The 144,179-nt window shown below is 35.0% G+C and overlaps 10 protein-coding genes across 10 annotated transcripts; 4 read left to right on the top strand and 6 right to left on the bottom strand.

The window, feature by feature from the left end:
- Positions 1 to 653: 653 nt before the first annotated feature.
- LOC124631388 lies at positions 654 to 3,339 on the bottom strand. Its single transcript, XM_047165756.1, has 2 exons — positions 3,163 to 3,339; positions 654 to 2,824 (listed from the first exon to the last, which is right to left on the bottom strand). Exons 1-2 carry the CDS (start codon positions 3,276 to 3,278, stop codon positions 979 to 981), a joined length of 1,962 nt encoding a protein of 653 aa, XP_047021712.1. The 5' UTR covers positions 3,279 to 3,339; the 3' UTR covers positions 654 to 978.
- Positions 3,340 to 42,705: 39,366 nt separating this feature from the next.
- Positions 42,706 to 45,326, top strand: LOC124631246. The gene is made up of 2 exons (XM_047165516.1): positions 42,706 to 43,732; positions 44,977 to 45,326. Exons 1-2 carry the CDS (start codon positions 42,743 to 42,745, stop codon positions 45,181 to 45,183), a joined length of 1,197 nt encoding a protein of 398 aa, XP_047021472.1. The 5' UTR covers positions 42,706 to 42,742; the 3' UTR covers positions 45,184 to 45,326.
- A 2,245-nt stretch (positions 45,327 to 47,571) lies between these two features.
- LOC124631156 (laccase-1) lies at positions 47,572 to 103,117 on the top strand. Its single transcript, XM_047165374.1, has 9 exons — positions 47,572 to 47,960; positions 96,956 to 97,397; positions 98,705 to 98,989; positions 99,078 to 99,553; positions 99,969 to 100,153; positions 100,827 to 101,022; positions 101,106 to 101,318; positions 101,575 to 102,682; positions 102,912 to 103,117. Exons 1-8 carry the CDS (start codon positions 47,864 to 47,866, stop codon positions 101,961 to 101,963), a joined length of 2,283 nt encoding a protein of 760 aa, XP_047021330.1. The 5' UTR covers positions 47,572 to 47,863; the 3' UTR covers positions 101,964 to 102,682; positions 102,912 to 103,117.
- A 137-nt stretch (positions 103,118 to 103,254) lies between these two features.
- Positions 103,255 to 106,702, top strand: LOC124631157 (laccase-7-like). Its single transcript, XM_047165375.1, has 4 exons — positions 103,255 to 103,818; positions 104,132 to 104,344; positions 104,671 to 104,901; positions 105,089 to 106,702. Exons 2-4 carry the CDS (start codon positions 104,212 to 104,214, stop codon positions 105,250 to 105,252), a joined length of 528 nt encoding a protein of 175 aa, XP_047021331.1. The 5' UTR covers positions 103,255 to 103,818; positions 104,132 to 104,211; the 3' UTR covers positions 105,253 to 106,702.
- Positions 106,703 to 107,368: 666 nt separating this feature from the next.
- Positions 107,369 to 113,192, top strand: LOC124630918 (trypsin-2-like). The gene is made up of 5 exons (XM_047164961.1): positions 107,369 to 107,393; positions 108,309 to 108,457; positions 108,803 to 108,954; positions 109,113 to 109,324; positions 112,745 to 113,192. Exons 1-5 carry the CDS (start codon positions 107,369 to 107,371, stop codon positions 113,170 to 113,172), a joined length of 966 nt encoding a protein of 321 aa, XP_047020917.1. The 3' UTR covers positions 113,173 to 113,192.
- A 9-nt stretch (positions 113,193 to 113,201) lies between these two features.
- LOC124631469 (laccase-1-like) lies at positions 113,202 to 122,320 on the bottom strand. The gene is made up of 9 exons (XM_047165880.1): positions 122,067 to 122,320; positions 121,360 to 121,713; positions 120,663 to 120,876; positions 119,498 to 119,661; positions 117,311 to 117,462; positions 116,723 to 116,930; positions 115,780 to 115,980; positions 115,276 to 115,414; positions 113,202 to 113,952 (listed from the first exon to the last, which is right to left on the bottom strand). The coding sequence occupies exons 1-9, from the start codon at positions 122,188 to 122,190 to the stop codon at positions 113,718 to 113,720; spliced, it is 1,791 nt and encodes a 596-aa protein (XP_047021836.1). The 5' UTR covers positions 122,191 to 122,320; the 3' UTR covers positions 113,202 to 113,717.
- Positions 122,321 to 124,848: 2,528 nt separating this feature from the next.
- LOC124631361 lies at positions 124,849 to 126,715 on the bottom strand. Its single transcript, XM_047165726.1, has 4 exons — positions 126,586 to 126,715; positions 126,270 to 126,438; positions 125,778 to 125,989; positions 124,849 to 125,504 (listed from the first exon to the last, which is right to left on the bottom strand). Exons 1-4 carry the CDS (start codon positions 126,713 to 126,715, stop codon positions 124,849 to 124,851), a joined length of 1,167 nt encoding a protein of 388 aa, XP_047021682.1.
- A 5,448-nt stretch (positions 126,716 to 132,163) lies between these two features.
- On the bottom strand, positions 132,164 to 133,745 carry LOC124631363. The gene is made up of 4 exons (XM_047165728.1): positions 133,616 to 133,745; positions 133,279 to 133,447; positions 132,897 to 133,108; positions 132,164 to 132,819 (listed from the first exon to the last, which is right to left on the bottom strand). Exons 1-4 carry the CDS (start codon positions 133,743 to 133,745, stop codon positions 132,164 to 132,166), a joined length of 1,167 nt encoding a protein of 388 aa, XP_047021684.1.
- Positions 133,746 to 137,887: 4,142 nt separating this feature from the next.
- Positions 137,888 to 140,927, bottom strand: LOC124630917 (odorant receptor 10a-like). Its single transcript, XM_047164960.1, has 4 exons — positions 140,924 to 140,927; positions 139,215 to 139,383; positions 138,758 to 138,969; positions 137,888 to 138,682 (listed from the first exon to the last, which is right to left on the bottom strand). Exons 1-4 carry the CDS (start codon positions 140,925 to 140,927, stop codon positions 138,027 to 138,029), a joined length of 1,041 nt encoding a protein of 346 aa, XP_047020916.1. The 3' UTR covers positions 137,888 to 138,026.
- Positions 140,928 to 141,376: 449 nt separating this feature from the next.
- Positions 141,377 to 143,315, bottom strand: LOC124631317 (odorant receptor 23a-like). Its single transcript, XM_047165651.1, has 4 exons — positions 143,137 to 143,315; positions 142,591 to 142,759; positions 142,257 to 142,468; positions 141,377 to 142,180 (listed from the first exon to the last, which is right to left on the bottom strand). The coding sequence occupies exons 1-4, from the start codon at positions 143,270 to 143,272 to the stop codon at positions 141,525 to 141,527; spliced, it is 1,173 nt and encodes a 390-aa protein (XP_047021607.1). The 5' UTR covers positions 143,273 to 143,315; the 3' UTR covers positions 141,377 to 141,524.
- Positions 143,316 to 144,179: the final 864 nt, after the last annotated feature.

The raw sequence follows: 144,179 nt of genomic DNA, 5'->3' as shown, positions 1-144,179 counted from the left end.
TCTGTACCAAATTTCACACAAATCGGTTCAGTAGTTTAGGCGTGAAGAAAAGACAGACAGACAGACAGAAAGACAGACAGACAGACAGACAGACAGACAGAGTTACTTTCGCATTTATAATATTAGTTTGGATTATTTAATTTTCTTCAATTAGCAACTTCATAGTCACGGTTTGATAGATAAAAAACTGCACGCTGGCAACATTGATATGAGAATAAATTTTATGGTACCGTAAAACGAGGTGGCATTGATTAATTTTAAAATGTAAACTGATGCCTTTCTTTGTATTTGAATGTTACACATTTAAAAAAAATGCTAGTAGGGTGGACTAACGACATACTTTGATATTTAATTTTTTTTTATTGGAAAAAGTTGGTATTAATATAGAAAAAAAAATAAAAAGCTTGTAATCAATTTAATATTGAATTTGGGGCTACTTTGATACCACGTTCTTTTTTCATCGAATATGAAAGACACCCCGCTAAGGAACAAAAAACAATAAAAAAATAAAAATTGACATTATTGGTTCCAAAAATAGCTATTTTTTTATTTTTTTGGGGCTACTTTGATTCTAGGGGTGAAATTGATTAGTGTTATATTTGAGTCCAAGTTTATTTAATTTGTAATAAAGGGTCTACATTAAAACACGCAAATAATTTTTAAACTTTTTATCTAATCAACATCAGTCAGTATATTAATAATAATATCAAACTTTCTAAAGTTTTTACTAATTTCTGTTATAATAATCAGTCTCAACAATCATAATAGGTGGGTAATCAGAGATCAAAAAGTACCTAGTAGGTAGGTAACATAATTATCAAAACTAAATATTTCTACGCAATTATCAACATGGTCACACAATCATTCTTAGAATTATTTGTACGTGGTACAGACTTAAAAAAATAAAAAAAAATAAAAACATAGAAAATATAAGCAATAGAAATAATGCCACATTTTTTAAATTAGTAGAAGGTTTCTTCACAACTCTTTAATCATTACTTCAGTCGGAAACTTGTAAATTTTTCCATCAAATTTTGGTGTTGGAAGGTAAGTTATAATATCAGACTCTTCAATAATTGACATATCATTAGGAACTTCTCGAAAATCAGTCTTTGATTTCATTTGTGATTTGTATCCTTGAACTACAATTTTTTCTCCAGAAATATCTTCAATAGAGCAAACGTAGTGATATGTTTTCTTTCCTTTCTTAGACGCAAACTTCCCTAAAATAAATTTTCCTATTTTAGGCCTTAGCGGTTCAACTTCAGACTCAGAGTCATCGGTTGTTATAGCTTCTGGTGGTGGAGATTCTGACCTAGCTCTCGATTCACATGTTTGATTTGAAGCATGGGACTCACCAGGTTCATTGACATTTTCATGGTTTTGATTTGCTAAGGACGTCGATGGTTCAGCTGTAGAAATACTTTTTCCAGGCTCAACATTCACTCTCCTCTTCTTTCTAGTCGGCTCTGACTGTTGTCCGTAGCGCTGCTCTCTCAAAAACTCTGTTAGGGAATCGCGAACAACCGTGTCTATTTCAGGGGAAGGAGCACTGTCAGGTATTTTTCTTAAAACTCTTTCTCGGTCAAATGGATGAATTCCCGTTGCTTTGAAACTTGAAATCAAATTTCTCTTCACTGCCGATTTTTCGGTCACGGCACTCCCATTTTTCGGTGGTACTTTATCCATATCTATGATAGCTTGCCTTAAGAGCGATGGAAACGATTCCTTAGGGATACTTGTGGCTCGAAGATGAGTTTTTTTCCAGGTTTCGAGAGTTTTTCTCCAGGCTCCTTTCAGAGGGCGAAAGAAACCGACATCCAAAGGCTGGCATAAGTGCGTGGAATTTGGTACAAGACACACAAAGCCGATGTTATGTGTGTCACAAGCAGTTATGACATCTTGATCAAGATGGGACGCTAAATTGTCACCGATCAATATTTTTCGTCCATCCAATTTGGTAGCGTGTGGCAAAAAACATGTTATAAACCAGTCTCTGAATGTCGGAGCATCAATCCAGCCACTAGCAGTTCGGTTATATCGAGTTCCTTGGCTACAGCAAGATCCATTACAGCACGGACTGCCTACGATACCGCGCTCCTTCCACGTGTCATACAAATGAGTACTTCTATAAATGACGTAAGGCGGCAATAATGTTCCATCTGCTGAACCACAAAACATGACCGTTGTGCTACTTTTTGAATAATTCATCACTTTCTCTGGGTACTTTACTCCTCTTCTATACAAGCATTTTTTCTTTCCGGGATCGTCAGCCATGTTAGTTTCGTCATAATTAAAAATGTGACTCGGTGGGATATCTTTTACTTCAGGTTCAAGGTGATCGAAATATCTATTTAACGTTTCCTGTCCTACTGCTGCTCTAGATCTTTTAATATTGGTTGTCACTCTTTGTGCATAAGAGTTCTTATGACGCTTCAAAAGACTAGCTGCCCACTCGACACCCGGCAAATTATTCTGAAAGCGTTCTACTGTTCGTCCTCGTTTGTCTAAGTACGATTTCGCAAAAAAGCGAATATCTAATAATGTCAGGGGAAAACCCCAATCGGAACACGAGGCGGCAGCACGTAAAATCGAAATCTCCTCTTCATGACTGAAAATTGTCTGTCCACCGGCAGATTTTCCATGTAAACCTTTGTACTTGTTATATAATGTACCGAATGGGATGTGATACTGAAGCGAGGCAGCGTTTATAGTAAGCTCATCGTTTGTGATTTTCTCGAGAGCCTCTTCGAGGGTCTCATTACTATAATTTTTGTAGTTGCGGGTACCCGGAGTTTTCTTGTAAGTCCGAACCATTCTGATTCTACAAACAAAATAAATACCTGGGGTTAGATTGATAAATGATACAATGTCTTATGTCTTTCCATTTTTATATTAACTGGGGCGAGATTGATAGCTATCAATGTCGCCTCATATGACTAATCAATTACGCCCCGGTCTACAAATGAAAGCATAGAAAACAAAATGGCGACCGCAAGAGGAAGGTTAAAACTTGTTTTTGTTCTCAAATAAACATACAATCACATATCCTATTTCCATAAATACCAAGTAAATACATACATTTGTGCATTCAAAGTTGTCCGGTATTAAAAAAACTGTCCTATTTACATATTAACTTAAACAAATAAATAAATTACTTACAGCAATCCTCTCACCTCGACGTTTTCGGAAAACATGGCTGATGAGTCAGTCTTGCCAACACAATAAAAATAAAAATTATTACGTTCCATTCCAAATATAAAAATAAGTAAAACCATAAATTTTGAGTAATCATCAATGTCGCCCCGGATCTCAAAGTCACCTCGTTTTACGGTAGTTAATATTCTGCTCTGTATATGAATTTAAGTACACTATAATATCTTCATTTCAGATAAAGCAAGGCTTCACTGAAAGATGGACGTGGTTTGTCCATCTTGGGAAACGAGCCACGTAGTTATTAAGATGTCCGGGAATTAAAATACATGAATTATATTTATACGCTCTGACAGAGAAAATAAGACATTATTTGGCAGCTGTATGTGTGCTATCCACAATCTTAAACGTTTCCTACAGGATCAGTCCAAAAAAATATTGTATAGCACAGTCATAAGTAGGTAGGTACCTACCAAAACTTAGTCAACCCATTACCTACATAGACATATCGGCGACACACTATGGTGGTTGTAATGGATAAACTGAACAAAATAAAACTATAACGAGAACTCGAAAAGGCAACTTTATTTTCTGAAAGATGTAGAAAGAAAATTGACATATTTACTCTTCCATTTAGTCGCTTGGAAACGAGAAAAATTTGTCATCATTTTCAAACTCGCTCACTTCACAGCGTTACCTCGCCTTAGCCTACAACGCTCTAAAATTACTTCATAAATTCAAAATTCCTCTACATACGCAACACAGTATATAATTTATACTGCGCGCTATGATTTCGCTTGCCTAATTACTCTTTACTAACGAGAGATATATCTTGATATACTAGTGATGATGGTTTTATTATTGTAAACCTCTTGTTTTCGTATAAGCTGTAATTATGGAATTTGAGTTAGTTACATAATCGTGTAATCTGTTGATGTAGTATTTGGTTCTGCATGTAGTTAGCATGATAAAGATGTGATCATTCGTTATAGATACACATCCCGTCCGAAGGCAACAAGTATTTTTATTACTATTGAATAACTTTATTGACAGTTATTTCAAATCGGATTTAACAAAAAAATCCTTAGAACTTTCAAATTCAGGCAGTGAACTGGCCAGTTATTTTTGTATCATGTACAAGTTTACCTTTTTAACTAACAATATTACAAATTAATTGATTTTACATTTCATCAGAAAAGGCCAAGACTTGGCATATTATACACAGTGTGTATAACATGTTATGTTTTATTTTAATAAACTTACCAAGCGTGACACACCCACCTGTTATCTCCTTTTTTATACAAAATAATTTGAGATTTACGTAACAAAACAGTTGAGAAAAATCTTACATAATTTATTAGGTGTCTAGTCATTATAATCGTAGCAGTGGCCATAAAAAATCGATAAAACTTAGTTATAATTCTTTTTTTATATTTTTAATTTAGTTATTCCTTGCTGTTTCGCCTACATCCCAAGGTAGCCTAATGTCCTTTTTCAGGCTTTATACTACCTATGTACCAAACATTTAAATAGATTCAGGCGTTTTGGCGTGAAAGCGTGACAGACAGATAGACTTACTTTAGCATTTACAATATTAGTAAGTATTTAATAATCTTAGAGCTACTGAATGCAGCGAATGTTATGAATGGAGTATTAGAAGTAAAAGCTACTTAGCTACTATTTAACTTTCTCCATTGAAATCGCAGTTATTTCATAGAGTACGGCATAGCTTATCCTCAGATTAGTTTCAAGTTATTACTTATTACATCAATATTCCTTCCTGTTCACGCAGAAAAACTACCTAAAAAAACTATACACTATTTTTGGAAGTCGGTGTAAAATTTGAAATTATAATTTGGTATCCGACCCTAGGTGCGCGCGCGCAAGTTTCCGTTACCGGCTTCCCAAGGATGCGTGCGTGCCACGAAACGCCTATAGCCATGTGTTAATAATTTATTTAGTTTTAATTGCTAGTTGCTAAGCTGATTATGGTCACCCATTAATCATATAAACGTGATTAAAACAGGTGTTAGGGCGTTTGTCCTTCTATGATATGTAATACGTCATAAATGCAATGTCATTAATATGTGGCAAGTTTTAAAAACAATTAATCGATTAAGGAAAAAATAATTCAATTTACTAACATGAATTCACACAGTATTTAAAATGGTTGCATCAAAAATAAACATTCTCGAAATAGTAATTGTAGTACACACAATTAACGCGAAAAAGTATTTATAGATATCAATTTACAAAGAAACTTAATTATCATAAGGAAAAAAGACTTTAAATAAGCATTGAAGTTCATTGAAATCAGATCCACTTTAACATTTACAATAAAATAAAATTCCTATTATTTATTTACTCGTTTTCACCTTCAAACTTCAAAGAAATGTAACTACTCATAATAAATAACAAAGAATTTATAAAGCGATCAAGTACGAGCCGAATTCCACGCACCTTACCTTCGTACGTAACACCAATCACTCAATTACATTGACGTAAGCATTTGTATCCTCGGGCAATGCACCAGAAGGAAAAATGTGGCAAACGTGCATACATACAAGTATTTCGTAATACAATAAAATATGTAAAAATATTCAAATTAAATTCTGTGATCTTTTTTTGGAGTTCAAAACTTTTACTCGTTACGGAGTTGCTATAGATACGTGCTTAATACAGTAGTCGAGTTAATTACCTCCATTTAATACTGTATAACATATCAACTGAAATAGGTAATATTTTTAGTTTGGCATAAAACACCGTTTCATAATTATGAAATTCTACATAACTTTTATGGCGCTAACTTTAAACTTACAATTTGCAGGTGTAAGAAATAACGTAAGTATGAACTATCAAAACAACAGGTTCACCATATTTTATCTGTATCAAAAATCTGAAAAACAAAACAATGCAGGCAGCCATCAAAATATTTCGTGTAGGTAATAAAGCGGTATCAGAGGCGTTTTCTAAATTTGAATACAATAAAATATATGGCCGGCAAAACAACGGAGTCCGCACGTTCCGACCACAGATAAAATCAGCTTCATTTCTATTTACACACAATGTAGATAATGTGCAAATAAAGAGAGTAACTTGTTTTGTCATTTCGTGGGAATTGAACGAACGAACTGTGTGAACTATGACGTGCCAACTTAATGTCACGAGCACTGTCGAAATAATTTTATCTTTAATATTAATTTTTGTTTCGGCACAGTTATTGTAAAAGATTAATGGCAAAGATAAAAGTTATGATTATGAATTTCACTTGACAAGGTCGTTCTTATTATTTTACTTCGAAATTTAAAGTCGTTTCGTTTTGGCCCCATCTGTTAATCGAATGGAATTGATAAAATGTTTGTCACTGAAATATTAGTTCACTCTTGTTTTTATTAGTTATTTTTTATGCTTTATTGTGTCTAAATATTGATAAAGGTACTGTAGTGGTAGCTTGTCATGATCATGTCCCTGATAATCTCTAGCTTTTCAAAATAAAATAATTACAAAATAATAACAAACTTCATTCTACAAAAATAAATTGATACAAACCGCGCTCAAAAACACGGAGAAATCGGCCATTAAAGATATACTTAGCAAGAGGTACAGTTCGCCAAAAATATCAAAGTCCTACTAAAGAGCAATAATAACACTACACGAGGTCACAGCTTCTAGGCTATAATAAAAACATAAACAAGATTGGGATACAAATAAATGAATTATTTCAAATACAGTCGCGAACTATACAATTAGCCTGCGCGTACACTGTAAACTAAATAGTCGGCCGAATGTAGTAAAAAATATTTTTGTATAAAATCGTGAATTCGATCAATTTATAGTCGGTCTGATACCGGACAAATACTTAATCGTTGTTACATATGTACTTCTATTTATCTTCCTATTGATTTATGAGCCCAAACCAACTATCGGCCGACTAAAAGTTTATAGTGTGCACATACTCTTACTATTCAATACCGCAGGTTGCAAATTTGTCTATGGCCCAATCTCGACGACAACCAGTTACTGTGTCTCTGAACATACAATTAATGATAGTGTACTATTATTTTTTATCGTCACTAATTGCGAACAGGTACATTTGCTTGCTCAAAACATTTAATTTACAAGTAGTTTTAAGTTAATTATCGTAGGCATGGCACTGATAGAGTGCGTGAGTTTGAGTCTATACTGATTTATAAACTGGCTATGTTTCTGTGGATTGTACCTGGATTTATTTTCATAGAAGGAACTGTATTTTCTTAGAGTTCAAAGGATGGACTAAGATGATATTCAAATGTATAAATGCGGAAGATAAATGTATGTTTACTTAACCACTTTACTTAACTGATACTATACTAGTTAAACAATAGGTGTGTATCACATAGAAGAATGGAGGACAAAATAACTAGATCACATAAATATGACTCATGGGACAGGGAAGTTATAAAAACTAACACTTATGCTAGTGAAACATGTAGAGATTGTTAAATAAATTATTCATTGTGGTGTGTTTCTTTCTAAATGTTACTTACAAATCCATGAAGTTTTTGCAGTATTTAAAAATACTTATGTATATCTTAATGTTTGTTTCAAACAGAAAGCGGCTAAAGAGTAAACCAACGAACTGTAAACATTAATTTAGTAAATTGGTTTGTCGGAGCTTGCTACCAATGAGTAGACTAGGGGATTTATTGTTTTAATGAAGTTATTATGTCAATTAGACTTTGTTTGAGTTTCGAACGCTTTTTGTACAATAAACTGTTACCAAGTTCCACCTAGTAAAATAAACTAGAATGCCGGTATATATATATATATACATAAGTAAATTGACAGAAATATAACAGAATAAGCACATTAACTCAGATTAGTTTAAATAAAAAATTATTTTGTCGCATCTCAATAATATTGAAATATACTTAAGCGAATCCAGAACATCTTCAAAAAAAAACTTTGTAGTTTCTACTTTATACGGCTGGGCTGGAAAAATAATTATGTGTTGGTTAAAATCAGTAAATTGAATTTCTGTTTTAAGCCAACGAAATTAAATATTACTTTGCTACACTCATCTAAGTACACCGACCAAATTACATTTTACACTTCCTAGCTAAAATTGGTCTTATTTTATCTAATTGAATAATATGTAAAGTATAATTTTCAAACACATTTTCTAAATTATAGTCTTAGGCCCTATCGTGTCAATGCATTATAATTATATCAGCCTGTTGCCTTTCTATGCACAACACTGTAACTGGTTAATAGGGAATTGTTTGAATCTAAATGCCGTTGTGAAAATTATGGATTGGTTAAAGATAGGATTAATTAGTAGCGTGGGTTCTGACTAAGGTAAGTACCTACAGATTTCTAAGCTGACATAAATAAGAATGTGTTAGGTTCTGTTTACCTAAAAAACATAAAAAATAAACTCTTAGATAGATTGATGTTCTGTCAGTCTACGTATGAAAATTCACAGGCTATCTAGAAGATTGGTACGTGAGAGAGTTTCCATATCATTTTCATTGCTCTGCGGCAGAATCTTAAAAAAATACCCCACTTTTTGGTGTAATCGAGAAAAATATATTTATGCCATATTTTAATTTAAAAAATATTTACATAGTGATCTTATTATAGGGAAATATTAAAACTAAGTATCAAAATATTCATCCGCATCGCTGTCAGCTGGGATCGTGCCCAAAAGGCTGGCTGCATTACCACGCTGGATGGCAATGCATATCCTTTGACCGAAGTATAGGCCAGCCCTTTGGTCACGAGTGGACTCCACTAATCGCTTACTATTTTTTATGGCATATTTTTTGATTAATTTTAAATTATTATACTATGAAAAAAATCTAAGTAATGCTTTAGTTTCCGAATCTCTCGACAGTGTCGATAATGTTACACATTATAAGTCTAGATTTCTTCAAAATTAATAGTGTCTAGCTATTTTATTATACAGTGACGTAAGTATTTTAATGTTTTTGCCTAATGCAATGCCTAAATAGGAATACGAAATGACGGTCAGTAGCCACTTTCTGTTAACAAGTTAAATATTACACCATGATTTCAACTGTTTCACATTACAGTTGATCTAACCTTAGGCAGATCATTAATTATTACTCAACAGGTATATGTTTTGGTACATCAAATGTTTAAATAATTATATTTCTTCTCAATTTAACAACCGAGATATAGTAATATAGTGACTAATAAGCAACGACCGGTATTTGTTGTGTGCAAGTTCTATTCAGCTGAAACTGTATTGTAGCTTATTTCTTGGAGTAGTGTCCTGTAGGGTTCATGGATAATTATATACCTCTAATGTTGGTTTTTATGCGTATTTTATTTTTTGTTACCAAGAACAACCTCGAAGGAAATAAAAATGCTGTTATATCTTCCTTGCACTTCTTAACAATGCTTGCAATTGCAACTGCATTGCTTCTTAGCAATGATTTTGCTTTTCGAAATGTTACTCTTAGGCTGTGTCCTTAGTGGACAAACTGTTCGCAGCTGATTGATTTTGCGGCGTACGGGTTTAGTACGCCCTTCCATACATTTGAAATGGAGTGTCCACAGTTTGTTTCTTTCAGTGCGCTTTGAGCAGTTCGAAGCTTCACGTGCGCAGTCTGCCTAAGTTAGGATAGGTTAGACTCACAGATAAAACTCACAAGAAAATTTCAAAATTCAGTTAGCCTCTCTGCGGCTCACTCAGTTTGCCTATTGTGGACACAGCCTTATTACCACCATGCTATGCATGAATGGTACGATCATTTAGAAAACTCGAAATGTTTTTGTTTTATACAACAGAACAGGATCTTAATTATAACTGACGTTGAATTGTGGTCACGGTACCAAAATTACACGGATTTGCCCGCGGCGTCGCTTGCAAAATAATTATATCTCCCGATGACAACATGTGATATATAATAGTCATTAGGTCTCTGATTACGATGTAGATTTTTGTGGTTAGTTATGTAGCAAATAGGCCATCTGCTTTAGTGATTGTTGAATGATATTTTTTTGGAGTCAGTCACAAAGAATTGCAGGTAGGTAGGCTTACTTTAGCCAATCACATTAAAGCCAGGGTATACTTTTTTAATCAATGAACATCAAAAAGTGACACATTTATACGCTTTAACCGAATTAATTAAAGTTCTTACCGCTGATTACCAACTTACAACTACAAACAATGTAAAGCTTCTTTCTTATCTTTAGCTGCCTCACTAACTTGACGATTATTTCAATATTTAACTACCTCTCTAATGAACTGTGCAATTTCCCGAGATAATCGGAAAAACGTTACTATCTCTCACACACACACATACATACCGACGCTCATACTCGTATATGCTAATTAGCATGCACATTATAATTAAGTGGCATTTGTTCCCATGGCATTATTATTATGCCTACATTATCAGTGAATAATCTTAACTAACATACCTACCGGTAGATCATTAATTAATTAAAATAATATAGCAATCAATCAATTTATGTGCCTGAACAAAAAATGATAGGTGCACATAATAATTTATAAGACACCAAGAATAGGAAAAAAACGAAAAGTATGTATGATGCAGGACAAATACCCTCTGCTATATCGAATTATTACTGCACTGAAAAATACACAGCTATGTTCTTAATACCTACATGATAAAATTATCTAGTATTTAAAAGTTACGGAATAAAAAGCTTAAATATTACCAAAAATTGCATTAAAAATAAAACATCCACCAATTACTTTCAATGAGCAACATTGCTGCTCTCAAAAAATGCTTAAATATAAATCTGTGCATACAAACATAGTATTAGTTTCTCTTACACCTACATTATTCAAATTATCTCCTATCCGTAATTGTTCTTGACTAATAGCTATAATTAATCTAAAACAATTATGGTCTGCATATTTGCCTTACTATTTCAAAACCTAATATATAATAGTTGTTAGCTATATGCAACCGCTTTGGATACGCATTTGTTATATAAGCTGATTCATAGTTTTATTGTGAAGCGAGGCTAGGAAAGCACCCCACTTTTTTATAACGTATGTACATATTTATACGTATTTGAAGCTGATAATAATGTAAAGCTAGCTTTTGGGATCAGTATTATGTAATATTACGCCCTTTGCAGAGATTTAACCAAATTCTCGAGAAAGGCTAAAAAGTTAAAAAGTATTTCCCTATATGGGTGACACTGTGAGTGCTATGTTAGTGGAACCGACTTTAGCATCGTTTTCATTCAATTTCTCCGATGGTTTTATCAAAATAAAAGCCAAAATCTAAGCAACTATCTCGACAGTTAAACTTCAACGGCAATACCATAATTATATTCTAATCGTGCTTCAAATTTGCTTCGCCCAATCAGCGACCAGATCAATTCTATGGGCCCCAACGCCGATGCACGATATTGGCTGACAAACTGTGACATAACCCCTTGTAACAATTAAATCATGTTTTATAATAAAACTGTTGGCTTCTAAATATGCATCGACATCCGGCTGGCCTCTGGTCGACCTTGCAGCACACTTTCGAGTTACCTGAGCAAAATAATTAGAAATATCGTGACACCTCGTTTCAGTAGAGGTCCCTATTGCTCAGTTTTAAAAATTGTTCCACAAAACATACAGAAAATAGACGAGTATTTATAGACATTTGGAGATTCTCAGTATCTTCATTTAGGGATAGTTAACTGCCTAGCCTTTTTCCAACTATGTTAGGGCTTCTAAGGGGAGTAGGGAGTCTAAGTCAGATTTATTTGTCTACTATCGGAGAAGATTATTTCAATGTGGACTAATTTTTACGTGACATCATTAGTTCATCTTATACGCGAAAGATTTAATTTAAGCTTACCTACCTTTATGTCACTCCTGTACAAGATCAAACATTTGCTATATAAGATATTTTTTATTTATAAGATGTTTTCAATTATTTCGTTTTTTTATTGAAATCCTCCCAGAGGCTGAAGTTAAAGACAAGACCAACTATAATTGCTATTACAACAAAAGTAGGCTCTCAGAGTTTCATACCGTGCTTTATCTTATAAAACTGTAACACATTAAAATTACGCAAGTCATTTAAATTTCTTATACATAAGTACCCGTATTCGTTACGTTTTCTTCGATTATATGATATTTAATAACTTTAATTCGATGGTAATGACAACAATTTAGATCGGCGAGATTTTAATTGACCTAAATATTATGTCGCTTACATTACATTTACATTACTTGCTATTACATTATAATTATATCAGGTTACCATTATTTTGAAAAGCACAAATTGTTGCGCCATTTTTAAGTACTGGGTATGTTTTCCTTCTATGAAATACTAATAAAAATAATATGTATTTAATTATTTTTATTTTTCATTAATGAACCAATTAAACCAATCACCATCAAATTGCCTATTTTCTTTAAAAAATAGCAATATTTTGAGTGAATGATCATTACCTATTTAATATAAAAGCTATCCCACAGATTATTCTAACTCGATCTAAAATACTTCCGCAAACAAAACTGAAAATAAAACCACATTAAGACCACTATAATAATGCAGTCAAGCCAGGTTTAGTTCACAATAAATATCTAGATACACTGTGAGATAACAGCCAGCCTTTAAATGATACTAACTAGTTTGAAACAGCCGCAGCAATATATCACGCAGACCTTACTTCAACGCGCTTGTTACAGTACTCGAGATTTACACTTTATTTATGTCAATGAGCTATGAAAACTTTTTGAAAGTCGGATGTCCAAAATGGTTTGAAAAAACTGTAATAGCGCTTTTACACTAGCGAATTTTTTCGCACGTATTGGTTTGCTCAGGTGGCCTACATGATGCCGAGTGAGAAAAACGTGTCGCGGGGTTTCAGGTGTCATCATTTTTACCGACCCGAGACTTGGTGCTAGGAAAATCCACCAGTATGAATGCTCTTTAAAAAGATCTCATTTTTCGCATCGTGGACTTTATGGTGTTAATTATTGCTCATTTAAAGGGTAGTTCCTTTTTAAAATAAATAATAATTAAACATTATAATTATCCTTATTCACTGTTTAAGGTTAATTTAATTTAATATGATGTGTGTCTTGCTGTGGATGACAGTATAATTTTGCAAAAAAAACAAACATCTTCATGATTGCCAACAGATGGAATTGTTAACTTCAGGATAATTCTGCTAATGAGCGTGAGACGTTGCTACAATTATCTTAATATTGTGTCTTAAAATTACAGTTATGCCATGAATACATCTTTTAAAAAAGCTATTTAAAATTGTTTCTCCTTTTGCTTTGTCAAAAAGGTTGAATATAGGTACACAAACCAACGTCCATGATTGTCTATTAATAGCACTTGAGATCCAAACACCACTTTCCGGCAATATTTTGTCAAGCCTCATTGGTTTACTTGATAGAAATCTCACGGCGTATTTTTCCATAAAGGGCCCAGCCCTTTAACCTTGTCCTCTAAGTACAAGGTCTGAAAGTAAAAAGTAGTTTCTTCATATTTTTTGTACGAAATGCTCCACTTTTTAAAACTGGTATTATTTGGTAATACGTTACTACATTATTAAGCAGGTTATTTACTACAATATTTAAATTGAAAAGGTACCTAAAATGGTATTTAATTGAAAGTTTAACGGACAGCCATGAATAAGATTAATGATCATACATTTGTGAATATTTTGGAGTGGTACATTCTCCATGATGACATCTCAATACTCTTTTGTTTTCTCAGTGACATTTACTACTTCTACTTTAGATACTATTACTGTCGCTATCGGTAGAAAACATGCGTTTTTAAAGTCATCTACTCACTCGCGACTCGGTATTGCGGGTGTCCATGGGGGCGCATAAGCGATCCATCTTTGTTAGTTTACTCATTACACTTAGGCTAAGATGAATGATGAAATATTAAATAAAATAGACATTAAGACAAAATCATCAACCTTTTATTTTAATCCCTGATTATTTCCAAATCCAAGCCATCCCATCTCATTTGCTGCCAGTGTATTTCTTGTCTACAATTCTACACTCAACGTAAGTAAGTATGTGTGTATTGATGCGCGAGCCTCTGTCAATTTCCTCAATAAATGTTCCTCGTGCTGTGTCATGCATATGCGTGCATGCGTGTAAGCATGCATGTTAAACATCGAATGACAATATTGATGTTATTTGCAAAAAATTGCCCACTTTTTGTCCAACACCTAGTTTTAATAGCGGTTTTAGTGTTAAATAGTAATTTAGACCGATTTAATACCTGAAGCTCGTGACTTCTTTAATTACTACTGGTTGAATTATTGGTCTGTTGTCACCTGTATTTCGTGATCATAATGATGTGAGAAAAACCGAGTAATGTTACTATGAGGCTAAAGCAATTTTTCCGTAACCAACAGTAAAGAATAATTTAATTACCTAATTAAAGAGGTCGTAAATCAGTATGCATAATGGACATAATACAAAACTTCGTTTATATCTGAAGTGCCTCAATCTGCATTGATACCAATCCAAGTAAATATGTAGCCCAAAACATCATTTGCTGGAAATATTATCTCAGCGTCGGGCAACACCATAATCTAATAATAACTCCAAACCCTAATATTATTGCAAAATACATTGTTTTACACGCACTAATATCTAAAACTATGATTAGTAGCTCCATGTCGTCGACAATTTGGCGAATTCAGTCACTATTACCGACCAGAAGAAATTTATCACTACCGCTATGGTTATTTAAATCACATACTATTACCTTCCTAACCACACCGTATTGGGTAACCACTGTTGTGTGGTACATTTTGTTTATTAGAGGGCCACGTAGCTGAATTTATGCGTAGGAATTTGTTTTGCAGTTCATTTGTTTATTTATTTATTTATTATTTATTTATTTACAAATTTTTGTACACACACATAATAAATAAAGAATTTACAAAGGTAATGCTTATTTCTAAAGAAATCTCTTCCAGCATACCTGCGAAAGGAAAAAGAGAATAAAAGAGATGTAGACAGTGTGTAAAAAGCAAGGGAAACAGAAATTAAAATGGAAGAAAACAGCTGTATATTGTATATTATACCTACATAAACAATACGTAAATAATGAATATATACCTACTAAAAAAAATAAAATAATATATACTTAGATACATATATAAATAAATAAAATAACTATGATGCAATGGACAGATAATGTTCTTTAACTATAGGTAGATATTTTTGTATCCAATAAAGAATATCCAGAAATAACTATAAAATTATGTGCCTATAATGTGCTCTTTAATACAATTAAGTAAATTGGTACATACTTAAAATGTATTGATGAAGCGATGACTGGTCAGAGAAGTATCTATTTAGATAGATAGAATTAAATTAAATTAAATTAAATATTGTTTATTTCAGGTAATTACCCATAACATACACTAGATACTTACAGACTAACATAAACACAAACATCATGACTAAAGTAAACTTTGAAATACATAATAATAAAATAAAATTAGAAAACAACCTATATGTAATTAAAAATTAATTAAAGTCTTTAATCTCTCGTGTTAGATGGACGTTATGAAAAACAGAGGACGCAATTTTGTTGTTACTCAGGGCTACTCTGCTGTAGAATGACACTCTGAGCTTCTGTACTTACTAGACTAGCAAAACCTGCGACACTGCTCTCAGCGAACATGTCAGTCGCACTACACCGCCAGGGCAAGTTCATCATTACCCGGAATGCATTATTATATTGTACACGAAGAGTGTTATACGCACTCCTCGTGTACCGGTACCAAAGTTGGCTGGTGTAGAACGACTGACAGTACGCCTTGAACAGCGTCACCTTCACCTGTTTAGAGCAGTGGTAGAAACGCCTGGCTAGCATGTTACTTCTACAGGCTATACTGCGCCTCTGCCGTTCCATATCGTCATCATTCATCAAGTTTCCAAGAATGCACTCCATCAAACTATTCTACGAATGTAAAATTATGAGATGGGATCAGAAACCTCCTTCTTCTTGGGTGAGGTGAAACAGAACTACAGACTAAAAAAAAACGATTAAAATCCAACATAATGTTTTTTAACTAAGGTAACTCTTTTCGAAAAATAACGCAACGGCATAGGCCTCTTACCCTTTGAATGTGTATTGTAATTTTTATCTCTTGTCCACCTGACCATTTGGATGTCGCCATCTACCATGGTCGTGGTGGCCCGAAGCAAGCACGAAGTTTGGAACATAATGAACATATCAAGTAGGCAGTAACGTGACTTTTTGAATGATATACATATTAGGTATAATGGACACTGTTATGGCCTATTTATTCTATTCATATAGATACCTAATAAAACGGAAAAAGCTGTTTTCTAAGTTGTTTGATTGGTCGAGCGTCAAAACTTCCTCAGTCACCGCTACAGCCAGAGCAAGCTATCAAGTTTGCGCGGTTGTTAAAATCTCTAACTCACTACAATAAATTACTTAACAGGTCACGATAACATTATCGGTTAATAGAATTTAGAATTGTATAAGCAAAAACAATATTAAGCGACCAAGTACCATAAAGTCTAGTTTGCCGTTAACTCAATATAATATAAATTACCTCACTTGATCTATAACTTTAGCAATTATTTTATAAATGAGGTTTTATTTAAAAAAAAAAACGTAGAACTAAAACTCAATAGAATTAAATAATATCTGCAACACATAAATCAACGAATGATTATACAATTAACAATAAAGTATACAGCGTTAACTATTATTTGATTAAGTTGAATACATTATAATATTGACTATTTCATTATTCATGGTCTTAGTTTTTGTCCTGGGTTAGTTAATAATTATGTGATTTACTGAACATTTGAGAACACTATGCAAACACACTACAAACATTTGACTCAATTCATGAAAATATTAAATACTTCATTGAACCTACATTAGTAATCACCTATTTGCTAAAACACTGTCCGTTTTGTTTTGACATTTATAACACATACAGGGTGTGTCGTTCACAATCACATTAAATCTACTATACTTTAAGATATTCTATGGCGAATTGTAAAAAAAATAACCTAATCCATTCAGTGGTTTAGCTACAGGTAGGGCTGCCATCTCGAATTTCGCCAAACCCGGACAAACATTAAAAAAACCCCGGACATTTGGCGCAAATCGCATTTTTTCCCCGAACGAGTACGATTTTGTTTAAACAAAATAATATTTATTTTGTAATCCATTTACTATTAACATATACTTAAATTTAATGAGGTGCTTTCCTACATGAAAAGTGTCCGGGTTTTCCCCGGACGCTTCTAGAAAACCCGCCCGGACGTCCCCCGGACGGGGTCAAAACGAGGACAAATCCGGGGAAACCCGGACGGATGGCAGCCCTAGCTACAGGAGTCATTTTTTGTTTTTATAATTTACAACATCATGTGTAAAGCAGAGATAAAATTAGGAGTATCGAATGTTTTGATCAGTTGACAGCTGTCAGTTTTCAAGGGAGAATTTCAGTTGTTTGTAATGACTGACTTTTATATGGTGTTCTAATTTTCGCACACTTTTATTCTATTTAGTTTGTTTGAAAAATTCATTTTTTTATTTTTACGTATTTTTCTTTTTTCTTTGTTTTAATCGACATATATTAACCAGTATATTAACGCATTTCATTTAATGTGATTATGAACGACACACCCGATATAAGTGCCCTATATAACGCGTAAGTAAATACATATGTACGTACAATGTATGTACATAAATATTGATCTTAATTTACTGACGCTGATAGTATGATTATATCGGTACTTGCCGAATATTTTCTTCAAGATTCTTCTTTAATGTCATGTAGGTAATATGTTAACACTGCAAGTCGAGAGATAAACATATAATTACGAGTATCACGTAAAATATAATTACCCAAAATACTGGGCCTAAAAGTACCCCTAACCTAGCCTATTATCAATTTCCACATTACCTAATAATTAGTCAATTAACGGTGTTCGGTTAAAAACAACACAGCGCAGGCGTTTTACGTCGATCATCACATAACATCTTCGTATCGAGTGGCTGGACGATTTAATGATCGATTACGTTAGCGCTGCGATGCATCGAGTGAATAATCGTAGATATTATATACTTTGTGTTATGGGTAGAATATATTTGTAAGCTATATTTAAACTGGTTTCTGTCAAGTTTCAGCAGCGTCCTGTGGGAACTACTAAGCGTACCCAGATAGACAAGTAGCCCATAGTTCTTCTCGATAAATGGACTATGTAACAATGAATTATTTTTGCAAATGGGTTCAATAATTTCTGATATTAATTCGTTTCAATAATCAAACTCTTGAGCTGTATACTATTTTATACAAATACTTACCTAATATTTTTGGAGGCTTCTTGAACTTTGATTTAACGTAGCTGTACTTATTGTAATTGATAGTGGAGCAATCGTGCTACTATCAACAATATTTCATTGTCTGATAACTTTTTAATAAGACAATGCTCTCTACGATTATAATTGCAATTATCAACTGCATTATACAAAAGGACAAAAACAGTGCCTATTTCGAGAAGGTAATCGAATACTCGAATACGAGTGCACGATCGAATTATTGACACTAGAACTTTTGATTTGACCGCAGCCTGCAACACTTTGTGAATGTGGGATATTGTGTCGGTGTTACGTATTGTGTTATAATATAATGGGTTGATTTTGTTTTTACTGTTTAAAAATTAACTTTTATTTTTACCACCTACTGGCTTCTGCCAACTCTTGGAAGTGAAGTGGTCTATAGCCTCCCACGGCAAAAGGCATATCTAACAGTGAAATAATTTTTCAAGTTCAACTATCGAAACAACATACAAATGAGCGTAAAATTAATAAATTGAACCACTATTTTGGTTTTTCACCTTATATTTCAAAAGTAATAGCTGTTTTTTTGTGTAAATATAACACGGTCATAGATCAATTACATCTTACAGTCTATTTATCCATTTAAATAGAATAAAAGCCTAAAATTGACAACACAAAAAAACTACAAAATTGCTTTCTAAAATGATGAAGAAACAATAAAAAACACAATGGCTACGCATTCAATGCACCCGGGATTGCGAGCGCCTTAAGCAACTAATTAGCCACGGAACCCGAGCTATCCTTCACCTACAGTCAAAGAAATCAGATTTCAACGGCGTGACTAAAAGGGAGACTGGTTCATTGTAACTATTATAAAACATTACGGCTTGCTCTATATAGTTTCGTCAAATTATGATTTCGCGCTGTCGTACATTTTCGTGTCGCCGACGCAAGTGGCACCAAGGCCGATATAATAAAAGACTCGAGCGAAAAAAAAAAACTGTAGCAATCGTTACGTAAACGGTCGAGAAAGTTGGGTGTGAAGTTAAGAAGTTCTTCACATACTCGGCTGTGCCATTAGCTGGCCAAGTGGAATGGCCGCGCGAAACAATACACCGGACAACCGGTCATTATAAGGTGCATAATGTTCACAGTTGTGTGCGGAACTAATATTTAATGAGCGGACCAGTTGGTACTGAATTTGATTCACGATTAAGAGCGCTGAATAAGAATCACGTCACTATCGGATGCTGGATTGCAGTTGATATTTTGAGGTGTTTATTTATCGGATATTTATTGATTGTAAAATCTTATTAATTTTTATCCCATAAATAATTGTGTTTTCTATATTCAAACACCATCTTAACTAAATAAACAGATGTGCAGATGCTTATAATGCTTCTTCATTTTAATAATAATGTTTTAACGCTATTTCTGACACTAATACAAACTGAAAAAGTTGTACTTTTGTATACATTTTTCCTGTCATTGCGAGTCTAAGTTACCGTCGAGAGCAAATGGCGTAAAATGTACCTGTACTTAATTAAAATTTTAACCAACTTAATTACTTATTTACTAGGTTACCAGTCGCAAGAAATATGAAGTGACTATACAGTTTTTCTACTATTTGTTAATCCTATATTTAAGGTTTTCCCACAGTAAATCAATTGGTTATAGTACTATTGCCAACAGTAAGAAATATCGAGTGATTTAGTTTGAATGACTGGCACGTTAAACATATCGAATATCGCTAATTATAAATCTAATGAGCTCATCATCGCCTCCCGAGCGTTTTCCCAACTATGTTGGGGTCGGCTTCCAGTCTAACGGGACGCAGCTGAGTCGGTGTAGGTATATATATATTAGGCTAATATCGATATTTCAAAAGCCAGTCTCACGCGTGCCATGCCTTTTTTGTTTTTTTTTTTCCGACGTCAAAAATTATCAATTGACCACTCCCGCTGTGGGTTAGCAGCGATGAGGGAGTGTCAGACTCTTACTGACTAAAAACCGTCGTGTTCCGTCATAGGCCTTTTATGTACCAGGGCCGCGGTATCTCTTTCGAACAACCCGCAGCCCCGGCAGGCCTTGGCCCTGCTGGGCCCCACTGGGGTTGCTGACATCTCTTTGAGGAGCGCGTGGAACAACGCGCGCCGTCGACACGGGTCTGTCGTCTAAGCAGACAGAGGGACGATGAGCCACCCGAACTCACCGCCCACAGACCCACGCCTACGGTGGCCGGGAGTCATCACGCGACACCCGGCCCCCATGGTGTCTACCTGGTCCAGCGCGGCGGCCGGGATGAGAGGTGCGTACTCTCTGGCGTTCCGCCTCCTCCTTCTCGAGCATGACCGCTTCGCAGAAGGAGGCGACGGCATCCCATTCCCTCTCGCCCCGGACCATGGCCTGAACCAGGGCCGGACGCGAGAGGTCGCCACCGCCCAAAGCCTCGACGAGGACCCGGCGGTGCCCTTCCCATGCGGGGCACACTTGGACTGGGTGGTCCACCGTGTCCTCGGGGCTGTCCGCACAATGGTGACACCCGGGCGCCTCCTCACGACCGATGCGGTGCAGGTACCTCTCGAAACAACCGTGTCCGGTGAGGAGCTGCGTCATGCGGTACGTGAGGGCGCCATGACTCCTCCCGAGCCACTCCTCAAAGAGGGGACTTACCGCCACGATGGTGGCGTGACCTGCACTGGGTTGCGACAGTCGCTCCCTCCAGGCCACCATGAGATCGCGCCGGAGCTCCGCCCGCTGCGCGACAACTTGCCGCGGCAACGGGGTTTCCCCCCGGCGCTGAGCCTCCTCGCGCCAGTCGTACAGGCGCAAGAAGACTCTCGCCTCCAGATCCCACGGTGGCAGTCCGGCTAGTAGGCCAGCTGCTTCGCGGGAGATCGTGCGGTACCCCCGGATTAGCCTGATGGCTATCACCCTTTGGGGCACGTTCAGGTAGTGTACGGCCCGCTTCCGCGTGCCATGCCCTGCAAATCATTTGTTTACTATACCACAAAATTATGTCATTGGCTCCATGATAGTTACTAGACTCATATGACGTGATTGATACCTGTTATAGTGCTCTTTTTATTCAATCTCTAAACCACATACAAGTATGTACTTTTACAATGTCACAATATTTCAATCACCCTCTTTATCTCGCCTAAAACCGCTAAGAAAATCATAAAAAGGAAATTTATACGTCGCAATCTAGGGCGGTCATAAAAGTAAGTTTTGCAACGTGCAGTCTGGTCTAGAAACAGATTATGTATTAACTCATAAAAATAAACTTTATTACACAAATGTTTGATTAGCTCCCCTTTCAGTTTTGACATTTGTATTACATGAATATGTGGCTTTTTGTATCAATTTACATTAAGTATATTAATTTTGTTGGTGGTTGCTGAATTAGGTACTGCATTTCTGAAAATGAATTTATACTAATGCTAGACATATAGCCGAAGATTTTGTTTGTTAATCTCAGGAACTACTGGACGGATATAAAAAAGTCTTTGATAACCCATTAATATAGGAATTTTACTTCTTATCCGTCTGGGTGAAATTCCCGCAGGACGCAGATAAAACCTTTAGCGAAAACTGATCACCTTACCCAGTCATCTTTGTTTATCTTAAGAACCCATTTTCTTTACTTGAGTAAAAATGATTTAAGTGTTTTTTTTTTTCTTTAATAATGCTATCCAAAGTATCTTGGGTGCAGGGCCCTAATTGAGAGAACAAAGACTAAAACATACATAATTATGTTAATTTAACAATTGCAAGTTTTTTACTACATACTTTATCTACAAAGGCGGCCGCTGAAATCCTTAGGGCACGGCATAGTTACCGGATAAAATGCCCATAAGCGTGTGCATACGATTTTCTTGATAATGCATAAATGCTTATCGTGGGTCACCAAGTGCAGCCTACGCAGCAAAGACTATAAAACCACTTGACTGCGCATACAGTGCCCCGACGCTCGCCAAACGTTAGTGATTTTGCGCGTACTACAAGGCTACGATCAGTACGATCCTTTAGTAGCGACCAAGTCTATGACCTGCGAACACGCTAAATTATTGAGGATTTTATTTAGTAAAAACTAAAAAAAAATGCCTACATGTGCGATGAAATGGTGCGGGAAACATCCAGGATATCTAGTCACAAAAAGGATGGCATCGACAAGTATCAATACCAAAATTTGGCTTTGATTTAATTATATTGCGAAATACCACAGGGGTCTATTTAAATTGGAGGTTGGTGAACCGCGCTCACGCTCGTTGATGTCTTTTGGAAAAGTCCCTTTCTTTCATTAAGAAATTCTAATACGTCCATCTCTTTCTTGCCCTTTGTATTCCTATCGATGAAATTTGGGCTGTTACCTTTAAGGATGAAGTGGATATCGATAATAGTAAATTTATATTAATAAAAAAGTATGTTTTATTTTGGCAAATGAGTTAATTAACTGACCATAGCGACGTTAGAGGCAGCTGTTCCTGGTGCCTCCACAAATTACTTTTAATGTAATTTAAAAAAAAAAAAAACATTTTAGACTTTTTAAGATTCCAGAAATATGGAAAATTGGTCCCCAACAAAATACAGTGTTGTTTACTCGAGGCACTTCACTCCCAATTGTTTTGAATATTTAAAACAATGCCGACGTTTATTTAGTTCAGCGATTCCAACAATGTTTTAGCCTATCTTAGTAAGTTTTTATAAACTTCATAATTTTGGAATAATTACATCTTGTACCTATTTAAAATATATCAAGAAATATGTAGACGTTCGATTATCGTTTTTTACCAAAAACAATCAAGACCCTAAAACATTAATTCGAAAAACTTATACTAAATTAATACATTTTAAGAATCAATAATTTTCTTGTACGAGTTCTTTTTTGTAATAGAATGATTTTTATTAATTATTCTTATACAATTTTTATTGAGTATTTATTACTACGATGAAATACATTTTATCGATATTTTTTAATTGAAAGAGAGCAATCCCTTGCTGAGCGTACTCATGCAACTCGACCTTGAACTGACCAATAGTAGCCGCGGATTATGCCGCGTCCCCCGGCCTGCAGTGGTGAGTCGTGTTCTTAGAAGAAATTGGCGAGTGCGCTCTCTAGTGGTTATTTACTTTATGCTACGCAGTATGTGAATACTCAAAGAGACAAAAACTTTCTTATTTCTTAAAAATATAAACAAAGTAAACGCTTGTTACATAAATGTACAAATTATGTTATTCAAAAAACATAATCATAAGTATTTTTTATAAAATAAAAATGTGATAACATAGTATTAACAATTTAAAGAGTGAGTAAGATTAAAAAATACATAAGTACACTTATTATTTAATTATAAACAAAAAGTGTAGGTAACTTATTAAATGCATATTACTACTTGTTAAAAGTATTATAATCAAATGTTACTTGACTGATAGGTGTAGGTAATTATAGTACACATTGACTACAGGTATGATCAACACAAAACCTTTGCATTATTTGCTTCATCATGTTATTAGTAATATCTCTTACAAGATAGCTAGGTAAATTAACTGAGATTTAGATTAGCTGACCACGAACTTGCGAGCAAAAAACTGGGTTAACCTTAACCTTTCAGTTAATCTGCCATTGCTTGGTAACTACGGTCTAGACACAATTTTTCATGAAGTTTCGTAGTATTAATAAGTCGATGTGGTTTTATTTTCATTTAATTTGCGTAATATTTCACTCAATTTACGAAGTATTACTTTCTTATAATTTATTTATTGCATTTTTCAATAAAAAATACTTAAGCGATTTTGAATAATAATAAATACCATATTGCTAAGGCTAAGGAAACGATGGATGAATTTTTGAGACATAAAATGGCTTGAACATACCTATGTATGTCACTTGCATCAGACACATAAGTATCTGTTATGGAAAAAGAAAACACGCTGCCCCAATCACAAATAAAAATTCGGACTATGGTAGAAGGATGATGATGATACTGCTGTATATACCTGTTGATATTTCCCAAGGGCTATCAGGCTATATAATAACAAGAAAACCCACGATACTACATAGTCACTAACTTACAATACGGTTGTGTGCAACGTGAATTGCAGTAAAGTTCTTTAAAAAAATTAAATAAGAATCTCTTTTGTTGTAACCAAGGTCGGAGCATAATTTTAATAATATTCAGAGTAATAAATAGGCACTCACAATTTATTATTATTGACAGTAAATTATGTTAACATGAAGGGTTACGAAACGTAATGTTTTCTGAGTGTTTTAAAATTATTCATCTCAAAATACGTGTCGAAATAAAACTGAGCAAATTGTTTCGCATGTTCTCAGTAATTGAAAGGCTAAAGTGAACTATTTAATATTTAATCAAATGTACTCGTAGCATAATCATGGCACGGAAACATAGAATCAAACCATTGATGAATGACATATTCAATCAAATTATTAAAACTATATAACAACAAGAAATGTGCCATACCCTTTTCTATTTTTTTTTTTGATATTATGACAATAAAGTAATATCGATTTCACATCTATTCTACTATATTTAAAACCAGCTATTTTCCTTTTGTTTGTCGCATCGAAATTTCTTAATGCTTGCCAAAAGAATTCCTCATTTTACCTGTTAAAAGCCTAAAATTATAAGGATTACATGGGCGCGATTTACTAACTAATGTTCTTCATACAACCATGATGATACAAGGTATCTACTGAAACGCATACAACCAGCATAGCAACGTAGACATTTTAAAACTTCATGAATATTGTAATATTAAATAGGATACAAGCGCGGTGACACAATTATTCTGTTCTGTTCCGTGCGACTTAAGATTTATCTGGGCACCGGTGATTGTAACTAGCATTACCATAAACCCGACCGACCTTACTTTGTACTTGTATTTGTATTTATAGTTGTACAATATGTAGTTATTATTTTATATTATGTAACCGCAGTACCTATTTTAGTGAAGGAGTTTTAATTAACGGTGATTTTTGGTTAATTACCGATTTTATTGCTTTATAATTTTTATTTTATTTTCCACATTAACCTATCATCAAATCTTCACAAATGTCTTCTTATTTTATGTAACGCCAGAAGCGTTAATTAAAGTTAATGGCTGAAACGATCTTCATGCTCAGTTGAGCTAAAATCTTCTGCAATAATAGCTCTATCGAAATTCTAGGTGTCACCCAGGTCAACGGTTCAACGCACCCTAAGGTTACAGATCCTTTACAAGTAAGCTATACCACGTTACGAGAATTTAGTTCGAATTTATGGGCGAGATTCTACCAGAAACTATCCTATGTCCATGTGTTCGCGCACAAAAGTTGCAATATCGCGGACATTTTAGAAATGTTCTCAAGCAATTTGATATTGTTTGACAGAGCAAGTAAACTAATAAGTACCTACTTACAAACAGTTCTGTCTGAGACAGTGTCGCGCACCAGTGGAAACTTGCCAAAAGGTATTCAAAGTTTCGTCTCAGCTCACAAATCAACGGTTGCCTATAGGTACCTACTGCAAAAAGAATTAGGTACTTAAATACATAGAAAAAGTATAGTCACCCAAAAACAAACACATTGAAACAAAGCAATACCATTCTATTGCCTTGGCCTATAACATGACTATATTAATGTACACAAAAAATACATCATTTCATCAAAGTTGGTTCACAAAAACGCTAACTGTAAGTACCTATACTTAATCCTTACTAATACTATGAATGCCAAAGTAACTTTGTCGGTCTTGCATTAACATCAAAACTAGTGAACCTATGAAATATTGACACCCTAAGAAAAGACACAGGCTACTTTTGGCTTAATCGCAGTAAATGGTTCACCTGAAACGTAGATGGTGGAAACTGAACTGAGGTTTTGAAACTATAGAACCTACTTGGAAAATTCTATCATTTTCTAGAAGTAACATGATCCCCAAATAACATAGGGGGTAATTTATTCGAGTACGCAGAAGTTCCCACGGGGCACGAGTAAAACCGTAGTACCTTATATAAATTAAGTCGTATAATGTAATTGAGATTTTTGCCTGATGCCATTCGCTGATCGCGAGTAGTTAGCAACATTAGTTTACTGTCATTATCTCGATCAACATCATGGAAGACAAATGACCTACGTACTTTAAGCTCTAGATTCTCACGGTACTTTAACTTCCATAACTTAAGTTCGATATTTTTTGTTAGTGTAGTTAATTTATCGACACAAAATGCTTCTATCTTTATCGAATATTGTCATTTAATAGATCACCTATGTATGTAAAAAAATGCGTTAATAAATGACTTGTAAGTTTGAAGATTGATCAATCATTACATGTCACGTTACTTTGTCCTAAACAAATAAGCCTTCCTTACCTATATACCTACCTACACCCTTCGACTCTTTGAAATGTTCAGCTGTATGCATACATTATAACAAAACGATTTTATTGTGGTCTAATCTGATTAACCACCATAGAGTTCCTTATAGGTATAGGCTAACTAGACACTCTGTAACCTATTATGAGTTCATGAATTATTATCTCGTTCAGACCTCCTGCTGTTTCATTCCACAGAACTTCCCGGGTCAACATCACATTGTTATTTGCTTTCCAACAATTTATTACGAACAACAAAGGAATAGCTATAAACTAAAACTATGCTTTACCAAGCCTACAATTATCTAGCATTGTCAAAAAATCATAATGACTGAGTAAAATTCATGTAATTACCATCTAATTATTCATTAACAATAGAAACACTGTAATAAGTACACCATATACTTTATACCGATTACTGTGACTTGTCCCACGAATTATTTAAACTTTCGACTTTAAATAATATGCGATTTCTTAGAAGTAAAAGCGTCTATGCTGTGCGACTCCGAAAGTAGCGATAAAGTATGCGATCATGGGTAGTTTCACATTTATTAGTACTGTTTATGCGGTAAGTATGACTTGCGCGTTCAGGCTCCTAAGCGGTGGAAATTAAACGAACGTAGAAAAACTAATGACCATTTGGATGACTAGGTAATACCTTTTAGTGGTATAATTTATTTCTGTGTACATAGTGTATAGTTCGAGTCAGTGGCTAAGGTCCCCAGTGGTGGAAGCAGCTGTGGCCGACGCCCCCGAAAATTTATTTTAATTAAATTAACCGAATCGCGGAAATCGGCTTCGGGTGCACTGGGAGGCGCAAGCCACTAATCATCTGGTTCCAAATATGTCAGGAGTCCGGCCATACTCATTTTCAATAAAAAAACGATCACACAAAATTATTTATTCTATGTATTATTCACATCGCTACAATATTGTCATCATCATATTTTCAACTGCAAGAATGTAATTTTTAAAACGATGACGAGTTTACGGTTAATCGATTATTGTTGGCAGCACAAAAGAAGAGTTTTTAGAACCAGTCATAATAACCCCTATTTTTATTTTAATAATTTAATCATCATTGGCACAGTTTTTTTGTTACATCCATGACCTTATTTTTTTCATTCCTTTTTGATTTGATTGTTGTTTGTTTAAAATTATAGATATTAATTTTGACTAAGATTTAAAATTTAGATTGGTGAAGATGAATTGTTGTTGCTCACCTTATGATTACAAATAGTTAATATGGAATAGCCATAATTCATTAAGCATAGAAAAATACCAGCTGCAATTATTTAAGTGTTTTGGTTGCGAGGATTTTGGGGCCCAACGTCACCAGTCTTTTGTTTTCGTTTTCCAAACTTGTTTGTTATTAACCGCATACATTATAAAATGCACAACACTAATAAGTGAGTATTTTCTTACAAACTTCCTCATACAAGTTTCATAACTATGTATGTTTAAACTATTCACAGTGTACGTTAAATATGTCAGTGGTCACTTAAATAGGAATGTGTGGAATTAATTCAATTCCATTCTTAAGAATTTTCAGTTATTATAATAATTAATAATAAAAATCTTTGACAAAAATAAAATATACCTACCTACCTAAGAACTCCTTTAATATTTTAACTGTGAATACTCATTCTCTGAATGCATAGCCAGTAGGTCCCTCTTATATCTTAACTGTCATTATTGTAGAGATAAGAATGCTCAGCGTCAGTTTATACGAAAATAATTTTGATAGGGAAATAATGCACTTATTTTGCTCTCAACTGCATATGTTTAGTCAAAATGCACCCTAAGAAATGCAGAATATACTGTATATTCTCAAATTATTTTCTATTCTAAATATCCAAACAACAACACCAAATGGTGCGAATATGAAACTTAACTAGCAATTCATTGAATGTCAGTGGACATTCCTTAAATTCAAACAAACTCGTAAATAATATAAATCTGAATGCTAGTCACCAAAGAACACGAATTTCGAATACATTGCACACTGCCCACGACAGATTAACAAGTCCAATAAACTACAATACGTATTGTACTAATACATATAGCAATGTTAATACATTTCCCCTACAACGCTGAGATAGGTCCCACAAGCAACAATGTACCTTTTGTTTTATAAAAAGTTCGCAATTACTTCATTATTTAAACATAGAGATTGCCAGATTATATCTCAAAGAAACTTTTACAAGTGAAATGTTTTAATACATCACAGTAACAAACATTTGTAATCGTTTTAATGTGAGATTTTTTTCGCGAAGAAAGAAATTGTGTAATTTGAAAATGGCGGCTGAATGTAATGTTTGGATGTTTGGTGCTGGTGTTTCGTGAAATAAATGGTAATGTCTTAAAGATTTTACTGAGATAAACAGAAAAACTGAAACAATCTCATTGCTTGTTAAACGTAACACTTAGATAATACTTTCAAATAATTCCACTAGCCCGAGTTTGTTGCAATTCGCATGTAAAATTAAGAGTAAAAAGTTGTCTTAAAAATCTTTCTTTTAAAAATTCATTTAATATATCATGAAAGATGTCTGCAGCAGGCAAACATGCGTCGGTAGTGACTCGATTAACGACTCCTCGAACTTTTGAACCCAATTTTTTACCGTTTGAACACTAGGACAGTCATTAAACGTGCGCAAATTGCGATACTCTCTAAATTTACGCCGCGCAATGGTGGCCGAATCATTGTTGTGATAAAACTCACGCACACAAAAACCACGGTCTTCTCCGGTAAAACTTTCCATGGCGAATGAATTCCGAAAGACCATTGATGCTATCCCCGCACTCCGCTCCGATGCCATTCCCGCGCGCCATTTGAATTTTATTCGAAATTTAAATTTCAAAGGACTTATGGGACACCCAGTATTTTACCAAGTTACCGAAATGTAGGGTAACCTTGACTCCTAAGTTCTGAGTATTTTACAACTTGCTCAAACTTGCTGTTCATGAAATAACTACAACTTGAAGTTATTTATGGGCATGCTTGCCTACCTCAATGCCGAATGCAAGTGATAAGTATGTAAACATTTTGAAAGTAGTTGACATACATTGTACTTTCAAGTAATCAATAAATTATTTTTTGTTTCAACATTCTTTAAAAAAAAATCATTAACGACTGAAAAAAATACCGTCATTCTCCTGCCATCATCCCAATTTCTTAGCAATGAAAGAAGCAGAAGCATGACTTATTTTCCATACTTCTGTTAATATCAAAGAAAATGGTTCCGATGTTTAATTAATGGACTGTTATTTACATAACTTTTGCTCAATTAATTATTAAAAATTGTGTTAACTAGTAACCTAAAAGCTTGTTTCCACACTTGTACAGTGCTTAAGAAATCCTTTTCGAATGTCTCCGAATATTTCACACTTCACTTGATAAAAACATTTCTGAAACGCAATCGTGATAAAGTTGTGACAATTCCTTGGCAGTGAAAATGTATGTACCTATCAGATGCTAGTGGTGTCAGTTTGAGAAATAATTTGTATTTTATAATGATAAAAGACAAGAAGTAGTTGATAAACAAGTACCTACGAATATCAGTGAAGACATATTATGTTTCATTTTAACTACTTTTAAGAGTAACAAACTAGTTCAAGTTCAATTGGGTTCAAGCGTACAATAATTCATCAGTTCGCTCTGACTACTCTAACAAGCCAAATAATATGTTATTAACAGAGCCTGGCTTGCTTGTCATTTTTCAAGATAAGTTATAGTTCGGCCATTCAGAGAATGCGTTCCTGACACGTCGCGATTGAACTGACGACGTAATAACATTCATTGATTATTGATATAATAATGTTGTTTTAATGCTCCTCAATTGTTAAAACGGTAAACAACCAGCAAAAATATTTTTATCGTAACTGCAACGCCATTGCAAAGTTACGTCGTCAGTTCAATCGCGACGTGTCAGGAACGCATTCTCTGAATGGCCGAACTATAACCACAAAAACGCACAAAAAAGTATCAATATCACAATTTACGTGCAGGTACGCTTAGTGATCGAAAGGTCGTCAGTTCGATCTCCACCCAATGTACTGTTCATATGAACCCAAATACAAGAGAAGAACAAACTGTTTGAGAGGCTAGCCGGTCTTCTTTTAATGCGCAACACATAAAGCTTGTAAAAAAATATATCAAAATCTATAGTACTCCATCACTCCTACCTTCAAAAGTAAGATTAGAGGCAACCATGCATCACAGCACACCACATTAATAGCAATTTATCTACAACACAACCGCATTCCGTGAAAGTGTTACTGTTATCTCAATGGTGGTGGACCATGACCATAACAACCGCGGCTCCTAAACGTGTTCTTCAGTGTTTTGAAAGCTGTGCTTCGGGCCCCCATAACGTATCTCTTACTTGCTGAATAAGCTCCTCCGTAAAAAATTGTGATAAAGATTTTTACCAAAAAAACATTTGTATCCCAAAAACAATTTAAGTATGAGATCAAAAGATTTGCATGAAATTCGTGCAAATAATCGTGTCTTTTAAATATTTCATTCTTTCATACAATTACATGAATGAAGCAACTTGTAGGTGTCGGATACATGTCTCTTCATACGAAAGGGTTCGTGTCATAAAAAAGGTTGAACAACACTGCCCTCGATAAAATCTCCTACTGGGAACTCCAACCGGGTGGTCTCACACCTACCGCTTTGCGCAAAGAGTTATTTATTTCTTAGCAAAAGATAGACAGTTTAGACAACAGTTTATTGGTGACAGTTATTGTGTCTGGATCAGTTAGTAGCAACTTTAGATGTTTCCGCGAAAGATTAATGTGTCTGATTGAATTATTTGTTTCATGATGAAGATTGGTCACGATTTGTGATTTGCAATTTTAAATGTTGACGGGTTTTGATCGCATGTTCATAGTAAGATGAATCTGTTTGTTATGTTACTCTAGATGTAATATTGTGTATCGGAAACAGTTAAATAAATTACTTTGGATACTTACCTATAGGCAGAAACCCGAAGAAAGACAGGCTGAATGGTTTAGGAGTATTAAACGTGGAGGTTTGGATGGTCACTATTTCACGCAAAAACTTCTGAACGGGTTTATATGAAGTTGATTTCTGACACTTACGAAAATATCAAACATGTAAATAAAACTTCTTTTACGGATTTTATCGCACTTATATTAATATTATCTAAACCCGACGTTTCGGATCCTTAAAGTATCCATGGTCACGGAAAGACTAAGGTGTTGGTCGCCTTGATATTGAAGTTACAAACAACTGCTCTACATTTTTTATATTATTGACAATCCGATTCACATAAAAAAGCCCGCTGCATCATAGGTCTAGCTCTTTTTGGTTTGGATTTGGATTTAATAGTTACTATAATAGGGTTCCAAGCAAGTGGTACGATCCAGCCATCTTCTCTATTGAAATTTGATTGGGTTTTTGATTAATCTTAGTAGGTAATATATTCTATAGCTACGAGTATATATTATATACCAGAAGAGTTAGTCGGTAGTTCTCTCGGGACACGGCTGAAATTGCGCCTAATAGATAGTAGTTTAAATATAACTCTGCCATCGAAGTAATGGCATTGAATTTATGTTCTTATTTTAGTATCACACTCGTGAAAGCAATTTCAACGTACTAAATTTTGATTGAATCTATAGAAAGTATCTGATAATATATACATTTGTTATTGCTAACATGGACCATGCACCTACACTTTTGTCTTTTTTTGTGAAATGCGAACAAGTGAATGCTGATATGTGTATTTTTAGATTTTGTTCCACTTAAACTGATTTTATCACCATGTAATGAATAACATGTTTCAGCATAGTAAGACTTTTATAACTTTATATGCTTTATTATAATTTCCTTATACAGAGATTACAAAACATGTATTAATTGCATAGTTAATTATGTTTTAGATAATTGTAAAGTAATGTAAAATGATTGCATACTACTAATCAATCGACGGAGTGGACACTTTAATCTTTAGTTTTATGAACACTAAACTAACCAACTGTCTCCGAACAATTAAGTTTGCCTCACGGATAAGTCGTAAGGAAGCAATATAACACTAAACTATGGTTAGCAACTAACTTATAATTAAATCTACAATCTATACAGATATATCTCTACAGATGTTGTGTTTGTTTGAATGCTATTTCTATATTTTTTTTTTACTTAGAGCCGATTTTTCATTTATCAGTTCTTAGATAGAATCTAAGAAATAAATATACTTAGCGGTTCGACATATTTTCTAAAAAGAAGCTGTTAAAACAGGCGACTGAAAAATCTGCCTTTAGTAGATAAGTTTGCACTTACGTGATGACTTCTTCGTAAGTGAGCAGTTGAGCACACTTTGCACACCCTTGGGACTAATTTATAAGCTTTACATCTCAATAGCAGCCTTAAGAAAGAAAAATAAAGAATATTATGGGTAAGTAAGCCGATGTGGTAGGTTAGACCCCACGAGCGGGTGCAACCGCAAGGTATAGTCAGTTCAAACACAACTAACTATTATTTAAAATTAAACCTCCACATGTGAATGTTACAGTTACCGTTGTCGGACGTCGATATAAGTGCTATGGTCACGCGAACAATCATATCATTTGCCGAAAGGTTACATGTATTTGGTTTTTTAATAACAGCTTCAACATTTTATTGTTATTTCCTTGGAGTTCAATGTTAAATTGTTTTCGTTGTCTATGATATACTTGATGGATAAGAAACAATAGAGTTCTAGTTTCTAGGTAAACAGAGTTCTATTATGGCTTGAAAAGGGAACAATTGAATGTTTAAAACAATCAATATACTATAATAGATTTAATATTATGAAGTTTCTTTTGCGTTATAACCTTTTCACCTCGATGTTAGATTAAACAGTTATTAAACATGTGACTTGAATAGAACAAGGAATTTTATTCATAGTTATGAAAACACATATTGAGCTGTTTGTAATTTTGATGTAGGTATATTAGCTACTTGCAAATGACAAAATTCTCAAACTTAATACTCTACAAACCTTTACCTACAAACCAAATATCCTAGGTACCTTAACCGTTCACTTGTAGACCAATAGAGAACAAAATAATTGCGGAGGTGCCATAAAAAAAAATCTCGCCATAAAAAAAATCTAGAAGTGCGCCAAAATGTGGGTGTTCTAGAGCCTTCATTGGAACCCCCCCTTTTTTCGTTATACCAAGACATGGTGACAGGAGTAATAAAGAACTCGAACAGCTCATTAGCTTACTCTCAAGTGATAGTGTTGATCATGCCCACCGTACGTATTTAACCTAGAAAAACCCCTGCATCTCCGCTCATTTTTCCTTACTCCGTGTGTAGACCCTATCCCCTCCACTGACCAGCCCACTGTTACACCCGATAAGGAGCAAGTACACACGCTTTACAAATGTCAACTCCTGACCCTATTATTGACCTCACCACAGATTATACCCCCTTTAGGCCAGGGTATGCTAATGTGCAACTAATTTGCTAATACTAACCGACTTTATTTGGACCAATTTCGTTATTTTCAAGTATCTATGGTATTTACACTATCGAAATGTTTCGGCGTTGCCAGTAAGAAACAGAGCATAGATAATTGTGAGCTCGTTCTAGGTAGGCTGACTCTGTACTGAAAAAAATACAAAATGTAGCTTCGAAGATAATTTAATAAGAACTGCTTGCTAACTTTCTCTTGGTATTTTGATTCGATGGTGGAAGTAGTGGCCGGGCCACATTGTTTTATCTATTACTTGCTGTTCCTCCGGTTTCACTCACGTCCCGAGGAAGCTACTTCCGAAACCCTGATAACATATTACATAAGTATGGCAGCCGGGGATAGTGTAGAAGTTTTCAAATTCGTTTCCTCTTTAGAAATTTTTGTATAGATATAATGTATATAGTTCATAATAAATGTCAGTAATAAAACTTGTCTCAATAATCATACGAGACTTTCAATAACAAAAATAATGGCTTTTAAATATACTTAAAAGGCCGGAAATGCATTAATTGAACAAACGACTAATTTAATAAAGATATCAAATAAATCACCTGTAATATAAGACTTAATACTCTGACAGCCCACGGGTTCACGACTTGACATAAACATATTTATAGTTCAAGAAACCCTTCACGAACTAGATTTCATGCACTAAAACTATTAAATAATCTTTAATAGACAACAAACGATAACTATATCGTAAAATGGTATTAAACTTTGTTTTATAGCGTCAAATTTAAGATAATCGGAGCATAACTTTTAAAGCAACTGTAAACTTTGAACCTTCAGAAAATTTACGAAACCTCTTGGTTCCTTAACTTCAAGAAACTATTGCTTACAAATACCACCTCTAATTACATCAAGTAAATATTTCGTTCCTGTATCAAATTACTCAAAATAAAAAGGCAACCATTCATTAAATAATATTTTCGCGTGCTTAATTTCAACGTCTATAATAAAGGCGGCCATTAACGAAACAATGTAAAATTGACAAGCAATAATTTTGCCCTGACGTCATATTTCAGTCACCGTACTCGTGATAATCAATTGTTGGCTCCAAATTGATCACATAGATCATGAAATCGAAGCATGCGCAGCCAAGTTTAAGCGATCAATTATTACGTGGGTTTCGAACGGCAATTTTCTTGGCAAGGGTAAGGAAATATGAGTAATGGTTTGAGATAAGAATCTTTAGTGATGTAATAGAGACTGATATCATAAGAGGTATGACAAAGGTTATTTAAGGAATTATCGGTCTAATATATTTTGTAAGATGACAAGAATTTAGGTCCAACTATTCTCATATAGTCTTTACCCAACAATTTTAGGGCCGTGTTCCAGTCTAACCGTATGCACCTGAGTAGGTACAAATGTTTTACATGGAGCGACTCTCAATTCATTCTTCTTTACCAAACTACATACTTAGGCAACACGACAGCTCTCGCCTAGTTTGGTTGTCTGAGAATGCAACTACTGCCAAAAATGTAGGGAGAAATGACAGCCAGGACCTACATTTAAGGACAAACATTTTTCTCCAAATATTACTGACCAAGTTTTAGAGGGCATTTTAAAACAAAGTAATTTCAAAGTCGATAATCGCCAACAGTACGACCGGCCTCACCGTCACGGTCTTTGTTCCAGCCCATTGCTCTACATCACGCAGCTATGCCAACTATGTGACCTTATCAAATATATAATGTGTGCATGTGTCCTACGTCTTCCGAAGCAGACAGTCTTAATGAGGAGCGATGTGTGCAATTAGTAAGGTTAATTATTAGGCGTTGGTAGGCTTTTGATTAGTGAGTTAAGTACTTTGTTAACTTGTAAACTTTTTAGGTTAAGTATAATTAAGTCATGAAGACTGTTTCTGAATAAAGAAGGTACCTTTTGAGGAATGGAAAATTATCTCTGAATGAGAGGTAAAGCATGAAAATTTAGCCAGCCAAAACATGCAGGACTAAATAGAACCTTAGTTTGGTGTTCGTTTGTAATCGCTAAATATATAATGTAATTTCCTCTATACTGTTACAGCCTTTTCATCGTCCCACTGCTGGGCACAGGCCTCCTCTCACACTTTGAGAAGGGTTGAGCGTTAATCATATCTCCTCCATATTAGCCTTTAATGAAACAATTGACTAGTGTTTATTTATCTAACAGTTGTACACAGTCGATGACACGAGAAGTCAAATAGACCAATGAAGTATAAAGGTACTGCTTATTTCTATAAATCATTAAAGAAAATAATTAAAAACAATCCCATTGACCAAGTCACATTTCAATGACACATTGAAAGTATAGAAAACACACAGGAAAGCCCCATCGTATCATAGAAATATAATAGTATCATAGAAGCAGCAACCAGCCTGTATTACGTACTTTCAGGCTCTGTTCACCTTCAATACCAAAATCAGTGTTGAACCCAATCCCATTGGTCACGCCACATTTCAATGGCACCCATGATATCATAGAAAACAATCAAACCAAACAAGCAAGGTGTCAATCACACCATGGATACCATTGTAGGCGATCACGCGAACTTAAACCTATTACCTATTGAGTTCGTAACCTTACGGTAGTGCACGACATTTGGGACCGAGACAACGGGTGCAGATTAGTGACTGTATAAGGTGTTTTAATAGGTATTTGATTTAGTTTTGAAATGTAACCAAACTTTCGAGAGGCTTTGTACTTTGCCGATCTGAAATGAAAATTGAAATAAGTGCAGGAGGACGATGACTTCAAAACATAGCAATTCAATATTCAATACATATAGCAATAACAATTACATATATTTAGCTAAATATAGAATTCTATAGTGCTATAGAGTTATATAGGCAATTAGGCTATAGTAATTCTTTATTTTTTTGGGGTAATATGGCCGTCTAAGAACTTTTTTTCCGAAAAAGTCCAGTGTCTGAGAAAAAATGTGTTCTTGAGTTTCGTCTTGATATCGTATTCTCCTTTAATAAAATTACTTATCTACTAAGAAACTAACTTATTATGCCATTCCCATCATCGTATCACTTATCATAACATACATATCCTCACATCGTCCATAATTAAAACACATCCTATTAGTCAATTAAAATTTTCTAGCTACACACCCCGGATTATGACACGGAACTAAAAATATTAGATCCGCGGTCAACTATCTACGGCCAGAGATCAAACCTGGGGCCTTACGTTACCTTGAAGCATAACCGACTTGCACCGTGGACATGGCGACCGGTTATCGACAAATCGACATGTCGAGTAATGTCGACTATTACAACCGTAGCATGCACGAACTAAAGAAAGATAAGCGGAGGTGCCATAGGTAGATCAGGCGAATTCTTCTAGGTAAAATTCGTACGGTGGGCATGATCAAACCGATACGAGTGAACTAACGAGACGTTTGGGTTCTTTGAGACATCTGTCAACGATTTTTGGTGTCAATAGATGTAGTCGGGTCCAAAGTAGGCGTATAAAGGAGAAAACAGTAACGGTCCTCGTCTCCCGCTGATCCGCATTTTGGCGCGCTAATTTCTAAAGCGATTTTTCGTCAGCGCACCTCCGCTAGTAATTTTGTTCTCTATGGTAGCATGTCTAGGTTACGTCACTAGGGTCACGTTGACAAAATTATGAATCGATTTTTGAATATCGAAGCTGACTGATTGATGTTATGACTACCATTGAGTTAAGTACTATTGTCTCTGACAGATTTGGAAATTGGCGAAATAATGTAGCATTTAACTTGACTTAATAGTTGAGTAGTTACTGAATAGTATTAGATTATTTTTTTAAATAATTTAAATATTCTGAAATAATTTCGATTATAAACTACTATTCAATGTAAATACCTATTTGTTATTTGTATAAGTACTATTCTTTTCACATCGTTATATTTCTTTCCCACACACCTAAGTGCCGCAGAACGTGATCAATACTCATTATTTAAAGCTACTTAGGTACATCAAAACAACAGCCTCACAAGCTCATAGATCACTCATTATGAAACGCGACCTTGTAACACAAGCTACATATAATTCTCAATGAACATAGCAAAACTATCAATACGACATTAATTACTGTTTTTAACAATTCAAAACGCATGCCTCGAAACTTAGAACATCGAACTAACTGGAGCCGCCACAATCACAAATCTCTATCTCTGTACCTCAAGTTTGTAAGTATCAGGCAGAGTTTGACAGTGGAGAAGGCACAGCAACGGCGTATCCAGCTAGTTAAGTCCTCTAAGACTCAAAGCCACCTGTAATAACGCCAACATACTTGAACAGCCTTCGAACAACAATAAATCGAAATGGTTCCTTTGATACGACCTACGGACATTATCAATTTATAATTAATCGGCTACAATGCCGGTTGCACGCCCACTTATGTATACATGTACTTGTGTGCGTAAATTCGCGTGACTCATTTAGGACTGTGAAGTTTACAGGCACGAATTTTGTGCATGTATTTGTAATTTTTTTGTGGGTCTGATAGTGGTCCAGGATGGTCGAGGAAAGTATACAAGCGGCAAGCGGTAGAGCCTCGCTGTAACTGCAGAATGTATATCGAGTTCAGGTTTGGAACTAAAATACCTATGTAGACTTAACAAAATGACAGATTTCAATTAACGAGGTTCAATTAACAACGTCCAAGAAAACTGAATAATTTATAAAAAGTAAAATTTTATACGTCATTTAATTAGTCTTCTTAAGTTAGATATAATAGTCATACACACGTCAGGAGTTATCGCATTGTTTTTACCTTTAATGTTATCGTTCTATAATAGGTTTTTATAGTGTATATTTTATATTAGTGAGACAGTAGTGGGAGGCAGGGCTGTGCCAAAACGCCCCTACAATAATGCTTTTACTAAATAAATAAATAATAACGTTCTACAACTCTCACCAGTAAGACCCTGCAAATTATAAAGTCTTTATTTATTTCAGCACCTAACTCTTCAATTACAAACGTACAACGAACAAATGAAACAATAAATGCAATATTTTTACGCTAATAAGCCTTGACGTGGTTAATCCTGTTTGCATACATTTTCTTCGCTCGTCCGCGGTCCGAGGGCGTAACGTAACATTTACATAATTATAACAACTGGATGCAGTATGATAATCTAGTTGATTATTTAACACTTTTCACGTCTTCAAATATAATTTATGGATGATTCATTTGATAATCGCCTGGTGATTTATTATGAAAATTGATTTCATGGCCGGAACTAGCGGATCCATTTTGTTTTTTTTGTGACTGTTTGATCACTTGAATTAAATTCGGAAGGCCAGAAATGTAATTGCAGTACCTGATTAGGCATATATCAAGTTCCTTTCCTCATTTATAAGTTACGTTCGTCTTCCATATTACCTAACGTTATAATAGGTCGGAGTTCGGCTCTTCAAAACCATTTCATTCAAGTTGAGCAACGCTAATACTCGTCCACTCGCAACAATTTGTAAAGTAACGAAAGTTTCGTCACATACAGGGGAAATTAAAAGGTAGTTAGTGTGTGCAATCACTTGGGAGCTCCATTCACAAAAAGTACTTTAATTACTATAACAAACGTTTCACTTAGTGCAAGAATACTGTATTATGGACCGTCATGGTTCCTGCCTTCCGACGAAAAAAGAGCGAAACTTACTTCCATATATAAATATCTATACGTAGCAGTTTACTGTCTTATGTAATAAAGTGTTTATACGTTTATAGAGTCAGGAAAAAATTAAGAACATATTTGTAACATCACATCATTTGCTCTGAATGTATATGGTCTGGCGAAGTTGAAAGTGACTGCATCTGCACTCTTTGGTTTCGTTCCCAGGACATAATATTTTTAGGGTTGGGGAATATACGACAAATATCTGGCATAGAAATTTGAAAAGAAATCAAAACAAAATGAAGTTCTTGAAAATTACATAAACTAAAAATAGGGTCAGCACTTTTCTATATTTTGAGTACTGGACTAATTGTCGACCATCTTGGACCCCTAAACCTGCTTAAGTTAATGAAATTCTAGTAATGACAATGTGCGCAGAGGTCACACTAACTCCTTACTTCCTCCTTGCTCAACAGCAGCACGCGACTTTGCGTGCAGCCAAAGCCTATCTATGGCCTAACAGTTCACAGGCTCTATTGAGGTCTGACGCAATTGTTTTTATAGCCGATGTGCACCTGAGATATTGCACCTCTTTTCATAATGTCAACTGTTTAGACTACTTCTATGTTTTTTTTACAGTTCCATCAATGGCTTAGGAAAATATTTGAAATTCATTCTCATCAACTATTATGAATAAAACTGTTTTATAAATCGTTTTGTCTCTAGATTTTTTTATACACTGCGATACCTACATTTTAAGTTTAATCAGCAGCGAAATATGTTAAACACTTCATGGCCATTATTACAATACCGTAATTGAAAGGTAACACGATTAAACGTTCTAGAACAAATATTGCTATTATACTCGTTGATAAGCTGAGATAAAACTCCAATTATATCAAAATACATGGTCACTACACACAATTGACAAGATTTTCTTTATGTTTAGACGCCAGCTGCAAACTTGTAGTCGGCCGATAGTTTGATCGGGCTCATATTCAGTATTAAGATGTATGATAGCATGCTCATTGCAACGATCTGATATCAGTCCATTTAAAATTTTGATTGGTTGATGATTAGATCAGTCTGTGGAGATCTAGATTGTACCTCTAGTATCGGGACTAATGTGTAGAATATTATTTATGGTTATATAGGTCTTTATGTACAAACATCGTTATTTTGGGATACAAAAAATATATAGGTAGGTAAATCGGAATTGTGAACCTCCTTCTTTTTGGAGCAGCCTGTTAAAAACAAAATCCACGATGATTGACAGGGAAGCCTACATTGTAGCTAATGGCCATAGGACGTACTTTTCAGATGAATTAACTTCTAGTATCCTATGAATTATTCACTTATCATGCAGAATTAAACACTTATGTATACTAATTAAAGAGGATTAGAACTGCAATAATTATAAAAGTAGCTACATTAAGTTTTACGAAATAAACGTTAAATATCGCTATTAGCACTAGCACAAAGCAATTTTCATATTTGTTTTATGTCTGAGTTTCGCCGGAAAACGCTCAATAATTAGCATTTATGCATTATTAAATACTTTGTGAGATAAATGAGGCATTCTAATTAGGCAGCCTATGTACCAAAAAATATTATTCAATTCCATATTTATTTCTTTATTATCAACCAATGTATTCTTTGATAAAAATAGGTGATATTGGGAAAAGCGTCCAAGTTTTTTCTTCATTGTCCTAGCTTGCAAATATTCTGTTCATTAATTACTGCAACCTGAATACCAAAGATTGATTTCAGATCATTATTATGAAACAGTACATTCGATAAAGCCCTTGCACTTTCATGTCACCTCGTTTTAATATTTCGTAACGCACATTCCTGTTTTTAAATAATAATTCGAGCAAAAATCTCGAGCACGGTTGAAAGTAACATTTTGTGCTGTCCAAAAACTGGACACAACTACATTCACCGACTTTTGTTTAATACAGATAATTGTACCTACTTATGCTTATATGTAAGTGTTACGTACTTACTTATATTTGTAAGCAGTAATACGCAATTGTTATTGATCCATTTTTTTCGAAAAAGGATCACTTTTGTTGACGATTTCAGCATAACCTTACCTACATAATTTTAGATTTAGCATCATCACTATGAGGTTTTGATGAAACAATAAATGTTACCAACCTGCCTATTCTTTGCTTAGAATTCAGTACACGAAAAGAAAAAGTAATAGTAATTGTTGTTGAGACAACGGCTCATTAAAAATATCACTTGGAATGCTCGACGACTCAGGAAAGGTGAACTTGAAGGCACCTCAGTTATGACCAAAATATTTAATGTTCTTTTGAGTCATTTAAAGAATATGAAAAGTACTTGAAAGATGTGCCAAGTTCTTTTAGTATTACAAACCCGTATGCTTTCAAAATATTCTTTAATTTGAAGAATATAAAGGCTTTCAGATCTATTTATCTAAACCTGTGATTTATTATTATTGCATTAGACGTCGTGTGTGCATTAAGAAAAACGCAGTCACATTTCACAAGTTAACCTTAAGCAAAAAATACAGCGTAAGCGAACAAGCACTTCACAGCTAGTATAGAAGAAATAAAATACGAATTATTATTGCGAACATAAGTACTGAAAACAAGTGTGTCTAAATTATGAGGTGTTACTCCGTAAGTGGTGATTTAAGTCTAATAAATTGCTCAGTAATTTATAGCGTGATTGCCCTTAATGTGGCGGCACGTGGCTACTCATTACATACGAACCTCGGAATTCCCTGAGCTTCACACATTCTCATTACCATATCATCAAGGAGCGTGAGTTATTGTGGCCAAGATGGAAATGAAAGTAGACGTCCAGCCTGAAAAAAAATACAAGGGGTTTAATGAAACCTTCAAATTGTGTGCTTTCTCACTTGCTTTCGCTTTCCTGTACCCTAACAGGACCACGGCTCTTCGGCGATGCATCACCATCACTCTGATCGTCACCTTCTGCGGTGGCCAACTGTTCTGGTTCATCACATACACCTTCAAATGTCTCTACACTTTGGACATTTACAATTTCGCCAGAAACATGACATTGGCAGTGGTCCTCGTTCTCTTCTTCATCAAAACTTATTACGTCATCTATGCAACGAGCAAGTTCGCTCCTTTGCTGGATAAAATATCTGACGACCTTTTAGAGGCTAATAATCTAGAGGAAGAATTTCAGGTGCTTTATGATGATCATATTAAAATTGCAAAAGTTGGCGAGATCTCCTGGCTTCTGATCCCAACTATAATGAGTGCTCTCTTTCCTATTTATGCCGGAGCTCTGATGACGATAGAGAGTATCCAAACTGATGACTATGAAAGACGAATGGTACACGATATGGAGCTTCTCTTCGTGGAAGATATTCAGAGTGAAACTCCTTTCTTTCAATGCATGTTTGCGTACAACTGCGTCCAATGCGTTGTCCTCGTACCAAACTACTGCGGATTTGACGGGTCCTTCTGTATAGCCACGACGCATCTCAGACTCAAACTGAAATTAATGACTCTGAAAGTGAATAAGGCTTTCAAATATTCGAAAAGTCGTCAAGAATTGCGAATGAGATTGTATGACTCGATCAAAGATCACCAAGATGCTCTGGATTTTTATGTTCAGCTGCAAAATGTTTATGGGCCTTGGTTGTTCGCTGTGTTCCTTTTGACGAGTTTCATGATATCGTTTAATTTGTACCAGATATATCTGCTGCAACGGATAGATCCTAAGTATACGTCGTTTGGGGTAGTCGGCGTCCTACACATTTACCTGCCATGTCGTTACGCCAGTGATCTGACAAGGGTAAGGTGATTCATTTTGTTAATCAGTTTCGTGAGCTGCCTATGTAATTACCCGTAGGCAACACTTAATCGACGGAAGTACTATGAACACATACGAGTACAGTGCCAGAAATATCAATTAAAATGAACTGATACATGACCTTTAAGGTGATTTAGTAGAAATTTCCTTGTTTCACCAATTCTTTGTTCTTGACGGTGTTGAAACATTTAGGCGTCATGCGTACACGCCTTGTCATGTCACGAATACCGTGGTTTTACAAGTAGGACCCAATGACGATGATTATCTCTATATGTGTACAATGTATTTGTCATGTCTCCTAAACAGTTGGACAGATTTCGATGACAAGTGTGGTAATAGAGTTTTGGTTTGAGTCACTATGATTTTGATTGATTTACAAGTCCGGTGAAGGAGCGATTGGGCAAAAGAAAATCTGACAGCCCTAACGCTACTTATGAAATAATCCGTATAGTTTTAGTACACATAGGTATACGTACTGTATCAGCAAATATATGTAGACAAAGACCAATTTAATCCATCATATCAGTGTAAATACTGACAAGTACACAAGGATACAAGTCGACAATATAATCCAGCGCAGCAGTCGGTAGATCAAATAGATAGTGTTTATCCAGTAGCTAATGATACCCGATTGTAATGAGAACATTAGCAAGACCGTAAGCTTTGTGTTCATAACATTTATCAAGATATGAGCACCGGTTATATTTGTGTTTAGGGCTGTGATTTATTTGTACTGACTTTCGTTTTTAACAAGCTTATACTAGCTTCACTTATAACTATGTATGTAAGTTAATCTTGGAATCTTAATTTGACCAATTTCCCGGTCTTCCATTCTTCTTCTTTCGTGTCGATGACATGTCTTATAGTGAGACTACACTGTCAGCCCAATATGTGTGTGAGTCTTCCATTAGAGTGATATTTTTTTAACACTTAAGACTCGCGTAACAATGCGTTGTTTTGACTAATAAAACAGTACCGATGATTTAATATCAATGTCTATTAATTCATCTGTGGATTCATAATAGACGTTATTCGCTATTTTTAAGACCTTTGGATTTGGATGAAGGAGCAATTTTTTTGTTACTTACTTTTGAACTACCTGCCTTACTATGTCCTATTTGTTTCCTTATTTACCTAATTTAATCGAGTGTTTAAAGTTATTTATGTCTTACATTAGTAATTCGATCTTTCATTATAATTTTCACCGATTTCGCTTCTTATTTCAGGTCAGCGAAGAGATTCCGGACGACCTATACTTAGCGCAATGGGAAGCATGGGCGGACCCCTCCATTACCAAGCTCCTCATGTTTATGATCACCAGAGCGCAGAAGGAGATGATAGTCACCGGCATGGGGCTTGTGGTCTTCAACATGGAGATGTTCAAGTCCATTCTACAAACTTCTTATTCTTTCTTCACTTTGATTACTGCTTAATGGATTTATCTACTTCTTTATTTTGCACTTACAGTTTTCGTTCCTGCACCGGTGTTGGCTACTATTTTATTAGTTTAACTATTTCTGGCTATATTTGAATTGAACTTTGAACAATTTTATCATTAAATAAATAAACGCCTAGCTACATTGTTCTTTCTTCTTAGAGTTCAAAAAATTAACGTACCTATTGGAGTTAAAATTAACTCCATTACGTCATCGCTGTGGATTTAGGGGCGAGTCACAAATAAGGACAGAATAATTTGGAATAGATTTTGGATTACTTACTCTCATTGTTTAATAGTTAAACACCTGCTTAAAAAACTTTTTTAAATGTTAGTAGAACGTGCAATAAACGGTTATTTTGTAGTATTTAGTAAACCCAGTATTATCGTCGTATTTGTGGATACAAACCACGCTGACAAGTTATGATAGTTTTTTACCGATGCTAATACCAGCGTGATTGACTACTTTGAAGCGAAACAATTCACAAAAAAGTTTTCTGCTACATTAAACTATAACACATTAATGAAGCCCAATTCGAACACATTATTTCTATAGGTGCATAATAGAGATATCAATGGCTAATTGCAGTGTCATTATGAAGCTGATTAGATCACAACAGTGCATAGTTGCATGACTAGGGAATGATCTGCAAAACTGCCAATGGGGTTGGGGGTCAAAAATCTGGGAGAGATAAAAATATTTATAATAGTCCTTATATTACCTTCATCTTCCTGTCCTTTTCCCAACCTGGCTGGTTTTTGGTTGATGAGTAGAGACAAGTATTTTACAGGGAGTAAAATTACTTACCTGACCTTCTCAAATCAAAATCCCTTGGTGAGATTGCTTGTCATACTAGCTTCTCTGTAAGGACTGCTTAAGACGTTCAAATGGCAGCGGGGATTTACCTCTAGAAGTCCAGTTTAATTTAAACAAACCAACGGGGGAAAATAAGAATGGTTCATCTCTCTTTCTTCAATATCTTTCAAGATTATTACGCCACCAGCCCTTCTGTAAACAGTAAAAATCTGATATTATTATTATAACAAAGATATCATCTGAACCCATCTATTACATTGTTTTAAAATAATACGCGTAGTATGACGAGGCGAGTTTCACATTAAAAATTGATATTATCAATTAAAAGCATCGCGGAAATAAAGAACAAAGATAAACAATGGAAATCGAATGAAACGCAAGATCACAAAAAGAAAAGAAATTTGCTTAAAAACTACTTCTGAGTTCTGTGTCACGTTTTTTTTTTTGTCAATTTACTACACGCACCTGTGTAACATTTTAAATGATTCACATTTTTCTTTGCAGGTAAGTATTTACGTGTGGTCTATAATGATGTCACTTGCTCTAGTTTTAGGTCAACTGAAAGTATATGGTTCCCCTGGAGTATCGAAATATGACAAAACGCATATTTATCACAAATATAAAAATATAATTACAGCATTACAGCAGCACCTGTAATGCTGTAAACTGTACCTCTAACATTTTTTGTAAAAAGCTTTAGACCTTCATGGCACCGCACTTACCTATATGGTTTTTCATTTAGATAATTCTTCGCATTTTCGAAATAAAGAGTCGTGATAGACGTAAGTTTTTTTTTAATATATCCTTAAAAACATTCAAAACGTATCAGCGCCTCTCATTGCGCATACGCATTTAATGTTCGAATTATAAAAAAGTACTTCCTGGTTTGTGTTTTTACGATTTTCGTACATCGTTTTGTGAGGACTAATTACTGTAAAAGGATTCCTATGTTGGTTCCGTATTTTTATATAAATGCGGGAGTCGTTAAGATAACGGAAGTTATGTATAAAAGAAATGCGACCATAGCTAAGTCTTAGCTTATTGTATTAATTTACTGTATACCCTTACAAGCGTAATACAACATACAAGTAATTAAGTGAAAACTATGTATGAAGTATTCCTAAAATATTCGATGGCTATGTTATCCAAATTATAGATATTTCATAATTTTCGAAAGCGAAATAAAGTCGATTTTTGCTTGGTGAGATAATAGGTACTGTTTCAGAACTTCACGCTTACAAGATATTTTAATCAAGTGACAACATTTCGTAACCTATTCAGTATCAACACAAAATCAGATACTTAGTTATTCATTTAATTTTTTGTAACATTTCATCATCGAGCGGTTCTTTTATTTTTTGTTCCACACCAGATGCCTCAATCGATTTGTATTAGCGAGTCAATCGCGCGTTCGAGTGACGTAATAATCGGAGCACAACGGTACAGCCTCTAGAGCATGATAGCTATCGCATGCCGTCGATAGCAAAAGTGTCTGCCGACCCTGGCGTTCCCCCTCTACAGGTGGTGGGGCGCCACTCCATCTCCCTTCACCTTCGAGGCGCACGCCGCGCGCTACCAATGACCGCCCGCCCCGGCCCGGCGAAAGGTTTTATATACAAGTGGAATTCGCACTGCCAAATTGCTATAAGTCAAAATATAGGGTAGTCGGGCGGTTGACTCGTTCGTGGAGCACTGATCGAGTCCGTACCGACGTCTTGTATCAACGAGTTAGTGATTTCGTGCGCGACACGCGGCTTGGGATTATACGCGTCCTGAACACTCGATCCTCGGGCCAATGCACCGTCCCTGGAGGCCTTTGTAGTCATTTGTTTAACAGGCGCATCAGACTTTGTGTGATAACATGGGGTGCAGTGGAAGATTATATTTTCTGACTCTGGTTTTGTGCGTTGTGACTGAACTTGCGATAGGTGTGAGAGTGGTGCCCAAGAGAAAGAAAGGTAAATTAAAATTACATATTTTTATATTAATACTCTTATAACACTTCCTTATTTTGCGCGATATATCTTAGTTGTGTAAAGCATAATAATATGTCTATACGTAATGTTTTCTTATGAGTAGCAATAAATGCTTCGTTATGCACTAAAACGTATTTTAAAGCCTTACCGCATGTACCAACGCAGGCCGTAGATAAATGTGCAGATTTCATATTGCAGCTGTATGAAGCAAATGCGGCCACACTTACACAATAGATATTTTGATTCGTTATTTAACTCTGAATATTATTCGTCGTATAACTATAACACACAGTTTATGTTAACACTTCAAAAATATTTCTAGAATCTTTCATTGATAAGGAAAGAACAGATATAATACTAAAAAACCTTTTATTTTCGTATATAATAGCAAGTTTTATACCACTGAATTTTTATAGATTTTTTGTATTCCTTCAATAATTGTTTTACGAGCCATAGAAATACTAAAAATAATTTATTAGTTGATAACATAAAAATATTAGCCATTATTTTAATTAAAATATATTTTATGTAGATCGACAAGAATTCATTTATAAAAATTAACGGATAAAAAATTGACACGATAAATATAATTTAGCACAAAATAACTACAATAAAAAAATAAAATCGTCATGTCACGGACGTCTGAACAAAACTGGACCACGCACGAACGAATTTTTTGTGCATCCGTCTTTACGACAGTTCACTCAACTTATTTTTATATCCCAACTATAGAATATGGGCAATAGGCATAAATGTCTATGAAACAAATCAATATGATATGTTAATAAATAAGATGACAATAACTCATATTTAATTCCTTGATACAGGGTAGGAAAATCCTCAATTTTCAGGCATAATTTCCAAGAGCTAATACTGATCCATTTCAAATATCTGGAAACGATCTACTTGCACTTACCCAGCACATGGTCCAATACTTGACAAAAAAGCAATAAAAATTGCTTAGTTGGTATGAAGCAATTTACTCACGATTCTGTTACACATATTTTTATAAAAGCTTAGCGTACAAATGCCGTTACCTGTCCGAATTACACTAGTGTGTACTCACCTTGACAGCTAACATTGTTTTATTTTATTTTTTCACATAAAACTGCTCTGTAACAATGGCCATACTAAATGCCACTTTACCGTTGCATGAACAGTTTGTTTTTACTTTTATTTTTAATGTTTTTATAACTAAAAGATGAGGAAGATATAAAAAATTGGGTCATGAAATTGAATCGTGTTTTTCTTGGGCAGTGTAGAAATATTGACAATAGCTGTCTTTTGCACGAAATGGTTGATTTTAGCGATTGATTTTCATCCTCAGTTCCGTGTTTTTTGTGGCCAAGTTTTGTAAAGCTGTCGTGGACCCAATATTCCGAAATATTTGAAGCTGCAATCTGATGATACAGATCTTTCTAGAAGCGTTAATTTTTGTGCAATTTCACTATAAGAAAAAAATAATTACATTATACAGAACTACTTCTTTTATTTAACTAGGCCTACGGTACTAGCATGTAAAAAAACAACATTAAAATACCAGCTAATTAAATTAATTAAACCACCAAACAAAAAAAAAACGTTACGATTCCATTTACTTTTATTTGCATTTTCTAACCGCATTGCTCTAAAAACTAGAGCCAAACATTAACTCTACCCTAAACTAGAACACTAATTATTTACTTACGGTAAGTTAGCTAGAAATATGCAAAAACTGCCTACATTTTAAGTTTTTGCTCTGGCGAGATTCATGCTAAAACATCATTTAAAAAATGCACGCGTTCTCGTTGGATCGTTGATAGTCTCAAACCGTGTTTGGTATTTGCTTAAGTATTCTGCATAAAGAATTTCATTCTAATATAGGAAACTTGTATTCAAAAGAATTCTCATAAAACTTAATAGCTTTTTCTTAACGAATTTGTATATCTGCGAAAACAGTGGATACATCAACTTGAGTCTTGGATCATTCCAAAAATCAGTAAATTCTGATGACATTGTATCTCACTAATAACTTTTTGTAGCTAAAAATAATAACCCATGCCTACACTACTTTACGCAACATTTACCTACATAATAGCCGACAATTATTTGTCTTATTCATAGCCAAGTCTCACCATAATTAATGGTAAATTTCTGACGTTACTCCCATTTTCTCACTTCACTAACGAACGAAGCAAGGTTGCGCGTATAGTGTTGCAACTCGGATTTCTCAAGTTCCACGGCAGTTCTCACACATCCTGCCATATCGATTGAGCGTTGCTCCATGCTCGTGAGATTCGTAATTTCCGATTTAATTATTAGTTCTCGGTATAATACTTGTGGAGACTTTGCTAATGAACGTAGTTAAGCAAATTCTGTAAGAAATTGCCGGTAGTGTGTTCATTATCGACCACTCTTGGTTTTACTTAGCAGTCTTTGCTAGGCTAGTCTTTGCTAGACTTATTTACACAACATCATATCATGATAATATCATCATTTGCCTTTTCCTAAAAACATGATAATTCCTTTATGAAATAACTAATTTATAGTACTTCTTTTTCACGTTACAGTTCTGTCAGCAGTTCCATATTTTGCAACTGAACAAGTTGTCTTAAAACCTCCCGACATAAATGGACCAATTAGTTCGCTTTACCAACTAAAGGCTTTATATGTTTTTGTGAGCTCAGTATTTCCCATATGGTTGTACTATATTCTCTACAACATACCCAACATTATTTCCTTCCAATTCTGTTCAAACAGTTTTTATAAGGCTCGCAACAATGTATCGTAGAAAACGTCCTTCATAGACAACTGTGACAGGGCAACGCAAGTTTTTAATCTAGTTTCTCGTGCAGACTGGCAGCTATGCATCCGGTGTCCGGTATTCGTATCCCGTGTCCGGAACTTGGTATCCGGCTAATCAAGTACCGTAGACGTGTGACATCTCACACTCTTGCTAAGAAAAGTGCGAGAGAGAAAACGTCTGACGTCATGAACTTACAAAGTGAAATAACTGCCAATATTGCGGACGACTTCGGCCGTCTCTCGCGTGCTTCGTCCGATTTTCCACGTTTTCCAAATAATTAGTCTCAATTGCATCTTCGCAATGCAACTACTGGAAAATTAGTATGAAACCAGCTTTGAAAACACCGCCATTTCATGTGTTCTTACTCTCCCCTTAAGTGATTAATGACAGTTTATTACACATCGTGAAGGATATTAATCTTAGCCACGATTGCACACGTATTGAGAAAGTAAAGGGTCTCATATAAGTCCTATCAAACGATAGGCTTCTAGTTAAACTAAATAAATATTTAACACGTAATAACCACATAAACCCATATGTTTTCGGTTGTTACTTATCAGTTTAAAATGTTAAAATCCTTGTCATAAATTGCGAGCCTACTAATTGTTTAATCATTGACTTGCTTTCAATGAATTTTAACTAAGGTAAAAAACGACTAGTTACCAACGAACACTATCCTCTGACTTTGTTTTAATGCTAATTGTGAGGGCGTGGTACTTCCACGATGTTATGAAATCGTTGATTATTCAAAACTGAGCAATCGTCAGTTCCTTAGCCGGAAGACGGACAAGCAATAAAAAAATGCAGCCCGCATAAAATATCCATTAACTTCGCTATCTATGATGACGCCGGTAAATTTAAGCTTAATTAATGCGCTTACAAATAATTATATTAACGAACTGTTTATTGTTGTTACCTTTTATTCACCCTGAAGGTTTGTTCTTGGCCTTAATTTTTAGGGCATAGAATGTTTTTTTATCGTCGTAAAACCCTTCGTCTATGCCTTTACTGTTTACAATTGTAAATGGTTTTGATAACCTAAATGTTTAAGATCTTAATTAAGAAATGCAAATTACGTTCCACATAATAAAATATTTTAGAATAAATCCTCTTTCCGCATTTCGCCATAGGCCTACAATTATTTTAATGAAGTGACCGATGCGTCATTGTGTAACCCGAAAGAGAAATTGAATGAAATGCTTCTAAGCTACTTTAGTTACGTTTTCTATGCATAAAACGCGTGTAAACATGAATTTACATTGTATGACATCTTGGAGCGTGCTGGCCATTTAAAGCTTATATTACATGAGTATTAAATTGAAGCAGGTTTCACATAAACTATCATGAAAGTGGAGATATCTTGACGTTAACATTAGTTGTTAAAATTTTATACAGAAAACGAGCTTGAGTTTGACTTTTGAGACCTTTGTTGGTAATTTGAACAGAAAACAATAGTCAAAATTATTCTGTCTGAGTAACGGTATTTAGACAGTTCATTTAAATTCTAAGTTAAATGACAATTGTCTTAATAATTGTACTTGACAATTGTCTGTCAATATTATTTTTCCATACCATCACTAAACAACTAAATCGTCAGTCTAAAAGTCTCGTCAATATCAGTCATTTGTTGAATCGCATCAGTTTTTTGTTCTGTCTGTATTATCGTACGTAACTCACAGGTGTTACTGGGCTAATGCATTAATCTGGCCTGACCACATTTGTGCTAGAGAGCGGTCAAATCGGATTCACTTCGCGAACTAATGCTGGCTGGTGGTACATTGTTTATGTAATTCGAGCAAATAGTTTTAAAGTGTGTTCGAACTCATTTGTGTTTGTTTTGTTTTTCGAATGCGAATATGAAATTTTATATGGCCAGTATAACCTACTAGGAGTAGTCGCTTGGTTATATTTTGAAAGTTAAAGGAAAAAGTGATTCAGCCAGATTATTTTATTCTAGTTTACTTCTGATATTCGCGATAAAAGCCGAAGGAATCTATCCTAGACTCCTTTGAAATTTTCTATCATTCGCAATGATTTATTTAATTGTAGATAATGCGAACCATTTAGTCAATACCTAATTCTAACGGTACATGGGAACTTATCCAAGAACGACTTAATACAATCTTTTAACAATTAGCAAAGATATTAAAACAAATTCCCAATTAGCCATATAAGCAAAAGTCACCTAAAATTATAGTTCAACAACATTTTGTCGTACAAACTTTAGCCAGAACAGTATAATAACTGTACTGACTTACGTCATTATTAAAGTGTGCCGATAGTTAATGGAATAGTTTTTGCTTGATATTTGAGCAACGTCCTCTGCATCCGTTGAAAACCGGCTGTTTGGCATGCGATCTAAGGAGACTGGATAGGCCTTACTTACCCACTCGCAATGTCGACGATGTCTCTACATGTTCACGACATTCAACTTTGATTAAGTACTTCTAAACTTACATTTATGTCATTGGTGATCCTTGGAACTACTAAGCTGGTATTCAAATCTTTAGGAGAAAGCTGTTTTATCTCTTAGTAACGAAAGTGACGCGAGCTTGCTGCTTAAATATAACAGATGTTCTATTTGAAATAATTGGTCATGGAATAATCGGCCAAGTTCCAACATAAATTATTATTGATAACGTGAAAACAATAAACTATCCTTAATACCAATATTTACTTTGACTTTTACGATTTATATTGCTATCGTTGATAATTAAAACCTGTTTTGAAAAGAAAATTTATTGGTCGTAAACTTAGCTTTAAATCGAGTTTAAAAATCGATTACGTTTTAGCCTATCGATCATATAATATTAGATAAGAATCGAGTAATTAGGCTGGCTGAATGGACGATTCAAAACCTGAACTTATGTTGTGATAGGCCCTGATAGGCTATAAATAACGACGAGTTAGACTGGTGCGCGCACGCAAATATAAGTTCTTAGTAATAGACAGCATAGTACGTAACGTTTATTTATTTCTCTCCAAGTTTTGAAGGAGAAAAAGTGACCTTTTTAGACGTAACTTGTATGACAATTGAAAAGGGAAATCTCATGAACTCTTCACGGAAATCTTCCGACCTGATAAAGTCCTTCGCAGGCAGTTTTGTATGGAAATCGACAGAGCATCATGCTAGTCGCTTTTTGAGCCTGAATTATTTGAGTTGAAAACATGTACCTAACTAAAATAATTTAATTATTATTTTTTCATTTCCCTGACCGAATAGTTACTAGTACGTTGTTTAAAAAATATTTCGATTTCATCACACCAGTTTACCCTTGTAAATTAACAAAGATTTCGTAACGGCCCTCTCGTATTATGGAGTCATTACCTCGATCATATTAATCTACATTGCAAAACAAAGTAGGTAATAGATGGCTACCACATACATAGCTATTATGAACAAATTGTTTCTAAAAATAGCATAGCCAATGTTTTTTAATGAAGAGTTTTATTTAATCTTAATTACTGGTACAGAAAGCCGCAAAATGATTCAAGTGATTTTTGTTCTAACCACCACTTACTTACTTGCTTACAAAAAAGAACCTAAAATTAATAAGAAAACTGCTGTAATAGAAAAACCGTAGACCTACTTTATTGGTGATCTAATAAGTCTAGGCTTATTTAATTTTCTTTTTGCTAAAAGTCTAGATTTAATAAAAAATAGTGGTTACGTCAAGTGTCGGGTGCAATTTATATTGTCCATCGAACCGAATCGTAATTGATCTACTCATTAATTACATGTATAACACTGATAGCTATCAAAATTGTGTATGTTCAATCAAAGTTTTTTATCTGACAAAAGGAACATGTAATTATGAATTATCTTTGATATAAAAACAATAGGTATATCGTGATAATGTGCAGTATTACAGGCTGTCTTCAGAGTTTTTTTCTTCAAGTGCATAACTGCCTAAATTAATGGTCATTTTTGCAAAACATCACACACAGCATTTTTATGTGAACATAAATATACCAATAATTTGTAATTGGTCTGAATAGTGTTAACTGACTGTTTCCGCATTCAGAATATTACCAATCAATTCAATGCATCATAAATCAAGTCATATTAAAATGCATGTGCCAATAAATATAATTGTTACAAATAATAACACGTTTTTATACAATAATCAATCAAACGTTAACACCTTAAGAGAAACCTATTTAAAAATAATAATAAATAACCCATTACACAATAATTAACGAAGTTCATAGAAGCATGTTTATATTCATATGTGAATTATATAATGCACATACATAATATATCCTTTTTATGATAGAAGACTAATGTTATTATCAATCATCCTAAATGGCTTAAAATACTGATTAATCAAATTGTGAAATCAGTTCGACAATTTTATATGAACATACACTGCCTCGTTGATGACTTTTTTTTTCAGTAGACCATACGAGAAAACAAAATATATTCATAGCTACGTCTCCAGAATTTTCTTTTCCTGGTGTCCATATAATAAGCGATTCCTAACGCAACTACATATTATACCATCAACTAACTAACAAATCAGTATTGTGATATTCTCACTAAACATAAGGTACAGTATACAGAACTAAACTTGCAACAGATACCACTCTAATTATTGTACAAAGACCAGACTACAGGTGGTCATCAAACCTTACCCCACAAGTTCATGTAAATAAGCAATTAGTCTACACGTCCATCCGTCTACAGTCTACACGAAACACCGGATTAATGTCGCTCACACTCGACTCGGTAATCGGTAATTTGTCACGTAATCGATTCTAAGGAATTAGACACTTTCTTTTGATAGATCTCGATATTCTGACCACACGACGTTTTCACCAAAAATTGATAAAAAACGCCTTTCTAGTTAATAGGTATTCATTGCTCGTTTCCACTTTTGGAACGAAAGTTTAAGGGATATTCAAATTGGTATCACATAGAATTAGACACTTTTAAAGTCAAATTAGATCCATGGAGTAGGTATGTATATAGCCGACTAATACTACCAATATTTATGTTATACTACCTTACGCCTATGTACTCCGCAAGAGAACTACTTCCGATGATGAACTTTGATGTAGGTATCCTCTGTATCACTGCCAAGTTTTATCAAAATCTGTTCTCTCAAACATACACACACACTCACAATCTTGCGATTGTAATCTGTGATGATTTATCCACATGTAAGTTTATCAAAATATTAGAAATTACTTATAATAAAACCTTAACATAGTATGTAATTTCTTAAACGAAGTTGCATTACTTCATCGTTCCTTCCGATTAACGCAAAGAATGCTTGTAGATTTTAATTAGGATAGCAACATGCTTTTCACGGTTTAGGTACTAATAATAGCCCGGTCAAAATAGACATTTGAAATAACAAAAATTCCCACAGAGCTGATTTTTGGTGGAGAGCTAGATTTGATCATTATAAATAGAATACTAAAAGTCCCCATCGATCCCATGTGTGCGTCAAAAGTTATTCGAGGTCAAATGTCAAAATTTTAGGTATTTTGTTTTTTTTTCGAAAACGGTAAGTTTTATCAAAAAAAGACATCAGACCAAAGTTGTAGATCTTTAAATTTTCTACAAAAATGGCATTAACAGTTTTCTCCTAAATGTTACCATTCCTGAGATATCGCGCTTCAAAGTATATTCCATACAGGACATGCACACATTTCCACGCCACCTGTGAGGTAGTGTACTCGGCGCGTTTTCTTTACCGTGGTTTCCCTGTAGGCCTACTCCACTAACTGTCATGACAATTTTAGGATAGTTTAAGGGAATAATTGCCGTCAAGTTCTAATATGATGTCATTATTGATATTAACTATTGGGTTAACTATCATTGTGATTGTTATAGATTTATCAGATTCATACAAAAACTCGTGGTGGCCTAGTGGGTAAAGAACCAACCTCTCAAGTATGAGTGGGTTCGATTCCAGGTCAGACAAGTAACAATGCAACTTTTCTAAGTTTGTATGTACTTTCTAAGTATATCTTGGACACCAATGACTGTGTTTCTGATGGCACGTTAAACTGTAGGTAGGCTGTCATTGAACATCCTTGGCAGTCGTTATGGGTAGTCAGAAGCCAGTAAGTCTGACACCAGTCTAACCAAGGGGTATTGGGTTGCCCGGGTAACTGGGTTAAGGGGGTCAGATAGGGCAGTCGCTCCTTGTAAAGGACTGGTACTTAGCTACATCCGGTTAAACTGGAAGCCGACCCCAACATAGTTGGGAAAAGGGCTCGGAGGATGATTTGATACTATAATCATTTTTGCAATTGCAAAAAATTATGTCAGGAGTTTTTCTGGAGCAGGTGGGAGTAAAGTTTTAATAGGGTCCAGATATTATGTATCAATTTCCAACCCCAGTCTTCTGGATAAAAATGGAAATGTCGAAGGAAAATTAGCGTGCGATAATTTTCTACAACTTTAAAAGCGGATTGTCGCGAATACAGCGGTTTAAAAATTTTTGTTCTGTGTTTAGTGATGCAGAACCATGCCTTAGGACTGCAGTACGCTGATATTTAGGATTTAAAAGTGGGCAATCTAGCCTTAGCGACAAACCACGTGAAGGTAATTCAAAACCCGATATGACCCAAGATAATATGGAGGCTATGCGGCAGTTAATTGTCGCAGACCAACATGTAACATACCGTGACATGGATCCGTGGGCATAACGATTGTTTTACATTCCCCAAAATTAAGTAAAGTCTCGTGGTAAACGTTTCAGCACACCTGAAAAAGCTGTTGACTCATACAAATCGGCCAATTTGACTACCCCCACTTCAGAATGGAATAAATATTTCAAGAACTGGGTTTAATGCATGCAAAGGGCATTAGATATCGCAGAGAATTCTTTGAAAAACAATAAATGATATTAACCTATTAGATTGTCTATACTTATTTCAAACTACACAACTTAAAGGCAGCCGTCGTATATACGTGGCTTATATATGCATATCATGTGTAGTGTGACTCTTTGAATCGCGATATCTCAGGAATGGTGAGATTTAGGAGAGAATTGTTAATGCCATTTTTGTAGCAAATTTAAAGATCTACAACTTTGGTCTGATGTCTTTTTTTGATAAAACTTACCGTTTTCGAAAAAAAAAACAAAAAACCTAAAATTTTGACATTTGGCCTCGAATAACTTTTGACGCACACATGGGATCGATGGGGACTTTTAGTATTTTATTTATAATGATCAAATCTAGCTCTCCACCAAAAATCAGCTCTGTGGGAATTTATGTTATTTGACCACTACTTTTATGTCTATTTTGACCGGGCTATAAATAGGAATACCTTATAGATAAAGTTAATTGGTGTGTATAATATCTGTGAAAGATTATCATAGTATTTTATCACTAATATCCTTCCTGGGTTACATATTAATTACTTTTAAAAGTGCCTAAAGACTTGGCAATATATTCTAGCTTGTAGATAACGGGACATTACTGTAATACTAGGTAGATTAATTTTAGGTGAACCAATATTTGTTTACCCTGATACATTTTGAAATAATTTGAATGAATATTTATGATATTACTTTATATTTAACTATGAACTTCCTGCTGTTTCACTTATAACGAACTTTCCAAGAAGCTAGGTGACATCTTTCTTTTAGTTTGAGTCTATCTGCATTACAAGTTTTAGCCAACTTTGTTCAGTAGTTTTAATCACAAAAATGTAAATAGAAGAGTTATTTACTTACTTAAATACAAGTAAAAGTAGATACACGTAACACAAACTTCTGAATGAACATACTCGTACAATAGCTATGCGGTCAGCGCAGGGCGGGACCACGCATGCGCGGCCGGCAGCAGCCGAACCGCGACTCTTGCGCAACCAGCCCAATCATAACACGTGTCATATTATGCAGATTGATAGAACACTCGCCTGATTAATTAAAACCGAGTTTTTTTAAACCCACTTTATTGTCTAAAGAGAAAATTCGATGATATAACCAATGTAAATCATATAGCTTAATAGAGACACGTGCTTTCCTAACAAGATTTATGGCTATCGGAATTAAGTTATTTGTCTCAATTAACTAACAGATATGCTGCATCGTTGCGATGTTCAACCTGCTTTATGTAATAGAGGTGGCAACAATAGAATTATCGTAGAACTACCGCTTCCTTATTTAATTACGTTGATAACATCTCTGACTAACTAGGTGGCAATGTGGCTGTTAAGAATTTACTTAGCAAATAAGACATCAGAAAGTAATCACTGTACTTCTGACAGCCATTTCGAAAATCATTTCCCAATCAATTTTAATCGACGCAGTCACATGACAGATATATCAATCAATCATTCTGTCACATTGGATCACGTAACAAACAAACATACAAACATTTTTTGTCAAGTTTAATTCGCTGCAATAAACTCGTGACGTACGCCTGGCCTACATTAACGCACGAAATGCAATATATCATTATGTTATACAACAAAGTCAATATCGCTACAATCGTTTTCATTCGAATACTTAATTAATGTAGGTAACTTATCGATACAGGACATATCGAATCGTGTCAATTTGAAGAGCAAGTTGCGTAAGAACGAAATCTCTACTTTCTATGCGTTAACGAAGATCGAATATAGCTTCCGAATTAACACGTGTCATAGCTTATAAACTGTCATCCCTTTCTCACGTGAGAACTTTGACAGTTACATGACAGTGACAAGAATATAGCTTAGCTAAAGCACGTGCAAAGAAGAAGCTACTTTATTTCATCGCGAGTGATATTATCGTAACTTATCGTACCTTGTAAGATTAATCGATAAGCATCGGTAAAACGAGAATCGATGATACTATCCAAACAATTTGCGTTCCGTTCCATTCAACGAGTTATTGAATAAAGATATATGCACTTATTCGAATTTCGAATCTTTCCTGGTTTTGCGAGAAACTGTTTAATTAAAATTTGCATAAAATCTAGATTGCTCTTGATAGGATCATTCTAAGTTAATAAAACCGACCACCGTGAAAGCTTTGGTATTGGATTTCATTCACACCTACTTGGGTACACGTGCAAAACAGATTTAACGTTTCGTTTCGGTTAATGCACCAGTTCCTCTAAGAATCTTGGGTTTTGGAGAACAGTCTGAAACACGCTACTAATATGAGCAGTTGTTAATACAATTCATAAGGTTTTTTCTACATTTTTGATATCGTTTTCTAGAACCTTCTTTAGAAGCTTTTTAATAGTTATTGATATTAGTCAAAGTGTTTAGTTATTCTGATGTTTGAATTTCCTTTTTTTTTCGTTTTATCGAGTTAGTGAATCGAATAGTTACTCGATTCTTGTATCGGTTATTTGCGGTGTTAGCATCCGTCGCCTGAGCGTGGTCTTGTCGCCGTCAATGTTACCAGTTTACTTACGTATAATTTAAAACTTTCTAAAGAGACCGCTCCACCTAGGTAAGTAGCTGCCATTGCCTCGGTCAGATTTCCCTTTCGTAAGACAAGATTCATCGGCTTATTATTATTATAATATTAGTTAAGAGATAACACGATGTTCCCGAGTTCGTAGATACCTACCTATGTACATAACTTGGAAAATTGCTACTAGTTCGTGAACAGTAAGGCTCTATAGAATGAGAGAACCCTATGCATGTATGTACGCGACTAGAGACGTGACACTGCACTTTTCATATCTCGATACAAAAAATAGATTCGATTCTTTTTTGAAATCGGAATCGTTTTGCACTCAATTAAGTTGATAATATCGACTAATTGATTTATTACAAAGAAGTTTTTGTAATCAAATAGTTTAAAATAAAAAAGTTAACAATACATAAAATGCGGAAGTCTTATAAATGTCTGGGTACCTACTAACGTATTTTTATACAAAACTATTTAAGTTAATTAAAATTATTATTGATTTGTTAATTGTGCGCGTGCACGCGGATATTAGACATATTCCGTGTTCCTAGCAGTCTTAGCTTTTATTGTTAAGTATCATTTATTAAAGTTTGATAGAATTTCATACCATCTAGAACATACTCATCAATATTGGCAACCACTTAATTTTGACGCACATTACAAAGTGTTGTGATTATAAGTAAACACTAATTAAGAACATAGAAAGCGGAGTCAAGTTCAGCAAAAACTTCATCTCATCGATAAAATTAAATCGATTATAAATATTGTGCGGTTTAAATCGATTACTTACGATTGCCGATTCTTTCGATTGCCTACGCATCAGTGGTGGCTTGGTGTAGGTTAAGTTCGTCGTGGCCGTGGCATCGAATACTATAGTTCTCGATGTCTCGTCTCAGCTGTCATCGAACTCAAATCGACAGCTTAATTGCGATTGCGTACGATTATTGCTATTCAACCGTAATTTTGTGACGGAAACATAATTATATGTACCACGCAGACTAGAATCTATTTAGATAGTTATTACTTAGGTTATTTCGTGCAAACTGTGAACATTTAATTAAATATGGTTTGCCGCTGGGGTTGCAAATTCCTTCAATTAAAATTCCTACTTGATGATTTGCATAGGTAGTATTTAAAGTATTTACGGGGCGTTAAAATATATAGCTATGGGTACTTAACTATACTTGAGGTACATGCCATACTTATGCAGTAGCACAGGGTTCAAAATCAACTCGATATAAGGCACAATTTAAATCGAGAATCGTGATGTTTACTGTACCAAATCGATAAAATCCGGTATTCCCGAAACGAATCAAACGGGCCAGTACATGTGTTTATTTCGTAATTGGCATCTAGCACATAAAAGGCATTAAATTCAACTCAGTAATGTGATTCGGTATTTATTGGAGCGATCTACTTGTAGAGTATTGAGAACAGCTGGTGCATTCAACGTTGTTCCCATGACTACTAACTAACATGCATTCTACGCAATCTAATAGCGAATCGTACATTACCGGCCGTGTTTATCGAAAGCGATAGACATGTCAACAAGATAGGTAATGGATGGTGAACATATCGGGAATAACTGTGCTAACTTGTAGATTAGCCTCAAATCTAGGTCTTGGTGTTGTGTAGCAACCGCCTAACAATTCGCTGACAATTCAAAAGTATCTAATTATTATTAACACTTTCGATGCTATAATTAACAGTAAGAAACTTAGTGTTATCTTATGTAAACAGTGGAAATTCGCTTTCGTTAAGTGTTTGTTTATAAACTTTGTAATAAAACGGTCAAGTGTTTATATGAAGGAAATGAAAACAAACTAGTAAGTGTTTGTAAAGCAATTGATAATTAAGTAAGCGGAACATGTAAACACTTGTGTTAGCACGTACCACTAAGATAGTGTATAATATATAGTCTCAATAATAACTTGTAATCCTAATATATGACTTATGATAAGTGTTGAATGCATTCCGTCTATTGCGAGTTAAAGAACCCCTTCAGCCCCTCTCAAAAATGGCCTATCTGACACTGAAACATTTTTTTTTTTTCAAGTCAAATCAAATTCCTCAGATAAGCGAGTTCAAATTTATAAACAAACTATTTAAATAAAAGCACAGTCCTCTATGAACACCACTGAAGGAAACAGCTGGTACCTTTAATTATGTCCTCTTAAAAGTTCCCCGAATGAAGGAAAGTGGTTCAACGTCCGTTCAAGAACAACAAGACTGTTAACTACGTCAGTAAACCTGTTTCCAAAATATGTGACGTCACATGACCCGTTAAGCGAAAGTACTTTACATAACAGGACCGTTAAAAATAGTGAACGCTATGTTAATAATACCTACAGGTTTAATTATAGAAATATCGGTTAAATATTTAATATAAATTAAAGATCACTTTGTTTTAATTAAAATACTAGTTTACACCAGCACTTAATAAAAGGGCTATCTATTACTGAAAGAAATTTTTCAAATCGGCCCCGTAGTAAGTAGTTCCTAGTTTAGCGTTCAAGCAAATAAACAAACTTTTCAGATTTACACAATAATTACCTAATTAATTTGTCTGTTAACGTATAAATTGAAGAGAAATTAAAATATATTATGTACATACTTAGGCAGTTTTTAATGAATGACTAAGCATTTTTCATACTTTCCTACCTTCCATAAAAAGAGGCATGAAAATACCTTTCGTTGACCGTGGTAATTGAAAGTTAGCTTAGTCGTGAAAGTTTTAAATTTTATAAGAGTTTTATATGAATTTCACATAATGTTAACAAAAAAGATAGGTAATAAATGTTAATATTATTTCGTAACTTTCTCAGGCCTTACAAAAGAACATTAAAAAATATTTTCAGTTTTGTGAACGAAATTACAGTGGGTACTAATGTAATTTCGAAAGTAAAGACAGTCATTTTTGTAGTTTTAATATTAAAAAATACTTTCTATCAAATAAAATGATGTCTGAATCTTCTCGTCACATGACTCGCATTCACACATATGTAATTTAAATACAGCTAAAATCGGAAGTAGTCTACTTTAAAATAATAAAATATTCAAAATTATGTTAAATTAAGAGCATTCCGTAATATATAGCTTATTTATTCTACATATAAGGCGTTATTCAAATATTATGCAAGATAATTGCCAATTTAAATTAAGTGTATCATTTTTTACTCAAATCTGAGTCACCGTCTACCAATCACGAGCTCACTAATTAAGCTGTAGATGTCATTGAAAAATACCCTCTCTAATTTCCTATAATTAGACTACGAAAGTGTCTAATTGACTGGCCAAGCTACTTTTTATTTTCCATATAAAGTGTACCAGTCTAACTAGTTGCACCTTATGTACTAATGTACGAAAGTCGCTGTACATATTTCAAAGCGATATAAATCAATCACTCTCCAACTTTCGTGGTATGGTTCCCGTTCGGTACTGGTTGGAAAAAATACGATGTTCGGACCAACCATTTATCCCGACTACGAACTCTTTTCCGAGTAAACGTCAGAAGGGATTACCATAACAACTTTCCAGTTGCATATATTATTTTTTATCGTTTACTAATCCTTCTATTTGCTAGTCTTAAATAACTAAGTAAAGCCGACATTTTAAGTGCAATAACTCGTGGAGTCGTTGTATTATGTGGATGCCGTATCCAGTTACAGCGGCGGTGAGAACGTATTGGTTTCTTAGACCATAATAGTCTAAGCTCAAGCGTACAGTTTACTAGTCAAGTGAGACATACTCATTTCCTTTACCCACTTCAAGCGAATATTAAGTGCAGCAATTTTGAAAGCGAGTTGTAAAATAAAAAACATTATCGCGAGCTTAGTGGACAGTTATAGCACTGGTTCAAGAACGAGTGCGTTCGCAGTGACTTTTACTTTCGCCAAACTGGTGCATTGCGGTGCAATGACTGTGGTGCAACGGGTTTCCGAGCACTGGAGCACTGGTGACAAGGTTGAGAAATAACATGAAACTGGTCTTACGCACATTACGCTACCTTTACATTTACTAATTCCTATAACGCAACCAAGAAAAAAATAAGCACTCAAGATATCCACTTTTTCTCGTTCATTAAAAACTTGACAGAATTTATAGAAATAAGTTATTATCTGAAACGTTCACAGTGTTGACATGCTGTTGGTACACTTTTAATTAAATTCTTGCTAATTAACTACAGTTTTTAGACATTGGCCAGGTTTTCGCTCTGAAAATTTTCTCCGGTGAATAGCTATCCCCATAAGAAGACTGTAGGCATTTTGCAATGAATACTGTCACGTGTAAAAAGTATTTTAATGATTCGAAGGGAAAACATAAATACAATCATTTGTTGTGTTGCGACATCGTTCACCTATCCAATTCCGGCGGCGACGCGGGCGCTGCTCTACAACCGCAGAAACTGAAATTATATTATAGCAAAGTACAGTCGACGACAAAAGCTTTATAATTTCCGGACCATTAACGTGCAGCTCGTGGTAGACAAGGCCACATACCGTGAATGTGCTGGCGTAGTTCACGACAATTGCATTCCACATTACTTCTCCACGAACGAATTTAGCAACTCGGCCTCAGGTGTTAAAGTTAACTTTATTACAACACGTCACGGTATTGAAACCTTTCGTTGTATGACAATTTTAAGAGCGGATCTAATCGATTTGAGATCGCAAACAAATGAAAGATATGGACGTCGACAACGCCCTTGTCAGAGTTATATCGATCGGGCCGAATTCTGATCGATATTCAGATCAGCCGACGTCGTTACTGACAGTAATTTAGATTACTGATAGGCTCGTTTTGCAACTAAATCACCGTGATATGTATCGGACTTTCTGAATAATATTAATAGTTAATATCTGGCGCCACCTGGTTGCCGCAAAAACTTGGTATGCTGTAATTGTATCACCCATTTAGAAACTACAAATACCATACTATTTGTTAGAAAGGAGTAATCCTATTCAGACTATATTAAGTCAGTGTAAGTAGCTATGAACAAAAGGTGATCAGATTTAAATTCTAGGTAAATATTTACTACGCTATCACGCTATTTTCCAAACTCCTTAGTAACTAACATTAAACATAACAGTACTAAATATTAAAACATTTTGCAAACATTAAACAAACTGTTAACGGATTTATTGTACGAGAATTAAAATCAATTAAGTGGAAAACCGGAGGCTAGCTGATAATTGTAATGATTCATTATGGAAACGGAACGTTCGCGTCCAGTTCAGTGGAACGTGATCGCAGCCCACTGATTGTAATGTAGTAAGCTAGTTCTCATCTGCACCTTTTAGTTCCTTAATATTAATAATAAGAGATAGAACAGGCTTCATAATGTAGAATAGTGCAAAAAGGGCCCATGGAATATGGATAAATAAGGAAAAGGGAAACAATAAGCGAGCCATTTATTTCAACCTGAAAGCGACTAATCGTTTATCTTTTAATTTTTCCTTAAAAATGAATAAATAAAGGTCATAATAAGCAAGTTAGACAAGAGCGATCAGGTAAATACTCATAGTAAGTTTAGTCTTGAAACAAAATCCATAACTCGAGAAGTCGAGACATTCTAACTTTGAATTACAAAAATAATGAACTGACAAACGCGATTAGTCAACGGCATACCAAATATTACAAATTGAGACATCAATTGAGAATGTGTCGAATTAATTCGTATGATTCGAATTTCGAAATGTGTTCTTTTTAATGTAATTTGAAATTGGAATAAATTTTGGCGGCCAGGAATGTGACAGAACGTCGAACGTGATTTGACATTATTGAAGTTGCGTTTGGTTAATACTCAATGATCTACATATTGCAGTCAATAAGTAGGTAGATATGTTTGCGCCCCTTCATTTTAATACGATCTTTAATTAAACCATACACAGAAGATAAACATGAGTGTTTATGTGCAAACCTAATTATTCTAACTGTTTATATCCTTTAATTACTTAACATTCCCTTACTTAAGTTATGTAATTACTAAGTTCCACTATGCAAATTGATAAAGTCTAAAACGGTAATTAATGTTTACAAGTTACCTATATGAAAAGCAACACATTTACTAATTTATATCCGTCTTTTTGTTTCAGGTAATTACAGACATTTTGAATTGTCAGAAGCAGAGAGGAGGTGACTCGTAATAAGTCTATCGTAAGTAGATAGAAACTTTGTTAATAACAACAAAATCCTAAGAAACGATCGACAGGACTGTCATACAATAAATAAAGATATTAAATACAAAGACTTAAACACTATCAAACAAATCAAATGGCTAATATTCTATTAGCAAAAGGGCTCCATATTAAATCTGATTCTGACATTCTGATTAAGATATGGCCCATTGTTTAATATAAAATACGCAAGGGAATGCAATCAATCGTTTTTGTTTATATTATTTTAGCATTTATTTGCATAAATTTAATGTTATCTGTGGATAACACGGCCATCTGTAATTGAAAGGTATTTTAGTGACCACGATTAGATTAATAACTACATGAAACTTTAGACAAAGGAACATTAGTCGTGAAATAATTGAAATACCAATTCTACTTTTAACCGATGAAAGAATTATAACTCTAAAACGATATCTACTAAATACGGTTACGTTACCATCATTTGCTGACAACTTATTAGTTATAGGTACACTGCAATAAGCAGACCACTCTTATCTTCCTACTATAATCCTCGGCAAAGATATTGAGCCCTGACCTTCACTTGCGCAGAAGTGATTTATTGGTATATTGCCATAAGTGTACAGTACGCAAAGCGATCCCCACTCTTCAGCCGAGAGCTCATTATCCGTGCCAAAAACTCTACCTACTCATAAATAAACGAGCAAAATTCAAACCAGATAACTCTTCTCGAATTTCATCTTCAGCTCAAAGCCAATGCTTACCTGAGACATTGCCTATATATCCGCTACTTCGTAACAAAATGTCAACAGGGTTATAAGTCATACAATTGCACCATTTTCAAGTGGCTTTACCATTCACATAACATTACCAAGACATGTGAATCGCAAATTATCCGAAATCCGTTCGCGAACTGACGCGAACGCGACAAACAGACAATGTGACAAACTTTCTATGTAATTTCGAATAATAATAACATTGTAGATCATACGTAATAGGGATTATGTATTGGCTGTGAAAATGAGCTGGAAAATTATGTTTTTCACACTGAAATGTCAAAAATATGTTGTTTAATTGGTGTGGTTGGTGATGATGTCAGACAAAGAATATTGAAAAAAGAAGCGCTGTAACCAAATGAAAAAAATTAAATTTAAATCCATTTAAAATTTAAATTTAAATCCATTTAAAATTTAAATTTAAATTCAAGAGGGTGATTTTGATGATCTAGATATCATTGTATCATAACTGATATCTAGTGTACCATGAACCCATTACTGTACCTATGCAATGAATGATCACATAGCTAAGAAAATTGCTGACCATCTCAATCGATAACGATCACTATGTAGGGTAACTCAGAACTTTGCAGTATAAACTTGGTCACATTGATGTTACTTAATATCATGTAAGCGTAAGACCACCCCACCTCTTTAATATTAAAAGTACTGTAAAATTAACCTCAAATTCAATTACTTATTAATTAGCTTCAAAGATTACCCAAAATTCTGAAACACACTGACACAAAAACTAATTACCCTTTTTGCATCAGCTTAGCGACAATATTGTTTAGTGTGACTAGCTCGAAGAAGCGACAGCATAATGCACGTATGTATATCTATAGTTATTATAACAGGAAGAATGTATAAGCAAGAAACGTTTCCCAGCCATGCATAACCGATTATGTCAATATTCCGTAATGTTTAGTTATTCAATCTTGCGATGGCAACTATAAATTATATCTTACTTGTATGTTCTACGTTTGATAAACACTGTTTACTTGCAATGCTTGAAACAATTGCTAGCGTATCTGATGTGCTGTGTACCATGAAAAACTGAGATCGGATAACTATTATAGTTCGGCCATTCAGAGAATGCGTTCCTGACACGTCGCGATTGAACTGACGACGTAACTACATTCATTGATTATTGATATAATAATGTTGTTTTAATGCTCCTCAATTGTTAAAACGGTAAACAACCAGCAAAAATATTTTTATCGTAACTGCAACGCCATTGCAAAGTTACGTCGTCAGTTCAATCGCGACGTGTCAGGAACGCATTCTCTGAATGGCCGAACTATAATCATAGACATTTTGAAGTCGTCAATCTGAACATACGCGATAATACTGTCAATTTGTTTAATTACAATACGTATCATTTATAGACTAGCTTTTGCCTGCGGTATCACCTAAGTTCCGTGAAAAAGTAGCTTAACCATTCTCTATTTCTCTATAAATTGGCTATTTAAGAATGAAAGAATTTATCAAATCCGTCCAATAAAGCTAGCAAACAAATTCTTCATCTTAAATTTGAAATTACTATCCATAACCAGATTGCAATCGGACTATAATATGCACCTTACAAACACAAGAGATTTCATTTTACCAACTATATTGGGCATAGCTTCCAGGTTCTCTGTATGGAACTGAAAACTACACTCTCTATGACCCATCGACCCAAACAGGTTTCATTAAGCCATACAAGGATGTGTGTTCAAATAAATCCTTTTTAATACACAAATAAAGGATTATAAACATTGCAACATCAGTAATCCGTACAGACAAATTCCTCGCTAATACAAACCTTGACATATATGATTGAGATAATAATAAACCTACTTATGTCGAACTTAGAAAACACGCATAGAGTGACACGCTCAATAATAATGTTTCGCAATAGGTCGTAAAATATGCTTAGAACAAAACAAGACACAGTCTATGCACACTTGGAATTATGAGAAACTCCATGGTGGGAGTTAAAATTAAGCAGATGAACTAGGTACGAAATTAGAGAAACTGATCATAGTAATTCAATTTTTTGATTGCAGTATAGAGAAAGCATGTTTATTTCTGACTTACAGATTCAGAATATTTTGGGATCGTAGTTTGAATTGTGTATTTTATAGAAACGGAGTACTTTTGTTAACCCAACATATTGTCTAGTGTTCTTTATAGAATCTAAGTGAACATTATTTGATTAATTGCTTACTTAACTCTCCTCCCTTGCAATACTGATCAATTTTATCAATCGTCAAATCACATGTCAACTTTTTGATTGGTTGTTTAATTTCAACCAATTACAACCACTTCGATTACATTTCACAGCGCCATATAGACCAGCAATAGTACTTTATCAAGCGAGCTGAATGCGACATATTTCTTCCTTGTTTTATAGCTAGATTTTCATGTAATTTCACCACAATAATAATTAATACTGGCTTGCATTAGCAACATGTCAGGCTAGTTTTGAAACTGGTGACATACAACTTTTACTGTAGACACCCAAACTTGGTACTGGTCGAATTGAGCCTGTATATTGACTTAGAACTAATTAATTATTCTTATGAATTGTAACATGTTGAAACATGGTGACTTGATCCTGACACCTTTTTCCAGGTTTTTTGCAACTCGTTTGTAGAAGCAATTTCTTTTTGATTGGTTGATAATCTGACAGTTATCTAGATAGATGATGTATCAAACAAATTGATAGAATTTGCTTCAATAATTTTAATTTTATAGCACCGGAAATTAAATGGAAATAGATTAGAATGTCGTATTTTTTAATTAGTAGGTATACCTAGATAAAATGTGCAACCGCAAGCAATCAAGACGTGATCTAAAATAAAACGAAAAGAACTTCACAGAATTACTGTTACAGCCTTTTTATCGTCCCACTGCTGGGCACAGGCCTCCTCTCACATGGAGAAGGATTGAGCATTAATCACCACGCTTGCTCAATGCGGGTTGGTGATTACAGACTTTATAGTCCAGGTTTCCTCAAGATGTTTTCCTTCACCTTTATATCAGCCATTGGTGTCTAAGATATACTTAGAAAGTACATACAAACTTAGAAAAGTTGCATTGGTACTTGCCTGACCTGGAATCGAACCCACGCCTTCATACTCGAGAGGTTGGTTCTTTACCCTTTTCACAGAATTATTTATAATTAATAACTAACGTCCCTGAAACCCAGAACAAGACCGGATCAATGTAGATCAAACATTATTGTACCGTTATAGAATAATATCCATGTTTTATCGTAAATAACAAAACGCATTGAATATTCAACGCCTGCGCACTCGTAGATCGATCTTGTATTGTGTGCGAGATTTATTGGACTGTCAATTATAAACTAACAGCTGATATTGCGACAAGAATTTACTTTTAATAAAATTAAAGTTAAGAGTATTAGATTTCTTAGCCGTGTAATGGTGAACTTGAATTAAGTTTGGTTACATTTTATCTTCAAATCAAAACAGACAATACTTAGGTTCTATTTTTAAGAGATAAAGAATCATTCAGAAGCCGTAATCTAAAAAAATATCCTTACACTAGTTTATAAGCTGCAACTTGTAGACTATTAATAAATCGATGTTTTTGTAACTGACAATATCTTCATTCTAGAGTATTATTTTTTACTAGCTTCTGCCAGAGGTTTCACCCGCATCCCGTGGAAACCTCTGCACGAACCCGGATAAAAAGTAGCCTATAGCCTTCCTCGATAAATGGGCTATCTAACACTGAAAGAATTTTTCAAATCGGACCCAGTAGTTCCTGAGATTAGCGCGTTCAAACAAACAAACAAACTCTTTAGCTTTATAATATTAGTCATCATCATCCTCCTGCCCTTATCCCAATTTCATTTGGGGTTGGCGCAGCATGTTTTTTTCTTCCATACTCTTCTATCTGCCGTCATCTCACAAGTAACATTCTTTCTTACCATATCTACTTTCACACAATCCATCCATCTCATAGATAACAAAATACCCTCTTGAAAAGTGACACAGACAAAGTGAACAATAAAAAAACGCTATCCTCGTTTATACTGCGAAAATCGAACATATAATGATTGAATACAGAATTCAGTGAAAAACTGTTAAATCAACGCAACGTTGCAGACTTTAGTAATTTGTGCGAAAACGCTCAATCAAAGGAGAGTTATGACACTTTTATACACAATTGACTGAGACAAATTGTGTGAAACACTCACTTTTTGTACTAAAACTATCCAGACGTAACATGTAGACATATGTTTCTTTTTTATATTGTAACAAGTAACCAGGAAGATATATAGGAAATATAGTGAAAGTAAATACCATTAATAGACAAAGCAATCATACAATAAATAAAATAAAATAATTTAGAGATGTGTTTTGAGATAGCCTACATAAAATATGTGTAACTCAAACTTTATTCTCAAGTTTATTGAAAACCATTAGCATATAAAATTATAAATAAATCTATTCGACGTAACAGAAATCGTAAAGTGCTAATAGCGACGTCCGTGCAACATCCCTAACGCTGTCATACTCATTTATTTACATAATTTTATTTCCCAGAACATTAGCATCCAGTTTTCCTTCCTATTTTCTAATTTATACATGATTTGTAGTAAAATTTATGGACTTATTGAGGATACAAAAGGGCCTGCTACTTACCGAATAATTTTTGATTATTTGTAATTTGTACAACCAACGTATCTGAAATCAATTTCATTGAATCCTTTTGATAGGTAAGAGCCAGTAAGAGGTATTGGAAAAATTGTGTAGATACACTTATCTGCACAAACCATCTTATAGTTTTAGGTGTAACCAAACCAGGCCGAGTGAAAGTAAAAAAACAATAAGCTTTACCAGATGCAATCTTCATGGAATTATGGCAAAATGACCAAAAAGGGCCCGTGAGTCAACATTCGGACACCACACCTAATTCTATAGGAAAAAAAGTCTTAACTTCACTACAGCGAAAGTTAATACCCGCTCCAGATACAAAAATAATGTGTCTATCGAACAGTGAAACCAGTTGGCTTAAACGCGTACAGAAAATTAAGCCACTCGGTGAACGTGCGAGTCACGTTCCGCGGCTGCTCTTGAACATGTGAACATATACGTGGCTAATTTGCTAAACCGAGCCATTCAAAACTTAAAACGTACATTAAACTACTGCAATCTAAGAATTACAGAGAAGCAATAAAACTCTCGTGTCCATTATGTTGCATATTTGTAATAGCAGCGGCTTTTATCAGCCTCGCAGTTTATTGAAAGCTAATATTGAATGCGGAATAGGAAATCTATTGTATGCAAGTAACTTCGTTTAGTTACCAATACAATTTAGCTTAAATGGTCGCTGTTAACGTTAATGGGTGTCACACGGAAACAATACTGGATTTAGAACCTCTAGAGTATAAAACAGATGAAAATGATACATTTATCTAATTGTGACATAAGTCTAACTGAACTCGTCGTCGTGTGGCAACCCAGGCGTGAAACGATCATTATTTCGCCTTAAGTAATATTAATTGCTATCCGAGTTTATAAAGAAAAGATTGTGTTGCCAGCTTGCAACCGATTAGTCTGACGCCCGTTAAACGAGCAGTTGATGCAACAAGACATTTGCGAAATTCTTAATTGGTAACTTAAAAAAATACAACAGACGTGTAATTTGGTTTCGAGGACTTTTTTGATCTTGTTAAAAATCAGCAACATATTTACGTTTTTTCGCATTTCCTCAGGCTTTAGTGTCCAAGATATACTTATAAAAAATCTCTACTTTATTTCTTAACAACCAAGAGATTAAATGACACTAGCATGCGTCATTCGGTCCTGTTGTTCTTACTTGACTTCTAGACACCGGAACGACATTGCATTGTACTTTTAATCGTTTTATTCGATTTTTCCTCATTTCAACTTTATATAACCGCTTTATTACCCTCATAGCTAACCAATTTTGCTATCAAATGGATCCGCATCCTTTATACTGAAATGGACTCGGGTCATATCCACATCTATACTAATATTATAAAGCTGAAGAGTTTATTTGTTTGTTTGAACGCGCAAATCTCAGGAAATACTGGACCGATTTGAAAATTTCTTTCAGTGTTAGATAGCCCATTTATCTAAGAAGGCTATAGGCTACTTTTTATCCCGGTAGTTCCCACGGGATGCGGGTGAAACCGCTGGCAGAAGCTAGTTTCAAATAATCGTTTAGAACCGGTTTCAGCGCATTTAGCAAACTAATTGTACGTTTATGTTTTTACGTGTTTATTGAACCATCGATACAACGATTGATTCGACTATGCTTCATTACTTGATTTCTAGCTACACTTAATATTTTGCCTTTTTTACACAAAAGCGTCGCTTATTTCGTAATGACTTACGCAATATTACTCTTTTTACCTACATATCAAATAACTGGTTATGTGTTACTATTTTTACCGCAATTTTGTTTCAGTTGATTATGTTTGTTCCGCTTTCAAAAGAGGTGAAACCATTAACGTTTGATTGCATTTAGTTTTTAGGGTTCCGTACCTCGAAAGGAAAAAACGGAACCCTTATAGGATCACTTTGTTGTCCGTCTGTCTGTCTGTCTGTCTGTCAAGACCCTTTATCTTAAGAACGCGTGAACGTATCAAGCTGAAATTCACATGAAATACTCGGGTCTATTGTCCCTTTAAGCTGTGAAAATATCAAACTTCTAAGCCAAGCCAATCAAAAGATACAACCGATTATGTCGATATTTTCAACAAATTTTCGACACTCGCAAAGGAATCAAAACCTACAGGGTACTTCCCGTAAACTCAGAATCTTGAAATTTGGCATGAAGCATTGTCATATAATGCAAATATAGGAAAAATTGCGAAAATCACATTTTTTTTGTTATATAATATAATAAAAATATTTTAATAAAATGAAACTTACTACCTTATTTCTCACGAACGAATAAAGGTACCAAATTGAAATTTATACCAAATACCTAGGTCTATTGTCCCTTTAAGCAATGAAAAAATCAAACTTCTAAGTTAACGCGATCAAAAGATACAGCAGTTTTACCGACACCTTAGACGAATTTCCGTCTCACGCTAGGGAATCAAAACCTACAAGGTACTTCCCGTGAACTCAGAATCTTGAAATTCGGCACGAAGCAACGTTATATAGTACAGATAAAGGAAAAATTACGAAAATGATAAATTTGAAGTTACATAAAATATTAAAATAATATTATTTTTGCTTACATGACATAAAATATTTTTTTTAATAATTATAAACTTACTACGTACCCTTTTTCACATGAACGCGTAGAGATATTAAAGTTTTGATAAAAAGTGAAATTCATATCAAACACTTCTTAAATATAATGGCCTCTAAACTGTGAAAAATTTTAAATCATTCAAAGGTCATTGGGCACCTTAGTATGGAAACCATACCCACGGCGGATACGAACGAAATATAGCACAGTATAATGATAAAGGCTCTGATTTACTATGGCATTAGTCGCATCAATGTGAACCATGGGAATCTAGAGAAAATCTGGTGTAAACATCAAATATTTTCCTCATTTCAATGGGGAATTTAAACGACCACGTTTGACGGATTTGAGAAATCATTTCTTTGTAGTGAAAGAGTATACTCGCCGTTTATTTCCATTGTCATCAGGTCAGGATCTGATGATGGAAATCCTGAGAAATCGAGGGCAACTATCAGAAATTGTAGGCATGCATAGGATTTAAACTTGATTCTCAGATGTATGTCTGGTGATACTATCAAACAGTGAAGGTTTAGAGCTTACCTGATGATGGAGACGTGAGAAAGTCGAGAGAACTCCTTAACGGTATGTTTTTAGTTACGTCGTGTTTATATTATTCGTATTGACGAGAACTTTTCACAAAAGTTAAAAATAAAAACTTTTTACAAAAAAAAACAACTTCTAAAAACAACAAGAAAACTGTTTATATGCATCGGTCTAGATCTCGGTGGTTAAATAAATATAGATGCATCCTCTAGACACCGACTTCTAGACCGATGCACCTAACATCTTTTTAATTTGTTTCTTGCTTTTGTTTTCGTGTTGCTTTTATTATATGTTTGAAGTTGGATTTGTTTGTAAAATGCTACAAAATAAAGCCGACTTTATAAAACAAAGAAAGGGACAGAATACTTTTGTCAAGGCTCTAGAAACGTAAAGCCAGCAGCCCCGAATCCTACTCTCTAGAGGTCGTTGTTACAATTCGACAGCTACAAGTCGTCAGGCGGTTTCGAAAAAAACCTGAAATTGGGGCTCGTTAGGTGATTAATCCCTCAAAAATAAAAGATCCCATTCCTGCAATGGCTGCTTTAACCCAAGTTAGTAGTGAATTCTCGTCACCTAAAATAAAATAAGCTCCAACACAAGGTTACGTTATAAATTGTAAAGGAGTTCCCATAACTATATCTGATCTTTGCTATCGATCCCACAATGGCAGTCAAACCTATCTATGTGGAAAGTCTTCGCCAATACGAATAAAATAAACCCAAACACGTGGTAGTTGCAACATACCGTTCAGGAGTTCCCTCGACTCTCTGTAGTCTCCATAATCAAATCAGCTCCAAACCTTCACTGTTTACCAGTACCCTCAAAAATACACTCACATGTCTGGTTATGACTCGATGCGTGACTACAATATTCAAGAGTTGCCCTCGATTTCTCAGGGTTTCCAGATCCTCATCAGATCCTGGTCATCCAAATGGGCATCTTCCTTCTTTATGAAAATTCTTTAACAATAAAAACTAGCATTGCAACCTGTACAATCCTCTGAAACTGCTTGTCTTTTATATTTTTCAAACGATCCTGGACATTCGTCTCCATGGAATTTTAATAAAATATTATATTCAAAGAAACGTCATACCATTCTCCACGATTTAAAACTACTTTGATTCATGTCCGCCACTTTTTACAAAGCGGGTCAGATATGCCCTTTGACAATGACCTTTAAGACATAATTAGTTATTTTCAATCAAATTTCTGAATGATGACTATAAAATGTTGTATATAAATAACTTTAATAAACTAACTTTTACAAGGTACTGGCCTACTATTTTAGTTATATTATAAAATAAAAAATATTAACTATTTTGACTCTCACGAATGACCATAACTAAGATTGTTCTAAACTTAACGGTTGGCGCGAAACTCACTTTTTATCTATACAGGATTTGTACGGAACCCTCGCTGCGCGAGTCCGACTCGCACTTGGCCGGTTTTATTTTGTAAAAAGTCTATTCTTTATTGCACACTTAACAATACATAATAAAAAAAAAAAGACAGTTTATGTACAATGGCGAGCTTAACCCAGAATTGGGTTCTCTTACAGCCAACCTTAAAGCCATGGAGAGATTTGATAGTGGTCGTAACTCGTCCTGAATGAGTCGCCGTGTGATAGGAATTGATGTCAATGCAAGTGTCACGTCTATTTAAGGTGAGACGAGTTAATTAAGTTGCGTATCTTGAAGGAATAGTGAATTAAATATATGTATTGCAAAACTAGTTTCCGTTGGTAGTATCCGTGGTTACACGCACTGCCGTAACATAAATATACTCGGCGGTGTCGGCCAAATGTCGCCGATATATCTCACGTACTATACGCATTCATGACACGATTTTCAATGAGAACTGCTTGGAATAAGTGACTTAGCTTTCGATTTCCACGCGATGAATGAACGAATGTAGACTAAAATGTTTATAAATTATTCTAAACACCACTTTGCGTATCTAATTGTAAACTTTCAAGAGAAACATAAAGTCGCACCATTGAATAGTTAATTCACTATACATAAACTTGCTTATCTGCAACATAAATGGCCATTAAGCCAAAACAAAGCTCGCAAATCTCACAGCTAATTTCATGAAACTAATACAGTATATCACAATTGTTAATTACTTAATTTAGCAGCAATATTTAAACACAACATCAACACATTATCTTGTACAAATCAAACAGAAGCGAGTTGAACGTCGAACTAATATAGTTATCAGCGTACATAATTACATTGCAACACTTTCCCACGCTCCAAAGGAAAAGGAAACAACAAAAACTTGAATTACAATACAGAAAATGGCCAATTACCATGTGTAGGTAATCATTTCATCACCTTTAATCAAATTGGTTGGTTTACTCCGGCCTCAGACTACGCCCTTCGGACCAGACTTATGGTCGCTTTGTTTTCATATAATGCATAACGTGTGAATGGTTGTGCAACTTTGTTATTGTGCGATCTTCAAGGTGGTCTGTCTGCTTCAGATTAAGGGCCAGGAAACCTAGGCTGTAAATAATACTCATCTTCTGTAATTATTAGCTGTACATTCATCATTCAACGGCCTAAAAGGAACTTCATAATTTGTTAGATAAGTACTCGACACTTTAAATATCAAGTATCTATAAAACCACTAGGTGTTAGACCACAGCACATTAAGCTAAAGTGATTCGTCTAACTAACTACAACTGGAAGTAATCAGCGTCCCCATTACTCCCTATCACTGCTTGATAACTAAAAACTTGGCTGCGGTTTCACATTTCAGTTCCATTTCCTCTTACAACATTGTAATTTCCTATACTTCCATCAACATTCACATCTTATAAAAATAGCTTTTTATCGCGATTAACATCTGCTCACTCTAATCCGGGTTTGCATGAATATGATACGGTGGTATCTCTTCACGCGTAGTTAACTCCCATTACTTATAGTAGGTGCATACTATTGAGCAGGTTAACTAAGCAGTGTGTTCACAAGTGTTTCGTTGAGGAGTCAAGGAGACCACGGTCGGTCATGCCGTCCCAAGCCTGACATTATGACATCTTCCGCTCTTGCTATATCGTCCACCGATGCGTGCTCCGTATATACGCAATGCGCGCGCGACTCTTAATTCATATTTGATCTACAAGTTCGTCATTATCATTATCTGTTTCTTCATACATATGTCCTTTAGAAGCTGTATTGTCTTGCTCTATAAACACGACGTTTGTTCTGACAGTCACTTGGTCCTAGAGTGTTGACGTTCATATGTTTTTGCGCGATTCATGACAAATCGATTCGGTATTGTGACAATTGTTTTTTTATTTATCTCCGGTTGGTGAGTCATGGTATAAAAAAGACAATCTGATATATCGAATGAACTGTGTTATTATAAATACCTGTATCTATTCTGTTATTATGAATATACCTATTCATATAAGTCAGTGTATATCCTAGTGAGTAAGCGCAAAGTCCAATGTTTTATTTAGGTGATAGGCATTGTTACCTAAGACTTATGTCATTGAATTCTATAAATACTCAAATATGGCCACGATTGATCATTTTATGTGCCAATAAAGTGGTTTTATTCAATGTAAACTTTCGCAAACCGCCTACGCTTTCTACAGTATGTCATTTCGCAGTAACCAATGATACAATTTTGGTCACCACCCAAACATAACATTTTGTACTTTGTACCTACCATTCTATAGAGAGATTTTTGAGAATAAATTGAGTTCTAGAAATGTTACTGAAGTAGGTAGGTAAGTATGTCACATTCAGTTTGGTTGTTAGTGACTAGTGGTTTACCAACTACAGATGAAACATTTTTTCATAAAGAATGATCTTGACATTTTTTATATCCATTGTTTCAAATCACTTACTGGAACAAGAGGAAAACTTGGTTGTTTACTTAAGACGTAAAGTTCAAGATTTTCTGTCCGTTCCGTCATCCAATGACCATTAATTTTCTCATCTCTCAACATAGTAAATTTTTAATTTCTGGCTGTTGCAATTAATTATCATAAACAACACCTCAATATATTTTTCTTATACTAACATTCAAACTATACCAAAACTTTGCATCTTGAAAGTACAGTCACTAACAAATGGTCTATTAAGTAATTTAAGACAATCAACGTCTGTCGCAATTGAGTACAAAAACGGATTTGCACCTAACCCACTGTTGCATGTGATTGTACTTACATCAGCTATGACATTTGCATTATGCATCACAAATTAGAATCTCAGACCTCATCTGTACCGATTTGTGCAAAAAACCAACCTAATGGATTCTTATGGCTACATTTCTTACACAAATAATAAAATAATGATCCGTTCTGATGTAGACATTGTAATGTTCTTAATAATTTCACAAAGAGTGGGCACGAATGAATGTAATATTTTACTATTACAATGCATCTAATATTCAAATGATTGCATCAATTTACAACATTAGGTCAATATTTTTGTTGTGTCTTCTAAAAATAGTTCTATTAAAGAATCATCTGCTTTTAATTTGCTCAATGCAACATTAGCATAGAAAACAACTTATTTCTTCAACCTAAAGCCTTCTGTATTCTTACTTTCAACTATGAAAACGAAAACTTGTTACTATTTTACAACAAAACGGCTGAACCGATTGAAATGAAAATTCGTATACACCATTCCTTACACATCCTTGGGACGGTTATGGGCTACTTTTTTGTACTTATGTACTTCTGATACAAAAATGGTAGAATCAGCAAGCTAAACAATATTTTCCACATAAGTTTACTCCAGCTTGAAAAAGCGATAACAAGATAGATAAGGCAACATAACTTGTATAGCTGATACTATCTAATCTTAACCGCGATCTTTATACGTTTTCTCTGTCTCAGATGTCATATAAATTCCCATTAGTATTGAGCTACGTGCCCAATAGTTCCTATAAGGACCTGTTGTATAATATGCCAATAGCTACAGGTATAGATAGAATAAACAGGTGAACTCATTTCTATACATCTATTTTGGTATATTTTCATTGGAATTTGGACAGGCGTTGATTGACCTATAAAATGGACAGTCCAGAAAGGATACCTGAAAACTACTTCCAAAATTACTTGATCATTCATACTAAAAATTACTTTCTGATAAAGGTTCTAACTGTAATACCTTTGTAAATGTAACCTGGATTTCCCTTTGTCATTTTGTGACGTAATCAATATCAACTTATGAGGTTGAAAGTACAAAATAAAAAGTAAAAAGAGAACTGAAAACTGCAACTTGCACAACGCTGAGATATTTAGTTGTAACATACAAAACTTTATAATTGAACTTGTATTCTTGAATCCTAGTTATAAAACCTAACCCAGTAACTTTGAAACCACCACAACAAGGCTACCGTACATTAGTGCCGGTTCTTTAACGCTCCAACGCTATCAATTATTTTATTTTTATAATTATGCTGTTTCAAATGAATAATACCTAATTGGTGTTTTTCACCGCATTATTTATGTGATATGAAAATTATTTAGTTCCGCGCTTTTGCCTATATATCCGGCTATAAAAAAGGTTGAACAAATAGGTGGATTTATATCATTATGGTTAGTGAACAAATAATAATCGTACCAATAAAAACAGTTTTTGTTTCTCAAAATAAAGTTCATGTTTGCTAGCTAGCATCTAAAACCAACTTTCTAGGGTAACACCTATCTAAAAATTATAGTTAAAGAAAACTGTGACGTAAAATAATCGTAAGCTTATTTAATTTCAATAATACCAACATGGCCTTTATTATTCGAAATTAGAACGTGGACCGAACTCATTATATCAAAATAGCGGAAGCGAAAATAAATTGCATATTTGTTCTTAGTTTGCCGACGGCAATGGCTAGTACCACGGTGTTCCTAGCTATGAATCACTGAAAAGGTTTAATTCTGGTCCCCACGGATAACTGCTAGAAGCCTGCGAGGCGTAATTGTGTGAACACAGACCTCTGCAGTGCTTACATTACCACCCACAAAGACATTCAAGGAGCTATTAAAATATTTCCAAATATCCCATAAAGACAAAGCAGAATTATTGCCTATTATTTTATAAGATAAATGTACACTTAATTGCGAATCTAAAATTCAAATTTTCGGCCTCAAAACTCGATCAGGCCTCACAAAACTGTGGGCAGCCCTGTACAAAGGACGTCGAACATTATTATGTCGTTACACGAACACTAAGCCACTCATTATTTTATTATCGTGCTAGGGCCGTTATTTATATTGATAGTCGAACGGACTAACGCTGTGACGTTAATTTGATATCGACTTATCACGACTGAATTAAATATTTTCGATTGGGGCGTGTCGCTACTTACAGAATTGTGCTTTAATTTAAAATGGTCCGAACACGGTCCGATACAGATTCTCGATACTGATAAACGTGAACTTTATATCGAATTGCTATTAACCGTTTCCTAACACCACTATCTTATTTTATATTCACTGGTTCGGTGGGCGGATTCAATTAAAATCGAAACACGGTTCAAAATTTCTCTCGATTATAAGCAGAATGACGCACGGGATTACGTTTTCAGAGAAATCGATATGTCATAACAATCTTATTTATATTATGTAGGAAATAATGTCAAAACATATTTCTAGACCTCTTAATCTGAAGTGAAGTTGGTTACAAGAAATATGATATGCATTTATCTGTTCGAATAATACATAATGACTAGTAAAGATTTTATGTAGCTTGTTAGTTTCATTCACACCGACAGATAGATCGTTAAATCACGTAATAATGGAGGCTTAAGCACAAATATGTCTATTTAATAAATTCTTCAATTCACACTTCTGCATTCTCTAAGTTACGTAAACCATCGCGTCTGTTTCCCCCACATCAATATGACGCAAAATATATTTCATACTTTATGCGAATTAATCTAATTTACATTTAAGATCACAGAATGCGCGAAATTTTCATTCAAATTATACGCCACCGTAACTTGTGAGCAGATAAGATAAAGGCGGTGTCATGCCACTCACATTCCTCTATACCTACATTTCCCATGGCCCGAGGCCGCGGCCAATCAATGGTGACCATAAAACAATGCCCATGAACCACGAAACCATGTAATTATTAATAAGAGACTTCATTAATTGTATGTACTGTGTAAAACTGGTGCAAATATAAGGGTGACCGTGAGTTGCGAAAGCAATGGCCGCCGTGTCACGGCCACGATACAATCGGTATGACAAACGATTGATATTGAACGATATTTCGATACATAAACGGTTGTATTGTAAAATAATTTGTCCGACACAACACATAGACACCCGAAACCAGGAATTGACTGAGATCCGGTTTCTATTCATTGAAATTAAAAAAAAAAACTCGCAAAACGTTGCATGCTTGAATTTTTTGCAAGGTTGGAATTTTTATTATTTTGAAAAGTTACTAAATCCTTGCGTTTAAGCGTTTCCTTTCAGTTTCTCAGATCCTCTCTTACAATAATTTTTTCCCTGTGGAATTACAAGAATTAATCTGCGAGCATACCAAATGCTAATCTCACGCAATAATGGTATCCCAAAGATTACTACAAAGAAACCGTTGTCCGCGCAATCTGCATTATTTTCATAACGCAGTCATTTGCCGAGGCGCCCACCGTTCCACAATTGTTTGGGAACCAGCGATGGAACGTATCCTACACATATGAAAACCGAATTAAGGTTGAGGACAGTGGTCACTTACGAAACGTAAGCTAGTTACTTTTTGTTAGTAAAAAGTGGTCGACCTCACTCGCAGGCTATTTTTAACAATATAATTATTGTAATTTAGCATTATTTTGAGCACCTTGGAACATGGATGAAACTAAACAAGCGAACAATTTGTTTAACTGGTCTGTTACAATCGGATTTGAGTCACACGTCCTTATCCTGCTTCTGAAGATATTTAAATGAACTTTTGACACGAATAAAGATTAATTTTATCAGCAGCCTCCACAGGATTAAAAATAAATCTTTTCTATTTTTGACTTAGTGTTGTAATCAGTTAAAGATGGCAATTATTAAGCGTTCTCATTACAAAGTAGAGCAATAAAAATTGCTAAGCGCCATAATGGGTCTTAAGCTCATTATTTGATGCAAGCACTTCCCTTTATACCTATGTTTCCAAACAGTTTAGCTCCTTTGTTTATGCACAATAGGATTCAAGATAAAAAAAGTGGTGAGCGATCATGTTTAAATTGATGGTCTTTTGAAATTCATAACATAACATTATGCCTCTATAATAACCATATGATTGAAAAACGGGAGCTTTTGTATAATTTCCAAATTACAACCAAAAATTAAATAATTTCGACACGTCTGTGAATTGACGTCAACAAACCAAATTGCATAGGTATACCTAATAAACCTAGATATAAAACTTAGTAAATTTTGAAATGCCTAAAATTAATCAATAATTTATGCCGACTGCAGCAAAGGTTATTTATTATACAATCCTATACCTACCTAACATATTCTTCCGTAACATTCACTCCGTTCCAATCGATATTATTTCATCATATTTTATCCAAAAGGGAAGTTACAAAGGAACTGTTCCCAAGCCTGTAGCATAGCATCAAGTAGGGTAAACGGGCCCTGTCACTTTTGTAAAGGGCCCATCAATAATATACTTAGAGGTAAAATCCCGCTATCGCTTATAACTTACAATACTCCCTCGGACACAGTATGCGACCACAATTTCACGCGTGTTACACATACGCACCTTCAACCACCGGTACACATTACAAAATATCATAATACCCACTTAAACATTAACACTTTTAAATAAACATGTAAATTATCAGCACATTATACGGCTCCGGCTGTTGAAATCAATTTAATAGGCCTATTTCGTAAATGCACCAACCTTTCACTTATTATTTTTATACTTGAAATAATTAACGAGGCTGTCATTGAACATCTTTGGCAGTCTTTACGGGTAGTCAGAAGCCAGTAAGTCTCTCAACCAGTCTTATCATGCGGTATTGGATTGTCTGGGTAACTGGGTAGAGTAGGTTAGTTAAACAGTCACTCCATGTAAAACACTGAAACTGTGCTGCAACCAGCAAGACTTTCAGCCGACCTCAACATAGTTGAGAAAAGGCTCGGGAGATGATGACTTGAAATAGTTAGCGAGGGATTACTATTATTTTTGTACCTTTGCTTATTAGCTACAAGTGTTCATAATAATTATTTTTGTAATTGTCTGCGAATTCAACGTGTTAACAAAACATCGTTTGAGAAGTTAAATAAAAAGTTGGTTTGCCAACAATGATGATAATAAGTCAAGTTAATTTTATCTGTGTAATTATCATCTTAACGGTTAATTGTAACAATTTTATAGTCTATTCAACCTAGGAGTTAATTTTATGAGTTGTTTACATATTAGTGTAACCAGCAACTGTCGAAAACCTTGTATGACTTTGTCTAGTCTTGTTTTCTAATTGTTCTTTTTGTTGTTCAAAATACATTTGTCTAATCAAAATTATTTCTTATTTTCCAGGTAAGTTGATGGGAGATTCTAAGTGTGCAGTTTTGGTGAGATCGAGGAAAATATTCCACTCTATTTAACCTTCTCAAAAATGAATTTAACTTGTTGAATTTTGACCGTAGCATGCTCTGAAATCTTCTTACAACTAGCCTATGAATCATTGAATACGAACCTACCATTAAGCTTTAAAAGCACAAACGCCAGTCATCATTCACTCCACAATTTCATTCACAAGCCCGCAACTGAATGTATCATTCATTCTAACTGCTCAGCAACGCATAATATTGACATTAGTCGCAATTAGAGTTACGCCTTCCGAGAACCAGCTATGTTCCCATACCGACATTTTCATTAACTAAAACAGTAAGACCAAATACGAGAACATTAATTCGACGTATCACCACTAATTGTTGGGCCCGTGAGAACGCAGGCACCACCAAATAGAGAGCTAATTGTAACATTTCCATGTTTGAATAAGAGCAAACTTTTCAATATGGCTGACCCCAGATATCATACGGTATAATTGATCCAATAATAACAAGGTAACCTTGTATTCCGTCTAAGATTTTCGCGAAACTAAATGGTCTAGCTGGAATAACCATAAAAAATCTTAGTGGCCCATTTTTTGCTTGTTTTATTACATAATTGTCGAGACACATTAGACACGTTTACATTGCTATAAATAATATAATTACTAACATAAAAAACGGCATTCTGGTAAATTAATCAAACAAATCTGTGGTCTGGGGCAAAAAATATGTGAGTCAACGTATCCTGTAAGTGAATTATATTGCGCTGTTGTAGGCGGAAGTATTAAGTAGTATGCGATATCGAAAATTGCGCTCAACACTAAACTTGTTTAAGTTGACACACCCAAGTTTCCGGATTTAGTTTATCAGTAAAGCCTGTTAGTTAATGGAAAGTTATTGCTTAAGATTTTGTAAGCTGCCTTGGAATTTACATAAAAATATCCAAAGTTACTTAATTCCAAACTCGGGTAAACGAACCTTTAGATAGAATATTGAAAGTAGATCATTTAACGCAATTAAATAATATACGTAATAGATTTGTTAATTCCGCGTATAGGTAGAAATACCAAAATAATAAGTAGACCATGAACATACAACATAGTTTGGTTTACAACATAATTATACGTTTAACTTACTCGATAATTATTTCAAGTTTTATAAAAAAACGACTGCTGAAACACTGAAACAAGAGATCGTACACCAACGACCGTCTAACAATACTGTAACTGCGTCTTCCTATCTGCATCATTTCACCAACTATACTAAGAAAGCGTAACAGATAAACAGACAAACTTTCGCAAAAGGATAACGCTCCAATAACAACAAAAACAAAATTAAATAAACATAAAAATACCCATGAATTCTTCAGCAATTTTCCACCCGGAAACGCTAAACAAGTTTGCAGATAATTTAGAGCTTGAAGCTACGTTCGGGCGTGAAATTGGCCGTCAAGCGTCCGGACTGAACTATTATTGAGAATAAACATTTTCAAGACCTTAAAATCGTTAATAATAGCAATTACCGAAACGGAATTGCCTACAGTGGAAGTTACATGGCAACAATATTTGAACAATGGCGAACGTGATTCGTGTTTGGTGTTGACAGAATTGAGTCATGTTGCTGAGCTTTAGGGCACAAAAAGTCACGATAAATAAATTGTATCCTTGTTTAATGTGTGTTAACCAATCTACGGTTTTCCAATTTTGGATTGGATGGAGTGATTTTGCAGTTATGAAGTGCCAAAGTTAGAGATTATGTGTCAATAATTTTTACGGTAATTTTTTTGTCATATCGATGACATACTGTTGGTGTTAAAATCCAGGTACAATTCTCCATTTTGAACACCTCTAGCACACAATCTATATTTGAATGAAATAATGATTGTCATAAACATAATGAAGAGGTCATCACAAAATGTGTATGTAGGTATGTTTAGTTAGATTATAACATTTAAGTTTTGAACCTATACGAGTATATTCGAGAACCTTGGCTAAAGGTTATTTGTACACGATTAATGTAGTATTGAATTCCTGTGAACCGAAGATTAGATCTTATAGATGTCTAAATCTAATCGTGTATCTAGCATCTAAAGTCTATGTATAATATAGATCATACCGATAACAAGTCCTTGTAATTTACGGAAGTTATTAGAAAAATATTCTATAAATACAAATTAATATGTAGATAATATAAATAATAATTTTGGTTTTGTTTCACTGTAGTCAATGATTCCTCCTTCCCCTAAACAATTTTAGAGTGAAGGAGGAATTAATTATATAGGCTGAATTTATTTTATCTATAGTCATATTATGAAAAAATACATTTATGCCAAGTTTTTGCACATAAGAACAAATTTATGTGCATAATGTGAACCTATGAATCTGCTCTATTTCTTTGAGTGAACTGTATGTGCGTGCAAAACAGTCATGATCGTCCGGTCTGCTGGCCACCAAGGTAAATAGTGCATATAATAAACTAATGAATTGACTGGCCTAATGAATATTAGATTTACTCGCAGCTGAATTAAAGTATCGCGTACTACAAGATTCAAGGCTTGAATTACTGATTTCATTCTTTATAGAATATTTGTTGATTCATGCTATTCCGCTTGCAGATAAAAAAAAATATATGCGAACACTTCCTATGTTTTGAACCTGGATACACGAGACATTTTACCTTGAAAACACAGACAAAAACATTTTCGTATGCATATTAAATTTTAGGTACTAAATAAATAATTTTAGAACGTTCTAACAAACTGACAGAAAATATTCAAATATTCAAAATAATAGAATGCAATTCTGTAACCGACCACAAGAAGTTGCGTGGTAAATATGAATAAATAGTTACAAAACAAAATAGTCTAGAATTTCGTACGCAGGCACAGATTGTAGGCATGAAGTAACTTTTGTGTAACATTTTCTTTCAGGCCTGATAGAAACGTTTTTCAGAAAAAAAATACAGCAGTTTAATTTAAGTTCTATATTATTACAATCATTTATGGATATCAGCTGTGAGTGACATGTAATATTTTGTTCTGTGAGAGAATTGAACAATTGGTATTATTAGAAAAAAAAAGTTAAACAGAAGTTTAACACAATCGTGTATATGAAAAAAATATATACAGTTTTTCTTAGACATAATATAATTATGTCAAATGTTTATTTTACTTTCCGCAAAAACATTTGTAGAGACTAATCGTGATTATAGTCTGGCAGACTCTCGACTAGGTATACCCATTTATATCGACATAGCGATGTATTAATTAAATAAAAGATAATTTTAAATTAAATTATTTGAGTGAAATATCTAATTTAAAAAGTAGGTATACAAGGAAATAAATTAGATTATACTACACAATGGGAAACTAGCCATCAATCCAGTTTCAATCACTTTGAATAAAGATCGTATTAACGGCAACAAAAGGCCACGTGCCTCCAAATTAGTAACGTTTTCGCATCAATTTATTACATTTTGAAAGTCACTTTCATTGGCTTTCTTTAAAATAGTTTTAACGTCCACACTAAGAGTACTCGCATACTGCAAACTTGTAATCGGCTGATTCAGCCGATTACAAGTTTGCAGTATGCGAAACTATTTTAAAGAAAGCCAATATAAATTTATATATAAATGAAATATAAATTTATATGAAAAAAAAAGTCGTGGTGGCCTAGTGGTTTGATTCCAGGTCAGATAACTTTTCTAAGTTTGTAGGTATGTAGTTTCTAAGTATATCTTGGACACTAATGGCTGATAAAAACATCTTGAGGAAACCTGGACTATTAATTCTGAAATCACCAACCCGCATTGAGCAAGCGTGGTGTTTAATGCTCAATCCTTCTCCGTGTGAGAGCAAGCCTGTGCCCAGCAGTGGGACGATAAAAAGGCTATTACAGTACAGTATAAATCTATATGGAGATAAATGGAAGAGCGCAAATGACAACGATCAGGTATTTTGCCGGTATCAGATCGACTGAAAACTTTAATTGGATTCACGCTTTTATTTAAATATTTAGTCTGCAGTGTGATGGTACTCTAAGGTACACTTTCTATCAAAAATACTTGAAACATTTAAATTTAGTAATAAAAATATATCGCGTGTATGTTGATATGCACTAGACACGACAAAGACATATAAATTGGATGAAAGCGAAATGGTTTATTGAAAGACTGCATCTGATAAAATAACATACTTGTTCTGACGTGTATCGAAGTTTACGATGCGAGAGGAGCATGTGAGATGAGTTATAGTTGCTGCTTGTTGAAATGCTACGGCATTCTTTTCTTGCGCATTGAATTTATTATACTCTTCAATAGTAGCTTGTTAAGTCAGTCTTACCAATGGGTATTGGGTTGCCCGGATCACTGCATTGCGGAGGTCAGACAAGCAGTCACTCCTTATAAAACACTGGCACTCAGCTATATTCGGTTGAAAACCGAGCCGACCCCAACATAGTTGGGAAAAGACTAGGCAGATTATGAATAGTAGCTTGCATATCGACAGGGGTATTGGCCTATTTTTCTCCTTTGCTTTCGATTAGTCTTTTATACTGGGTAAATAGCACTTAAATCCGCTTATTTCTAGCATTACAAAACTAACTACATAAACACACTTACGGCCATTCCCAATATTCAATTCTGTTGCGTTGCTTACATGAAGATAAAATTCTGACATTAGCTCCATACAGGTAATGTCAATTCCCTATCTCTAGTAGCAACACAATAGATAGTTAGAATATTGGGAACGACTGCTAAACAGTAGGTACATACAGTATCAATAACAAAATCTACAATTCCAATCCCTTCAACTAAACTTCACGGCAAAAAAACTGTAACAGCTACTAATAAGTGATTCGCTTATAAACACGTTCATCACGTTCATGCAACCTTACGCAATTTGAAGGAACAATGCGCTAACAAGAAACGTTATTCTAGTGAAAGTACGGTGACGATAGTAAAACAGCCACCGGGTGCGTGCGCGCAACTAACAGATCGTAATTATGCGCCAAGCTGTTCACGTTGAATATTAAAGCGCTGACAACATCCAAATTGACTTGTCTCAAACAATTTTTCTGCCAAATCTAGAGTGATGTAGAGTTTTTGATGGCGAAAAAAATATATATGAATCTTGCACATATTTCTGAGAACCTTGTAAAATTCAAAAAAAACGTTCTCGAAAAGTTTTCTCGATACAAATTTTTTTTTAACTTACCTCTTAAAATGATCTTCTAACAAAAATATATATACTACTTATCAAAGTACATTGATAAAATGTATAACATTAACTTACCCATGTGTAAATACAGAACTTAGTTGATTTTTATTTTTGACTACTCAAGTCATATAAAAAGCAATTATTTTATATTATGTTACGAACGTCCCGTGATCAGGCTTCTCTTTCGTACGTAATTTGTTTTGGGTGTTGTCAGCCTCTTAGTAGTGATATTAAGTGTAAGCCTTTGAGTGCATGAAATATGACCAAACAATCAATGTGGAGATCATTTTGCAAATTGTATGTTAAGCTTTTCTAATTCTTAATCTTTGATGGGTATTTTATTTGAGGATTAGTGTTAATATTAAATATGATTAATATTGCAGATTAAAAATTATATAAGACCACATATTATATTATATGTTTTATATTGCCGATTACACCTATCATACATTACACGTCATTAAACTGTCAAAATATTTGCACAACCGTAACTCTTCTTGTCAATTAGGTAATCTTTTTTGCGATATATTGAATGTGTGATTTTATACGGTTTTAAGATTTCTCTCTATTCATTACTATTAATAAGGTATGGCAATGTACTGACTTGGTTATTCATCCACTCAATTATTCAGTGATAATGAAAGAAAGTGCTTTCCATCCGTTGCTAATTGACTCGCGATCTAATTCTTAAACATCGCATCGATATCAAAATCGATTTATTCATCAAAAGCACCTTATCTCGAATGCAATATCATTCGAGTTTAATTACTATGCTCAGCATGCAAACATCTTGTAATACATATACCTAATTAACAAGACGAAAAAAAAATCGGTTTAAAAAAGGAAAGTGAAATACTTTCTCCCTGAGATTGTGATCAGAATCGATTTAATTGTTAACTTAGCATAAAATAAGATTTAATGTACGTAACTAAATAATATCGGCCAGTTTGATTTCACCTTTCGTTAGCAAGATAATTACATATTTGTCGAACAAACTGTCAATTGTTTTATTTGATTTACTCTCGGCTAAGTTATGGTAATTATTTTTTTGCTGATTCATTTATGCGTATCCGTGTACATATTGGTGTAAATAGCTCTTTCTTGACTTCTATACAATTTTGTACGTCACGGAAAGATTTAGAGGTATACTGGGGCCCGATTCTCCTAATTTTACTTAAGCAACATACGATTCACGTTCGACTCGATTCGACTGAGATCCAATCCCGAATCGATTACGATTGAAGCGTATGTGGCATTCCGCTATTTTTTCTTTGAAATAAACGTTTTTATCATTTTCTGTCATTCAATAATGAATCATTTTGTCTGCAAATGATTTACGATTGCAAAATGATTGTACAGCAAACTACCGTATAGACCAAAATCACCAAAATAGCAGACCAATCGCACACCAATCAAATGTCAATCGAATACGATTGGTCTTTTATTAGTAGCAGAATGCCCGATATGGTTAAAACTGCTACTGCGATCATATTGCGATTCGATTTCTATTCGATTTTGACATTATTAACTTAGGAGAATCGGGCCCCTGATCATATTTGTTGCCAGTCGTTTTATCGCGCCTTCACCCGTGTCCCATGGAAACTAATACCCGTAGCGTGGTATTATGATACTCCGAAAGAGTGTAGCTTTCCAACAGTGAAAGACTTTTTCAAATAGATGCAGTAGTTTTGCAGCAGAGTACAAGACAAACAGACCTATTTCCTCTTTATTATACTAGTTTTGATGTTTGTGAAACATCTTGTCAGTAAATCATCCACATTGCCGAACTAAATACATTACTAACAAAGAACCCCATAGTCTTTGACACCATGAAGCAACATATTTGCAACAACTTTTGTAAGAACCTGCTTATCAATGGGGCCTTGTACCATAAGTTCTGACGTGTAAACTGGTCCAAAGCTCCCGATATGATCATGCGCAGATCATGAACTTACAACTAAGGTCACCTATCAGATTTCAGAATTCCACGCATAGATAAAAGATAATACAAAGCAAGAATAAGTTATTAAATATTACTTAACGACTGTCAATCAAGTTGTTAAAATGAATTATTTATGTTTATATAAGCTAGATAAATTAGATTGAGTACATGCGTAAGTATTTTGAAATCAAAAATGTGAACTAGATTAAGTACCTACGAATCTGGTTTTGAACAGGAAATGTTTGTTTAAAAAAAGTAGGTAACGACTTTATGTAAACAACATTTCAGATTTTATAAAAGTTGATTATATGAATGCCCCGAGGCAAAATATATATATTTTAGTTAGAACACAAATAGCTATTTTTCCCAACGCGTGCAATCAAAGAAAAATATCGAATTTCCTTAATTGTTTCTCATATACAGAATCGGATGCATTTCTTAGATTCCTTAATGCCACGACCATACGCCGAAGAAACTGGAGTATCGGCTGTTTCGAACACAAAACATGCGATTAAGCCGTACACATACATACATAATTTATTAGCAACACTTCATAAGCCCACTAATAAGGGTTTGAAGGCTGTCTGTCAGTTCGTAATGCAGATTTTGACGGCTGTAGTCGCTAATAAATTGACTTCTGGTATAAATGTTTAATATTATTTCGACAGCGGTAATCAAGCTGGTTTTTGATAAGCGAATATAAGCTCGGGAATTGATTTTGTAACCTATAAGGTGTAGGTAGCGATTTACGAAATATCCGTAAATCATTAGGTACATGAATAAGGAAAAGCGACAATCTAGTGCATTCAATTTCTACTCGGATCGAATAAATAAAATCGAGAAAACAAACAAACATCGAGACGTGACGATCTGTCCGGTTACATAAAACCAATCTGCATAGTCTCGCTAGTGAGGCTGTGATTTAAATCGTTTATTTGTAATCGATACAGACTGTGGCCAATCGGCGTGACAGACAGTTGACATGGGACAGCGAACAAAATATATATCACGTTGCGGACATGTCAACAAGACTGAGAGTACCAGACTCTTTGGATCTAAAGAGACGGTTAAAGAATCACTTTCACTGTTTCTGCACCAATGAACTCAATTGTTAGGTTTCTGGTAAAATCCTACCGTACCTAGTAATAACATTTAATTCCAAATCAATGACTAACGACAGATCTTGTCGTTTGTAGTGCATAAACATCAACTTTCTATTAGATTTTCCAAAATGACTGGCGTTTGTTAGGAAGTCAATGTTTAGTTCTAAACTGGATTATCATTGTCATTATAATCTAGTTTTGTTCTTAAATAGTAATTTTATTGTAGGTTGCAAAAAAAAATTCGTCTTGTTCAACTTTTTTTCTGACAGCTGACGCAGAACTGGCTTATGTTTGCATTGATTTTGATTATTTTTCTAATTCATTATTATCAAGATGTCGACAAAAAAACACATATTTAAATACTACAAGAAAAAAAATAGGTACAAGGTAATTATCAATTAGCACCACGGAACTAGTAGTGCACTACCGTCATTTTGTAATAAATAAATATCTTGTTGATATACAAAGTTTCAGTTCGTTATACAACGTGAAACCAATCCACTAATTAATGTTTGACGCTATCTACTCTCGTTTTAATATCTGGTTTGGTGGATAATCATCGATTTCAACAGGCGAAGCCGCGGGCAGAGATATAGCGAGCTATATGAAATGACGGAACACTTACATCTCTAAGGTTCAGTATCGTAATAAACTTCAAAACGGGAACTGGCTGTATTTACTAGATATTTTTGTTGTCATTTAATGCAGGAAATACTTAGTTAATCTACGTAAACATATAGGTATGAGAGTCTCTTTATAAATTATATTATTATTTAAAGATTAAAAAGTTATAGGTTATAATAAACAAATTACTAAATTCATGCTTACATTGTAGGAAGATATAAAAAGCAAACTGTCACGATGAACAGTTTTATCATAAGTTATCTCACTGTCCATTATTTTATTTGTTTACACAATACATTTTATTCAATCAAGCTTGTAATAATAGGCCTGTAATTCAGAACTAAGCAGTGCAAACAAATATTTTTATGTCTACACTTGCCTCATAAAACATGGTTAATGACGTATATAAAGGGGCTGAATGAAACAATGATGTGTAACGATCGATGATCGATTAATTGCAAAAAGTCGATAAACATTGTACAACACTAGACTTTTTCATCACACACTTTCTTAGTGGGCTGTTAATTGAATATCTATTAAAACTACTTACGACCTTAAATGCTTAATAGTCTATATCAATCAATTTCCGCCTACAGATTTTTGCACGGGATTATCTCATATAAGATCTCGTTATTGATAAATGGTTTTTAAAAGTGTGAATAAACTAAATGGGCAGAATTAGCGGAACAGTTTAGCCTCAGGCTATATTACGAGTCTTTATTACTGTGCTTTCTTACAAATTTTATTTAAAGATAGAGAACAAAGTTGCATTCAACATAATCTATTACTGTTCACTACTGTCGCTGCTACCATTAGCACATTGCCGGTTCAATAAATTGTCGGACGCGATATGAATGAACAATGTTCCTGAAGTCGTATTCTGTCATTTGTTTTCAACGTAATGTTCCAAGAGTAATTTTATTCATACAGAGCTATAAAGTATCATTATAAGAGTGAAATAATATACTGTATTCATAACTGAACAAAATCATTAAGCCTCATTTGAAGGCATTAATTTAAGTGCACGATAACATCTCTAAGCAACAATCGGTAAGAACTATCTACGTAAGTACGTAAAAACTTAAGTGTGGTTGCACGCGCAAGTAATGTTATCATTTAACTAAACATATAGTGTAATCGCGTAACGGAATAGTAATAATACTAATAATCTGGTGCACAGATGTGCTCACGAAGGCGATTAGATGGGACCAGTCATCGGCGAGGCGAATCGCAAACAACATGATTGAATGCAAACACGTATCTTTGAGAACGCCCATTCATTGCACAAACGTTCCAATAAACCAATACTTTGATACAGTAATCCAATTTGCAGACCACATTTTTGTATTACAAAAAAAAATAAAATGTTTGCAAAATTCGCTCATTATGCTAATTAAAGATTGCAACTTCTTACTTAAAAATTTTGGCACATTTCATTAAAAATTGCTGCACAAAAATGCGATACCAATTTTGCAAGTAAGTGACCTAATCAATCGTGCTATAATCAATTCCGCACTGAAACGAATTTCAAAATTAGAAAATCTGAAACAAAAACATAACCGATTTCAAAAACGTTGCTCAAAGCCGGAACCGTTTTTGAAACGTACACATTTCATTGGAAATTATGCTCGATTATACTTAAACGTGTGACTTGGACACGTATGTTTGAAAATTAGATGTTTAAGTAGAGTATTATAGATTGGTCATGTGCAATTTTTCTGTAATCTAGCGGTAATCATTTTTAAAAACTTCCGCGTTATCTTTTTACGCACATTACGGTGCACATAACATCTGGTGTTCAAACGAGGTGGAAAAGAGAAAACCTCGGGGGCTGATTGCAAACCGCACGCCAACCACAACCGCCACTGCTAAATTAATCCGTGATAAGATACCAACAATTTATAGGGCTTATAAATAAGCAATAAACTAGGTCTAAATAGCGGCAACAAACTTATTGGGTGGCATATTTATGCACTAATGAGCGGGTTTTCTGGTCCTTAGTTACAGAATTTTGATTGCTTACTTTGTACCGTATACACGACTCGAAGCAATTTATATTTTCTGCAACGAAACGTCGTAGCCAGCAATACGGGCGGTAGTTTACGAGCTAGTAAGTGGCAAGTGCAAACTATGTGCTAATTAACTGGGGACACTAATAGCAATAAGTAAATAATGAATACTAAAACTGCTCATTTGTTTTAAGTTTATTTCATGTATTAAGACTGATTTCACGTAACTCGTTTAATTGCCAATGCAACACAAAGCAATCTTCCCTAGCATTGCTTAAACACGACCCATCGATTTGGAAAACCAAACACGCGACTAGTAATTTGAAATAATAACCCTATTGATGACCCGAGTGCAATCGCGGGCGCCGTAACAAATCGCCAACCAATGTTAGTGTTTACCAATAAGGAAATAAAAGTATAGTCACCTCAAGGCTCTTATACCTAAACGGTCTCACAAAAAACGGCCAAGTTCGTATCCAACACGTATTGTTGTGTTCCGCAACCAGAACAAAATTGAACAGTTTTTGTTGCATATCTACAAGTTAATAGCCTATAATAATGTTGTAAAATGCAAGCTTTAGCAACGTATTGAATACACAAACGATTTTGCAAAAGTTCCCAAAGACAGTGAAACATTAAAAGGTTTAAAACAAAAGCAGCTATCACATCACTGCAAATATTGAGTAAGCAATTTTAATAATGTGGTAACCAAACGTATCAGACTGCGTAATGTTCAATTAATGCTCTGAGAAAACTGTAACAGCCGACAGGGAAGTAAAAGTCCTTTAATTTAAGGACGCGGTCCCTGGTCCAGTGTTACGAAAACATTGTCGTGACAACACAGTCTTGTAACCATTATACGGGTGCCTACACTCGAGAATTTGCATTAACGCACCTGCGGAGAGCTAGCGCTGACTTATCTAATAAACTAATCGTTAGTACACATTCAACTACTGACAGTTCTTGGGAATATCGTTACAGATTTGCGATCATTCGTTCCACTTGAAATAGCTTCGGAACGTTTGTAATTTACACATCTTTTATCTTTATTGAGTAATCTCGATTTATGAGTAATGCATGCCAGTCGTTTATCTTTTGTGTGAAGGTTTGATTCTATGATAGTTTTACTTGGATATTTAGGTTTTGGTTGTCTCGGGTAGGCTGTGAGAAATAATGGTGTAGGATTTAATGCAATACTCGTATTCTCATGACCTGTTTTCTTCAGTACCACGAGTACCTTCATAGCTTTGTTTAATATGTTTACTTACAATTTCGTTACACTTACACTTTATCAGCATTGTTGCCTTCAGTGAATTATTTCAGTCTAAATAATGATTTTGACCTACGACTTCGGGCTACGATATTAAAATTTTAAGATAAAAAATGGAAATTGGGATCTGCACCAATTTCCATTGTGGTCACTAACAGAAAATAATTTCGTATCTATTACGTTTATGTCCATTATAACCAGTGGGTTGAGACAAAAAATGGGCAATTTAATGAACTTCGAAACAGACCGAGACGACCTCCGCTCGTCACCTTGTACCTAACTTTCAGGCCAAGTATAGAGATGGCTATTATCTGGCAGCTAGAAGAGACATGAAGGTCTTTTCCCCAATTAATCGATGTTCAATTGACTTTATTCGAAAACAGCATTAGTCATGAGTGATCAAAAACTTACCAAAATTGTTTTTTGTTTCACAGAAGCTATCGGTGCCGCAGACGACCAATCAACGTCAGCGTCATGGTGGCAAGCGGGCACAGCCACACCGTTCCGCGAGAGCTCAAGCAGCGCCTTCTCCTCCACCCACGGCCTGGTGCAGACACACCCCTCGGGGGCTGATCCCTTCGCCTCCTTCGGAAGCATTGGGAGCACTTCTGGACCATCATCCAACCCATTCGCCTCCAGCGGCAGCGGTCCGTTAAGTGGCGGCGTTCGAAGCAACCCTCTGCCATCTTTGGCTAGGAATGCCAATGGGAAACCTTCCCTGAAGCATCTGGACTTCACAAGCAGTGCTACTGCTGAGCTGAGGAGGAACCCAGCACTGTCGGCCCCTGATGAGTGCGCTCGTGCCTGCAGAGAAAACGAACCACCCAGGATCTGCTACTACCACTTCACCTTGGAACTGTACACAGTTTTAGGAGCGTAAGTACTTCTTCCATGTTCGATGCTTTGCGGCTTGCTGCTGCGATTTAATTTTTTATCAAAATATTAGCCTAACTATCTAATCACCCATCATCCTGTTGATTTCTAACACTTACCTAGGCGAATATTAGACATTTAAATAAAAGTACTTTTATGGATTTTAACGCGGTTATATAATATTATTTAACCCCGACGTTTCGGATCCTTTACAGCATCCATAGTCACTAGATAGGGTAGACTAATAATAAAGGTATTGGTCATCTTGATATTACATTTACAAAACAACTACTCTACAATGTGTAGATTATTGACAATCCGATTTACACAGAATGATCTCACTGTATCCTTCGGTCTTGCAGTTTTTGGCCTGGATTTGAATTTAATAGAACTATGATAGATTTCCAAGCAGGTGGTACGCTCCAGCAGCCATATTCTTTATTGTTTGGATGTTTTTTTTTAAATCTCAATAGCCTCGCGAATTGCGAATAATATAACAGCGATAAAATTCGTAACAGTAGTTTTTTTTTTAATTTAAGTATCTACATCTTACTTATCAAAATCAAAAGTCACCTTTACGTATAAGGAAAACTCGAAGCAGATTTCCCCAGTAGCTAAAACAACGCTAATGAAGTTTGTTTCCTTTGCACCTGCGGATACAAGCGAATCATTGTGTTTTTTCAACGGACATGAACTACATAATTCGAAACCGTGTTAAAAAATTCCGATAGATCACCCAGTGACATTGAATGAGTCTTCTTTCATAACAATAATAATAGACTCTTCGTTTCTTATGAAAATTACAAGTTGCAGCTAACTGAGTCGGAAGTCCATTCAATTGTACCACAATAATTGCACGGATTAGACGTTTACTTTACAATCACTGTTATCGACTTATATCATAGTAGTTTTAAAAAAGGCTTAAGGCTTGAGTAACTCCTTACCTCACTGAATTTCGTAAGAACTGCGCCATCTGCGCTAAGATCCAGAGATAGACGAAAATATTTGTGAGATGCTCACGCAAAGTCGTGCCGAGAAAAAAACCGACCCATCGACCGACTTTTCCATTTCGCACATTTTACGCTTTGTTTCACACGGACTGTTAGCGGCTTCGAATTCAATGCCGCACTTAAATACAACAACTGATCCAAATTCCGTAGGCCACGTAATTGATAGGTGACGACAGGACTTATGCAAACTGGTTATTTCACTATAGCCTACGTGCTGTATAGAAATAGTGGTGTAAGATACATTGATAAGGAAATAGACCATAGCTTATGTCATACTTAAACGCATACAAATGATTGCAGGGCGTGTCAAGTATGCACACCGAACGCTACGAACGTGGTATGGTCGCACTGCCAATGTGTGCTGGCCGATGGTGTCGAGCGAGGAATCCTCACAGCGAACAGAATGTTGCCAGGACCTTCCATCCAAGTGTGCGAGAACGACAAAGTAGTCATTGATGTAGAGAACCACATGGAGGGTATGGAAGTGACCATTCACTGGCATGGAATCTGGCAGAGAGGCTCTCAGTACTACGATGGAGTACCATTTGTGACACAGTGCCCAATCCAACAAGGAAATACTTTCAGGTAAACTTGGTTTCTTAAATAAGCATGATTGTCTTATATCTAATCTTCATATAGCAATGTTTAATATATACTCTTTTATGTATTACAGATATCAATGGCAAGGTAATGCTGGTACCCACTTTTGGCACGCTCACACTGGACTTCAAAAACTAGACGGTTTATATGGCAGCATCGTTGTACGTCAGCCTCCTTCCAAAGACCCTAACAGTCACTTATACGACTACGACTTGACTACCCACGTGATGTTGCTCAGCGATTGGCTTCACGAAGACGCCGCTGAGAGGTACCCTGGTCGTCTTGCCGTCAACACTGGTCAGGATCCCGAAAACGTACTGATCAACGGGAAGGGACAGTTCAGGGATCCTAACACCGGTTTCATGACCAACACACCACTGGAAGTATTCACGATCACTCCTGGCAGAAGATACAGATTCAGAATGATCAACGCTTTCGCGTCCGTGTGCCCCGCGCAGGTCACTTTCGAAGGCCACAATTTAACCATTATTGCGACTGACGGCGAACCGGTGCATCCTGTACAAGTAAACACCATCATCTCGTTCTCAGGTGAGCTAACCACGAGGAAGCAATAAACATACGTGTTTACGATTTAGCTTTCAAACAATGGCAACTTGTAATGTTTGTTGAAGATGTTTCGTTACGAGGAATCATGGAGGATCATCTTATATTGTGCCCACTCTCGCTTGTTGTTTCTTTAACAGCTTTGATGTTAAAATTAAATATTCCTACCAATTCTCTTTATCGAATCGTAATAACAGCTACATAACAGCATAATATAATGCACGATAATCGCCAGCAATTTTTATAAGACACGCCTATGTGTTGTAATAATGTCTAATTAGGTAGCGCGCCCAGTCGTGCAAAAACATTGTATAACATAAATGCTTCCTCTTTTACAACATTTGCAAATTATCTAGATCCTAATGAAATTCTTACAAGAATATTATAACGCGTGTTACAGGCGAACGATACGACTTTGTAATCGAAGCGAACAATATTCCTGGAGCCTACTGGATTCAGGTCCGAGGTCTGGGCGAGTGCGGTATCAAGAGAGCACAGCAATTAGGTATCCTCAGATACGCGAGAGGACCCTACCAACCGTCCTCGCAGCCTCCCACTTATGACGTTGGCATTCCTCAAGGAGTGGTGAGTTATGGCGACCGGTGTAACATACCTGGATTCTGTAATATATTATATACCACTAGTAGATACAGTAGAACTTTGATACTACGATAATGTAAATACTCTTCTTGAGTTAGTAGTAGAACAAGTACTGTGCTCTTAAGTTCTAGTTGGTGTTCATGGCGTAGTATATGAAGTACATAGCCCGTGTCACGAGACTACCCGCCTCAATTATTAAAGAGCGGATATTGCATACTGAATTCCTGGGCCGACGCCTTGATTAACATGGTCGAAGTGTCGACTTGATACCACCTCGTTGCTCAAACATAAATACTGGTATAGAGCCGATATGAAACAAATTTCACAGTGGTGAATAAATTAAAACGAAAAATCAAATTGTAGCTGTTGACGAACTAGACCATGTACAGTCAGGTGAAATAGCTACCGGTACATTTACCGGTTCTGTAAATATATCAACCGACTTGTCTCTGTAGCAATTTTAAAATCGACTAACTACATACCAGTGTAACTGTTTATTATAAGGTGTGTGTTTGCACTTTGATTGAATTTGTGCAAGAGTGCAAATAATTTTCCAACTAGTAGTTTTAGTAACTGTAGTAAATTGAGTAGTGAATAATGTAAATTTTGCACGTAATATTAGTAATTGCACGTACCTTTCTCCCCACTAACTATCCAGGTGATGAACCCGTTGGATGCCAGGTGTAATATTTCAAGGAATGACGCTATTTGCGTCAGCCAGCTCAAGAACGCCAAGCACATCGACCCGGCCATCCTTCAAGAAAGGCCTGATGTTAAAATCTTCTTGCCTTTCCGTTTCTTCGTCTATAGGCCAGAGATGTTGTTCCAGCCGAACACTTACAACAGATATTTAGGTAAGCTATTCAGAGAGTTTCTAAATGCAGTGCAATTCATGATAAATTATAAACCAACAATAACATGATGTTAATTTCTTCAGTTGCTCCTGGTGGAGACCACGTAATCAGTTTGATAGACGAAATCTCATACATGGCGCCGCCCGCGCCACTGATCAGTCAATATGACGACATCAACCCAGAACAGTTCTGTAATGGTGACAACCGTCCCGCTAACTGTGGACAGAATTGCATGTGCACGCACAAAGTGGACATACCGCTTAACGCTGTTGTTGAAGTAGTATTGGTAGACGAAGGTACGTACGTTACGTCATATTTAAACACCCGAGAAAATTACCTTATTGAGTTTGGTATAATTAAAACAACTAAGTGGGTTTATTTAAACACTCTGTACCTCAATTTGAGCCTTATTTGCCGATGTTATCATACCGTAAATCGATTTATTTCTTCGATAATTATACCAGGTTGAATACAATAACGGGAAGTTATGCATCACGTATAGATTACGGTAATTATAGATGCAAATTCTTGATTGTACTTTCCATTTTCCAGTTCAAATCGCCAACTTATCTCACCCGTTCCACTTGCACGGTTACGCCTTCAACGTCATCGGTATCGGTCGATCACCTGACCAGAACGTGAAGAAAATCAACTTGAAGCACGCTCTCGACCTCGACAGGAGAGGTTTGCTTGAGCGTCACCTGAAGCAGGGAGACCTGCCTCCAGCGAAGGACACGATCGCTGTCCCCAACAACGGCTACGTCATCGTCCGTTTCAGAGCCAACAACCCCGGCTTCTGGCTGTTCCACTGTCACTTCCTGTTCCACATCGTCATCGGCATGAACCTGGTCCTGCAAGTGGGCACTCAGGCTGACCTGCCGCCCGTCCCTCCCAACTTCCCCACATGCGGTGACCACCTCCCTCCCATCACGCTCCACTAAATTGGTTCCTAGACAAATTGCCCAGTTTTATCATGTGCAAAAAAGTACAGCACACAGCTATGTACAGTTGATTTAAATATGTTAACTAAGTGTAAATTTATGTTTGTTTTGTGTGATGTGTCCGGTAGATTCGAAGTGCTCGATTCTGCCGTTTGTGTTTATTTTTTTTACAAGAGTGATTCAATGGGAGTTAATGATGGTTTGTGATTTTATTTAACGATGATGCACTGTTTCTACGAGTTGACTTCAATTTTAATTTTATGCCATATTCGGTGATATTTTCTTAATTACGTTTTAATTATTGATATCGCCTATAATATGTACTTTGAGGCTCTTGAACCAACAATTTTACTTTCGCGTATGGAGTATAGTTTTAACATGACTTGGTCGTCCTGTAACTAACAACTTGCCATTATAATTTTATTTTCACCAATGATATATTTATTACTTGTATATATTAAAAAAATACTTATTAGACCTACTTGCTTAGAATTTTAAGACATTTGAAACATTTCCATCCCAATTCTGCATGCATTCCCATTTATGATAAACTGTAAATATCTTACTGCGGAACTTATGTAAATACACAGTAGTATGATCACACTGTATCACTCTCCGTACACAAACGAAGACTGTATATTATTATGTAGACTATAGATATACAGATAAGCACACGTGAGGTTATTAATTAAGACATTTTGCTCATTGTGTCGGCTACTATAGTTCGGCCATTCAGAGAATGCGTTCCTGACACGTCGCGATTGAACTGACGACGTAATAACATTCATTGATTATTGATATAATAGTGTTGTTTTAATGCTCCTCAATTGTTAAAACGGTAAACAACCAGCAAAAATATTTTTATCGTAACTGCAAAACCATTGCAAAGTTACGTCGTCAGTTCAATCGCGACGTGTCAGGAACGCATTCTCTGAATGGCCGAACTATAGAAGTCATTGTGATTGTGCCAACGAAAATTCCAAAATGTCGGAGTGTCCTAGTCGACCGAGTGCGACAACTTACAACGAACAATATCGCAGGGAAGTAGGTATATTTTGCTATCAGAAAAGCGAATGATACGATTTATCATATTATTATAAAATTACTATAAGAATGTAAAATTTTATACCATTTAATAAAATCTATGAAAAATAGCTGTTGATTTAATTTTCCTTGTATGCATGAGTAGTTTGATGATTTCATAGTTTTCTTTCCTATAGTTGGTAGTTATTGATTGGGTAATATATACACATTTGTTGTATGTATACTTGTATATAAAGCACAATAGAATGACTCTTTTAGCTAGATGATTCGCATGAGATGACTTGTGCATGACTTTGGATCTAACGAGTAGACCACTACTTGGCACCAGAGAAAAGGTTGTAAATCTTTTATTTTTACTTGTATATTTAATTTACTTGTGTAAATAATAAATACGTTACTAAACATCTTATTTTCGTGTAATGCTTTTCAACACTTGATTCGAAATGCTTAAAAATAACTGCTAATCTAACAAAAAAGCATTGCTTAATGATATCCAAAATTTTGAAAGCAATGCAAAGTTTAAAACAATCATTTTTTAAATTTCAAAATTCAGCACAAATTGCTTCACCAAAACTTATATTTCAGAATTATTTTTAACCCTTCAAAAATTTCTAGATTCTTAACCCCTTGGATGCTATCTGCAATGTAAAGAGAAATGACGCGGTTTGCGTCAGTAACTTGAAGTCAGCGAAGCCAGTAGACCAAGCGTTGCTGCAAGAGAGACCAGATGTCAAGATCTTCTTACCCTTCAGGTTCCACTTCTACAAGCCTAAGGACTTGTTCAAGGAAAATACTTATAGGAATTACTTAGGTAAGACCCAAATTATTTTGTCCTTTATGAATAAAATCTGCATTCATTATTTTGCTAGAAAGTTAAGTAGCCGATTGTACTTAAAGTCAGAGAAAACTAGGTTATTAGTTCGCCATAAGAACTAATTCGTACCACATATATCTCCCGAAAACCAAAGTTCTTCTAAAGATCTTTGAATGTCCGACCTTTAACACTTGATGCGAATTTAATTTTGGAATTACTTACAAACTTAACAAATCACAGAGCCCAATGCCACTAAATGTGGACTACAAAATATGTAACGTCATTAACCAATCCCATACCTATCTTCCAGTGGCTCCCGGCGGCGACCACGTGCTAAGTCTGGTGGACGAGATCTCGTACAGAGCTCCTCCTGCACCCCCCCTCTCGCAAATGCACGAGCTGTCCCCCGATCTCTTCTGTAATGGAGACAATAGGCCTGCTAACTGTGCTGTGGATTGCCGATGCACGCATATGATCGATGTACCTTTGAACTCGATTGTGGAAATCGTGTTAGTTGATGAAGGTGAGGATACTATTCCGTTTTACTTAATGGAATATGTAAGTTGATTTGGCCTTTTCTCCTTTTAACGTATTGAGAGGTGGAGCAATATTTTTATCTCATCGTCTTTTAGATCATAAACGCCTTAGACGCAAAGGAATAAATAATTTACTGTAAGTTGCTGTGAAGAGTCAAAATCGACCCAATTCTAAGGGTTAGCATTATTGCATGGAAAGTCCTATATCACAGACAGTGGTCTGAAAAGGGGGAATATTAGGACCCCAATTGAATAGAATTTTTAACTCGCAAGTCTATATCAAGTTAATATCATCATTTTTTTTCAATTCCAGTGCAATCGCCGAACCTGTCACATCCATTCCACCTCCACGGTACTCCGTACAACGTGATCGGTATCGGCCGGTCACCAGACAAGAACATTAAGAAGATCAACTTGAAACACGCCCTAGATCTGGACAGAAAGGGTCTGTTGCATCGGCAGTACAACCTTCCACCCTTCAAGGATACTCTAGCCGTGCCTAATAATGGATACGTCGTTTTGAGGCTAAAGGCTGATAATCCAGGTAATTTTAAAATATACTAGTTTATATATAAATATTTAATTACGAAAATCGGTTGAAATAGAGTCCGATGCATCTTTAAATGGCCTTCAGTAGGTAATAATGGGTTCCAAACTGCTGGTCAAACTTTTGTAATATTCTTGTTAATAATTTGATTGACTACAATTTTGTTTTTTATTTTTCATTTCAGGATACTGGCTATTCCACTGTCATTTCATCTATCACATAGTCATAGGAATGAACTTGATTCTTCACATCGGCACCCAGGGCGACCTGCCCCCCGTGCCTCCGAACTTCCCTCGATGCGGCGACCACCTTCCCACGATCACTCCGCCATTCTTCCCGATACACTGACACTATCGAGAAACAATCCTAATCGATATTCGTTATCGATTTGTGAAACTAAACCGGAGTGAAAAGCATCGCGTACTGCCATATTTTGTTCTGTTTTTGAAATATGAACAACGTGCGAATGGGATAAAAGTTATTTGTTAATGTTGTCTTGTAAATAATGTTAAATAACCATCAAATGTATCGCGTTAGAGACCAAAGTATTTAATCAGATCAGTTAAATAATTTATAGTTGTAAGAATTTGACAAGCCGTGTGATGCAAGAGCGACTAGGCTCGCTAGTAAATCTAATTCTTTTGATATAGTTAAATGTTATTGTTACTCGTTTTATAATTTTGTACATAAAGTTAGATAAGAATATGTTAAGCTTTATATTAGAGTTGATGAAGGTAAATGTAATGTTATTCCTAAATAAATTAAAACGTAAAGGGGTTAAGTGCAAATATGTAATTACCAACTCGCGATATTTAGAATGATACTCATATAGAAGTGCCCTGACACGACTGCACAATCTTTTATCTGGAGTACTACCATCCACTTCGTAAAATTTGTTTTTTTCAATCATGTGTCGGGGTTTGTTAGATCCTTTTTTGTTATAAAAGTATATTAAATGATTTTACCTCAAGTTTGTGTAACATCTTGATGAACTTGAGACCGTAATTCGCGTTACGGTATTGGATGTATCTCTGCCACAGTTGCAATGTTGTCATAAGTTTGTATTGTCATTCATAGTGTTTTAGTTCATAAACAATCCATGTTCACTCTTTGAGATGGATGCAAGGAGCTCGTGTTATAATCTTTCGGTTAAGATACATTTCTACGAAAAAGCCGCCTTACCTGGAATATTTTTATTATCTTTAATTTTATTTTGCATTCTTTTTCATTCATATTCTTACTTACATATTTTACGTACCTTCATAATTTACGCAGCAATTATTAATTCCATAGCACCGTAAACATCTCTTTTACTATTATTTTATTTATTGTTTCTTTTAATTCCTATAATTTTATTTTTGACAGATTTCAAATTCTTTTGTTTTTCACTTATTTCTTTTTTCAAACTACTCAGAAGGCGAACACTAAAACCTCTTTAGATTTTCATTCAAACTTCTTTCGAATATAATCAATTTTATTTCTTTTTACCCTTACCTTTTTACCATCATTTTTTTTTTATTTTAGGATATTTATATAATTCTTACTTTTTCTTAATTGGTTTATTTCATAGAACATGTTTATTTTAATTGAAAGATTATTTCTAAGCTACTAACAATAAGGCACAGGGTAATATTTTGTTTAAAATATACACCTGTGTTCGGCTTGTAACATGGAAAGACTCCACTCTTTTCCATCATTCGTTTCTGTTAAATTATTGTCATTAAACTCTTCTTACACAATGTCGTATGTTTAGGAAACAGTCATTTTATATTGAGAATAAATGTTTTGTAAAAACTTAGTTATTTTTGTTCCCTTTTTTAAATACCTACCAAAACCTATTCCTTTCATAGTATATTATCCTTATAACTGAATTACTATGCAAAGATTCGTATCCTTGCTCCTAACCGTTAAGGAGTTATGCGCAGACACTACTAGCTACAGGATCCACAATATTAAAACAACATACTCAGTCTACTAGAAGTTAAAGCATTTGTCCAACACAACTGCCTACCAAAGGCGAGTTAAATAAAAAATAAAAACATAACTTCTCTATACAGTCACTATAGTTCGGCCATTCAGAGAATGCGTTCCTGACACGTCGCGATTGAACTGACGACGTAACTTTGCAATGGCGTTGCAGTTACGATAAAAATATTTTTGCTGGTTGTTTACCGTTTTAACAATTGAGGAGCATTAAAACAACATTATTATATCAATAATCAATGAATGTAGTTACGTCGTCAGTTCAATCGCGACGTGTCAGGAACGCATTCTCTGAATGGCCGAACTATAACGCTGAACTCACATATTAGTATTCCTTACCATATTTCGAAGAAACATGCAAACAACTTCCAACAATTCACTATCGGAGCATAAATCCAAAAATTTGTTCACATTGACAAGGTACGAGAAGTCATTATGTTAAGCCGATAGCTCGACCTGATCCAATATTGTAATAACCCGTATGGTGATGAAATATAATTGTCAAGGTACCTATATACCTACAGATTTGTCAGAGGCTGTGAACTAGACATAGAACTTACATATGTGAGCTAGCACGTGAAGTCCTTTACATACATTTTGGCAATAAGTGACATTTTTATGGAAGCATGTAAGCCCGATCTATTCTTTGACTGGGCCTAAGATATCTAAAATGAATTTTACTCCTATTTAGGTGTGTGTACAAAGCGCCTATTTTATTTTATACAGCAAAGAATATTACTTGAGATTTGGTATGTCTATCGCTTCTTGTTACATTCATCATCATCATCATCATCATCTCAGCCATAGAACGTCCACTGCTTGTTACATTGCATTGTTGGAATTACATTATACGGTAGGTTGTCAACATCCATGGTACAATTATTTATGATCACTGAAGTAAAGATCCTCGTCTTAATCCAGCCAAGGTCAAACAGTAAAATTACGGAGTTTATGCAACGCCTAGTTGCTATATCTAATATAAGTTCTCTAATACCAAAACCACAATAAGTGAATTCTTGGCTTACTGATCAGTGCTTATCAAGAAAATAATGGTTTCCTGATAATAGATCACACCAAAGGTTGAGCTTCTGCAAAAATGAATCCCGATAACAATTATCTTAAGCCCAAAAGTTATATAACGCGAAAACACTGAAAGTTCAGGAAACTTATCCTCCGAAAATCATAATGTATTTTTCTTTGAAAATCCTACTGCTGTTCATAAATTGTTCACTTCTTGTCACAGGTAGCTCCTTTTTACCTAAGTTCCTAGTTTTTCCATCATTATTATTCTTTTTCTAAAATACTCCATTAATTTATTTTTTACTTAAATCACCTCCCTGGCCTCCGAGGAGATTTTTTCCATAATTTTTTTCAACATACATAAGATCTAAATCAAGTAAATAAGCAGTATATTTTTCCAGTAAACACGAGAAGATTCGAAGCTCAAAGTAAGATCGTGGGTGGTTACGAAGCCAAACCATATAGCCACCCGTACCTGGTATCACTCCAGACCAGGTTTCTTTGGGTGAGAGTTCACAACTGTGGTGGAGCCATTCTCAATGAGAGATGGGTGAGTACAAGACTTACACTATTACTTTATATGTAGCAAAACTCCTTATAAAACAAAAAATATTCAATACATACATAACTTCCTTAAGTAAAACATTTCTAATTGCCTTGAAAACCAGTGATTCACATAGGACTGTTTCCTACTGCTATGTACTGCTATGAGGCTGACCTCAACAACCTGGTTACCCTTACAAACTGAAACCCCTTACTAAAACTAGTTGTCAATATTTCTGCCTTCCGACTGCCAAAGATGTTCAAATGACGGACTATAAGCTGCTTACACTGCTCAAAATCAATGCGGGTTTTAGTGGATAGATATGAACTTACATTTCTTTACAATATCCAGGTGTTGTCAGCTGCACACTGTGCTGTAGAATCATGGCTCACAAGATGGCTGCCACTGGATGTGGTCGCCGGTATACATGACATCGACAAGTTCGGAAACCAAGCACAAATCATCAGAATCAATGAACGATTGCCCCATCCTTTGTATGAAGGGTTAGTTATCTATTTTCTATTCTATCGTTATTTTTATTTGTCGTGTTATCGAAAATCCTTAAGAAGGGATTCATTATTAAGATTTTTAAAAATCGTTGTGTAAACAAAATCTTATTCAATTATGATTGCCATGAATTTAACTTCTTTCACATTTTCAGTGGTATCGGTCCATACGACGTAGCAGTTTTCGGTACTGCATCTCCATTCAGATTCACGAAATATGTCCAACCTGTCAATCTTCCTACTAACTTCAAAATTGACGGTGGACCAATGAAGCTAGCTGGTTGGGGTGTGTTAAAAACTACAGTCTTTATACCAGCCTTACCTAGCAAGCTACAAGAAGTCAAAGTTACTTATATTCCTTTCGAAGGTAAGCCAGTCACATACTTATATTATCAGAGCAATACTTACTTTAGGTAGCTTGTCTTCCTCAAAACGGTAGGCGGTACAGCAGTGCGATTCTATAAGACTTCACTCTAAACTTCGAATCTGAATCCGCCGTGAGTTTCGTGATTGGCATTCTAAAACTCGGTTGATAATTCGAATCTACACTAGCGCTACTCTTGCGAGCGTGTTTGCGAGTTGAACTAAACTGAACTCGAGATTTTGACAGATAAGTATGAGATGACTTTAAAGTGGCATTCTATAAGGTAATTCCTCCGTGATTTCGACGCTCACTTCGCACACGAACCCGATTCAAAGTGTCAAATTATAAACATCTGTTTTACGAATGAAAATAGAAGAAATTATAGTTAAAATAGTGTTTAAATAAAGTTCTAAGTGTTCTAAGTTCTGAAATTATTGTTGGATTAATAAAATAAACACTTCTTCAATTAATATTATTTTTAACTTTATAACAAGAAATATAAACTTACTTCATGATTTTATAACAATTACGGCGAAAACTGGCAAAAACAAACAAGCTTAACCGTCAAATCCGTAGCGGACCCCAATCGGGGTCTGAACATCAATGTCACCGTAAGCTCGGTTTAGACCCCAATTGGGGTCTGCGAATCAGTCATACACTTTCCTAATTATTTACGCTCATATTTATTTTCTTTCCAATCAAACCACATTTGTGAGTACTAAATAAAATAACTAAATAAATTTAAATTATTTTTACGCATTCAAACCTTTCATATTTAGCATCCCGTTAGAAATATACCTTTTTAAAATCCAATCGTAATTACCGGGAATTCTGATCGAACTCGCCATGTTTGTTTACATTAGTTGTTTTTTTAAATTTGAAGACGCATAGACAAGATGGCGACGGTGATAGAAGTTTTGCATCGAATGATCCGATTCGTTAAAATAAAGAATCGATTTAATAATTTTATATTATTTGATATTATAATATTACTAAATTGCACTTTTGTATACTTACCATAATCTGAAAATAAATTAGGAAAAGTAAAATGACTTAATTTATTTTGAAAAAAATGCTAGAAAATCAGTGGTAGAAAATACGTTGTAGCCGGAATAAAAAAAAATCTTCGGTTTTTAGGGTTTCTGAAGACGGCAAATGAAGACCTATTCTTCGGGTGTTTTATGTGCAGGATTCCTGTAGATCTGCCAAACTTAATGGCGATTCGTTACTTCCAACTTTTTAACTGAGCGGCAAAGCTATTTGACGAGAGCCGTAGTTAGGTGTAGTTATCGCAAAATTTTATGACGATTTTATTGTTTGAAAGGGCAAATAGTTCGCTGTTCATCGAAAGCTGGTCCAAGATGGAAAGATGGCCGCCGCCGACTTATTTTTAACCGACTTCCCAAAAAGCGGAGGTTCTCAATTCGACCGTTTTTTTTGTATGTTTGTTACGCGATTACTCAGCCATTTATTTATCGATTTTGATGATTCTTTTTTTGTTTGATAGCGTGTACTTCCGAGGTGGTCCCATTATCATCAGGTCAGGATCTGATGATGGAACCTTGAGAAATCGAGGGCGACTTTCGAAAGTTGCAGAAATACATAGGTTGAAATCTTATCACTCAGGTGTTTGCCTGGTAGCACTATTCAACAGTGAAGGCTTTGAGCTGACCTGATGATGGAGACCAGTGAAGGTCGAGGGAACTCGACAACTGAATATTTAAACTTTCTCGTGTTTGTGCTTATATTATTCGTATTTACGAGGCCTCTGCAACAGTGAAGGAGATGGAGACGAGAGAAGTTCGGTTGTCGAGTTCCCTCGACCTTCTCTGGTCTCCATCATCAGGTCAGCTCCAAACCTTTACTGTCTCATAGTGTTATCAGATATACATCTGAGTGTCAAGTTATAACCTTATCTATGCTTACAATTTTCGAGAGCTGCCCTCGATTTCTCAAGGTTTCCATCATCAGATCCTGGACCTAATAACAAATATGGGGAATATACCCTTTCGACCAAAAACAAACATCCAAATTGAGAACCACCTCCTTTTTGGGATTCGGTTAAAAATATTTGGTGACTTTAAAATCAATCAATTATTATTATTGTTTCTCATCATCAAATAAGTACATACCTTTGGTAGTTACAAATTGCATTATATTTCAGAACACCCGCATACCCTCCGCCGAAACAAAAATGTTAGAATTGTTGAGAAATATTATAAGAATAAATTAAAATTCCGTAATAGGTAATAAAAATTCAATTAAAGTTAAAAATTATTACGAATGACGCAACACCAAAATAAATAATACATATAAAAATTTAATGCTAAAAACTTTCATAAAACTTAAATATCTTTTTTCTTAACAACAAAAACAAATTGAACCTATAATTTAAAATTAATAAATAAAATTGAAATAAGTTGCTATTAAAAAATAAGTATATATAAAATTGGTATTCGATTATTTATAATAAATTTCCGATTTAGGTATCGAATGCACACCGCTGATTGAAAAAAAAAAAATACTCCATTCCAAACTCTACTTGTCTGTGACTTTGATCTTGTAAATTGTTCATTTTTATTGTGTATTTTATGTGCTGATTTTTTAGTTATTGAACATAAATAAGTGCACGAAATGTATTGCAACGGATTGAAAATGTTATAAATATGACGTTTGTGTTGTGTTTGAGAAAGTGATGCGATTACTTATTGGTAAGTTTTCACCAAATTTGAAATGCCTAACTTTTCGATAGACTTAAAAACACCGTAATTATTATCTTTTTCTGAATTAACTGACCCCATTTGACCTTTGCACGTTGTTGTCAAATAAGTGAGCTCTAAAGTTATAGTTAAAATACTTCTGATCAGGCATTACGGACTTAGAATTCATGTGTTGAAAGTTAGTACAAATTTTTGACTTCCATGTCGCGATTCAAAATATCCCGCCGAATCAACGGTAAAGTCATATGTCAAAATCTTGTCGAGCAGAGGGGTTAAACACAATACGAAGACAGAAGAGAAGAAAATATTGTCCACAGATTAATAATGGTATTGGCGCTGTCAGTATTTTTTTTCGTAGGGTAAGCATAGATTATATTCACAGCACGAATTTAGAGATTTCTGTTTATTTTATACTTAAGAGCTGCCTCAAATTCCTTACAATAAGAAATTATAATTAAAACATCATATTTAGCTAAAATTCTGTGTCAAAAACTGATAAAATTAAAAACTGATTAATCTCGGTTGACATTTTGTCGAGTGGGGAAGTCACTAGCACATCAGTACTCAACCGCGTCAATGATGTAAAAATTTGTTCTAGGAGATTTGCAACAATTGACACAGTCAAGGTCTCCCTTGCAAAAATACCTGATGGAACACAACATATACTTTGAAAAATAACCTAATAATGACCACTCCTTTACAGAATGCTACGAAGCCATAGAAAAACTAAAAGAAGATTATGAAGAGAACCCACTAGACAGAAACGCGAATATATGCACGGGACCCATAACGGGAGGTGTAGCTGCTTGTAGTGGAGACTCAGGGGGTCCTCTCATACAATACATACCAAATAGCATTCTGGACCCCAATGATCCTGTCGAAGATAATACTGAAAAGTATGATGCTAGTAACTATAATTGTACTAATGACGGAGGAACTACTGAATCAGCAACTACTACAGAAGCTACCAAAAGAAAAGAAAAACAGTCTATGGATGAATTTATTCCTACCGTCGTAGGAATTGTGTCATGGGGTGTCTCCCCTTGCGGAGAGAAAGGAGCTCCTACAATTTACACTAATGTATCCACCTACTTAGATTTTATTAATTATAATGTTAAGGATCTTTTTTAATAAAAATCATTTTTATGTTTTATATTTCTTTAATATTGATCAATAAATAATTATATTATATACACGTTTAATTCTAAGGCTTTTTCGTTTTGTTCATATCATTTCGGGTAGAACAAGCTACGGTAAGTAACCTTTTGATTATAAATTTTAATAATTTGCAGTTTAACTTATGGACTTAGGACATACAAAATTATGATTATAGAAGTCTCTGTGACGAGAAATTTCATTTTCTCTGTTCATAACAGTTTGATTAACATTAGACCTCTGTGATTCTCTATTGATATTCTATTGAGTATTCAACATTTAATTACTCGTAAGGTTAGACCTTTCAACTATTATCTTACACATACTTCAAAAAGTCTTGGTTATCGAAAGTACAATACAACACACTAAAAGAAATTACTTCCTCTGAATTTCAATTTTGGACATCGGACAACACTTCACTTCAAGATTATCAGTTTCATAAGCACTGATCTTTAGTCACTACACTTTTAACACTAACATCAGGAAACCTGTACACTATCAGTCTATTTATTTAATCAAATTCAGTTCAGTAACACATCCGGAGGTCTGTAGTTTCCACACTTAGGTAACGAATCTATGACAGCCTTAGGTATCGCCTCAGGTACTCGAATCAAGATGGCCGCTGGGACTGAGGAGAGGGCACACGACCTGCACTCTAGAAGCCAGGATCCACCACGGTCAATCTTGATCCTTACGATCGTGTAGCCTTTGTTTGGCACAGTGATTGTATCTTTTACGGGTGGGTTTTGCAGATTTCTGAAAGAAGCATAGAAAACAATTAGTAAATTAATGAATCATGTATAACCACGGAGGAAGGAAAGATAACGGGGATGCCATAAGAAAGGTAGGTCAGGCATCTTCTTGTAGGTCCCGTGAGTTATTTTCTTCTCCGTGTTTACAACATTATGGCTAAGGTCTTCTACGTAATGGCTAAAGGTCTTTATGAAGAGAGAGTAGGCATGAACAGGTAATTAATGATTTTTTTATATCATCGTAATAGTATACACAGTTTCTATCTATAGGCCTCGGACCGAGGACCTCACGCTGAGCCATAACACTCACTATCACGAAACCCACCATTAGTAGTGAATGATTGTTATTTTAAAATGAAACTTGTTTAGAACTAGCCGCGCCCCGTCTGGCATTCTTTTATTACAGCTCCGTTTAAATTAGAAAGTTTTTAATGCGAATTTTGACTTGCAGTCAAACATCCCGCAACACTTTATTATTTTCACTTAACCAAGTGTTGTTAAAAATGTTAATTTCTTACGCATACCACATAATCATTTCCCCTCAATTAAATAGAAAACTATAGAAACTTACACTAACATTATTACACGTTTTACTAGAAATGCGTGAATTATAATAACTCTCTCAAATTGCTGCGGGCTCGGTTTCTATGATGAAAGAGAAAGTATTAGAAAATCCGATGTAATCTATGCAAACTTTTTTAATAGCATCTTTCACCATTTTACGTAAACAATCTTGAAAATAATTGACATGTAAATGACTCATGACGGTTCGTTTTTGTATGTAGTCATTCAATAAAAGAATATGTTTGACCCCGGCAACGATCCTTCATAGATTTCCGTCTTTAAAGTATTACTATTAATTGGACTACGGTCAATAGCGTCTTTTTTAAAGGGAGCTTTATTAATGTTATGATTGATATTTTCATCAGCATTAACTTTTATTTTACTTCTATAATTACAAGCATTTCAATCTAATTTTAAATGACAGGAACATTTCAAAATCAATCAAAAATATTGATCACCATCTACTGCTACCGCATATTATCTAACGTGAATCATTATACCGGTTGAAAGTATGATTAGTGCTAGACTAATCGATCATGACACTTAACACTGTCTAGACTTTCTAGCTTCTGTTTATGAACCGACATTTTTAACACTCCAGTTATGAGAATACTTGATCACGTAAGGCATAGCAGAAAAGTTAATGCACAATCAAATTTTCAATTTCTCTAAAGTATTCTTTGAAGCTGCTGAACCACTTCTAAAGAAAGGATCAAATGTTATATCAGTATGTTATGTGCTTAATTGTTATGTCAATGTTTACCTTAAAATTTTGCCGTCCTTAATCATTCTTTGGAAGTCTTCCTTTGAAATTGGCTTGTCTTTTGGATTCTGCCATGTGGAGATAACTTGCATACCGTAACCATGCATGTGGAATGTGTACGAATCATTGCTGCCAAAACCTGGAATCGGAATAAATCGAATCAGTGAACATAAATTATGATCATATAATGGATAGATCAACGATTCTCCGGTAAATTTTCAACTCCTTTCATTGGTACAATAGCTTGAATTCGCGTTTCCTCATCCATAAACTCATAACTATTCAGTTATTATTCCTTCTTTTGCCCTATTTAACTTTAATATTTCGAGCAAATCTACTTCAATAACAGCATTCAATTCTCCCACAACATAACTAACTTTGTACATTGTACGTCTCACTTAACTGCATCCAGCACTTTATATCGGATTTTATTCTCATATTCAACAGTACCACCTATCTCAAAATACAATTCTACTACTTCAATAAAAAACTTTTCAAGCTCACCTTCATTAACCAGAGCTATTTCCAGCACATCTCCTTCTTCAGCATCCAAGACTTGCACACATTGCGTCTCCACTTGTTTCTCTTCTTCACCAACTTTGCAGAACATGTCCTGTTTGACATCACGAGGTCTCAGCAGAATTGGTACGTTAGGATATAGGAAACTCTTGCCGTTTATCTGGACGACCCCATTGTCGTGAAGAGCTGAAAATGATCGAAAACAATAGCATTTTCTTATTTATTCATCCATTTATTTATTTCATCCCTTGTTTTACATATTTGTATTTTTTATTTAATGTTTAAACATTAAATACAATTTCAATGTTTAAACATTAAATACAATTTAAATGTTTAAACAATAAAACCAAATTAAATGTTTAAACATTAAATACAATTTAAATGTTTAAACAATAAAAACAAATTAAATGTTTAAACATTAAATACAATTTCAGTGTTTAAACATTATATACAAAATTATTTTAAAATATAAAAATAGGTGGCCAACGATATCGGGCACAGAGAGAAACCTCCTCACAATACTATTCATTTTATTACGGTCTTGAAATTATATGAAATGCGAATTTTGGCAAGTAAGTTATATTATCATACAAAAATAATCTACGAAAGTAAAATATTTAAGTTTTCTCCAGCAATGACTTTGCAATTTTGTTAATGATTCTCAGAAAAAGATAAGCAAAAATAGAGTTAATCTTTTCTTCTAGTCAATTAATTAACATTGCGAAACTCGGCGCTTGGTATTAAACTAGTATTTTTATAAAACTTTGAGGTTTGATTTATTGACATTGCATCAGATTTATTTTTAGTGTAGACTATGTTTAAACAAGTTGCCAAATCACTTTCCTTTTAAATCATGCAGAGGATGATCATTTATAATACCCCAAAACTAATGATTTTGTTTATTGTTTTTTTGAAAAAATATGCTTACCAAAAGCCGCAGGGAAGAATGCCTTCTTAGGGATAGCATCACTGATGTATCTAAAATCGATATCACCATCTTTAACTTTAACGACATTTCTGTCTATGCCCAAATATACAGATTTGACCTCTGCAGCATGGCTCACGTCTTGAAGAGACTCCAACATTTGTCCTCCAACTACAAGGTCTGATTCCCATTTCGCTTGGCTGAATTCATTCTGAAAATGTCAATGTTATATCGTTAGTAGAGAGAAGCTTTTTACTCATAAACATTTTGTTATGTAGATGTAACATTGTCATAGCAGCCATAGTCATAGTAGCCATAGTCACAGGTAACTACGAGTTGCTTTAGACGGTATTGTTTTTTTTTTTTTTTGGAATTTAAGTGTTGAAGATATATTTTGTTTGGCACACGATAAAAATAATTTAACTGCGGTGATGTGCAATAAAAGACGAGTATACTACTACATCAATCACGTTCATAAAATTATTAATTTCTACATCATTACAACAACAAAACACAGATATTGCATCGATAAAAAGTGCAATACAGTACATTACAATTCTTGCACAAACAAAACAATAAAGCCTCATTTACCTGGTTCTCTTGCAACATGGCAGTATAGTTGAATCCGGAATAGATGAGCATCGCGTTCACAGCCAGGCCTGCGCACGCGCCGATGCCGTGCGTCCTGATCCAGTAGCCGCCACCCTCTTCTGAAGCACGCACTACTACGTCCATACGCTCCCCTGTAAATAATATAATTGGTTAATACATATGTCCTTGATTAGTTATTAATTAATAATCATTAGCAACAGTCAGATAGCAACGGCCTCTAAAAAGTAGCTGAAGTGGGTCAGTCTCAATATGATTTATGCTTTTAATCTCTTCAGACGGGATCAATGACCTCTCCAAAAATGTATATTCAAAGCTTATTTAAAATTCTTTACCAATCTTCTAAAAATAAAAACTCATGAATTTTAACATCTTAATCAACAATCATAGAAATCAAAAGTTCACAGACAGCTTCAAAAAAGGGACGTCATTCCAAAACCATAAAAGATAGAAGTACCACAATAAAAAATAATAATAGAAAGTGAAATCACAACAGACCAAACTGGTTTGCGGAGTGACCTTAAACTTAGACAAATGTAAGACGAACACCTTTCTCCGCTAGTGGTGAAAATTATCGCTTGACCAAAGTCTAAAGTAACAAAAACACTTTAGTGTACAAAGGCTAGGCTTGATTCTAGTACATTTGATGGCAATGTAACTGGGTCAGTTTAGATTTTTTTTTTATTTTAACACTTTTCTTGCCTAAGCTGTACACTCGACTTAACTATTCTATTTACTTTATTTCTTAGATTGTACTGTGTCTTGTATTTATTCTTAAATTTTTGCGTTAACTTTATACCACAAAGTTATAACCACCATTTGTTAGTAATGACTAACTAGTCGTTTTCTTTGTGTTATGTTATGGAATCATAGTATATTGTGGCATTTACGTATTGACTAGTTTTTATGAGCATATCAGTCATGTAATCATATGTAACATTATGGCTCTACAGCTATATTGTTATCATTGTTTAGTATTATTGTTCATTATTAAGTTGAAGCATTTTAGTGAACGTACAAATTACAACTCATAAGATTTAAGATTCATTATAATAGTCTCGTAAATTGATCTAGCATAGCAATACCAATATACAAATCCAAAATCGATTCAGTATTGCATAAAGAGTCAACTATAAATCAAAAATTGCCCGGTGATATTTTCTCGATAGCAATCAATAAAAAATTTGAAACGCCATTCATTGGACTGATCTTAGTAGTTGCAACTTTCTCTGCAGTAAAAGCGTTTTATCGTATAACTGTGATGCTAGTTCCGTTCACTCTCACGCTATTAAAGGTTTAAAGTATCATAGTTAATGGTATTCACGATACTGCGAACACCATATAACTTGCTGTGAAAAATTATTTCCTGTTACGTAAGGTTGGGTGCATTACTCAAATGTAAAAAGTTGTTTTGGTGTACAATTTGCTATATAGTATAATTAGATAGTATTATGTAAAGTTTAACTGATCATTATTATTTATTATTCTGCAATTGTCTTCCAAGCTCTTGCTGTGTCATACACTACTACTACTACTACTACTACTATGTGACACGGGCACATTTGTTTTACCATCTTTCATGGTATGTCCTAATGCAGTCCAGCAGTCAAACCTTATCCTTAAGATTAATATGGCTAAAGTTAGTCTTGTCTCAACCGCAGTCACAGTTCGAGCTAGAGTAATTCCATATAATTTGCGAAGTAAATGTATCAATATGCCACTAAATTGCATTTGGTCCATCAGGACTGGAGGCCACATTTCAACACATTTGAACAATATAACCAGACAGATATGAATAATAAATAAGACAGACAGCATTTTATATTTAGACTATAATTTTAATGAAACTGAAATTTTGCTAGAGGTTAAAGAACGGGTTTGCAATGCTAATTTAATATAAGATTTAAAAAAAGAATGCACTAAGCTATGTGCAATAGGTAACAGTTGCACTTCTTAGGCAATCAATAACCCAGTAAGTAGTAATAAAGAAGCCAGTTAATTGGATGTTCACTGCACAACTTATACAGTGACAGTTGACCTGAAATTTTCATCTATTGATTTCAAAATGAGCCACAATTTCTACACAAGAAACATCTAGGGAAAGCCAGTTCTTGCTATTACAACACTGATACAAAGTTTAGCTAATCATAAATAATGGCTCAGCCTTACCTGGGTACAGTTCCACGTTTCTAGCTAATACTGGTTTGGTAGGTTTCCCGTCGGTCGCAATCACTACCATTTCGTGGTTCTCTATGTTGACAATGACGGGGCACTCAATGGCTATGGCGTTTATAATCCTCAGCCGGTATGCGAATCCTGCTAAGACGACGATCCTGAAAACAATTGTTTTTTTTTTCGTCAAATGTGATAATAAGTAATTTTTTCTAACTTTCTAACTTACTTCTGTCATCCATCCATAACATTAAATGGAATTCTTTCCACAGAACTATTGACTTCAACTTACGACTATTGACTATTGACTACAACTGTAGGTAATCGTTTATGCAGATCTCTCTCAAATCTCATATTTTTAGACACTAAAGTCAAAATTATATTTGCATTTGAAAGTACCGTAATAATGAATGCAGTACAATATAGAAAGGCTGCGCTTGCATGAAGTGCAATCAGAGCCCATTAACAAACCGCAACATTCAATGCCAAATGTTTCATGAAACTAATGCGTTGGCAGTTGGCACAAGTAACCTTGGGAACAGAACAGAAAATGTGAACCATTTTATTTGACCTGAATCTCGACACAGAAAAATATTTGGAGTTCAACCTCAGATGGATAGTGAAAAAGAAGAAATTGACAATATTCGAATGGGGTTAGAAGTTAGTTACAGAAGCTTATGAAAATATATCCTTATACATTTCCAGTTTTTTTTTTTAAACCAACTGAACTAAACTTTAACTACACATTAAAGTACTTCATGTTAGTAATGCTTGCTAAATTCGTCGTATTTCTAAACCGGTCTATGCATTTAGCATCGTTGCACATAGATGCAACCAATACAACGTGCTAAATATAGAATATTAGCAGTAACTTCTGTCTGTGTAATTAATTTATTTGTATATATTCCAACGATTCTTAAACACCGGCTTTTTTTTACTACTATTGCCTTAATCTCTCTATAGTTGTAGAGAAACCAATTCTCCATATTTTTCAATGTCAATTACACTAGCTATCATAATTTGTTTTAGCTCTTTCTGATACTGAGTTTAATCTTTGAAAGAATCTAGAAAGTAGCTTGGTGACTAAATTATTTTTTCAACTTCTAATCTATTACTTTACAGTTTAAAGAAGATATTGATAGAAGAATACAAGAATACTAACTTTGAAATGTCAACATCTCCATTAATCATCAACGCATCGGGTTTCAGTCGGCTAACATCGTCCAGCTTAGCTGTCAGAAGTTCGGGGAACTTCACAGCTATGGTCAAAGTGTTTTCGCCACTTCTGTCGTAATCGTACAGAGATGAATGGGGCTCAAGAGGCTGAGGTTGATTTATTATCAGCGACCCGTAGACACCGTCACTCTGGTGAGACACTGGAAACAGAACACGGTCACATTGACGAGAATAAATGAGATGTCTTACAATACCAGGAAAAAAGCAGTGACCTATTTTTCATGCAAGTAGGTGTACATATTGTCAAAGTAATAGTACGTAACAACGACTTTGTGATTTACGTTTACTTAATTGTATTGTTGACGCATGGATATCGCACCCTAATCAAGAACGAGTAAAAAAACAATACACTTTAATCAAGCATGAAATCAATAGAAAGTGAATGAACACTGAGATTTAAATGCGACAAATTATCCATCAATAATGGTCGTCAAGAATCAAGTATTCTTTTGAGAAAGTTTAACAGTTTTTAGTTCAGTTTTCAGTTTTTTAACACTTTCATCTTTTAGATTAACCAACTGTTAGAGCATTTAATACCTTATGTATAACCGGACAAAGATTATTTGAATTTCGTAACAAAATAAAAACATCATCTTAATAAAACAAATATTTAAAAACAACACCTGAATCAGCATGATAGAAGAAGGTCCCCGGAGAAGTCGCCACAAAAGCATACTTGAACGTTTGTCCGTACCCAATAGGGCACTGGGTGACCATGGGAACCCCATCCATATAAGGAGTACCCTTCTGCTCAACTCCATGCCAGTGTATGCTTATGTCCTGGTCTAGGATGCTGTTCTGGACTTCCACCACGATGATATCGTTCACACAAGCTTGTATTGGTGGGCCAGGAGTCAGGCCGTTGATGGTAATAGCTGGTCTTCCATCTTCTTGGATGGTGGGCTCCACTTTGAAGGTATAGTGACACCGCTTTGGTTTCACGTTGAACTTGCAAGGCCGGTAGCATGATACTTTGTCTGCAAGGCAAACATGTCATTTGATAGGCACGTTGATAATATTTTGTTGTGTTACGGTAGGTAAGGTTAAATAATATTTTGTTCTAAGCTAGTATTATGATGAGATATATTTTTTGGTTAAATGTGAATGTTTTGTGTACATGACATAATAATAAAGAACTTGTGTACACAGGTTTGGTAATTAGAAATGCAAATGAGTAATTGTAATTTTTAATTCAGGTAGACTAAAACTATTACGACGAAAATTGTTTTAAATATTTCAATGTCAACATCAATATTCTAGAACGTGAAACTTGTTTACAGAAACAAACTTATTACATTACATAAAAACAATAAATAAAAAATAACCTTACCTAAATTTTTTGTGCTATCCTCAAAGAGTATATTAGTCCCACTGGGCGCAAAACTCTCAAGGGATGCTTTTCCATTATTACTAATATTGGCTATTATAAAAAGGCAGCAAACAAACACTTTCATGATCACAGAATTTATTGCTAGCTACCGTAAGTACTGTAGCATTTATTTTTTATGTTTATTCGAAGTTCGCGTCAGAAGACTACCGACCGAGCGCGCGCGAACGCTGCGATAGACGGGTCGTACACAACTAGCGACGAAAAAGTTTTGCAGACATGTGCGCGACCCCTTACCACGATAGTTCATTGTTTGGCACTTTTTCTATTTACTTGAAAAGAAATACAGATAATTATTTTACAGGTACTACTTTTTACGAAAATAACAGCGTGTTAAATTGGCACACTTTGTATTTTAAAGATGAGTTTGAATGTTTCATTGTTTTGTTTGTTTGCATGGAATATAGGCTTTGAATCTTCGGAACCTATTCGACTTTTATCACAGTAGTTGCAAAGCTACGCTATTTCCCGTTGACAGACAGAGGGTATATTGTATCCAGTATTGTGAGGTAATAGTTACATTCACGCGAAATAGTATTACGTTACATTATAGTAATTATAAACGGTCGGGAGTCCCAAATAAACAAAATTATTTCGGCTTATTAAAATATAGTGGTACATAGGTCATATTGTTTGTAAGCCGTTCCGTTTGCCTGCACCGCGGACCCGATAAGTTGCAGTTAAACATTGCTGAAATATGAAACTACCTATAAAAAATATTCAACTGTAAAGTTGTATCCATTCACAACAAAGCATACGTACTAAGTATAATGTCTAATTTAATCTGCTTATTTGCGCTTTCACGCCCAAATGACTACACTAGGATTATAATTTCGCATACAGATGGATGATACCTTGGAGACGAAGGTATTCTACTATTTATCCGGATGCGGGACCTAGATTCCTCGATATGCAGACGAAATCACAAGCGTAAAGTTTTTGGGTATAAAAAGGATATTGTTATTTACAAAACTATTTAAAAACAACAAAAAAATACTTTCTTTAATGTCGGATCTTCAATTAGGAACTTTTATGAGTTTTACAATTGTTTAATAAACTCCGTCGATTTTGTCCTCGAATCCAAATCTGTTCATAAAAATCAACATTTTTGTACGGAAAAAATGATCACTGACACTACTATTACTTAGTAGAGAAAAATGCTAGTGAAACATAAAATGCAACGCGTTTTGCAATTTCGTTCCGCTCTTGCCGACTATGAAGGAAACCGTTTCAAAACTTTCAATGTAGACATTATGTGTGTTAAGGTCGCCGTGATCACCAGCGATTTAAAAATAAAAAATAAACAAATGAACCATTAAATATTGGGAAGAAATGAAAAGGTACATTCCTCAGTTAAGCTATAAAGAGGAATTTTATTTTTTGTACCCCAAACCTCCGAAACTATTGAAAAGATTTGAAAACATATTTCACTTTTGGAAAGCTACACTCTTCCTGAGTGACATAGGCTATTACTTTATCAGCAGTAGTTCCTACGGAAAACGGAATTTTTACTATAGCCATTTCGCCTTTTATTATTTTAGTTTGACCAAAATGCGAATTCCAGACTCGACTTAGTAGATATTTTCATAAAATTGTTTCATAATTACCGGTCCTATTGTTCCTTATATTTTTCATAATTACATTTGTTATGTAATCTAATTATGTAAATGTGATTTTCTATTATAAAATAATAAGTAGTACTTAAAATTCTAAATATTTTGTTATGTTTTGCAACAGTTATTCTTTTTTCAATGTAAGTACATTATAATGTGAAGTAAGTAGGAATAATAGAGCCATTGTTAGCGAAATATCACTTTATACATATTAAGTACTAATGCCGTTAAACATAGAGCAATAAAAGAAAATTTCATAGATCTCACTCACGATGAAATTATTTTAAAACAAAAGAAAAAAAACAACAATGCTTCAGGTCATGTACATTATGAATATTAGACAAAGAAATGCAAAACATTACCGAACGAAAATGATGTAGACAGTCTGAAAAGATTTTTAATTTTAAACTCAACTGTATTTATTGTAAAGGCGAGATTCCATCTTTAAATATGCAACACTGTGAAGCACTTTTTGTATAGATGACTTTCCATTTTTTAACAAAACGTGTGCTAGACGGATGCACATTATGTTGTGTTATCTTGTCATCCATCAGACCTTGGTGAAAACTTAGTTTCCATCCGAGCACTTTGCAGTGACTTTAGATCACATCTGCCGTCTGCATGGACGGTAGCACAAGGTCATCTACATATAGGTGTATCTACTTACTAAGCAAGATGAACAAGACCGGTAAACTTTAACCCTTGTGCCACAAAAATTTTTAAACCTCTGTTGAACACTTGTCTAAACAATGACAGATTACGACGTTGAAATAGGTGTTCAACAGATGTTTAAGTTTTTGTAGTAAGACTTGCCGATAGTGAGTGACTGTTGGAACTCACCCACACCGGGACACTTGGCCTCAAACATATTGAACAAAACTTGCTTGAATACACCTTCAGGTCGCTCGAGCTCATTAATAAAAGGTATGGTAAAAGGTTTGAAATAAAACCAACATTTAGCAAACATTCTTCTTCTGCGCTAAAAGCTCGACATTTATTTAAAATTCTTATTAGAAAAACATCTTAAAATTCTTTAAAAGGTTTAAATCTACACAATTTGTGACAAAATAAGCAAAAGTGCAAAACCCAAAGTAATGCTAGATCTTTATTCTCTATACCTTGAATATAGTCACGAATTTGTAAATAGCCTGCATAGTAGACGCGAAAGTGTAGATGCGTATTGGAATAACTTTAGCGGCGTACACTATGACCGGCTTCTGTGCTCGTTTCAACATCAGCAGCACCTGCTTCCTCTCTTTCACTCGCAAATTCTCCCATCCGCAGCAGTACACCGCCATCTCGAACTTTTCCGACGCTGTTGTAAGTCTCTGTCCTTGACAGCAGTACAAGAAAAATATGAAAAGGCTGTGGTAAATCATCGGAGCAAAATGCATACAGACTTCTAGTGGCAACACAAAGAATAAGCAAAGCGATATGGTGTCCAAACCGAAACATATGCCTATGCTGACACTGAAGATATTTTCCAGTTTCCCAACAGTTTGCAAGGCTAGCACATGCCGAACAATAACATTTCTTAACCGAGCTACAATTACATCATAATCTTCATCGGAATTTTGACAAGTTTGTGTAATGTCATTTAAACTCATCATTTCTTCAAAAAGAATTTGAAACACAGCAGTGGTGTGAGAGAACAGGAACAGCAACGAGAGGTCGTAACTGCATACAAGCACAACAGAAGTTACTACTTGAACAGCTAACAGCCCCATGCAAACCTCGTGGTTTGGACTAGTATCGATGGGTTCTAAACCTAGAAAAGAAAATACAAATTTAACTTTTAGTTGTCCTTATATTTCACAAAAATCCTACTAATATTATAAACGCGAAAGTTTGTATGTATGGATGTTTGTTACTCTTTCACGCAAAAACTACTGAATGGATTTTAATGAAACTTTACAATAATATAGCTTATACATCAGAATAACACATAGGCTACAATTTGTAAACATATTGTTCGAAATACTAAACCTACGCCGACGAAGTCGCGGGCAGCAGTTTTTCAGCTAGTCTTTAATATACGTACCAACACAAGAGGCAATAGAGAAATCATCCATCCTCAAGGTTCTAAACGGAATGAAGATCAGTATTTCATTAACGAAATGGAATACATAGCACATAATGATTATAATCTTAATGCTCCTCAACATTTTCTCGTGCACATGAAGGAATCGGCCCGTTTCTATAATGAGATCATCGTTTTTTTTCACTACTTCTAGTAGATCGTTGAATTCTTTCCTGCAAACGAAACTGTAGTTAATGTTGTGGGCACAAACGGGCAAGCCAATTTGCAAGGGACTCATAACATTATTTTGAAGATGGAAAATCTTGAAATGGAATGAAATCATGTGAATATCGCTGTGAGTGCAATGGGAGGGAAAGCGAGGATTTTCAAACAATATCTCAGCCCTGACAGGCTTTGGGAAAAAGCATTTTTTTTCCAATTTCAATTGTAATTCCCTAAATAGCTATTTCACCTACTGTCTATGTTGTAATGACTAGAGATATAAAGGATTACCTTTTTGTGTAAATCCACCAACCGTCAACAAAGACCAGTGTAAAAGCAGAAACGTTGAAAAAGCTGTTGATGCAGTCGATAAAACCTTGAGTGGAATATATTTGGTAAACCACAATACCCACAATGTAGATGTAGAAGAGAAGAATCATGTGAACTGTCCAAAACAAGTCTGAAAGTATTCAAAATAAGCTATGGATATTACTTGCAATAGAAATGGTTTGTGATGCTATACAAATGAGTAGGACATTTTCTTTATTTGTAGATGAACTTATTGTAAGGGAACTTAGTTTTACATATTTCTTTATTAATTACTCACAGTTGAACTTCACATCAAATAACGGAAAGCCACAGAGTGTTGGCAATAAATTGAGGAGCCAAATCAAATTTTCGAAGGAATTCAGCTTCAAACGACTTTTGCATTGTTTTAGCCATATAAGGCACTTCATATCGGTGGTACCAAAAGGTCTTATTTCAGCAAAGTTAGGGTGGGAATGCATACAAAATATTTTCAATATTACTTCGTACATATGAGTGATTATAACCTGAATGATTAATAAGCCTTGTTAGTTGCAACGGGAAGTAATACTGGGGTGTTGGGTAGGTTATTAAACACTTCCTTGAATTTCACTTGTCTATTACTCGAAACTAGCTTACTCCTAAGGATTTACTTAGACGCCACGATATGCTATGGCGAGTGCTATGATCCTGATTTTCCTAGTGATGACATCACTTCTGCCTTTTATACTTCTTCGTTTAAAGTCGAGCTTATCTCCAGTTTCCACTGTGACAATGATCGTAATGCTCCTCAAAGTTTTGTCATGTACGTGAGGAAAACTGCCTGATCATTTTTCAGATGTCTCCCGTTTCACACTTCATCGCTTCTCAAACTTTGATCAAACACATTCTTACAAGTCATCTTCAGCCTTTTTACAGCCCCACTGCTGCATTAATCACCATGCTTGCTCATTGCTGTTTGATGATTTCATTCCTTATCATTCAGGTTTCCTAGATATGGTTTCTTTCACCGTTTATTCAGTCAATGGTGTCCAAGTTATACTTAGAGAGCACATAAAATTTCTTTAAACAAGTTGACAAAAATACGTACATTTATACAAGGATTTGCTGAGTGCTCGTGAGACCTACACGTAGCATACCACCCCAGTTTCCCACCATTACGTCAAAATACAGCTATGTGACATAATATTCAAAATTCAAATTAATTTCCCATAAAATATACACGATTAAAAAATCTACCAAATTAACATAACAAGCTTTATGCGATGTTTCTAGTACTGCTGCATAAGAAATATTTTTCTTAGAAAATATATGTGGAAATATTGTACCTAACTTATGAAAAACAAACGTTTCAAACCATGCCATATATAAATAGCAATTCAAACATTAACAAATTACGTAATAAGCCTGAAAAGTATTCTCATTTCACACTTCACTGTTAATATCCAAAGGAAATGGCACTTTGGGTCATTAAAACTCCAGTATTGTATGTTTACAACACATTTGTATAGAAATGTTAGTTTAGTACCAAAAACTGCGATAGAAAGCGTTCGTAATTACTCCATACGTAACGAAGTAACTCTTTTAAATAATGTAAATACAAAGTAACTATTTTCTTAACATCTTTCTCAAGTGGTACAGTGAATAAACATTGGTACTTAGTATTTTTCGTTTAAGTATTTCAAGTCTCGTCTCCAACTAGGTACTGGTTGAATGTCGTATTAAAACCTATATACCTATACTATTAAGATAATTTTGAAGCATCTAAAGAAAGATAATATGAAAATAAATAATAATGTACCTTAATAAATATAATGACCATTTAATCAATTTTAAGTTTTATTTACCCTTAAACCATAATATAAATTATTTCAAGCACCATCTTGTATATCAAGAAATCAATCAATACTCAAGAAATTTTCATGAAAACAACTTTCCTTAAATTCCTTACCAATATAATAAATGCTGAAGTAATTCTGTCTATCTCTCAGATTTTCACGAAAAACCTACCGGACTGATAAATAATAGTGTACTAGAGCCTGAGTAAGGACTTTACTACTTTTAGATCAGTTGCGGAAAGTGGTAAAACCGCGGTGAACTGCTAGTATTATAAGAAAAGTTAAAAAATAAAGTTTTTGGTTTCCAAGTATAGAACTGTCGGTATCACAAAATGAAGAAAAGAAGGCGCATAGCAGGAAAAGTAGACCGTGAAGTAAATGTTTTATTTTCTTCATTTGTAAGATGACTATGCTATTTCTGCATTATGAAAAACTTCAAAAGTAGTTGTTTGTAATGTGGTGTGATCTTGTTAACCAGTCATCTATGTATAGATTTGCTTAGGAGATGACAATTTGACACAAAATGTATGGGATAACTGTCAAATTCTATCTCTAGTAAGCAAATTAACAGACAGTTAAGATATTGAAACGCGCTGTATATCATCTTGTATTAAGTTTTATACAAGTACTACATAAACAATACATTCATACTTTCTCACAATTAAGTGTTAGCATCTGAGGACACTTCATATTATGTGAAAATATGGAAGCAATCTTATGAGAACTAGATTAAACCTAACTTTACCATGCTATTGTTTCACTTCGTTGCCATTCCAACATTTTTAGTGCAATATCATCTATATTATCTACCTAGCTACCTTTTCTATGTCGGCCATACTTACCCCTCTATAAGACTGGTTGTCTGACTACTCGTAAGGGTCCGCTCAGACAGACCGGCTCGGAGAGCATCGGCGCGCATTTTTCTTTTCACACAGACTGAAATCGGCTCTGATCGGTTCCGATCGACTGCGTGAGATGCAATAGAGGCCAAACGTCTGCAAGACCGAGAAAAAGTACGCGATCGGAGCCGGTCGGCTCCTCTTATTATTTCACACCATGCGCCTTCGAGCATTCTTAATGACAAAAACAATGCACAAGCAGAAATAAACCTTACTACGAATACTAAGTACCCGATTTTCAAAGTGTTAAGAATTTGCTCTCCTCTCCGAGCCGGTCTGTCTGAAGTCTGAACGGACCCTAAATCATTACATTCAACAATTAAAAAATATTCAATGGCAGCCAACCATGAACGAAAACGTCCCAATAAGATGATCGCCCATTCACGGATCGACTGCACCAAGCGTTGCTAAACCTTGCTTGATGATGACTCTTGCGGTTGATAAGCTCTTTCTAATATATAAGTGTAACAGTTACTTACTGTGTGTGTATCGTACATTGCTTTAAAGCAGAACCGTTTAATATGAAATTGAAGATATGTTTTGAATTTTTGCTGCCGACTGCAGCTACCGACAGCACATGCCGCGCCTTCAAGAAGTCGGTCGGTCGCAGCTGGAGCAAAGCTTTTATATATTTGCATCAAACTATTTTGGATCGAAGACAACAGCAGCATGTGCAGTAGCTATCAGATACCTGATATCTGATATCGATAGATAGAATATTGGAAAAAGTCGCGATCGTAAGCAAGTCGAAGTCAGCCTGGTTCATTAATGTTTGATTTTGAAATTAAGCTAAAGTTCACTCGGGTTTATTAATAACGTACCTCAGATTTAAAGGCTTTTTAAAAAAGCTTGTTCACCTATTAGCAAATATTCTATATCTATGCTGAAGTTACCAGTGGCGAGGCGTCCTTATAAGCCGATTCCCATCGGCTTCCCTTTCGAATTACAAGAAAGAAGCATAGGTATAAGTTATAATATAGGTATATGTATAATTAATATAATCATTTAAACCACACAATTTAAATACGTAGGTATAACAAAACGCCTACCACCGTAAAAAAATTGTCTATAGATTACTTGAAACATTTTGCTCCTACTAAACAAGCCGCGGCTTCCTCCTCCATACAAAACTACGCTTGCGTGACGTCATCCACGCCGCGCCGCGCGTTGTTCGCGGCATATGGGCGAGCGGTAAGCCGGCTCACGGAGCGGCTTCCGCCACTCAAAACTCGCGAGTGAACGAGAAAGAACGCGTCAAGAGTAGAGTAGCTATATCTGTCTACGCGCGAGTGACAGCGCTTAGAGCTCTCAAATATGTAAACAAACAAATCAGACAAATTCACTCTCATTGTTCTTATTTTGTTTTAGATAATATCATTAACAATTTGTTCTTTGTATTACTTAATTGAATTTATTGGTGTGTGTATCATTTGGAAATAACATAGTTCGTGTGTGTACAATATTTTATGTTAGTTTAAGTGTTTTAGTTACATTATGTCAACATAGATGGCGTTGTGCATTTTTATGCAAATCCTGAATCGCGGTGTTAAGATTCTCCGCGATTTAATGACCCTACTTGGGAATTTATTTATTTTTATGACTTCACCAAGTACATAATTTTGATAATTTTGATTAAATAGTTGGCAGTATCATTACTCCCTACTAATTCCCGCGATCGCACTGTGTGACCTGGTACTCAGTACAAGTACAGTCAGTGATGCCAGATTGGGAGGATTCCCCCCAAATTTGGGGGTATTTTCTGCCCACGGGGGATTTTTTGGGGGGAACAATCCTTTGGGGGGATCAGCGGGGGGATTCAAAATTGGCTTGGAGGGAGTTGGAGGATTTTTCGGAAAAGTTTTATGACTGAACGCGACCAAATTACTTACTACTTCATTTGATTCCACCATAGAACCACACACAAAAATGCAGTTGGTGATAAAACTTACGGACATATAAGCAAATTGACATTAGGAATTTTGTCGTTGCCTTTTTCTAACGCTGTTGTGGAAAGAACTTTCTCGCAAGTTGCGATTGATTGAGGATGTGTTAATTTTAAAGTAACTTCAAAGATGCTCAAGAGATTTAACTCGCAGAAAATGTATGGAACTGCAGCCGACGACGCAAGTGAGGATGCTGATCCAGTAATGGAAGCGATTGCAAAATTATTATAAATTATTGTATTTAAATAAATATTTTTCTAATTACTAGGGGGGTTTTCTCTCAAAACACTAACATTTTGGGGGGATTTTGGGTGACATTTGGGGAGAATGCTAGATCATCATCTGGCAACACTGAGTACAGTACTACAGTGTGTGTACCTAGTGAAAATAGAGATATCTACGTTGAAATGATGTATTTTGATACGTAGACAGTTGGCATCAGGTTTCTTTTTAATGTACCTATAGCATTTATCGCATTAGACTGTTTTTCGATCCGACAGATTGTTTACTTTAGGAAGGAACTTATTTTTCAAGGTTAAGTTTTGAGAATAAAAACGTGTTATAAAACTCGGGCACGCCGCTCGGGTGAATTACCTACCAATATTACGTTTATATTAAAATTACTAACGTCCTGACGGATAAATACCTACGATAAATATCAATGGCTAACAGGCCGTTGTAAATTAAATACTTAAAATGTATTGTTTCTAGTGCCAAGTTTTCTCAGATTCTAGTACCTAGTTAATATACCTAACTAAAGATAATAAAGTTTTATAGATATTAATAATCTGCCGAATTCCTCGAGAAAACATGTTCAAACTATCAGTCTCTCAGTCAGTGCTAAAAGGTGGACTGAGAAATTACCTCCATTACCTCTCCCCTCCCCCATCCCTGAGTACTCCCCCCCCCAGTTTTTTTTTTGCTGCGGCTTCCCTATTTCATTAAACCACCCTTCGCCACTGGAAGTTACATATGTAAGGATCCCACTGGGCTTCGACAAAAAACATGTATCTGATTCTACTGACCCAATTTGAATAGTCCCTTTCACTGTAAGGAAGCTAAACTATCTGCGCTGAACATGGCCCATATTTTATTCCAATCACCCGAGCGACGCAAGAAATCAGCAAGTACCAGGGCAGCATAATAGGTATTGAATAAAAATACAGCAAAGAGATAAATACGCAATTTTATATCACATTCTACACCTTAAATACAGTGACAAACTTATAAATAGCTTGCATGGTGGTTGCGAAGGTGCTCAGGCGTATTGGAATAACTTTTGCAGCGTACACTATGACCGGCATCTGCGCTTGTTTCAACATCAGCAGCACCTGCTTCCTCTCTTTCACTCGCAAATTCTCCCATCCGCAGCAGTACACCGCCATCTCAAACTTTTCCGACGCTGTTGTAAGTGTCTGACCTTGAAAACAGTACAAAAACAAAATAAAAAGACTGTGGTAAATCAGTGGGGCGAAGTGAAGAATGACTTCTAAAGGCAAAACGAAGAATAGACACAACGATATCGCATCCAAACCGAAACATATGCCTATACTGACACTGAAGATATCTTCCACCTTCCCAACAGTTTGCAAGGCTAGCACATGCCTAACAATAACGTTTTTTAATCTTGCTACAATTACAGCATAATCTTCATCGGAATTTTGACAAGTTTGTGTAATGTCGTTTATGCTCATCATTTCTTCAAAAAGAATTTGAAACACAGCAGTGGTGTGAGAGAACAGGAACAGCAACGAGATGTCGTAACAGCATATAACCATAATTGATATTAGAATATTGGCTGTCATTAGTCCCATGCAAACTTCGCGGTTTGGACTTACATTGAGCGGTTCTAAACCTAGAAAGGAAAAATATAAGTTCAGGTGTTAGTTTTCTTTAAAAATTGCACAATTAAGTAATCATTAATACGCATACCAACACAAGAGGCAATAGAGAAATCCTCCATTCTCAAGATTCTAAACGGAATATAAACAACTACTTCGTTAATGAAATGGAAAACGTAGCACAAGATGATAATAATCTTAATGCTCCTCAACATTTTCTCATGCACATGAAGGAATCGGCCCGTTTCTATGATCAGATCGTCGTTCTTTTGCGCTACTTCTAGTAGATCGTTGAATTCTTTCCTGCAAATCATACAATACATAGACCACTGATCAACCATATTGTTATGGCAACGAACGTTCAAGCTAATTTGAAAGGGTCTGATTAAATATCTAGCAGACGTGGCACAAAGGAATCACTCCAATTCACTAAATGAAATCCTCTACGAATGACCAAAGATAAAAAGTATTACCTTTTTCTATGCATCCACCAAACGGTAACAGCAATGAGGATGAAGGCAAAAAAGTTAAATAAACTGTTGATGGAGTCGATAAAACCTTCAGCGGAATACTTTTGGTAGACTGCAATACCCACGAGGTATAAATAAAAGACAACAATCACGTGCAAGGTCCAAAATAAGTCTAAAAAAAGTCAAAATGAAGTATAACATATGTAAACAGTAGAAGTAATTTGTGATGCTGTTCAAATAAATAGAAAATTTATCTCATACTACATAACATTCTCCGGGTTTTGTGGATCAACTTATATTAAGAAAACTTGGTCCTCCCAATTTTTGATTAATTACTCACAGTTAAACTTATCAGTTAATAATGGAGAACCAAGTAGTGATGGCAAAAGATCAAGGAGCCAAATCAAATTTTCGAATGAATTCTGTGATAAACGTCGTTTGCACTGCTTTAACCATTTTATGCACTTCATGTTTGTGTGCCAAAAAGTTTTATTTCGGAAAAAATCGGTGTGGAAATAGTATAAGAAAAATCAGTAGGTACTCCTCCTATATGCATCTCACATGCGAGAATACATAGAATAAGCCCAAAAAATATTTTATATGCTTTTAACAAGCCTTCTTAATTACATCGGGAAGTAATATGGTGGTGTTGGACAGCTTATTACACACTTCCTTGAATTTCATGTGGCAATTATGCTAAACTAGCTATTTCCTGAGGTTTTACTCGGATTTCATGGTGAGACGTACGTTATAAATCCGCTGTCTCCGGAGATAGAATCTCTCCCTTCTTCAGGTTAAAGGATCAGGTAGGTCCAGTTTACCTTCCATTTTAAGCACTACTAAATCAGCCTAGGTAAAATAAAATGGTACAACTACTGTGGCCTTTTAATAACATCTACAAAAGCTAATTAAACCTGCATGCGTTTCAGGTGGTTTGGCTTTGGCACTCGCACTGATGGCTAACACGGCCTATACGGGATCGACAGCACCTGTTGCAACGTCCGCAAACGAAGTAAGTTCCCGGTAATATTGGACGTTGCACCATTGCTGGTGACATAGATTGTGTTTTTTAGAGAGCAGATTGAACCAGGCGTTGTCATGCGCGACCACTCCATCGGATAATATTTTTCTCCAACTATCACGGTCAGCAGAAGCTTTTTCCCAGATAATCGGGTCAATTTTAAAGTTCTGTTTAGCATATACGAGATGGCCAGTTCTCCGTGCCGTATATCAATATGGACAAGATACAGGTCTAATAGATAATAATCTTAGTCTTCACAGATATCTGTTGTGCCAAATTCTTGCGCTCAGTTTCCCGAACTTCACGAAAATGGTATGGATTAGAAGAAAACGTCATTTCTTCGTTTTCTTCTCATCATCAGCCTATCGCAGTCCACTGCTGGACATAGGCCTCTCCAAGTGCACGCCACTGAGATCGATTTTCAGCTTCTCGCATCCAGCTCCTGCCAGCCGTCTTGCGCAAGTCATCACTCCACCGTGCCTGAGAACGTCCTACACTACGTTTGCCGAGGCGTGGTCTCCACTTTAGAACTCGTTTACCCCAACGGTTATCGGTTCTTCGGCTAATATGGCCAGCCCACTGCCACTTCAGCTTGCTGATTCGGAGTCGTTTTCTTCTAATCCATACCATTTGAAGAAATGACCAGTTGTGTAGGCACTGAACGCATCCAAACGAAAAGATGCCCATAGTTAACCTTTGTGAACGTTATCTTACTCTGTTAGAATGATTAAATCGGTCCTGTAGTTCCTGAAATAACCGCGTTCAAACCGACTCTTTCCTCATCACCCTGTTTACCGTCCCACTGCTGGGACGCACAAGCCACTTCTCACACAGAGCAGGATTGAGCTTGCCCGCTGCGGTAAAATGTTGGTGCCTTACCAACTAGGCCACCACATCTTTTACAACAAACAAACTCATTAGCAAAGTAACATTAGTATATGTTAAAACTAACTCATGTAAATGCAAAAATAATATATAGGTATATCGCAAATTATGAAGTCATCATCACCTGAATAATTAATAAGTCTCGCACGTTGCATCGGGAACTAACAAAGGTGTTAGATGTGCAATTAGTAAATTACACACGTATGTAGAAAACTAGCATACTGGCTGTTCCCGTTCCCAGTCCAATTATACATTGGAACATTTTAATTAATTTCACTAAAGAGTTTAATAAGGGAGCTTGTTGAAGTCTAATGTGCGAATACTAATACATCATTCGATCTCTGCCATGTTTAAGGGCCAATATTTCAATCGCAGATAATTTTTATCTGTGGAATAAATATGGCGCATCGAGCTTAGAATTATAAGGAGACGCCGTTTGTTAAAGACGTATCTATAGTTATATAAATATGGGCGAAATATGAAACAAACTATGCAACATAGTTCTGTCTCACTCTTTCTAAGCAGATAAGTGTATTTGAAAACAGGGACAACAATATTTTTGTGATTGCGTAAAATGGTGACATTTACTTTTGAAATCCTCCTGTTTGTAGGTGCGTGCCATATCTGGCCATATGTCATGGTAGTTGTGCTGTCAAATAGGTGCTCTTCGTGACTTATTTTTGCTATTTTATAGAAAATCACTCGTGTTTACTTTTAAGACTTTATTATTTCAATAGTGAAATAATCAACGAATATGCCTATGTGTGGTATTGTGAAGTGTGGTGCTAGGAAGCACTAAAATCAAGCTGGATTGTCTTTACACAGGTTAGGAACCTATTTTTGCTAGAAACTACATAAAATAATTCACATTGGATAAAAAATATGTTACGGGAACATGAATTGATGGTGAAAGTACTTATATTTTGGTTTATTTCTGAATAAAAACCTATATTTAGAAATAAATGTTGTTTACAATAACATGTCATATTGGCATAGTGCTGTGCAGTTGTCATAATAGTATCGATAAAATATCCACTTAATAAGTCTGCTTTTACAAATTTTAACATCAGAACTTACTGTCCCTAAGACACTGATGCCCATTTTCACCAACAATCTCTTAATCTAAGTGCCACTTGGAATAAGGGCTCTCCCAATTTTGACATAAATGACTATGGATAAGGGATACCTAAACTTTGGTGAAAACGAAATTCTTATTAAGTTTTCCGTAAATGCTCTTAGGGGATCCCTTAATTTAAGTATTTGTTGGTGAAAATGGGCATGAGCCCTCAGAGTTGTGTATTATTTTCAACTTCAACTAGCTGATCCCGCGAACTTCGTATCGTTTAAACCTTCCCTGGACCTCTATAAACATTTTAAAACCAAAAAAAGCCAAATCGGTCCAGCCATTCTCGAGTTTTAGTGAGACTAACGAACAGCAATTCATTTTTATATATAAGAAGATAACGAACAGCAATTCATTTTTATATATAAGATAAAACATCTTTATTTTGTTCTTTAGTTAAATACTAGCTTTTCCTCGCGGTTTTAGTTGCGTTCCGAATATATGTGTATATTTTTTGGGAATAGTTTATGATTTTATATATATATCCTTCATTTTACAGATAAAAAGTTTTAAAATGCAGTTAAAAACATTTTGATTATAAAATTCAGGATTTTAAAGACATATTTTATTGAAAATAATATGTTTTGCCTTTTTATTTTCACATGATGCTTCTACGGCGACCACGGGCACGGCAGTGCTTCCGCACGGACGAGCAAATCGGAATGCAAGTTGCAATATTTGCTTGAGAACTTAGTTACCGAATATAGGTTTCGAATTGTATAAATATTTTTTTCTTAGCACTAAAATTGTTTTGTACTATCGATTAATACATAATTAGCTCCATTTGCATTATATAACTTTCTCATGAATAGCTTGAAAACGATTGTAAATTATTGTATTTTTTTTAAGAGAGTATCTACTTATGGCGTTTCTTGCGGATTCTTCTTCATAAGACCGAATCTTTGGCACCCTGCAACTAGTCTGACGTGAAAGAACTTTCATAGGGCTATTTGAAATAATAAATAATTACTGTGCCTGTGTTTTTTTTTTTTCAAAGGTATCACCCTACTGAAATGACTCCTCCCATTTGGTTGATGTTGTTGAGGTTATTAGTATCAGTGAAGTTAATGTGATAGTTAGTTCTATGACGAAGAAATTATTTATACTAGGTTATTTTTATGCACCCAGTAAGACTCGTACGTACTTCTAACTAGAATACAATATCGATATTTGTTGAATCCGGTAGTGGTTCAACCCTAGTAATGGCAGCCATTTTAGTTACTACTGCAGACTGTAGGTGTGCAGGTTTTTTTCGTGACATTTCCTGTCCCTATAGTTATATGTCAATGATATGGCGGTTTGACATAATTATATTCTGTACAAAAGCTAATAAAACGTCAAACATATTCTTCAGATAGAAGTTACCTGGAGACTTTTCTCGAGATTGAAAAAAATTGGCGCTACGTAGATCTTAAAGTTCAGTGACGATTATTGTACTTATGAAATAGAAGGTACCGTACGTACCCTTTTATCTGTAGGAATAGGCATCTAAATTCAATGTATGCACACAGCTGCTGTTAATTTTTTGACTTCGTTGGTCTTCTTCATACAAGGATATTGAATCAAAATAAAACAAAGAGAAGAACAGTTTATTTTTTATTAATACTTGCTATTTCTACCACCGCTGTTAAGTGAGACTTACTAACTGACCATGTTATTGCAAATTAAAATAGAGTGCTTGTACTACAGACCAAAGACTGAAATCTTAACAAATGTCGCGTTCTACACCTTAAATACAGTGACAAACTTATAAATAGACTGCATGGCGGTCGCGAAGGTACTTAAGCGTATTGGAATAACTCGCGCAGCGTATACTATGACCGGCTTCTGCGCTTTTTTCAACATCAGCAGCACCTGCTTTCTCTCTTTCACTCGCAAATTCTCCCATCCGCAGCAGTACACCGCCATCTCAAACTTTTCCGACGCTGTTGTAAGTCTCTGTCCTTGACAGCAGTACAAGAAGAATATGAAAAGGCTATGGCAAATCATCGGAGCAAAGTGCGTACAGCTGTCTAGTGGCAACACAAAAAATAAACAAAGCGATATGGTGTCCAAACTGATACATATGCCTATGCTGACACTGAAGATATCTTCCACTTTCTCAACAGTTTGCAAAGCTAGCATATGTCTAACAATGACGTTTTTTAATCGTGCTACAATTAGGTCATAATCTTCATCGGAATTTTGACAAGATTGTGTCATGTCGTTTAGATTCATCATTTCTTCAAAAAGAATTTGAAACACTGCAGTGGTGTGAGAGAACAGGAACAGCAACGAGAGGTCGTAACTACATATAACCGTAACTGCTGTAAAAATACTTACTGTCAATATCCCCATACAGACCTCACGGTTTCGGCTTATACCGAGTTGTTCTAAACCTAGAAAGAAAAAAATACAAATTCAAGTTTGGATCCTCATTTTGAAATTGCGCAAATAATTTTGAATATACAAACCAACACAAGAGGCCATGGAGAAATCATCCATTCTGAATACTCGGAAAGGCAAAAAGATCATGATTTCGTTAATGAAATGGAAAACATAGCACATAATCAGAATAATCTTAATGCTGCTCAACATTCTCTTGTGTATTTCACTGCATGAGCCCGTTTCTATTATGAGATCGTCATTTTTTTTCACAACTCCCAGTAAATCGTTGAATGCATTCCTGCAAATCATAGACATGTTTTTTTCATTTTTTGTAACAGTGAAAAGCAAAGAAACCTCAAATAGATATTTGAACTCCCATTCATGTTCCTAAACCAGCGTTTTTACGGAATACCTCTAGCCATTCTTTTGGGCAGGCCTTGGTTTCTAGGGGTCACTTCAATTTTCCTAATATCGATCACGATTTTTTAAATAGTTATTTGAACTCCCGTCTGTGTTTCAATGACCAAAGATATAAAATATAACCTTTTTTTAAGTATCCACCAACTGTTAACAGAGATCAGAGTAACGCCAAAGATATTGAATAAACTGTTGATGAAATCGACGAAACCTTTAGCGGTATACTTTTGGTAAACTGTAATACCAACGATGTTGATGTAGAAGAGAAGACTCGAGTGGATAGTCCAAAATACGTCTGAAAATAGTCAAAATAAACTATAAAACCTGTTATTGTTGAAAATAAATCGAAAATTGATTTAAAACTACATATCGCACACCTACATGTAAAGACGGTTAACACAAGAATCACTTTTTTCAGAAAAGACGAAATACTGATTCGAATTTGATGGTACGCGTAACTCAAAAAACTAGATTTTTTTGTTATCCTCTTTTAGATTGTGGTGTGCGGTATATTCAAAAACAACTTATCCCAATTTTTGATTAATTACTCACAGTTAAACTTAACAGTCAATAATGGAGAACCGAGTAGTGATGGCAAAAGATCAAGGAGCCAAATCAAATCTTGGAACGAATTCTGCTCAAAATGTCGTTTGCACTGTTTTAACCACATGATGCACTTCATTTTGGTGTTCCAAACGGTCTTATTTCAGAAAAATCGTTGTAGAAATAACAAAAAAAACTCAGAACTTAAGTATGTAATCTATTACTCGCACATGCAAGAATACTTAGAATAAATAGAAAAAGGTTTTTATTTGCTTATAATAAGCCTTATTAATTATATTCCTTGAACAGCTTATGGCACACGTCCTTGCATTGCATATGGCTATTACATTAAACTAGTTATCTTCTGAGGTTTTACTTGGGTGGCCTGGTGAGGCGAAAGCTGTGACTGTGGTGTCTCTAGACATGGAATCACCCGCTTCTTTAGGTCAAAGTCCAGTTTATCTACCATTTCCTATGTTACCAAATGTAATGTAGAAATGATCATATCGGATCAGTAGTTCCTGACATAAGAGTTCAAACAAACTGTAGACACAACAATAATATAGATACACTAGCGAGCCGCCCTGGCTTCGTACGGGATGTCAGTATTTCCGCACAATTTAATGTGTGTTATTATACATACATTATAAACCTTACTCTTCAATCACTCTATCTATTAAAAAAACGCATGAAAATCGGTTGCGTAATTTTGAAGATTTAAGCGTACAAAGGAAAATAGGGATATGAGAACAGAAAAAACGACTTTGTTTTATACTATGTAGTGATGATGCCTATTGCAAGTTATGAAGTCATTATCAAATGAATAATTAATAAGTATGAATGCGTGGGTTCGATCCCAGGTCAGTAAGTACCAATGCAACTTCTTTAAGTCTCTATTTACTTTCTAAGTATATCTTGGACACGTTAAACTGCAGCTATTTACATCCTTGGCGGTCTTTACGGGTAGTCGGAAGTCAGTAAGTCTGGTGTCAAACCAAGGTAGGTATATTGGGTCGCCCGGGTAACTGAGTTGAGGAGCTGAGATAGGCAGTAGGCAGCCTTCAGCTTCTTATAAAATACTGGTACTCTATCTCATACCGTTAGACTGGAAGCCGTCCCCAACATACGTCCCCACACTTTTACATAAGTACCTACGTCATAACAAACAGATTTATTTTTACCTGTTACATACCGCTTTAATTTAGCATAATTACTTTTATTACGAGTGTCTTACTCACAAAGCAGAGATGTTCTCCTAAGCCCGTGGAACTACTACTAGATACACTACTCACCCATTGTGGTTCTACATGGTTCGCAATGTCAATGAAAACTATTTCAATAAAAGTAACCATGGAGTTTCCGGACCTCTTTTCTCTATAGGAAGTTAATTAATGGCGTCCAAGCCGATTTCGAACCCGGCGGCTGTTCTCATATAAGAAGATCAGCCAGCTACGCAGGACATATTATAATGCACAGCACAAGTATTTGCGCAGACACAAGTGCACTCACTATTCCTTCACTCTCATATTCCGATGGGACAGATCCGGAACGATTAGGGATTTACGATTACGGATTTCAATGTGGGGACTTGCCTTATGGCATATCTGCCCACCTTTCCCGTCTACGAAGTTGTCTTTCTACCACACTGCTGTCACTTTGTCATCCTACCACATCTGCTGTTAATTCTGTGTGTTAATCAAATATTGAAGGAAAATAAAACAAAGAGAAGACTAGTTTCTTTTTCATATTTACTTGCTATTTCTACTGCCACTACCACACTGAGACTTACTAACTGACCTTTTTATTTATGGCAAAATGAAAATAGAGTGCTTTTACTATATAAAACACACCTATTGTAGAGTATAAGGAATAAAATCTTTACAAAAACGCATTCTATGCCTTAAATACAGTGACAAACTTATAAATAGACTGCATGGTGGTCGCGAAGGTACTCAGGCGTATTGGAATAACTTTAGCGGCGTACACTATGACCGGCTTCTGCGCTTGTTTCAACATCAGCAGCACCTGCTTCCTCTCTTTCACTCGCAAATTCTCCCATCCGCAGCAGTACACTGCCATCTCGAACTTTTCCGACGCTGTTGTAAGTCTCTGTCCTTGAAAACAATACAAGAAGAATATAAAAAGACTGTGGTAAATCAATGGAGCGAAGTGAAGAATGACTTCTATAGGCAACACGAAGAATAGACACAACGATATCGCATCCAAACCAAAGCCTATGCCAATAGCTTCACTATAAATAGCTTCTACTTTCCGAACAGTGCGCAATGCTAGACCATGGCGGTCAATAATGTTACTCAATCGAGCTTCAATGACGTCATAGTCTTCGGCAGTTTTGTGACAAGATTTTGCCATCTCGCTGAAATTGATCATTTCTTCGAAAAGTACTTGAAATACAGCGGTAGTATGAGAAAACAAGAACAGTAATGACACGTCGTAACTGCATACAACAACGATGGAGGTTAGTTCTTGGAGTGCTAATTGCCCCATGCACACTTCGCGGTTTGGGCTGACATCCAGTGGCTCTAGACCTAAAACAAAGTTAGGATAAAAAACTCTATATTTTTAGTAAAGCTTAATACTTTCTTTTAATTGTTAAATACATACCAACACAGGAGGCAATAGAGAACTCCTCCATCCTCAATGTCCTATAAGGTATGAAGATCAAGACTTCATTGATGAAGTGAAAAACGTAGCACATGATGACAATTATCTTTATTCTCCTCAACATTTTCTCATAATCACCATGGAATCTGCCATTCTCTATTATAAGATCATCATTCTTTCTCGCAATTTCCAAGAGATTATTCAAATCCTTTCTGTAAAGCATCATTTCATTCACTAACCTGTCTTTTGACCACAACGAATTTAATATTAATCCTAACAAATTGAATAGATCATAACACATCTACAATTTATTGTTTGAAAAAAACGAAATTACCGTCGTCTAAGTATCCACCAGCTATCAACTGAGATCAGGATAAACGCCGAAATGTTGAAGAAACTGTTGATGGAATCAATGAAATCCTTGGCGGAATACATCTGGTATACTACGACTCCCAAAATGTACACGTAGAAGAGAAGGATTGTGTGGATAGTCCAAAACAAAACTGCAAATAAGAAGAGAATTATTAGAGTTCAATATAATGTCTCCAACAGACAGAGGGTCATCTTAATTTCTGGAAACAAAACATGCTTCAAGATAAATGTGTCTTTCACATCTCATAAGGATATTTACTGTCTCACTTACGTACACACAGGGCATAATCGTCTTCTCGTACAGGGAAAGAATGTTAAACCATTCTTGCTCAAGGAAAATTGGATATCAGGTCTTAAATTCTAAGTTTCCTCATGTTTTCCTTCAACTTTACGCAGTGATCATGGTTTCACCTTGGACATATTCTTATACTTACTGCTTGAATGATGAATTTATCTCATTTCTTAATACTATGATTCCATGTTTTAGAAATATAGAAAAAGTACTCACAATTAAATTTTACGTTCAACAAGGGAAATCCACACAGTGATGGCAAAAAATTAATGAGCCATATCAAATTTGCATATGAATTATGCTTCAAACGTCGCCTGCATTGTTTTGTCCAATCGTATGGAGCGCACTTCATTTTGGATAACCAAAACTTTGACTAGTTGTAACAGAACACTCGGTACAAATCTTGGTTTCCAAGTGTGAAGTGATTATGACTTGAATGATTTATAAGGCTTATATTAGTTGCAGCATAGCTAATAAGGGTAGCAGATATGTGATTACAGACTGTCGTGAATTCTACAGGCGTATTAATCAGAATAATAAATTTGTTAATCACTAACTAGATGTTGACTTAGTTGAAGAGGACGGATAGAATAAAAAATATAAATTCACGCTGAAACTATTACACTGGTCAACAGCATTTTTGGTGCAAAGGTGAAATATATTATTTCTTATAGATTATTTGATACGTAATCGAAGTCCAGAACATAAAGTTGCACTCGCACGTAGGGATTTAGAGATATACCCCTTCTAAAGTACCAAAAACACGTTTTTTAACGATATTTGACGATTTTTTTGAAGGACAGCAAAATTGTTTTTTAGTTTCTATCTATAGCATTATATATTACTACTCTTCCCGATTGAAATTCATTTTTATTTCGAACGCTAAGAGTTTAAATTTTCATGAAATATGTATTCAGCTACGATAGTTCGATCTTCCCTACATTTTATTTGGCCTGTTAGTATGAAAGAACTCCACTTTAGTTATAAAATGGTATATATTAGGAAATAAAACTCGCAAAAATATAAATTAAAATGGGGTTAATGCGGGGAAAGTAGTACTATATGATGCTTTAGTTAGAAATTCCTATATAATTCTTCTGTCCCCAAAAAATTACATCAAATTTCATAAAAAATCGCGTTTTTGGTACTTTAGGAGGGTATATCTCTAAATCCCTACGTGCTAGTGCAATTTTATGTTCTGGACTTTGATTACGTGTCAAATATTCTACAAGAAATTGTATATTTCACCTTTGCACCAA

This window comes from Helicoverpa zea, chromosome 6 (assembly GCF_022581195.2).
Source record: "Helicoverpa zea isolate HzStark_Cry1AcR chromosome 6, ilHelZeax1.1, whole genome shotgun sequence".
Lineage (NCBI taxonomy): Eukaryota > Metazoa > Arthropoda > Insecta > Lepidoptera > Noctuidae > Helicoverpa > Helicoverpa zea.
Note: the sequence above shows the minus strand (reverse complement) of the source record. Positions and strands in the feature narration are given on the sequence as shown.

Coding starts and splice junctions, on each gene's coding strand:
- LOC124630917 (XM_047164960.1), bottom strand. Junction 138,970..139,214: donor TGGTGGATACTTAAAAAAAG/GTTATATTTTAT, acceptor TATGATTTGCAG/GAATGCATTCAACGATTTAC. Junction 138,683..138,757: donor CTCCATGGCCTCTTGTGTTG/GTTTGTATATTC, acceptor TTTTCTTTCTAG/GTTTAGAACAACTCGGTATA.
- LOC124630918 (XM_047164961.1), top strand. CDS start 107,369: ATGGTGATGAAATATAATTGTCAAG. Junction 108,955..109,112: donor CCCCATCCTTTGTATGAAGG/GTTAGTTATCTA, acceptor TCACATTTTCAG/TGGTATCGGTCCATACGACG. Junction 109,325..112,744: donor TACTTATATTCCTTTCGAAG/GTAAGCCAGTCA, acceptor ACTCCTTTACAG/AATGCTACGAAGCCATAGAA.
- LOC124631388 (XM_047165756.1), bottom strand. CDS start 3,278: ATGGTTTTACTTATTTTTATATTTGGAATGGAACGTAATAATTTTTAT. Junction 2,825..3,162: donor GTCGAGGTGAGAGGATTGCT/GTAAGTAATTTA, acceptor TTTTGTTTGTAG/AATCAGAATGGTTCGGACTT.
- LOC124631156 (XM_047165374.1), top strand. CDS start 47,864: ATGGGGTGCAGTGGAAGATTATATTTTCTGACTCTGGTTTTGTGCGTT. Junction 97,398..98,704: donor CTGTACACAGTTTTAGGAGC/GTAAGTACTTCT, acceptor AAATGATTGCAG/GGCGTGTCAAGTATGCACAC. Junction 100,154..100,826: donor TTGGCATTCCTCAAGGAGTG/GTGAGTTATGGC, acceptor CTAACTATCCAG/GTGATGAACCCGTTGGATGC.
- LOC124631246 (XM_047165516.1), top strand. CDS start 42,743: ATGGAAATGAAAGTAGACGTCCAGCCTGAAAAAAAATACAAGGGGTTT. Junction 43,733..44,976: donor ACGCCAGTGATCTGACAAGG/GTAAGGTGATTC, acceptor TTCTTATTTCAG/GTCAGCGAAGAGATTCCGGA.
- LOC124631361 (XM_047165726.1), bottom strand. CDS start 126,715: ATGAAGTGCCTTATATGGCTAAAACAATGCAAAAGTCGTTTGAAGCTG. Junction 126,439..126,585: donor ATTTGATGTGAAGTTCAACT/GTGAGTAATTAA, acceptor GAATACTTTCAG/ACTTGTTTTGGACAGTTCAC. Junction 125,505..125,777: donor CTCTATTGCCTCTTGTGTTG/GTACGTATATTA, acceptor TTTCTTTTCTAG/GTTTAGAACCCATCGATACT.
- LOC124631317 (XM_047165651.1), bottom strand. CDS start 143,272: ATGAAGTGCGCTCCATACGATTGGACAAAACAATGCAGGCGACGTTTG. Junction 142,469..142,590: donor TGGTGGATACTTAGACGACG/GTAATTTCGTTT, acceptor GATGCTTTACAG/AAAGGATTTGAATAATCTCT. Junction 142,181..142,256: donor CTCTATTGCCTCCTGTGTTG/GTATGTATTTAA, acceptor ACTTTGTTTTAG/GTCTAGAGCCACTGGATGTC.
- LOC124631469 (XM_047165880.1), bottom strand. CDS start 122,190: ATGAAAGTGTTTGTTTGCTGCCTTTTTATAATAGCCAATATTAGTAAT. Junction 121,714..122,066: donor GGATAGCACAAAAAATTTAG/GTAAGGTTATTT, acceptor TTTGCCTTGCAG/ACAAAGTATCATGCTACCGG. Junction 120,877..121,359: donor CTTCTATCATGCTGATTCAG/GTGTTGTTTTTA, acceptor TTCTGTTTCCAG/TGTCTCACCAGAGTGACGGT.
- LOC124631157 (XM_047165375.1), top strand. CDS start 104,212: ATGCACGAGCTGTCCCCCGATCTCTTCTGTAATGGAGACAATAGGCCT. Junction 104,345..104,670: donor AATCGTGTTAGTTGATGAAG/GTGAGGATACTA, acceptor TTTCAATTCCAG/TGCAATCGCCGAACCTGTCA. Junction 104,902..105,088: donor GCTAAAGGCTGATAATCCAG/GTAATTTTAAAA, acceptor TTTTCATTTCAG/GATACTGGCTATTCCACTGT.
- LOC124631363 (XM_047165728.1), bottom strand. CDS start 133,745: ATGAAGTGCATAAAATGGTTAAAGCAGTGCAAACGACGTTTATCACAG. Junction 133,109..133,278: donor TGGTGGATGCATAGAAAAAG/GTAATACTTTTT, acceptor TATGATTTGCAG/GAAAGAATTCAACGATCTAC. Junction 132,820..132,896: donor CTCTATTGCCTCTTGTGTTG/GTATGCGTATTA, acceptor TTTCCTTTCTAG/GTTTAGAACCGCTCAATGTA.